At 44.6% G+C, this 115088-nt stretch overlaps 14 protein-coding genes across 22 annotated transcripts in view; 5 read left to right on the top strand and 9 right to left on the bottom strand.

The window, feature by feature from the left end:
• Window positions 1–38: 38 nt before the first annotated feature.
• On the bottom strand, window positions 39–3226 carry LOC106658308 (the record flags this gene model as incomplete). The annotated part of the gene is made up of 2 exons (XM_014380202.2): window positions 1536–3226; window positions 39–1464 (listed from the first exon to the last, which is right to left on the bottom strand). Coding segments are annotated over exons 1-2 (3117 nt in total), but the record flags the coding sequence as incomplete, so codon positions are not given.
• Window positions 3227–12397: 9171 nt separating this feature from the next.
• Window positions 12398–24264, bottom strand: LOC106658327 (putative DNA helicase Ino80). Its single transcript, XM_014380221.2, has 22 exons — window positions 23905–24264; window positions 23457–23697; window positions 23287–23363; window positions 23009–23217; window positions 22764–22934; window positions 22397–22693; window positions 21784–22326; window positions 21624–21711; window positions 21055–21549; window positions 20841–20981; window positions 20641–20759; window positions 20260–20558; window positions 19508–20190; window positions 18906–19033; window positions 18723–18817; window positions 18559–18631; window positions 18280–18438; window positions 18095–18197; window positions 17215–17333; window positions 16849–16974; window positions 16449–16776; window positions 12398–13451 (listed from the first exon to the last, which is right to left on the bottom strand). Exons 2-22 carry the CDS (start codon window positions 23606–23608, stop codon window positions 12958–12960), a joined length of 4899 nt encoding a protein of 1632 aa, XP_014235707.1. The 5' UTR covers window positions 23609–23697; window positions 23905–24264; the 3' UTR covers window positions 12398–12957.
• Window positions 24265–24560: 296 nt separating this feature from the next.
• Window positions 24561–28264, bottom strand: LOC106658307 (odorant receptor 13a-like). Its single transcript, XM_014380201.2, has 6 exons — window positions 27950–28264; window positions 25277–25785; window positions 25110–25209; window positions 24940–25047; window positions 24715–24870; window positions 24561–24642 (listed from the first exon to the last, which is right to left on the bottom strand). The coding sequence occupies exons 1-6, from the start codon at window positions 28262–28264 to the stop codon at window positions 24580–24582; spliced, it is 1251 nt and encodes a 416-aa protein (XP_014235687.1). The 3' UTR covers window positions 24561–24579.
• Window positions 28265–29858: 1594 nt separating this feature from the next.
• On the bottom strand, window positions 29859–30431 carry LOC106658305. The gene has a single exon (XM_014380200.1). It carries the CDS (start codon window positions 30429–30431, stop codon window positions 29859–29861), a length of 573 nt encoding a protein of 190 aa, XP_014235686.1.
• A 1985-nt stretch (window positions 30432–32416) lies between these two features.
• On the top strand, window positions 32417–52299 carry LOC106658407 (C-terminal-binding protein). 7 transcript variants are annotated; one of them, XM_014380346.2, is made up of 8 exons: window positions 32417–33292; window positions 48358–48839; window positions 48918–49205; window positions 49289–49477; window positions 49565–49654; window positions 49726–49882; window positions 49978–50158; window positions 51201–52299. In XM_014380346.2, exons 2-8 carry the CDS (start codon window positions 48639–48641, stop codon window positions 51481–51483), a joined length of 1389 nt encoding a protein of 462 aa, XP_014235832.1. In that variant the 5' UTR covers window positions 32417–33292; window positions 48358–48638; the 3' UTR covers window positions 51484–52299. The 7 variants fall into 7 exon arrangements, with proteins under 7 accessions (XP_014235832.1, XP_014235838.1, XP_014235834.1 ...); XM_014380352.2 differs by lacking the exon at window positions 32417–33292 and adding an exon at window positions 46840–46979; XM_014380348.2 differs by lacking the exon at window positions 32417–33292 and adding an exon at window positions 47066–47229.
• Window positions 52300–54624: 2325 nt separating this feature from the next.
• On the bottom strand, window positions 54625–61125 carry LOC106658405 (protein glass-like). 2 transcript variants are annotated; one of them, XM_023458076.1, is made up of 6 exons: window positions 60547–61125; window positions 58752–59235; window positions 57532–57864; window positions 56299–56754; window positions 56044–56211; window positions 54625–55969 (listed from the first exon to the last, which is right to left on the bottom strand). In XM_023458076.1, exons 1-6 carry the CDS (start codon window positions 60653–60655, stop codon window positions 55804–55806), a joined length of 1716 nt encoding a protein of 571 aa, XP_023313844.1. In that variant the 5' UTR covers window positions 60656–61125; the 3' UTR covers window positions 54625–55803. The 2 variants fall into 2 exon arrangements, with proteins under 2 accessions (XP_023313844.1, XP_014235831.1); XM_014380345.2 differs by having other exon boundaries at window positions 58752–59214.
• A 5027-nt stretch (window positions 61126–66152) lies between these two features.
• On the bottom strand, window positions 66153–69904 carry LOC106658345 (ATP-binding cassette sub-family D member 1). The gene is made up of 8 exons (XM_014380250.2): window positions 68930–69904; window positions 68572–68810; window positions 67908–68285; window positions 67741–67835; window positions 67364–67547; window positions 67196–67293; window positions 66466–67131; window positions 66153–66391 (listed from the first exon to the last, which is right to left on the bottom strand). The coding sequence occupies exons 1-8, from the start codon at window positions 69484–69486 to the stop codon at window positions 66347–66349; spliced, it is 2262 nt and encodes a 753-aa protein (XP_014235736.1). The 5' UTR covers window positions 69487–69904; the 3' UTR covers window positions 66153–66346.
• A 3881-nt stretch (window positions 69905–73785) lies between these two features.
• Window positions 73786–80797, bottom strand: LOC106658350 (osmotic avoidance abnormal protein 3-like). Its single transcript, XM_023458078.1, has 6 exons — window positions 80509–80797; window positions 80117–80188; window positions 76696–77884; window positions 76291–76628; window positions 75771–76227; window positions 73786–74240 (listed from the first exon to the last, which is right to left on the bottom strand). Exons 2-6 carry the CDS (start codon window positions 80186–80188, stop codon window positions 73858–73860), a joined length of 2439 nt encoding a protein of 812 aa, XP_023313846.1. The 5' UTR covers window positions 80509–80797; the 3' UTR covers window positions 73786–73857.
• Window positions 80798–81853: 1056 nt separating this feature from the next.
• On the top strand, window positions 81854–83070 carry LOC106658378 (cytochrome c oxidase assembly factor 7 homolog). Its single transcript, XM_014380290.2, has 3 exons — window positions 81854–82111; window positions 82187–82321; window positions 82403–83070. The coding sequence occupies exons 1-3, from the start codon at window positions 82009–82011 to the stop codon at window positions 82870–82872; spliced, it is 708 nt and encodes a 235-aa protein (XP_014235776.1). The 5' UTR covers window positions 81854–82008; the 3' UTR covers window positions 82873–83070.
• A 1007-nt stretch (window positions 83071–84077) lies between these two features.
• Window positions 84078–86654, top strand: LOC106658330 (GILT-like protein 1). Its single transcript, XM_014380226.2, has 4 exons — window positions 84078–84743; window positions 84888–85232; window positions 85343–85498; window positions 86202–86654. The coding sequence occupies exons 1-4, from the start codon at window positions 84675–84677 to the stop codon at window positions 86289–86291; spliced, it is 660 nt and encodes a 219-aa protein (XP_014235712.1). The 5' UTR covers window positions 84078–84674; the 3' UTR covers window positions 86292–86654.
• A 78-nt stretch (window positions 86655–86732) lies between these two features.
• LOC106658329 (pair-rule protein odd-paired-like) lies at window positions 86733–94162 on the bottom strand. Its single transcript, XM_014380225.1, has 6 exons — window positions 93623–94162; window positions 90653–91158; window positions 89809–90565; window positions 89576–89737; window positions 88991–89492; window positions 86733–87486 (listed from the first exon to the last, which is right to left on the bottom strand). Exons 2-6 carry the CDS (start codon window positions 91123–91125, stop codon window positions 87386–87388), a joined length of 1995 nt encoding a protein of 664 aa, XP_014235711.1. The 5' UTR covers window positions 91126–91158; window positions 93623–94162; the 3' UTR covers window positions 86733–87385.
• Window positions 94163–106661: 12499 nt separating this feature from the next.
• LOC106658304 lies at window positions 106662–107201 on the top strand. The gene has a single exon (XM_014380199.1). It carries the CDS (start codon window positions 106662–106664, stop codon window positions 107199–107201), a length of 540 nt encoding a protein of 179 aa, XP_014235685.1.
• Window positions 107202–107562: 361 nt separating this feature from the next.
• LOC106658366 (aladin) lies at window positions 107563–110076 on the bottom strand. The gene is made up of 6 exons (XM_014380277.2): window positions 109448–110076; window positions 109259–109376; window positions 108897–109199; window positions 108658–108827; window positions 108263–108590; window positions 107563–108188 (listed from the first exon to the last, which is right to left on the bottom strand). The coding sequence occupies exons 1-6, from the start codon at window positions 109804–109806 to the stop codon at window positions 107865–107867; spliced, it is 1602 nt and encodes a 533-aa protein (XP_014235763.1). The 5' UTR covers window positions 109807–110076; the 3' UTR covers window positions 107563–107864.
• Window positions 110077–113185: 3109 nt separating this feature from the next.
• Window positions 113186–115088, top strand: part of LOC106658442 — a 19985-nt gene continuing 18082 nt past the window's right edge. For both annotated transcript variants that reach the window (XM_014380424.2, XM_014380421.2), the window contains exon 1: window positions 113186–113372. In XM_014380424.2, the coding sequence (XP_014235910.2) occupies window positions 113318–113372 (55 nt within the window). In that variant the 5' untranslated portion in view covers window positions 113186–113317. The remainder of the gene's footprint in view (window positions 113373–115088) is intronic.

Here is a 115088-nt window from a genome sequence, read left to right as displayed (position 1 = left end):
CTTATCGTTATGTTGGTGTGATTCAATTGAATAGCTACCAAGTCTTCATCGAAAATTGTACAATTTTTAAAGTCGGGTCTTGAAATGTATGCTTCAGCGCCGAATCTACCATCCCAATGATTGACGAGCTTGACTGAAACCCTTTTACGCTCACTTTCCATAGTTTTGCCGTATGCGCTGTTATTCATAAGCTTCCAGTACATTATCTCGAAGGAATTCGTGGCTGCTTGCCTCTTGGCGCTATTAAAGTCGATGTACGGTTTCATCCAGGGTTTTTGCAAAAATTCCAAGGCTCGATGAATCTTGGTAACCCTCAACCCCTGCTCAGTAACTTGCTTCAAAGTGAGATAGTGTAATACGTACCTTTGTTTATTGTACAGCGTTGTCAACAATTTTGACGTCTTAGAGCCAGGTGGAACCATCTTTTCAGCGCAAAAGGGTAGATCTTTATGATCGTCGTGAAGTGTCCTCGGATACTCCAAGTCTACTTCGAGAAAATAGCCCTTCTCCGACTCTGGGGATACATCCCAAAATTTTGGATTTTTTTCGATAGTGCTGCTCTCGACCCATTGAAAACCACCGTAAGGTAGAGACTGCATCATTGCATATCCGTATAGATTGTTGACGTCGTAGTACATGAGATACTTTTCCTCCTTGCTTGCATCGTAGGAGCTCATGTACTTGTGGTTGGCCTCGGCGTACCTGTTTGAGCACTGAGAAATACCACCCCTAATTGCTCTCTCAATGAAGAGTAGCACGTCGATGTCTGTGATAAGTGCGAGAGTGACATTTGTTAATTTTAAACAAGCATCCCAAGCGTATCCTGGAGTGGTGAAGTAATGAGCCGAATCGAGCTCGTAGGATTCAATGCACATGTTGCGAAAGTTTTCAAACACATCTGCGAGTAAGAGAACATCAGTCTTGAGATACAAATCCGAGTACTCACCGAGCGTTTTTATATGAAATGAATTCCACACATCTTGAGCGTGTTGATAGTCTTCTTCCGAGATCGTTTGCTCGGACATGATGCTATAAAATCTTTCGATCGATGGCAATTGCTGCTCGCGCAAACTTTCAAAAGAGCGAGTATAGTCGTAGGGATAAACACCTTTTCTCTTCAACAGCTTGATCTGCTCGCTCGTATAAGCAGAAAATTCTTTGTCGACGATCGGGTGAGTATCCAAATACGAAGCGAGTTTGTCCAGCGAAGAGGGCATAAATCTAAACGAGTCGATGAAACGAAAGTGTACGTTGTTTTTGGTATCGTCGACGTGTTTGATGAACGATATATATTTCTGCTTGTTCAAGGGTATGAGCTTCACGTGTCCTTTCATAACCTCCGAGGTAGCAAGATCCTTGATAAACAGGTGTGAATCATATCCCGTCAGGTTGTGGAAGACCACTGGTATATACTTTGCATTTTTGTAATTCAAATTGCAGCTTTGATGAGCTGCTCCTCTAAAACTGAAAAAATGAAAAATTCGATGAAAATAAAATCATTGATACAAGTGTGATACAAGCGAATGCATACTTACACTCCGGATAGATGACAATGATCTCGTACTTTAGGATCATCCGCGGAAAATGGACGACCACATATGTGACACGTCTCTTGTAATTCATACTTTAACCAATCTTCTCGCGTAAGTTTCATCGGTTTGGCATTGCTGAATCGAGCATCCATGCTCACGGCAATTTCTTTCAGTTGTTCAATGAACCATTGGGAAGGGGTCTTGAGATCGTCGGCAGAAGTCTGTCTGTAGCATTTATACTCGGACAGTGAATCGTCGAAACTATACTTTACGTAGAACCCAACACTGAATGCCTGATGCGTTTGAATAACTCGATCGTGCTCTTTGATTGGCTCTCGCAGGAGACACTCAAAATCGGCATACACAACTACTGGAACACGTTCTTTACGATAATAATTTTTAAAGCGCAACTTGGAATTTTGCACGGTTGGAAGTTCAATTCTACATTGATTCAATGAACTGCAATCTCGTAAGTGTGCTTTTAATTTTTCCTCTTGCCAAAAATAATGCAAGCATCGTTCACAAACGAAACATTTACATCTATGATTCGACAACTGAGATCTTATTAATCTTGACAAATCCCTTATTAATACATAGTGATATTTTGGCTCACCCGTTACTTCTAAATCATCGCATTCTTCGTCAATATAAACATCTTGAATAATTAGCAAATTGGCGTGTTTCTCTTTTCTCAAAGAAGTCAAGTGAACCGGAGCTACTTTATACTCTTGCGATCTTTTTATCAAATGATACACGTTTATTGAAACTTCGTTTTGTTTTTCAAATTTTGATACATCTTTTATACGAACGGGAAAGGTTATACCATCGAAATTCAGATCATTTTGATAGGGTAGATAGTGAGAGAGCTCACTCGCGTTTTTTTTAATCTCGTGTAAAGCTGCTAGTACAGACCATTTAAAGCATTGGTCATCATTATTCTTCACATTAACACATGCATGTTTGTTGTATATGGGGGTTGGTAGGGGAATAAATGTATTCGCATGCATCGGATTCAACTTGTTAATGTTCACCTGTAAACTCAAGATAGAAATTAGACTCCAACCAGATCCCTGACCTTCGGCTTCTTCTACATCTTGACACAAGGTATTTTTAAAATGTTGATACACCTCGGATATATCGGTAGATCGATAAATACTTTTATTCTCGGTGGTAAAGTGTTTGACGTCCAAGTCCATCTGAATCGTTGAGAACTGTGCGTACAAAACTACGTTGACCTTCACAGATGGATGTGCTCTGAGAGCCTCTTCGATCTTTGATTCGAACAGCGGCTGTACTTCCTTCAAGAATTCATGGATGTCCATGCGCCCCAGATTTGTTATAACTCCAGTCCGAATACGATTTTCGAAAGCAGCCTGCACATCTCTCCAGCTTACTCGAGCAGCTTGACCTGGTGGAGCGGCTTGATCCTGGTCCAGTTGATGAATTTCGCCTCCTCTTCGTTCTAGAAGATTCAAAAGTCGTAGTTGAATTGAAATGAAGTGACCCAACGATGCGGAGTAGCTTTGTTTTTCAGCCCTGGTGATGTTGGAACTGTTGAGCATTCTCTCCAAAGATTCTATCGCCGTAGAAGCCATCTCTAGCCATCTGTGATAGTCCTCGGAGGAGGCCTCTACCGACTGTAGGGACCTGTACAAATATTTGTACCCACGTACAAAGATTCTATACTGCTCCATAACTAGAGGATCGACGTCGTCGAGGATTTCCGAATGAGTTGTAGACTCGTAGATGAATGTGACTTTTTTGACTGCGACTTCTCTTATAAAGCTTCAAAAATTCTTCTAGTTCTTTCTAAGGACGTGGTAGGAGAAAAACTACGAGTGGGAGTTGGACTTTGTCATAGAAGGGGTTAAACCCTGCAAAAGTGGGAACAAGAGCTGAGGAGGGACGAAGAATATTCTAGATTTCTCCGCCAATCTATAAAAGCGAGCTCGAGATCTTGATCAAATCATTCTCAGTCGTAGCTCGGTGCAAATCACATCGTAAGTATGACGGACTATATCGTAGATATTCAGGGCTTTAAGCGATCTATGAATCGTTTTGTCTTTAAAGAAATATCGGTCATTGCTGTAGAGCCAGACTCTGTTCCGTTGGTATTTCATTTTGAGGCTCCTTTCTGCTGGCACGACTTATTGGACGAACATAAAAGTTGCAATAATTGGCTATCTAAGAATTATCACGGACTACCTTGGAGCGGAGGTGATATACCATATAACAAATTGGAAGAAACATTGGTCGTTCTTTTTTTCAACGCTAAAAATATTTACGTTAAAGGAGCTGAAAAGCAAAGCTGGTTGCAAGAAATACTGAGCAATCGGTAAGAATATAACTCTACTTTAAATTGACAATAGTATTAACAACAGCATTACTTATATACATAAATTTTTTCTGTTAAGGTTCATAGAAAATATTGAAAATTTAGGCTGTCCGTCTCTCAAAAAACTTCGAAGGTACAAATCTCATCCGTGCAAGCTTCACACTTGCAAGCGAGAAGCCGTGTGCGCTGCCGACAACGTAAAAGCTATAAAGGCGTGGCTTTTAAAGCATCGGTCCTCAGAGCTCGATCAAGAGAAAAGTAAGTTTATTTATTTATTTTAATAATTAAAAAAAATTATAAATTTTTAGTAAAATATCTTTTTTGTTCGCTAGAATGAATCTATCAAGTTTAAACAACGTCTGCCGATCATCGTTTCTACCCAGAAAAACATGGACGGATTTGGAGAAAAACAACATTTATCAAGTGACAAGGATAAGAAAAGTTAATACGAGATTCGGCATGAAATTTGTTATCGAACTCAACAGCGATTTTGAAATCTTTTTACCTTCTCGAGTCTGTGAAGTTCTCGGAAAAGATGATGAATATTTCAATTATTTGTCGAATAAAGCGCAAAAGTTGGAGCTATGTTTAAAATATTTACACGATACTTTTTTCGAATTTGTTGTATAATCACCGTGTTAGTTTATAATCATCACTAAGGAAATAATTTTTTACATGAGAAAAATATAATTCTTATTTAAATAATTGTATTGTCAAAGTTTAACAAGCAAATACAATTCTTTTTGAATAATTATATTGTTAAAATTTATAAATTTACAATAGTATCAAAATTTATAATAAAAAATTGTTTATAAAATAATATCACATAAGTATTTTTACAATAAAATTAATTTAAACATATAAATTGAGTATTCTTGATTTATTCATCGGCCTAGGTCGAGTTGGCTTCCTAATCCATGGTTGATCTTCCTGAAAAATATTGAAAATTTATAATAATTATTTATGAAAAATGAATATTCAATAAATATTTATCGTACCGGAGGAGGTGGTGGAGGTGGCATCTTTGCTAGTCGTACGAATTCCTCCCACGTCAAAGGTTTTGGACCGATTTTACGTGGCTCTGCTGTTGTTGTTGTTGTTGTTGTTGTTGATAATGTCGGTTTTGTATTTACAGACCATTCGGGCAGTATCGGTAACGAATCGCTTACAGGCTAAAAAAATAATTTTATATTCGATTAAATCGAAATATTTTCAAATTTAAACAAATTATTTATTAAACTTACTTCTGTGATCGTTATTGTTGATGGAGGAGATTCTTCTATACTCCACTGTACTGGAGCAGGCCGCCTCGATCTCCGCCGAGTAAGTGGAATCAGCTGACGAATCGACTCGGCTAATCGCCTTTTCAAGTCGCTCCGTGGTTGTACGTGGATGCGTCGTCGACGCTTCCGTTTTTCGCTAATCAGTCGTCGATGTTCCTCTAGCTGCTTCGCAGCAGCTTGACGGCGTTGTTCCTCTAGCTGCTTCGCAGCAGCTCGACGACGCTCTTTCTCTAGCTGCTTCGCAGCAGCTTGACGACGACGCACTTCCTTCAGATAGCGCACATGACGCTCGCACTCTTCTTCTTTCAAAGACTTCACTGTTTCACTTAACTCCCACTTTTCATTAACAAATTCGCGCCACTCTCGCAAAAGATTGAATAATTGATATTCACTCATTTTGTACTATTCGCGCAGACGGATCGCTCCCTTCGAAGGCTCGAAAATGACTAACTTTTGACTGACCATAGAGGCCTTATATATCGAAAAAATTTTATTACTTACTCGTGCTAGAAATTTCGACTCTCCCATGGTAAGATATTATAAACAAAGACACAACAAAAAGGATCCGAATCGAACGTGCGAGTTCAAGTGCTTGCGAGTATACGCGCGAAAATAAATTTAAATGGCCCGTGACATCGGTATCGAGTTAGCGCTAGCTAATGTGTAATACGATCAAGCTTACAAGTCTGCACTTGCGAATCATAATAATGATTAACGTTTAGTCGTATAGGATAAAAATTTTCTTAGAAGAATTTTATGTGCTTGGAAATTCCATCTCGTATCGGCAACTCTTTGTGTACGCATCGAAAAATCTAGATGCGAACGTAATAAAAACATTTTGCATGTGCAATCGGACAAATTGTTGTTATGAGGGTCCTAATGCCTTAAATTACAATTATCGATCAAAAATGTAAGCTTGCGTTCAAACGCATAGCGAACGCCTGCTTGAAAGTATACCGGCATATATGTATACGCGTACTATAAGTCTGCATGTGCGCACACACACGTATATGCTAGAACGCATATCTACCTAAATGTGTACGCACACAAGTATATACCTCACGAACACGCACGTATACGTCTAAGTATACATGCGTATATGTCTCATGAACACAGACGTACGTGCCTGAATGTACACGCATACGCGTATATGCCTCACGCATATAAGCGTACACGCATACTCGTATACATACTTGCATGTACACGCATACGTATATGCTTGCATGTACACGCATGCACCTATATGCCTCACGCATATAAGCGTACACGCATACTCGTATACATGCTTGCATGTACACGCATACGTATATGCGTGCATGTACACGCATACATGTACACGCATACGTATATGCGTGCATGTACACGCATGTACGTATATGCCTCACGCATATGTGCTTGAATATACATGTATATCTAAGCGTACACGCACACGCGTATATAGGCTCGACTGTACACGCGTATATGCCTCACGCATATACGCTTGAATATACATGTATATCTAAGCGTACACGCACACGCGTACATGCCTAAGTATACACGCGTGCGCATGCGTGCAGCCGCACCGAAACCGCGTGCAGCCGCACCGAAACCTCGCGCCAAAGTATATGGGGACTCTGGCCCGGGCTTGAATCCCCAGGGGGTTCTGGCCCGGGCTTGAATCCCCATATATATACTACTTCTTTTCTCTTACACATACGTGTGTGCGCTCGTCTGTGGCACATTTATAAGACGACTCGGCTGAATTGGCATTGTCCTCGCTCGTCTCTCTCTCTCACTCGATGCCTCCTGTACGTCTTGGTATATATACAGGAGAGAAAGCGAATACTGCAGCTATATAAGCGAGGGAAAATCGCTGAAAGCTACCCGAGAATCGCCGCCGCGAAGAGTATTCGAGGTATATATAATATTTTGCGCGTAAAAAAAAAGCTGGAGCGTGTATGTAAGTATATAGTAGCTTCAGGGAGCGATTCTGGCGCATGGCGAACGCGAATACACACATATACATCCAACAGTACGTACGAGAGAGAGGATGTACTACTCGGCCGAATTCTCCTGGGCTGCATTATAAGCGTACGTAGTAGTAGTAGTAGTAGTAGTACGGGCGTTTTTGCTTCTTCTTCTTCTTCTTGTCGGTCGGTTTTTTTTTCTTGGCCCGCGGCACGTCGCCAAGAGCTGCTGCTGTCGACCCAATTCCGGCATGGTATATACGGCATGTATACCTACGGTCGTCGCGTATCCACAATTAAATCATTAAATATCTGTACGCACACTATATGTGCCTCATGCCATGCCACAGGAGCTCTCGTGTATATATGTAGAGTTGCTCGCGTGAGACGCTGACAATGAGACGACGCTGCGCAAGGTATGTGTCAGTGCTGCAGCTCGCGCATATGCCGCATATTATATACGGTTTCGTTTCATTTCGTTTTCATTTCGCGCACGAGGCCCCCGACACTCTTGTGCAGAAGTGAAATGTGTAGGTATAAAAAAAGGCACTGGGTCAGAGGCAAATAGTCGTTTCACTCGAGTCTCTTGAATGCGGCGTTTGTCCTCGCGCCTCTCGAAAGTCGGATACGTATATGATATTTTTGTCACTATTGTGTGTCCAAGCTGCTGCTAACTGCACAGGGTGCTGCTACTGGCGAGGATGTGCTGCGCGCCTCTAGGTGACAAAAGGGTTTTTTTCTTCTTCATTCCTTTTTATACTTCATTTATATTATAATATACCGCGAATGAATGCGTGTGCGTTATATCCGACAGATGAATTGAAAAAAATATTCTCGTCGTTGTTGTTGCTTCTTCTTATTCGTTTTATTCTGCCTTCCCGTTGTTGCTGTTGTTGTTCTTCTTCTTGTTCAAGTTGAGAAAGTTAGGAAAAGGAAAGGTGTAGTGTAGCATTGTAGTAGCCAGAGAGAGAGAAGATAGGTAGGGTACGACGTACACGCACGCGATAGCCGTTGCTGCGGACGCGCCTGAGCGAGCGTAACGACGACGCAGCTCCTCTATACGTACTGCAGCAGCAGTAGCAGTAGTAGTAGTATAAGGTATATAGTTGTTGGTGGCGTGCCGGGGATCTTGCCGAGCTTCCGGTCAAGGAGTGCGCCTCCACCGTTGTCGAGCTTATATAGTAGTAGTAAGGTATAGGCAGGCGGAAGCACGCTCGCTGGCCCCGACGCGCGCGAGGCTAGGCTCTGCTCGAGCTGCCAGGCTAAGGGCCCGTGTATATAGAGCTGCTCCACGTATATACGCATTATTATACGCGAGGACGACGACGACGACGATGCCGGCGGCCCCCCCAGCGCCCAAGACTTTATATACGCACACGAGCCTCTTGGCGCGCGACGAAAAATCTCCCCGAGCTATCTACCTCCATATATATATATGCTGCGCCGGCTCGACTGCAGCAGCAACATAAGTGAAATATATTATTCCCCCGCAGCAGCAATTGGCTGCAAGCCAAAACTGCGACTGACCTACCGACTGGCAAAAATCGGCCATCGGTAGGACGATTCCGAATTATCCCATTCTCGAGTATCGGCTAGTAGGCGGCTATACTACAGTCGATCGCGGCCCAACTGGCGCATCCGCGTTTTCCGCGTCCTTTGGCCCTCGGCAAGAAAAAAGAAGAAGAAAAAAAAGGAGTATGTATAATATATAATCGGGTGCGCGTCGTTTATCGCGGCCAAGCCGTGGTCGTGTATAGTATGCAGCTATTTTTGGCAACGATCCAGGTTACTGCCACAGTAGAGTCTCTGACACATCGGCTCGCGCTGCTGTTGCTGCTGCTGCTGACCCGTAACGCGAAGGGCGTGGCCGCCGCCACGGCACATACACACACACTCGCACACGATGTAGTATAAAACTACTGCCAGAGAACGAACCGAATCGTAACCACGAGTATTGAATTTTCTCCAGCCCATTGTTGTATGTGTATATTTCAGCGTCTGCGGAGACTCCGTATATTACGACAAAATCGTTGCGAGCCGTTGACTGACGACAACCGCGTGAGCCCACGACCGAATCGGAGCCTCTTCTTCTTCTTCTTCTCGACGATACAATGCTCGCCTTTTTTTTCTAACGAATCCACCAACTTGCGCGATAGCGATTCCCGGCATCGCTCGAGTATATAATATCTCGAATCGCCTGCACCGACTTTGTATATGTGGAAGTATTTACGTCGTTTAAGGCCCGAGCGAGGCTCGAATTATCAATTAAAGTGGCACTTGTGTGTGAACTCGGGAGCGCGGGAGGATCTATTACTGGCTTTCTTCGAAATCGCTCGTGCTCGCGCGGAAACTAATTCAACGAGCGGTTTCGTTAAAAAATATCCAAAATATTCACTTTCGGCCCGAGTTATTGTACCGTACATTTGGCTTCTCCAATTTTCTGCCTCGCAATGCGTCCCAAATAACGAGAGAGTAACTTGAATTACCTCGAGCAAAAAAAGAGGATCGATGTGGTTAACAAAAATTGTATTTTATTGCTTTAACTCGATAAATCATTGTGTGTGTGCGCGAGGCGAAGAATCGAGCGTTTCAACTGCTCCTATATATAATAATAGTAGACTTTATAGAACACTTGGCATCCGAGAAAAGCAGCAAGCGCCACATGGTTGTGCTGGCTCGAATACTTTTTTTTTCAAGTGTATTGGTGAAAGGCATTTTTCACTCGAAGCCGAGCGAAATAATATATCAAACCAAGTTTACTTTCGGAGTTGAAGGGGTTACACACGCATATACGGATGCTTGAAAAATTCTCGTGCCACAGCGATCGAACGCGTGCGTGGCGCTTTACTTAAAAAAAAAAAGCTGCTGCTGCAAATCGAATTAGTAACGGGCGCGGGCAAACGAGCTGCTGCTGCTCTGCTTGCAGCAACGGCAGAGCTCCTTGCAGCGTTTCGCTGCCGTTTTATAGACATTGTTTCTCTCTCTCTCTCTCGAGGCTCTCCTCTTTGAACGCGCATGGAAAGAGATCGAAATTTCCTTGACGACGACTTCCTCCCCCTGCGTGCACTATATGCAGCTACAGCTCGTTCGTTCTCCTCGGTTACGGCTCGCTTGGGCTCACCGAACGGATCGCTCGTTGCAGCAAGCACACGATTCTTCTACCATACCTTCTTATCCTTCGTCCTGGCCAGCGCCGCCTCCGCACCGCGTCGATTCCGCGTAATTACTCGCCGCCTCCCTCGTCGTTGTGCTTTTGCGCTGCAATCAGCATTGGCACCTTCATCCGCGACAGCTTGGCCTCGAGTGCAGGAGTAGTATATATACGCACCTATATACCTACGCAATTGTAAGTCAGAGAAAGAGAGCACAAAGGCGCAAATCGACGATCGAGCTTCGGAGTCGAGTCGAGGGAGAAGGAGCAGCGAATCGCGCACAAAAAATTCCACGTTCTTTAATGTGCGTGCGTGTGCACACACCTCTAGCTATACCCATATACACTTGGTTGTAATACGCAGCTGACTCGCGAGTCACAGGCGCGCAAAGGGAGAGAAAAAGACTTCACCTGTTGATTATAAACTTTTTTTTTGCTCTTTTGGCGCGCACGAGCCGTGCCATGCGTGCCGTATCTCTCTCTCTCTCTCTATACCTCATACACATGCGATACACGTTTATAAAGTAGCAGCGCCCACGCGCCAAAATCTCCCTCCGCGCGCATTCTTTTTTACACGTGTATAACATATATGCAGCGATATACTATACGGCACGGTAGAAAGGGCTGAATTTGCCCATCTGCGATTTTAACCTACTTGCGCCTGATTGAGGGCTTAAATATGCTTTATAAGTGAGCGCGAGAGAGAGAGAGAGAGCTGCACCTGTGTGCAGTGCCCATACGCCACCACCGCCTGCATAGGTGCGCGTTTACACGCATACGAGTTGCAAGTGAGTAGCATTCTTAGGCCTTGTGCTAGTATAAGAGACTTAGGAGCGCGCGCGAGATCGAAATTCGCGTAATTCGAGCGACTCGAAGGCACGCGCAACTTAGCTCTATACGTATACCATATACATGGGCTTTTGTACATCAGCTGGACGACGATCGGTGCGACGCGTTGCCCGGCTGACACCATCTCTCGATTTCTGAACAGCAGCAGCAGCCACCTCTACACCCCGCTGGATACTTATCCTACGCTGCATACCTATCCGATATATGGCTATTTACCATGTCACCGACTCCAATCAACCTATTATTACATCGACATTTTTTACTCGATTCCGAGCAATGAGCTGCATTACGTGTAAATCGAGCTCGGCTCGGCTACCGTAAGTACATCGGCTTCACGCCTCACCTATTACAAGGAAAAACAACTGGCCGAGCTTGACACTTTTCTTCTTTACTTTTTTTTTCTCTTTCTCGCCGCGTCACGGTCATAATTGACGCGATTATCGGCCCTCGCAATGTGCACTAATTAACGCGCTACGGCTGTTCTCGGCTCTCGTTCGAATCCAATTGGATCGATTGGATTTTCACGCCCACCTCGTTACGCGCACAGCTTTGATTCTCGGCATCGATGTTTGGCTTTACACTTGTAATCGCATCTGTTAATTAAGTCGATTGTTATTGATGAGAGTCGCGCACACCTCGAATTCATCGTCACACCTTGAACGATGATGGTGCTCGTGAAAAATCATGCATCATCTTTCCTGCAGCAGCATAGGCAAGATGATGTCCCGAGTACAAGTAACGTATCGCTCTCCCTGCCACAGTGTGTGGTGCTGCAGCTGCAACAATAATACATCGCAAGCGCATTATGAAGGACGTAAATTTGCGCCTATTCGGGACTGTCATAATGAAAAGAGAGAGAGCTGACAACTCCCCGGGCTCCTTTTTCTTCAGAGAGAGTGAGCTCGCGCATAATACGCACACATACAGTATGTATACCTACACGGCGCGCCGTATTACATTCCGAATCACGCTCGCGCTGTTTTCTCCGTCCGTCGTGTGTAGTCCGCTTTGTGCACCGTGAAGCGCACATCTTTTCAACCGACTGTCTGTCTGGTGCGGCTGCTGCTGCTGCTGCTTCGATACTGCTACTGTGTGTCTCGAAGGGAGAGAGCTTCTTGTTCGCAACGCGCGACAGATTTCCATGCCCGTAGAGACGCATCGGACGAACAAAAAAAAAGTAAAATGAATGCCGCAGAGCCCCGAGAGCTTCATTGGAGCGCTATTAAAAAGAGATTGATAGTCACTTACTTCGGGGAGTTGGATTATGAATCGAGTATACTGTACAGAGCTCGAGTGCGTCTATCAAACTTTCTTTATTCAATACACATTTAAACAATGTACACGTTTTTCTTTTTTGTTTTCATTTATTCTGCAATGGTGTTTTGCATTTTTAATCGTTAATAGATCGAACGCGTCGGTTATCTTTTTTTTTCAACCGAGATTTGGATCTATATTGTATTGGCAAGTGTGTGTTGCCTACTTAAAATAACAAGTAATCGCTGCTTATAACGAGAGCTGCTGAACTTTTAAAAGCTAAACGGAAGAAACGTCAATTCTTTCCTGTACAATGTAGTAACTCTCATTTTATTAAATAAAAATTGGAAAAAAGGTAGCTTCAAACGTCCTGCACCTTTTTTAAAAGTATTCAAAATCGTAATATTACATCATTTTTGTAATCGTCGCAATCGTAGTATCGTATAATAAATATATATCAATGTACATACAAAATAATCAATATATACAGACTGTATTTAGGATACTGACGTAAAAATAAAACTTTTGTCTTACTCTAAGGAAATTGCCGAATCAGGGTGGTACTTTGGCGTCTATAGGCGATTGATACTTTTAGCTCCTTTTATTTTTAGCTATTACCAGATCCACCAGCAGCGCTGCTGTTCGTCTGTTGTTTCACCTGCTGTTGCTGCTGCTGCTGCTGTTGTTGTTGCTGCTGCTGCTGCTGTTGAGCATAAAAATCAAACGACCTGTGCTCGGAATTGATCTGTTTGGCGGGCTGCAGACGAATCGGCGCGGACAGACCCGCGGCGGTCGACGATCTCTTTTGGCCCGGCAACGACGATGACGACGACGACGAAGAGTTGTGATGTTGCACGATGATGTTCGGCGACGAAGAAGCAGCTAGCGGGACCGCCCGATAGCCCTGATGGCCCGGCCCGTTCTGCCTAAGCCTCGGTCTGCCTGGGCCGCGACGTATGTTGGACATGGAAACTTTGAAGGTGGCATTGCTATTGTTGGCACCGCCACCACCACCGCCGCTGGTGCTGCTTTGACCGGGGCTTGGGTGCAGCTGCTGGTTCGTCGCCTGAAAACTGCTCGAAGACGCCTCCTCGGCTGATGCTGTGAACAAATGAATTAAATTCATTCAAACTTGCTAAAAAAACTTTTTATTTTTATCGAAATAAAATTGAGGAAAAATACTATCTACTTTTACATAAAAACATATATTTTGCCACACGTTAACACGTGTTTTTTTTTTAATTTGATAAAGCATAATGATTCAAGTCGCTGTAAAATCAGATAGCACACAGTCAATAGTTATGGTACAAAACCTCAATAAGATGGGAAATAAATTCATTAACATCCGTTTCTAGTTGAGGGACTCCGACAGACGCCTGTTCTTGAAAACATAAATTATTGACTCAAGCCTTTTCAGCGGAGATAATGTAAGACGGTACGTGCGGATAAACGAAGGAATCACGTACGCGCGTACAAAAAAAAAGCCAAGGAATAAAAGGTATTTTTAATTTTGCAGATTTACATAGTATAGCTTGACATTAACGTCCGAAAAGATTTTCATCATCTAGGCACGAGAACTTATAAATCAGCCTGAGAAATAGCCTTTTTACAGGCTAAGAACTCCGGCCTCGTTCGTGCCAGCTACCTAAAAATCCATTATTTTCTCTCTCTCACTCCGCTGCTGTGCATTACTCGAGCGATTTCTTTTTACTTCTTTTTTTTCTTTCCTTTTTCTTCTTCGTCTTGGCGATATCGCGAAGGAAACGAAAAGAAGTAAAGTAACGTGTATAGAGCACGATTGCGAGCAGCAACTTGGACGACTGCGACGACGACGACCATCGTCGTGCCGTTAGGAACACGCGTGCCTTATCGGAAGAAGAGCTTTATCTGCTTCGAGCCTCGAGGGCAATGCAATTTTCGTGTCAGTGGCCTTCCCCCGCGCGTGCGTACGTATTTCTCTTTTTCTCTCTCTTTTTTTCGTGTATTATCGGGGGCGCGCGCTGCAAAGAGCCGAATGAAAAAAAAAAAAATGGAGAAGAAAACACGCGCGAAAAAAGAGAGAACGAGAAGGCCGTAACACGGCAGTGAAATTGCTATAAAAAGATTCAAATTTTATATATGTACAACGATGTATTATATATGTATGGAGTTCGGGAGGAACAACAACTGCGCTCCGCACGGCCACCGCCGAAAAACTCGACGGTGCCAGGCCGTGTGTATACCGCGATCGTATTAAAAAGAACGAGAGAGAGAGAGAAAGAGAAACAAATCGATCTGTGGCAGCTGTCTCTCGCGTTTGGCCGCGCACCTGCTATTATTCTGCGTGCTGCCTCATGCGATGCGCTGCTGCTGCTGCTGCTCACGGTCTGCTTCTACATGTTATAGGTAGTAGTAGTACACACTTCGATAAACTGTACCCAAAAATCTACGCGAGCTCCTTTTTTTTCTCTATATACATTTATTTCGTTGGCGAAGGTAAAGGCGCGCGGCGCGATGGCTATCGATGCTCGAGACTCCGACAAGCGATGACGTTCGATAGCGATCGCGGCGTCGGCCATTTTTCTCGACCGAAAAAGAAAAAGAAGAAATAAATGTATAAATAAATGAAGAAATTAATCTGTCAGCGGGGTAATCTCGTTGTGCGCCGCGTATCGATGCGTATTGACCGGGCCACATAGATTATTGATGGTGTTAAACGGACCAAGCAGCTGGACCAATGGACACGATCGATTAACAGATACGGCCAAAATAAATAGATTTCGAAGGAAAAATACAGATAATGGGCTAGTAGAGCGGAGTCGAGGGGGATAACGTCGACGGGGTGTTCGTATGTGCTGCGTCTATCGATCGAGTCATATGCACAATAAACAACGATTAGCGAACGAATGTATACGTATATATATATAGAAAGAGCGCGAGGAGCGTATAAAGAAAAACACATGCGTATACAGGCCCCCCTCGTTTGGGCGCGATCGAGAGCACGTGTTCACCTTCTTCTTCTCTCTCTCTGTATTAAAAACCAATCCACCCCCTCGCGCGTATCTGTACACACATTGACGCATCGTACACACATACACACAGACACACACATTCACGCATAATCTATATTGGCTGAATACACAAGTGTGCAACCTGCACAATGGTTAACCGCAGCAGCGACGCCGCCGCCGCATGTACACATGTATTTATCGTCCAAGTGCGTCGGGGGAGAGAAAGTGCGCCCCTGCCTGTATAAAATATAATATACCGAAAAACTCGATGAAAAAGGCGCGCGTCCGTAAGTAACACTTCGAGCCCCCACGCCGACAACTCGCATCGGTGACGAGGGAATTCAAAAGAGAGAGAGACGAGTCGAGTACTCGAGAATAATAAATATCGAGGACGCCCCCGCGGAATTCGCTGCCCGACAGATATATAATACAACGTATACACATACACAACTGTCGTATTGTGTCGTCGAGGTGCAAGATCGCTGTTGTCTTTTTTACTGTACGACGACAATACGTATAATATCCGCATCTGTTGTACCGAGAGTGCGCGACGATGCACGCAGACAACGTTTCAACTCTTACGGGACATTTTCCATTAGGCGCTGAATATCGTTGGCCATTCGTCGGGAAAGATAATTAAAGTTAACTTCGATGGCTATCCAAGAGAGATTTCGTTCCTCGATACATAATCGTAATGTATGGATTCGGCTCTAATTCAACTCGTCTCTGTTTCATTTGCTCCAGTGCAAGGGAGAAAGGGAGCTAAGAATAGATAGAGAGAGAGAGTAACTAATGAGAAATTTAGTTAATGAAACTTGATTTCGGAATATCGATGCCGATCGTTTAGCGCGCGTAAGAATTCGCGTTTCTGGGAAAAGAAAAACCAGGGTGGTACTTAAATGTACGAGTTCCTTTATCGAAACATTTTTACATTTGACGTGATTTCATTTTTCATTTCGTCTATGGTGTACACGAATCCCCAAAATATCCAACTCAAAGGATTAATTAAGTCAGTCTGAGAGCCACCACAGAACAAAATTAACTCGAGAGTATAATAGACGTTTGGAAAATTAAACGGCCATCAAAAATCTCGATAATAACGACTTACCGTGATGGTGTGCGGTAGTGCTGGTCGACGTCGCCGAGGCGCTACCGTGGACCATCTGCACTTGGAAGTTACTGTTACGAACTTTACCGCCGACGGGGCCGCCTCGTCTCGATCCCCTCGGTCTGCCACGCTTCGTTGAGCCCCGAACAGTTTCGCGGATTCTCAACGGGTTGCTGGTGCCGCTGCTGTTGCTGCTGCTACCAACGCCGCCGCCACCGCCACTGCCTAGATTACCGAAGGGCCTCTGTTGGTTCAGCTGCAGATTGAGCGAGTCCGAGGAGTACGGGCCGTCGACGTCGACGACCAAACCTTCGTTGCTCGTCTCGTCCTGTGAAAATGTATCAAGATCAGGTGAGACCGATCGTTGATTATCGCGCAGCGTAGCAGCGACGCATTGTACCTCGCTTTTGGGACTCTGTACGGAGGTGTTGTATTCATCGGTTTCCTTTTGTTGATGATTGAACGCGTCGAGCGAGTCATTGATTTCTTCGCCGCTTAGAAACAGATGAGGTTTCTTGACGTCGCCCTGCAATTTGCGATTTCAAATATTAAAATTATGAATAAAAGTACATTCGCACGTCGCGATTGATATGCCATAGACGCGAGTGTACGCATGTAGTATTTGCGTGCAGAATAAAAGGGGTCTCTTTTTTTTTGTGCTTGGAGAGTGTGAATGAAGACACGTATAGAAAAGACGACGACGACGACGATGACGAAAGAGAAGAAGACGAAGGAGAAGAAGAGGGAGTGCGTTGTACTGCTTTACCTTGACCGGAAGCGCGGTTAGCTTCCTCTTCCGCTCGGCAGCTCGCTCCTTTGCCTCTGCTTGGGCTGCGCGACGGGCCTCCTCGGCCGCTTGCTTTCTCTCCTCGCTCCGTTGACTGTCTGCAAGTATAGTAGCAAATATTACGTGTAGCTTATGCACGATGTGCCTCCTCTTTCTATACATTTATGTGCGTATATATATGCGTCGTATATTATATATGTAGGTGTGCTGCGCCAAGAATCGTTATTATCATCGAGACCGATGCAATAAGGCGCGTATTACGGTAGCGGCACTTTTTGGCCAACGCCTGTATACGTATATACTGTAATAATGACTGCGTGATTGAAGTTCGCTACTGCGAGTGCAACTGCCACGACAATTCGTACATTTTTTTTCTCTGTATTTCTTTATTTTTTGTTTCCATCTCCAAGTCTCTTTGAATCAAAATATTATTGCGCTGAATGAATTATGATTTATGAATGTATTCGAGACAGTTGCAAGAACATTGACTCGGGTGCACGTGCCCCGTACAGAGAAAATAAGACGCGATTGTTTTCACATTTATGATGGTAATCTAAGGAGACGGTGTCATTGTTACCGCTCCGAGTCGATAATAATAAAAATATCAATATAAAGCCACGATGACAGAAGGTTCCTAAATGAAAGGGAAGGAAAATATTGCATATACGTGTACGTGTGTGGTTTCAATTTCGTTTCCGCGAAATATCCTCGACGACGACGACGACTACAACGATGGCGAAGTAAAAACGACACTGTGTGTATTGCAGGCGGCGGGGGTCAACCATCGTATCGAATTGCCAATCGGTGCTTGACGATAATAACGATATAATAATATTGAAGATCAAGCAGAATAACTTACATTTAGCCTCGATTTCTGCATCGTCGAGCAGCAGCGATACCACCTCTTTCGGTTTCAGCGTGTCCGGCTTGAAATTACCGCCACTGATTACCATTCGTTGAATCTATTCGAAACATGGGAACGACGTGAAAAAAAAAATTATCGGCGATTGAGGCTAGTGGTACTTTAAAAGAAAAATACGTTACCTCGCTCTTTTCTCGAGCCCGTTGTAAAATGCGTTCTTCGATGGTTCCTTTGCAAATCAGACGATAAACTGTGACCTGTTTGGTCTGCCCAAGACGATGTGCTCGATCCATGGCTTGCTGGTCGACCGTTGGATTCCAATCACTGTCGTAGAATATTACCTTTAAAAAACAGCAGAAGATTTTTTTCGATTATTATTATTATTCCTGTTGTTGCTGATGTTATAATTTTTTTTTCTGACATTGCTGAATATGGTCGTAAAGAGGGTCAAAAGCACTTACCGTGTCCGCAGCAGTAAGGTTGATCCCCAAACCTCCGGCTCTTGTGCTTAATAGAAAGACAAATATATCCGCTCTGAAACATACACGAAGAACGTAAGTACGCGTGCGATAATGATCTACGAAGTTTGCTTTTCACTGCGAGTCGAATTCCATTTGCAATTTACCTTTTCTGGAAGTCAGCGACCATATCGCGGCGGTCAGAAATTTTCGACGAGCCATCCAGCCTCATGAAGGTGTGCTTGCGATGGTACATATATTCCTAGAGATAGAGACAGAGGAAAAACACGCGCATAAATAAATTGCTGAACATCTAGACTTGAGATTTAGCGGTGGTGCAGCATACCAACCTCGAGTAAATCGATCATTTTCGTCATTTGCGAGTATATGAGAACGCGATGTCCTTGCTCCTTGAGGCGTTTCAGTAGATTGTCCAGTACCGATAGTTTGCCCGCATCCGTCACCAGCGTTTGCTTATCTGCAACGGAAAATCGGACAAAAATTATTATACCACTTGGAGTCGTAAATTATTTACAACGCCTGCAGTCGCTCTATGTGAACTCGCGTTCAAAATTTATTAATTTAATCACGGAGTGGGTAAAATTATTGTTATTTTTAATTAAGCAAATTCTCTCAATTTTTTTTGTAACTGAATTTCTTTGATATTCACATCGTAAAAATGCTAATGACTTTTCGTAAGATACACGAAATGGTTGGATCATTATCGGGACTCAAAATCAGAAGCATAACCTGTTAATTATAGATATAATCACAATTCACACAACAAATCGACGAGAAAGTATTTGGCCTGAGTTACGAATACTAAATACTATTTTACTGATGAATCGTTAATTAACCACACAAAACTTTCAAATAAAACCCAGAGTACATTTTTGTTCGTACACGAGATTCAATTAGATAAAAATGATATAAACAAGAAAAATTGCCTTACCTGGAACGATGATGTTTGACCAGCCGTTCTGAGGTTTACAAGCGGACAAACCACCGATTCTGTCTGACGTGAAATGCATAGAAGAAGAGATGCGTGTGTAATGTACACGAGGATTGATCGGGGTATTTTCAGCCAAATCTGAACCAAGCCAAAGCACCCTTTTACCAGTGATGCCACCGCAATCCTCGTGTTGTCGCCATGAGTGAGCCGCAGGACTATGATTTACGTACAACTTCCTTGCGCTAGATACGACTTTGGGAATTTTATCGCACAAAAAGGCTGGCATCATCGTGGGTTGACAAGATCTCACCACGGGAGCTCTGTATGTGTACGGATGTTCGGGAAGCAATTGTAATTTTAATTCCTCGTTCTGCAATATTTTCACTGAACTTATCGATTTTTGCATTCTTAATGACTGATTGGCGTCTCTGCTGCTTCTTAAAATTCTGTGAGACATCGTTTCAGGCATCGAATGTATTGTATGAGTAGTGTAAGTATATACAGGTTCCCGGTACTGAATTTTTCCAGTGAACAATAAGTCGCTGGCCACGTCTGATGAAAAATTCAATTTTTCCGATAATAGCCACATAATATTGGAAGGTACGGAGCTCTGATCCAATGACCAATCTTCGGTATAACTTTTCTTATTTAAAATTTTCGTCATTTTTGTGGCGTGATGCATCCTGCAAAGTTAGATTAAGTATTTTACAAAAGTTCCGTTTTCTAAATACTTTCAAAATTCTTACTCTTACCTAAACAGTATTCCAGCTACAAAAATTCTATTCAATTCCATGGGCGATATATTACTAAATCTACTAAATGAAAAAAAAGAATCTTTCGATCCTTCGTACTTATCACTAAATAATGTCTTATGAATATGCTCAGTAGCAAACACAGAAAATTTATTGTACAATAAGTGATCTTTGGACGGTAATGCTGAACTTATGATGCCTTCTTTATACAATAAAACCGGCATTTCATATGCTTCTGTTCGCCAAAAATATGGTGATTTTGCATCTCTACGTTCAAAAAGTTCTGGGTGATTGCAGACCTTAAAGTAATGTGTATTAATTAGTACACTTATTAATAAACTACTTCTTTATAATGAAATAATGGTAGGAAAAATATTCTACCTTTCTGAATTGCATGACTAGATTCATTAAATTAGATGTAAAATTTTTATCATTAGCTATATTGCTATCACCAACTGAGTAATGAAGTAAATCTTCAATTTTAATTTTCTTTTTGAGGGCTGAAAACATAAATTGGTTTTAAATAAATTTGTAAGATTAAGTCAACTCATCACTTATGATAAAAAATATGGTAAAAGTACCTTTGTACAAAAGCTTTTGCCTTGATGTAAGGGGACAATAAACCATTACTTCAATCTTATCGGATAATTCATTTTCTACATCTTTTTTAATTCTCCTTAACATAAATGGTTTTAAAATCATGTGTAATCTTGACAAGTGTTCTAAAATATAAAAAATAATTTTGTAATTGCAATTTCAACAATTTTAACAATCTGTATTAATTCCAACTCTTACTTTCATCAATTCCTGTTTTGTTTTCAGCATGACTTTCAATGTCTTTCGAAAACCATTCATTAAATTCATCGTGAGAATCAAATAACGTTGGCATAATGAAATGAAGCAACGCCCACAATTCAGCCATGCTATTTTGAATTGGAGTACCGCTAAGTAACAAACGATTTCGGCAGCTAAACCCTAACAAGAGTTTCCATCTCATACTATTTGTACTTTTTATAGCTTGAGCTTCATCAAGAATCATATATTGCCACTTTATTCTATTGAAATACTTGTAATCAGTTATCACTAACTGGTAACTTGTAATAACAACATGAAAAGATGCCTCTTTGGTGTGCAAATCCTTTGTGTCCCAAAATTGACGAAGGATTTTCCTTTCTTGTGGATTGCCCCAATAAGGAACTACTTTAAAACTTGGAACGAATCGCGCCATTTCTTGTTGCCAATTATGAAGTGTAGAAGCAGGAGAAATAATAAGAAATGGACCCCATACAGCTAAAAAATAAAAAATATATAGTGCTTGAATGTATTCAAATTAGTATTCATTATTTTTAATATAATTAACTTACAGTATCTCTCAGCAATATGACACAAAAATGCTATAGATTGCACAGTTTTACCTAAACCCATCTCATCAGCTAATATTCCACTTATACCCTTTGCATAGAAAAAAGTATTAATATCATGTGTATGATGAATGAGTACTAAATAAAGACAGTTTGTACTAACCTGATCATACAAATTAGCAAGCCAATTCATACCCTTCAATTGATAACCTTTTAAATTACCTTTAAAAATAGCAGGTTGAGGATGTTCCAAAGTTTCTGGTGTATGACTCAATCGGAGTTCTTGATTTGTATTTGGATCAAACTGCCGAGTTCTTGCTTTTTCGTTATCAAAAGCATCCATTGCATTTTTCTTGGCTTTTTGTTTCATCAATTCACTATCATAATCATCAATACTAGCTAGACGTGGATTTTTCTCCTCATCTAGTTGATTCAAAATCCTTAACTGTTCTTCTGGGGATGCTTTACCCATTTTTCTGGACATGAAATGAGCATAAAGTTCTGTTTGAGTTATTAAAAAATTCAATTTCCTCTGTTGCCGCTTAGCTTCAATGAGTTCAACATCCATTTTTCTCTGTTCTTCAGCTTCTTTTTCTAGCCTCTTTCTTGTTTCTCTCTCAACTCTATCACATTTTTTCCAATAAGCCTGCATTTCTCTTGTCAACCGTTTTGCTCTCCAAACAGTTTCTTTCATATTTTTCTGAGACTAAAAATAATTTCAATACATTAAATAAATTAAATGATTCCACTAAATAAAATATTCATATTTATCTTACCTGCATGGCTTTTTGTCTCCAGTATTTCATACAGTGTTGGGCTACCCTTTTACAGCCAATGAGCATTTCTTTATGATTGTTGGTTTTAGCTCTTTGAACTTTCCCAAGTTCTTTTTTGGCCATCATAGCCCATAATTTTCTCCGTCTCATTGCCATAACTTCTGGACTTTTTACATTATGTTTTTTTCTACCACGTCCACGTCCTTGATGTTTCATAGAAATGTACAATTCTGATTCATCTGCCTGTTCATCTTGAATTGTGTTTCTATCCCAAGAATCATTAGGGACACCTGCTTCCTGCAGATTTTCATTTGTTTTTAATAAAATGTAATTATCAATTTATTTTCATTAAAAAGCAAGTATTTACTTTTGAATCCATTGACATTTTATGTGATGTTTTTTCTTTTTTGATTTTAATTACTTTTTTATCAGGTTTCTTTTCTTTTTTCTTTTTATTACCCACAATGCGCTTCTGATGTTCAGGAAACCTATCATAATTTGATAATAAACCTGATCCGTAATATTGATATTGAATGTTCTAGAAATTACAACATGAATATTTTAGTTTTTTGTAAATATCTTTTCACTCTAAACTTTGTTTGATCATTTTACCTCTGGATTTTGATAAAATTTGGCTAAATATTTTTTCTTCATTATATGAGATCGCAACATATTTTGAAAGTCTTCTTCTGTGATTGAAGCATCAGAATCAGAATTTTCAGAGCTGTCAGAATCATCGCTTAATAGAATATCTTGCAGCCATGCTCTATCTTCACCAACATTTGTAAAGTTGAATAAGCGCAATTTACTCATTTTTTTCTCTGCAAAGAATTTATTAATGTATCAATCAATGTAGTGATAATAATTAATATTTCGGGTCAAATGCATACCTTCTTTCTGTGACAATTGTTCATTGAATTCCAAGTCTGATTCCGCAGACACATCTTCAGATGAATCTTCATCTTCACTGTAAGCATTTGCATTAAATGAATAGAAGACGAAGAAGCGAGTTAAGAGAATAATATTTAAAATTGCTTAAGAATTGATGCACAATATTTACCTCAATTGTTCATTAAACAATCCTTGAACTTGGTTCAAAAATGGTTGAACATTTAAGCTACGCTCCAGACGCTGCAAATGCAATGGAGTAGCCATTTCGACTCCCATTGTGTTAGTACGTTTGATTTCTTCAGTCATGACAAGCAGTCGCATGTAATATTATTTACAGTCTGAAAATAGAACAACACTATTTTTCTTCTGCAAGTGTTAGTCATATGCTTATAGATCATTGATGCTTGGAGCTGGAACAAAAACATTTGACTAGGTTAAGGGGATACTTTAAAATAGTGGTAAAAAATGAGATGATTGATTATAATAGAGTCCATAAAAACAAACAGTAGCAGAACATCCAGTTCGGATGAAATTAGCAAAATACAATAATATTCTTGTAATTACATAAAGTGAGAAAGGATCATTATAATCGATAATCTATAGCAAAAAAACATTACCTCAGAGTCGTGTGGGGGAGAAAAAAAATTTGCGAGCTGTTGAATCGTTTAGTGTTTATCATGAGACATGACGAGTAAGGTTATCACAACAAAAACACGCTTGGAAGAGTCGCAAACACAGTCGGGGCGCATTCGACACCGGATAACACTGCAAGCATGGTGCGCGCCTTGGTTACACGATTGTTTTATTTTGCGCTGCGTCGGCCACGAGATACAACGCGCAACGGCCAAAGGGAAACTTTACGCGAATTGATACATAACCAGACGTCGGCACGGGCACTTGGCTAAAAATGCAGAAAGCATTTGTATAATAGTTCGCGCGAGACGAGCATATATCGCGCGCGGCGTATATACGCCATACAGTCGCTTGCATCGAGCCATGTTTGTTTTTAGTAGGTGACGCTGGCGTCGCATGTAGCAAGACTGCCGTTTTTTAGCGTAGCCGGGCGAAAAAGCCGGTAAGCGGTTTGCGTTGCGGTGCATTCGTGGATTTTCAAGCTCCCTGCCTGCTCCGAATTTTGCGAATTGAGATTTTAGAACGTGACGCGTTATTGCTCCAAAATGACGATCGAAAGAAACAATTGAGGGACACCAACGATTATTAAAAAGATATCAAGAAAATAAAGTATTTTTGATATTTGATTCTATTTATTATGCTGCGGTCAATCTCGTGCTTTAATCGCTCTTTATATAAATGGCTCGTAAAAGTGACAGAAAGGACATCGAAGTCTTGATGATCTGCAATTGAACAATATAAATATCATCATTGTGCGATAGTAAATGGATGCATGAAAGAAATGTCATTAAAACCATCGTGAAATTCGGCAATGACAGAACGTAGACGTTCCCAGCCGCGATGCGCATGGGACGCTGGGACCGTTGGATTATGGTGGCGAGTTTGCTGATGGACTCGGTGCCAAGATTCGTCCACTGGGACTGCCATGCCGCGTAGCCCACTGCCAGACTCTGCGGCCACGAGCGAATCATGATGAAACTCGAAGGCTGCGTACAAAAATGTGGGCCGCATCGACTCACCTGAGTAATGAGCTCGTCGCCGGGTCGACAGTAGAGGAAAATCTGCATGAGAGCGATTACCATGAAGGCTACGTAGACGAGAACTTCGAAGCCACCGTCGTTGAGCGCCTGCGTGTATAGGATATTAAAAATTAATGAAGGTGCGGTTGAGTAAAAAATGTAAAATTTACTATTATGAGCTTGAAGCCGATGACGCAGATGATGATGCAGCTGACGAGCAACTGCTGCATGCTCGCCGCGTTGAACATCGTCTCGAGGCGTTCGGCGCTCCTGCGAAACGGAATTCGAACTCGAACGGCCAATTCGAAAATGGATTTATCCTATAATAGATACCAACCGAATTTCCTTCTGATGCTTGACGATGAGCCGTAGCAGCTTCCGCTTCGTGGTGGCACGATCATGATCCAGTTCCATCTCATCGGCCCCGATGCGCTCGACGTCGTACTGGATAATGCGAAACTGGGCGCAGGAGTGATAGATCGCCACGAAGAATATGCTGTCCATGGAGTAGTTGCAGGTGCCGACGACGATGCCGATCACGACCTGCGACAGGTAGAACAGGCCGTAGTAGAGGTCCGAGTCGCGGTCGAAGTAGTACCAGCCGAAGAAGGGATACATGCGGGCGCGCAGGCCGTCCTTCTGCATGCCCAGGAAGGGCGAGACGAAGTACATGCAGGCCGTCGAGTACATGAGCAGTCCGTAGCGGCGCGTGTAGTCGAAGCCCTTGCCGGCCGTGGCGAGGAGGATGCGCGCGTGGCCCTCGAGACGGCGGCTCGTCTTCTTCGTCGACTCGTCGTGGTGCCTCATCACCTGGCGCCAGTTCGATTCCATGTCGAGCAGTACCTTCTGGGTAAGTGTCGATATTTGTGTGAGTGATGAACGTTCGAATTGATCATCGATAACGAAATCATCATGTTATAGAAACCCAATGGAGTGATGAATTGAACGGTTATTTTTCATCCTTTTATTCGTCAACTATATTCATATATGAATTATACAAATGAGCAGAATGTGAGTATGATTCAATTCCTTTTAAATTTAAAATACATTTTTCATATTCAATCAATTTTGAATGTGATGGTTCAATCTAAGTATGTTGCTTTTCAATAGGAAAAAAAAACGGAAAGATTCATAACAAGTTTTTAAACTATGGGTGCCTGATGTGTGAATGCCTAAAATGTGTTCAATAACTTTTTCTTAAATACTTTGTAATTTTCTCATAATCTAACTACTCTTAAAATAGTTGATCGTTGAAGTATGGTACATTGTAGCCGGAATGAAAATTCATGGATAATCGCGATTATAAAGTTTTCTAAATATAATTGAGTATGATTAGAACCTGTTAAAAGATTATAAAGATTAGTTGGGTTCACATTACTCAATAATACACACTGTAACATTTTGCTTTTCGTACCTATTTTGTGAATGGTCCTCTTTTCGGCCTCTTCTAAATATTTTTTGCATAAGCCACGATAAGGAACCAAAAATGACATTTCCATTGTATCACCATCATCAGTAATATGTTCCTCCAACAGTTCATCGTCATACCATACGAAATCTTGTAGGACCTCCTGACTACTTCCGATCAAATAACTTTTTGGGGATTCATTTATTGAAATCCGTTAAATTTATATCTTCATCGTGTTTTATAAACAGCTTCGGGGCATATTGCAGTATTCGGAATAGCATACAACAACAGCAATAGGATAGTGTCCGGAAGATTCTGATGAATTTCGAAAATCACAAGTTCCGGATGTCGGGCAAATTGGAACATTGTGCTGCTTTTTTAATAACTTCGACTTATATCTTAGAGTTAGGTACTTTTCCTAGCCGACCTTGCCAGATAAATAGATGATGCGAAAATTGGTTCAAGCCCTTTTAACGGCATGATTCTGGTTGTCGCAGAGGATGAGGAGCTGTTCGATGGCATCCTAAAACTCAAACTTCGTTGACAATTGAATAACCATTTTTTTGCGGCTGCGTTTTCTATATCTTTTCGCATTATCACAACTTTCCTTGAGTTTGCCTTAGTACTGATCCCACATGCTAATTCCTACTTTCGTTAATGCCATTTGAATTGGTACCAATTTACGCACAGCACAAACTGTAAAATTGAATCGAAACACGAACATGTGGGTGCGAAGCGCAAAAGAAGTACCGAGTTAATATCCTGAAACCATAATTTTGAAATTACGTCACAAAATGTGACTATGTGACAAACTTTACTATTTAGCCGGTGAGTTGTAACGAACAATCAGACATTGTGGGTTAAATAAATTAGAATAAATCAGCCAAGGAACGATCTTTTCGTATCGATTTAAAAACGGGCCGCCGATCTGTCTTATCAATATTGCAGGGCTACCAATCGAAGACCAACAACCATTTTCCATATTAAATGATATGAATTGTGGGCAATCAAAAATGAAGTAAATATTTTGAAAGCTTAAAATGAATATTAAGTTTGACACTTTCAAATTAATTTTATATTTATGCTCTCTCGTATAAAATGAAATACTGATGTCGTCGAACGACAAAAGTATTGTAAGGTTGGTACACCCGCATTATCATTGAGCGTTGGGCACAAATAATTCCCCGTTATTCGCTAATCGTGCCGACAACGGACATTTTATCGCGGCACCAAAATCTCAGACTCCAGAGAAAGAGAGAACGTCTCGGTGCATCGTGAAACTCACTTCGAGTCACAAAAAAATAATCACTTGGATAAGTCCAAGCAATATTGAAAAATTAAATATTATAATCTATTTTATAAGAATGGAGGCTTGATAAACTAAATGGAGAAACGAAAATGAACGTTTGTGAATGTGATTGGGGTAAGTTTATTGTCTATTTTATTTATCACGATTATCGAAACAATCTGCTGTTAATGAATTATAATAAAATTTAAACAAAATGAATTAAATATAAAACTTCCATTTTATATTTAAAGCCATTATTATTATTTTTTTTTATTACTATAGCTCAGGGAGGTCGAATTGCGTCGCTCGTATACCTCAAAAGTGTCGCCGGCCCTGTGGAAGCAGTAGAGCTTGAGCACTGCCGTCAAGGTGAAGACGTTGAGCACGAAGGTCTCGGCGTTGGCGTCGATGTTGCCGCGCAGCACGTAGAGATCGAGCCACTGGGGTATCAGGAGCAGCGTCATCGCCGCGAACAGGGCGGCCACGTGCAGCTGACGCAGCGCAGTCCGCGGGCGCCGCCCGTCGTTCAAGCGCCAGATGCCGAGGAAGGTGAGGCCCCATCGATTGAGGAAGGTGTAATCGTCGAAAGTCGCGCCGCTCCGCCGCCCCTTCTTCGCGTTCGACGACATTACCCTCGACTCTCCTTCCCGCAGCCGGGTATTTAGCATCAAAAATCGACGATGTGACGCGACGACTGTCAAGCGACTGTGTATGTAATTATGCACTTTGTAGCCGCGCGCGCGCACAACTGATCATTCCGTCCTCGTCGATTATTCATTAATACGTTTGCCGATTCTTCGCTTGGCTCTCCGTGTGCCTATCGGCGATAGCCTACTTCTGAGACGCATCAACGATGCAGGCCGAAGCAATAATTGCCCTGCCAATGCGCGGCTGTTTATGTGTAATTATAATTTGACGTACCTATACGTTACCATAACATTTATACGCTTTTCTCGCGAAATAATATCTGATTGTCCGAAACTACTGCGATTTTTTAAAAATCTTTATTGTAAGCCTCCTAAGCAGCTGATATGAAATGGTAATTACTTCTTTCAATAATGAACAATTTAAAATGATGATCAAAAATTTAACTCAATTCAATTCAATATGTTTAACCTTGAATCTAAAAAAGAAAAATTGTTATTCGATTTTTTGATAGGATTTTTCTTACCCTTGGACAAGTTTTTGTGGTCGATTTCTCTTATCTACTTCAGCTTACAGAGACTGCACCCCATTACTTGCTCTATTTATAATAACCAATCACAATTTTGATACATAAAGTCAAACTATACATAGATTTGTGGTATATTCATATTTGACCCCATAGAATATTGATCAATTGATAATTTAATAATTTAATACCCATAATCTATATATCCAATAAATTTAACTGGGCCTTTAGAACATTACAAAATAGCTTTGTCAATTTTCTCAACATACTAAACAAGATCATTCAATGGTAGATGTTGAGTTTCATTTTGTACTAATGAGCAGTATTCTGACCTTAGAAAGAGAACTTTTCTTAAAATTTACACAATTTCTTAAAAATCTATGGATGTCTCTGCAGGTTTATTAATATTTAGCTACAAATCAAGTGTCCAGATTTATTTTCAGAGCTTTGGAAATTCTAGGTTCATAAAATTGATGAAAATCAGTTATTTTTATAATATTATTTTTATTGAAAGTTTTGTTTATTAATCAATCAGTTCTTTTCATGAGAAATTTACTGTATTAAAGATATTTATAAGTATTACATAAAATTTCATATTTATGAATAATATCATGCTATAAGTTATTGGAACTCATCTTTTGGAGTTGCTTATTATTGAAATCCATTAAATTGTCATCGACATTATGTTTTAAAAGCAGATTTGTGGGATATTTCAATATTTTGATTAGCACCATGCAACAACAGCAATAGAACAATGACAGGAAGATCTGGTGCATCAAGAGCACTTTTTAAATTTAATGGGCAATTTCAACTTTGTTCTATAACAATGAGCTATCCTTTAAATGTGGGGCTATAATTCAGAACTATTAATTGACAAGACTCAACAGACAATTGCGTTTATTTACATGTTGTATGCACATGTCTTCAAACCAATAATTAAAACTGACATTCATTCATACAATCTATTTACACCCATCTAATTCTAAAAACTATGGGGATTTAAATATAGTTCTGTTTATTAAGTATTAACCAGTCTTCTTCTGAGGATGTACCTAGTCAAAAACATCTTTAAATTCTTTGGGAGTGTACTGCGGATACTTATCATGCATTATCCACTCTACCCAAAATTGACCTGCCCCACTTTCACATTTTCCAGGTTTAAACGTTCCGTCATGATCGGCAAGGACTTGATGATCTTCGCAGCCAGTGCATCGAATAATGATGAGGGTGTTCTCATAGGCATATTTGCCTACGGTATGCTGATTGATTGTATCACATTTTGGGCACGTGTAGGTCACATCTAATTGATCGCGGCCGTGGAACTGCTCAGTACTCAATTTTGTTTCAATCTCCGTCCTGTCTAGTATGGTCAGATTAGCTGTCAGATGCAGATCAACATCGTTGGGTACCGCGTTGATCTCTTTTGTGTCTCTTTTATTTTTTTGGCCTTGCGGTCGTTTCACGGTGAGCGTGAGGAATTTCGACGCCTTCCGTGACGTGTTCAACACTGTTGGTTCGATGGACAGCAAAGGAGTTACCAGACTTTGTAAACTTTTCACATTTTTTTGCAACTGTGGCAGGGCCGTTCGAAGACCTACACTCAATAATCGACTCACTGCAAACATTTTGATTACCGTTGAAGTAATTTAATTCTTTCGATCAAAGTAACTAAAGAGTAAGAGTAGCGGACTGGCTTCTGTTCTGGCTGAGAATATAGCCTCTTTCTAACGTGAACACTGAATACTACTGAACTCAGTTGACGAAAGTGGCGAACGCAGTGCCGTCATCCTTATTTCTTAACTACGCTTACAGCGCAATGCGCATACGCTGTACACTACAAAGTGTAGTCCGAACTCCGAAGTCCGAACTGCCGAGCAGGCCTCAGTGTAGTTTGAAAGTACGTTTGGTAGAGGTTGTTCTCTCAGCAAAGCAGAGCAAGTCCGTAATTCCTACTTTTTAGTTACTTCGATCGAAAGAATAAAATTACTTCAACGAGAATCAAAATGTTTATAGTGAGACGATTATTGAGTGCAGGTCTTCGAACGGCCCTGCCATAGTTGCAAGAAAACGTGAGGAGTTTACGAACATTCGCAACTCCTTTGGTGCTCTCCATGGAGAGAAACTCGTTGAATACGACTAGAAAGGCGTCATCATCAGTCAAGCCACTTAACTCGCGGTATCCGATAACACGGAAGAAGGGAACGAATTGAAAACCAAGTCAACCGGTGGTTTCAATGAAAAAATGGAAGTGACGTTCACGTGCAACAAGTGTGATACGCTCAATCACAAAATCGTCAAAAAGATGGCCTACGAGGAGGGCGTATGTATCTATCAATGCGATAACTGCGATGCTGATCATCTCCTTGCCGATAATCTGGGATATTTTAACGGCAAGAGGCCACATCCTTTCCTAAGCATGTTCTGTACGCCGGAACAATATAGAGTACTTCGCAATGACGAGCGCAGAAGGATTAAAAAAGGTCTCCGAAAATCAAAATGGAGTCGTTCAATAGATGCATACCGAAAAACTATGATTTCTATTATGAATAATGAATAACATGTAATGATATATCTTATTATGTATTATTAATGGCTCATGAAAAAGACTGATAGATTTACAAATAGAACCTTCTATAAATGTGGACAATGTTATATAATAAAAATTGCTGAATAATACAAATTACTTTTCCTGGTGTCACTAATTCCTTTCATACTAAATATTTCTAAAAGCTTATATGGTTTATTGCACTGTATAGATCAGACAAATTAAAAACTTATTGATACATTTGCAATAATGACAAAAATTCTAAATATACATCAACTCATTTGGCAATAGCATACTTTGCCTCTAGTGAGTGAAAACTGGAAAGTCTCAGAGCACGTGGAATTCATCAGCCGAGTAAAATATACATGGGCCAAAATGATACTTTTTTTACAAAATTATGCGCACGTGCATAATACATTTTAAAGCAAGAACCTCCTTTTTTTAACGAAAACGATTCAGAGCCTTGAAAAATATGGAAGAAAATAGTTTCTTTTCATAGAGGGCGCTGAAGTCTAGAACCAAAAGTTATTTTCATTTCCGCTCTGAGCAGTCGAAAGAAATCATTTGTAAGCACCTTCTCGTTGCATGAAAATCTTAATGAAAATTGCTATCTCAAGTCGATTTTCGAAAATCGTCCCAAAAACGGCTCATACCTTATTACTTATGGCAATAATTTGTAAGTTGGCTGCACTGCGCGGGTCGGTAACGCAGACCAGCAGCGGCAGCACGTGCAGTTGCGTCGCGTTTTCGACTAATCACCGCGCGGCAGCAACTTCGAAAGATTAAATATTCAAGCTTCCCCGAAACTCGCGAACGGACCATCTAACTAAACTCGCTTCGAAATCGAAGCTCGGTCGCGTATATCGGCTCTACAACAGACTCTCCAGCCGACGCGCATGCAACAGGTCTGTTCGCAAGTGCCATCGGAACTCGGACTCCATCGTGCGAAGTTGCCCCCGCTGCAGTTGGTCAAATCTCGATCGCGCTCTATACTACTTTTGTAGTCGAGGCCTTATCGGGCGGCCGCGAAATTGGCGCTGAGGCGGCGCGGCAGTCGTAGCGCGTTTGGCTCCACGCGAGCATCACCACCTCAGCCAGGCACAATCGAGACGACGAATATTTTCATACATACAAATTAAAATAATCCGCGCGGCGGTTGTAAAAAAACACGCGTCGATTTATACGCTAGCTCCGGATTGCCACGGAGCGAGGATACGCGCGTTAAATCGTTCCATAATAATACATTCGTATCGGTCGGGTGGAATCGATCGCGAGGATAATATCGAGAGCTGTGCGAAGCGAGTTTGTATATATACCAGCGGCCAAGTGCTCGACGACAACTCGAGGCAGCTGCAGCTGCTGCTTTTCAGAGCGAGACAACACGTACGGGTGTGTCTCTCTCGGCAGCGGATTTCGCGACTCGTGTATAGTAACGCCGAGGCACAGTAGTATCTCTGCTGCTCCGTACCGTACACCGTATATACATAATAAAAAATACACTCGACGCTCGCTATAACATTAACATATATCTATATCGGAGAAAGTGAGAGTGTTTGTCGTGCGCCTATATATATATATACGCACATTACGTACACACATCTGCAGGCCACCATCGCCGCCGCCGCCGCCGCCGCCAGTTCCACTGCAGAGTCTACGGCATAATATATACACAGAGAGAAATTTATAGAATTCAGAAGTTGGCCTGCTGCTGCTGGCTACTCTGTGCTTTGTGCGTGTGAGTGTGTATAGTCGCTTCGCATTGTATATATATATGAAATATATATGAAAGTGCGCGAGTGCTCGAGATACGGCCAACTATACTGCGACTTCTTCTCATATAATACATAACAGTTTGTGCATGGATTCTACTACGGCAGATTTATAAAATCCGTGGCCACGGATCGTCGTCGTCGTCGTCGTCGTCGAAAATCACAAGTCGAGGTGAGAAATTCTGCTTACCGCGCATATAATCGAATGCATTTCATCGTACACACAACACCGATACCAAACAGACCTCATTATATGTATATAGTACCTCAGTGGCGCGCGAGTAAGATGCACGCGCGCATCTCGTCGACGAGCCGGCGCGTGGGTGTACGAGAGAGAGCGAGAGACGCGCGCGCGCGCTCGTTCGAGTCTGTGCAGCGCAGCAGTGCTGCACACAGTGCAAACTGCAAATTGTGAGCGGGCCAGAAAGAGAGAGAGAGAGCATAGTATAGTACACAGCCAACCCCAGTACATCGAACTCGCAACGCGCGCCTCTCGTGCATGTGTGTGAGTATGTGTGCGTGTGCCTATATACATGCGAATAAATGCACAACTCGGTACTCGCTCCTCAAGTTCACGGCTGACCTTTGCTGCTTCTTCTTCTTCTTCTTCTTCTTCTTCTTCTTCCTCTTCTTCTCTGCCTCTCTCTCTACTTCTGACTCCTCTCGTGCATTTTCCCTCTTCTCTCCTTTTTACTTGTATCTTATTCCGCGGCGATCGTCCTTACTCTATGTACAATAAACCTATCCGATGGCGGAACTCTCTTTCGACCTTGTTGTTGTCGTCGTCGTCGTCGTAGTCGTCGCCGCAAGAGCTTCGGCAGCAATTGAGAGAGAGAGAGAGAGAGAGAGAGAGAAAGAAGGGGCAGTGTGCAAGAAAAAGAAGGAAGGCATGGAAAGAGAGAGAAAAATTTTTTTTGCCGAGCAGCAGCGATAAGTGAAAGGGCGACGCGGCGCGCGCGGGCGAAGTTGACTCGGATGCGCTCGAATGGGCCGTCTGCACGGGCTGCTATATACTTTACAGCGAGCCCAAGTCCGAGAAGGTGGGGTTCCGATGAAACGCACGCACACACAGACACAGACACTTTGGCCTGCTGCACTGCGAAGCGAGCCGACCGACAGCGAGAGAGAAGATATTCGCGCGCGACCAGGAGCAGCCAGAGCACACGGAGCAGCGGCGCGTCGGGGGCCAATCGATCGCGCAGAGCGGCCAGCGGCACATCCTTTCCATTACATGCTATGTTATACTCCCCGCGCTGCAGCTCGCAATCCATATATACGTTATTGTTCTGTATATAAGTATATCTGCGCGCTCTTTATTTCCGCGCGTATTTATAATAGCTGGGCCCACGTAATCTCGGCTATAATGTTCATGTGTGTATACGAATCGATCGGCGCGATTGATTTACGACCTGCATTATATATATTCTATATAGGATCTATAATGTGCACGTGAATATGTATACGTAATGGTGCGCAGTATAACGAGCGGCTTCCGCGTGTGCATGTATGTATATGTGTGCGTTACTGTACGCGAACGACCGGCCGGCCGGTTCTCTCGTTTCTTTTTTGCTCTCTTTCTCCTGATATTCGGCTACGCTGCTGCTGCATGGCCGATACTAACGCGTCGAAAGTTGCGCGTGTCCATAAGCTGTATAGTATTATGGAGTCCACGTATAATGCGCGGAACATTAAAATCTGCGCTCCGAGTTTCGCCGCGGTATATGACCGTAGTATACAGAGTTGAGTTTGGCATTTCAGCAATGTTTATCCAGATAGAGACGTTCGAGCCAGGCTCATGCACGCACGCAGCGATATTACTATATATTATCATATTATAAACATACGCCTCGATCCGAAATCCCGCGAACGTAAGCAGCGCAGCGCGCGAGAAAGTTTTCGCGCTTTACTCAGCGGTATACATATTCGGCCAACAACTCGGAGAGCTTCGGACAACTTACATACACACACACACACACACATGCACTCGTGCACAATTGCATAATTCACTTGTTGAGTAAGTGTATATAATGCACACGTATGTGCCCGCGTACGTGTATATCAATTTACTGTATATACGCGACTCGAGCACTACCGCACCGCTGTCTGTGCATCGCACGCTCATTTGTGTATTCGTTACTCGTGTGCCCCGTCCGTCCGTCTGTGCTCGAGTCAGCAATAAACTTTTCCTTTATTATCGCTTTGTGTTTTCTTGCCCGATTATAATGAACTTGCTGCTGCGGCGGCTGAAAATATTTCGCCATATTCGAGTATTAAGCGCGTGCCCCGTGTGACACGTCTCTTTGCGCGCCCGTCGCGTTATTGGATGTGTGTATGTATGTATGTGTATACGCTGTTATTATGGCCCTCGTCTCTCTCTTCGCTATATATACTAGACATGCACTTTGCCGTGTTGTCGCTGCTGCTGCTGCTGCTCGCTCTCGCAATTAAAACGAGTGAGCGTGTGTCTTTACCTCGGTCATATACACAGCAGCGGCAGCAGCAGCAGCAGCAGTTTGGGGGTGCAAAAAAAGGTTTTTCCTACACTGCCTCGTTGTATTAAACCAACATTCAATGGCGTCTGCGCTCTTCAAGTCCCTTGCTCCGCTCCGTGTGTTTGTGTGCGTGTGTGTTATGCTCCCCCCCCCTTCCATTCCCTTCTTCTCTTCCCTTCTCTTCCCTTTCCACACTCTGCGTTGCCGACTCGCATCGCCGTATTTATACTGCCTCGCTCGCGGAAGTGTCTGTGTGTGTGTGTGTGCTTCGAGCCTCTATCCATGTGTACGTGCATGTCTCTCTCTCTCTTTGCCTCTTGTTTGTACATCGGTGTGCACACACGCGCATTCTGAGCGCGCGCGTGTGTGTTGGCACAGACACGAAATCCAAAATAAAAAAAACGAGAATTAAAAGAGGCAAAAAAAAACGTCTCTGCGCGCTGCATACTCTTATATACACGCAGGCATGCGAGCGAGCTCTTTAGTAGCGGCAATGCACACGCACACACGAGCTTTCTCTTTCTTTCGTGCATTTATATATGCGCGCAGAGACGCGGAGAGTAAGAAAAGAGATAGAGAGAGAGAGAGAGAGAGAAGCAAGTACACGTCTTGCCAGTTGCTGCACGCAGAAATATATTACGCAGAAAAAAAAACTTAACTGTACCCATACGTGTGGGAGAGAGAGAGAGAGAGAGAGAAACAAAACGGCAGTGGTAGCAGCAGCTTGTGTATATGCACATCCTGAGTGCATGTGCAGCTCGAGAGAAAATCGTTTAAGCTGCACTGCGCGATGGCATTTCGTGTAATAGCTTCGCTTTACTTTTCTCGCTCTTTCGAACAATATGTCATGTACTCTCGCTCGTGTACATATGCGCGCGACGCGTACACACATATAGCCGCGATATAGATATAGATATTGAATAGATAAATGACAGCTGCGACATGCCCAGTCCTATATATTATGAGTGTTTATGACGCCGCATATAGCGTGAGTCTGCACGCTTTAATACTTTACACCTTTTAATTGATTTTTTTTCTTTTCTGCTCCTTTTTTCCTCCCTTCCATTTCGATAATAATTCCGTACACCTCGTAGCAATTGTTTCGCTTTACGTGTGTCTATGTCTATCCACTTTTGGATTGAATCGAAACGAAGAGAGCTAGGAATAATAACCGTCACATCGATCGTTGTACTTTTCTCGGTTGCAATTTTTACGCCGCGATTCATAAAATGTAGCTCAAGACGGGGAAATTATTCTATCTAATTCTCAGATGCTCGTAATAAGCGAATTAATATGTTCCAAGCTCGTAAAGCTTATTTTGAAATGAGCCAGTTAGGAAAAAGCGAAATAAAAAGAAAGAGAGAGAGAGAGAGAGAGAGAGAGAGCGAGAGCAAGTTCGCCTACTCATGTGTGTACGTTATATAGCCGCAGAGTAAGCAGCGAGTCATCGGTATGTACACTACCGACGACGATTATTCAATCGAAAACCGGGTATACCGCGTTGAGAGTTAGTTGCCTTCTATTCCAAGTCCGGAAAGGATTGTTTTTTTCCTTTTCATAAATCTCGGCACCGAGTCGATGTGTATTTTCTCATCGTCGTCGTCGCGACTTTTGCCGCAGCGTATCAATTTTCGAGAGAGAGAGAGAGGCAGACAGTTATAGATTCAGATAGATAGAGAGGCAAAAGGCCGCTACACTTGCCCGCGGTATATTATACGCGTGTGTGTGTGTGTGTGTGTGTGCGTGAATATGCAGTACGCGCGTTATGCAATTTGTCGAGTGTAGCGAGTGCACGAGCGCGCTGACCTGCTTTTTCGCGCAATATTGCACTGCAGCGTATACCGAGCAGATGTCTGCTGCTGCTGCTCGCCGCGTGCACCTCGATATAGTATATAAAATGAGCGCCAAAGTCCTACTACTACTAAAACACACACTCACGCTAAATATATTCGCGCACGTTTTCGGCGATGTATTTCGTCATCGGAATTAAACATTACTTACGCGCAGCGGCGTCGATTTTTCGTCGATCGCTCGACCCACTAACATCGTATATACCACGACGAGTGCAATGTATTACTTTATTATTCCGAACCGCGCACTCGACGAACCACCAACGAGTTTAATTCCGTATTATACAATGTGTATATATAAAAGCAGAAATGAGAAAGAAGCCTCGACGACGGAAAAAAAGAAAAGAAATAACTCGGCGCGACGACTGCAGCAGTTCGATCTATTCGCTAATGTAGATATGATTCGATTGTATGTCTATATGTGTGTGTGCGAGTACGGTAATATATCATCGCTCGCGATGATGATAATAATAATAACAATAACAACGTCGACAACGACACTGGGGCATCGATATATAATGCTAATAACAATACGAGCAGATAATAATAGTAATGAAGATGAAGAGGCGCGATGATGATAATGAGTCAACGCAGAGAGAGAGAGAGAGAAGCTCGCGAGGCAGAAGCGAGTCACGTTAATATAATGACATAATGAGTGACGAAAGATCAGAACTCGCTCCTCATATATAATACTCTTTTTCTCTCTTTCCTCGCCTCTTTACGTATATCTTTTCTCTTTGTCGGTTATGGTAGTAGCTCGCTTTAACGATCGTCGACGCTTAATCACGTATTATGTACGTTGAAAACCGCGGCGCCGATACACACACATTGCCCATACGTATACGTGTACGAGTCGATGCCACTTGGCCGATCCATCGACGGATTAGACGTACATCACGAATATACGTGTTCGTGAAAAATTAGCTCGATATCGATAAGGAAAAAAAAAATTGCACACGCTTGCGTATATATATCGTAATAAACGATCGTACAAAGTCGATCCGAAGAGACGCGTCGTGGTCTTCGCGTGAGACCCTGCTCGAGCGTGTCTCTGCACCTCTTCTGTTGTTGTAATAAACGAACACGAGTGCAAAAGAGGTGACGGAGAAGAGATTGGCTCGATTGTGCAGCTGATAAGTGCTCGTGTGTATATAGGTAGCCCAGCAGCGTCGTCTTCTTCTCTTTTTCTTCTCGTATATATACACACCGGTGTGATCTTGGCCCTTACTCCGGCATGTGCATCTTCTTCGACCCACGGTCTGTTTTTTTTTTTTTTTGCACTCGGGAAACGAGTCACGAAAAGCTTCTTCCATGCTCTCTCTCCTTATAGGAGAAATCGTTGAACGAGCGCTAGCTATATAGCCGCGCGTGCAGCAGTCAGTTAAAATGATATTTACGCTGGCACACGAGTCGCGATGATTACTTGATCGTGTCGCGTGATCAAGGCATTTGTCATCGTTATTGGTCGAGTCTCTTTCTGTAGTCGGGGGAGAGCTTTGAGCTCATGCGCGCATGAAGCAATCTTACTACTACTACATATAGGCAGCGACGAGGCACGTAAGAATCTTTGTTTGATCGGAGCACAGCGAGTTACTACCCCCCTCCTGCTGCTGCTTCTTCTTTACTTCTTCTTCTTCTTCTTCTTATGGTCGATGTTGTTACGGAGCCTACGTAGCAACTTTTTTTTCGCGCAGTTCAGGACAATGATCAGGGAGGGGAGAGAGAGAGAGAGGTCAGCTCGTGTGTAGATAAAGCGTGATATGCATCACGCATGGGAAAGTTTAGGGGCTAGCTTATATATATACAGCACACTACTACTACTACTACTACGACTGCTATATAGCGTGGTGGCGCGGCGCGCGGAGTCATCGATCGAAGCCAAGTGTAACCGACCAACGACGCATGCCGCATGTGCATACTACCACTGCTTTACACGCCATCCGTGTATATACGAGCTGCTTTCCGAGTTCGAGTATATATATACGCAGCCCTATGTTATGTGCGAAACGAAGAGAGGAGAGAGAGAGAGAGAGACGGAGAAGGCAACTCGTGAGTCAACGTGTCTATACATCCACCTGCAACGCATACTCGGACTCGTGCATGCGTTTATTCGAGCGAGCGAGAGAGAGAGAGAGCCCCCTTTTGCTTCTCGATTCGAGTCTCTGTTTATTCGCTTCTTCGCCTGCTGCTGCTGCTTCTATATACTCGCGCGCATATAATGCGTTAGTGTCGTTTTCTCTCGTTCTCTCCTCAAGAAGCAGAGGTATGTATATAGTACCGAAGAAGAGCCCGAACTGCGAGCGAGTCGCGCGCCAGCTCTGTGTGTACCCCTCTCTTTTTACTGCAGCAATTACGCACTCTCAACCGGTTCTCCCTTCTCTCTCCACTTGCTGCTGCTGCTGCTGCTTCTACTGCTGCTTTTATGCGTAGATATATACATTTCGTTTGCTTCCTTCCTTTATTCTCTTCTGTATATATGTGTACGTATGTGCTATTGCTGCCTTCTATCGCGTATATCCTATCCACTGCGCTTGCTTTGCTGCGCACGAAATATGATTCGCACGCTATTAGAGACGAGCTATGTCTCTCTCTCGCTTGCACAGGCCTAGGTGAAGGCCAGCCTCTCTCTCTTTCTCAAGCCATATTTGTATTTATCATCGTCGTCCATCCTAGAGACGGACGCTAGCATGTGCATCTCTCTCTCTCTCTATGTGCGTGTACGCGTAAAATCTTCCACAATGCGCCGCCACCGCCGCGCAAGCATCATCGAACTTGATTTTCTTCTTCGTTCTCCGTTTGATTTTCTCAAACTCTCTCGTGCGCGCGAGCTCCTCACTCCCGATGTTATAAAAACTTTGCTCCCTCATCCTATCCCATATACACTCCTTGTGCCAAGAGTGAGAGAGAGAGAACTCGAACTGTGCGCGCTTCGCAAGCAAAGTTTCATATAACTTTGCCCATACTCGCTTTCTCTCTCTCGCGCACTTGCCTTGGCTTGCTCACTCGCTCTTTCGCGCGCACGCAGCACACTGCACAGCATCGAGGAGGCAAGCAAATATACGTACATCTAAACTACCGTGTTCCCAACGTTATTGCTCCGATATGTGTTCTTCGATTTCGTCCTGTTTTACTCTCCTTGTCCATTGCTTCTTTTTTTACGTATGTATGCGTGTATGATACACAGTATGCTCGTGTATCATGCAGAACCCATGAAAAGCTCGATCGAGTGAATCACTGTCCCCGCGTGCACAACGACAACAAAGAGCGCAGAGAGAAAGCACAAGTGTCATAGTATGTTTTACCGCTCGCCAAATGTTTTCACAAACCTTTTTCGATTGAATACATTATAGGAACTGAATTATAAATAGAGTACGTGTACGTACTACATATGCTCGTTCCGTATTTAGGGTAATTGGATCGGTGCGCTTTGCCAAGCACCCAAGAAATGACTTTTTTTTTCAATTTAGAGCTCTCGACTCGCGTACACTGTGCATGCAGTCGGTGTGGGCATGTTGGTTTCGATTTTCACGACGTCGACTCGTTTCCACGACGCACGCATATCCACGTTCGTTCGCTCGCTCGCTCGCTCGTGTGTATGTGTGTGCATTATGTCTCGTCATCAATAATACCGAATGTAGGTCAATGTAATGATTATTATATATACGGAGAGAGACGCGATATAGGCTGCTTTGTATTATACATAGATGCGCGACTCCGTAATGCAACGTAATGAGCTTTGAATTCTCATCTCGACGAAGCGAGTTGGCGACAAGTTCTCTATTATATATTTACTCGTTGCAGATTAGAACGAGCTTTGGGTCCGCGCGTGGCTCACCCAACGAGAGCTGATACATTTTACGCGCGCGCGCTCGCGCTCTCGAGTAAAAGTACGAGACGCGGCGCCGTACATAATGTACGGCACAGGCCGTTGCAACGTTTGCGTTTATCTTGCGCGAGCGAAGCTGAACAAAAAAAAGAAAGAAAGACTCGCGAATAATAACGAAGGAAAAAAAAAGAGCCGAGTCGACGCACGCGTTGTATTAGCTGACTGCTGAACTCGTTACGAGCGCGTGTAAAGCGATTCAACGGACCAACTGCGTGTAGCTGGCATGTGTCGCTGCGCGGCGACAATTATCATAAGCACACGAGCGCGACAAGGAAATTTCTCTTTGCTTCGTCTTTTGCTTCTTTTACGTCGATGTGGACGAGCCATCGACGTATACAAAATTATGTGCGAAAAAAAGAATCGACTTTTGCACGCGCCTCAATTATGTATATATCGCCATAAAAAGAGAGACGATAAATAGAGCTTTACGCAAGAGGCAATGCGTGCATGTATATTATATACGAGCAAAATATCTCGGCCATATACGGCGAAGATCGTCCCTCCACGCGGGCCGTTGCGGTCGTCGTGCATCGTTTGATTTTATATACACGGAAAAGGAGAGAGAGATAGAAAAAAACTGTCACAAGTACAGTAAAAATTACAAAGAAGGATAAAAGAAACTGCAAATAAATGACAAAATAACTGTACGAAGAGGAAGAATAAGAAGTATAGGGAGAAGAGAAAGGAAAAAGAGGGCGGAGGAAGAGGAAAGAAAAGAAGTATCGAAGAAGAGGAAAGGGGGGGGAGGGGGGCGCAGAAGTGAGCGAGGTGGTGGTGGTGGTGATGGTAGTAAAAGGGGCCACAAGCGCGAGAGAGACTACTTAAACTTGGGCGGAAAGTTTGTTTCGGCAGCAAAGTTAACTAAGTTAACTTGCCTCGCTTTGAAACTTTGCGAAGCATGGGAGCGTTCGTCGACTTTGCGTCGCGTCCTCCGCTCTTCATGCCGAAGCTCTCTTCTCTTCGCTCGACGCGCTCTTCCTTTCTCTCTCTCTCTCTCTCTCTCGTTCACTAGTCCTACAAAAGCATTTACATTTAAATTTACATTTGCAGCAGTAGCAGCGGCGTAGTAGTAGTAGTAGGCTCTCTCTCTCTCTCTCTCTGGCTAGAAGCTCGTTTTACGGATGCCTATTTATTTAACTTATTAGCACTGCACGACCGAGCGAGCTTCTTCTCGTCGGCAATAATTCCTTTCGCTCGTGGGCACACACGCACAATGGACGACGACGATGGTTACCTCTTCGTCGTCACGAGCCTGCGCGCGCAAAATTCGCAATATATGCATGTATGCGCGCTCGGTGTATGACCCGTTACGCATCGCAAACGAGAGAATCCGATACTCCTCTCCTCGCGCTGCTGCTGTTCTCTCTCTCTGCGGGGGCATTACAAGTTGTATGTGCAACAGCGGAGAGTATTGGCAAGCGTATGCGTGTCCGCGTATATATATATGTACGTACGTATGTATAAAAGAATCTCCGGGCTAAGTTTTTTTCGCCGGGCTTATGCTGTGTAGAGCTGCACACTGGACGCGGAAAGAAAGGATGAGAAGGAGAGAGAGAGAGAGCAGCTATAAGAGAAAGAAAGTTTACTTTATCGCGCCCGCCGATTGAAGAGACGCGCTGCTGCTTTTCGTTCTTCTTTTCTTTCCTATATAGCTGCTCCGATGTATACGTATTATATACATATATAGACGTATGCGCGTAAAGCTTTATATATATACAGGTATATATAGATCGCGAGGAGGAGGCGTGTGTAGCTCTATAGCTATATATAAATGAATAGGTGAGTTTGGCAAACTTCTCGTACGCGCGAGTGAGCGAGCGAGAGCCGGTCCCTGCCACCACCGCCGCCGCCGCCGTCGTCGCTTGCAAAGTTGCCTCCCTATACCCCAGGTTAGACAATAATTGGATAACTTTGTGCCCTCCGCTTTCGCGCGTTCTCTCTCTCTCTCTCGCGAACGCCACCGACTCATACCTCGGCTATATCTTCGTTCTTAGAGTTGTGCTTCTCTCTCTCTCTCTCTCTCTTTGACTTTTTTTCTTCTCGTTTTCCTCGCTGCGCGCGCGTACTGCACGACTTATCTATCTAGTAATTCGTTAGATATATAGGGATTGCGCGAACGCGTGCTTACCTATATATACTATATATACATTGTATCCTCGATAATATGAATCGGCGCGCAGGCAGCAGCAGCAGCAGCAGATTTTAATCTAGCGAATTGCAACGGGGGTAGAGGCGTGTCGATGCATGTATACGACGTTCACTTTCTTCTGGTCCTTGTGCCTGAATACTTCCGGCTTCCTATTACGGGGATACGTTTTTATAGCTGTCAATCTGCTAAACGGAGCCGCCGCCGCGATGATTACGGAGTTTTAAAGTGCTCCGCGTAATCTCTCTCTCTCTCTCTCTCTCATTTTCTTTGTGTCCCGGCGATAATCGCGTAGGCGCGCGCGCCCGCGACGTCTATATATCTCTATCTACGTGTGCCTGTCTACCTATATAAAAGAAGCGAGAAAGAGAGAGAGAGAAAGTGTGTACAGCACATGAAGCATGTAACAAAATATTTGTCTATGTATACGACGGGTGCCTGTATGTGCAGCAGCAGCAGCAGCAGCGGTGGTGGCGGTGGCGGTGTGTTGTCGAGCTCGAGCCCGTGAGAGAGAGAGAGGGGAGACATTTTGTTGCGTTTCGAGACTCGCTGAGTTGGCAAAACATGTGCTGCTGCTGTTTTCAAACGCAATGGCTCTCTCTCTCTCTCTCTCTCTCTCTCTCTTTCGCAGCATATACACACATGTGTATGTATACACACGAATCGGAGCTCTCTCTCTCTCTGGGCAATGCGAGCAACAGACGCGCACTATAACACACACGTATATAGAGATAAACGCGTGTGCGCGCGCGCGCGCTAACTCGAGGAAAAATCGACGACGCCCGCGTGAAAGTGCTTAGCTCTGCACTTGCTTGGGCCGTTCGTAATACACCGCATTATATATATATACGGTGCGATGCCTCATGTGCGGCTCCGCTATACTGTTTTGCTTCCCCCTTCCCCCCCTTCTCTCGCACTGCTTCTCTACAATACGTGTATTATATATAAACTGTTGTTGTTATTGTTATGCTGCCGCTGCTGTATTACCGCTGCTCTCCGCGCGGTGACTCGTATAATATAGCTCGTGCTCCGCGCGTATCCGTGTGCGGCCAAATGTGTGTGTGACCGTATATACGACAGAAGCACAAAAAGCAAATATCGAGATAGAGCGACGACTGCTCCGATCTTTGCGCTCGACGATGCACTACTCTCGATTATATCTGCGCCGCCGCTGCCAAGCCAGTGCCAAGAGATAGATAGCGCTGATTGCGAGGAGGAGGCTCTCGATAAGGAACTTTTCGGCGAGGCATTCGTGCCCATTGTCTAACTACCGATCATTGTCTTCCTCTGGGCTCGTTAACATAATTATCTCGCGTCGAGTAGGAGATATCACCCGCGCAACGGAGGAACTACCGAAATTCCACGAAGCCAAACATTAGAAGTAATTGACAGTTATGTATATGGAGCTGTGTGAAGCGTGCGCAAGTTGGCGAGCTATATGTGATTTTGAAAAAAAAGGGAAAAATCATAACGGAGTCCATCATTGTTATATAGGAGTCGGTACACGACTACGACTCGTGCTGCGCGTGTTGTGTTGTGCTGCCCCGCGCGCCACCACCGCTGCCGCCACATAGTCACAATTAGCGCCTTTCGAAAACGTTCGGCTCTGTATATGTATACGGCGCGGTCCCGTCTCCGATGCTGCTGCTGCGCTGGCCGCTTATACAGCATATATATGGTTGATTCTCCTGAAATCTGCTTTTTGCATGTCTTTATGCCATATTCTTAAACTAGTGAAGATGAGCCAAAACTGGTTCGGTCATTCATTCAATATTGTTGTATTCTTCATGATAGGACATAAATATTTCAATTTTTTAGGGTCAGTTAAATTTGCCGTGAAGATATACATGCCAAATGTCACCTCCGTGGCATGTCTACATCTCAAAATCAACTCTATTTGCATGTACCATGCATTCTCATTAGCACCTGACCCTATAATAACTATGAGACCAGCTTCTATACATCCAGAGTAAAGTTTAAGTCTATTATAGGGCTTTGAAAAATGTTTTAAAAAAATTTCCCACGCAATTGAAAAATGTCTCGGATTTTAATCATGCTTCTGAATAATTTCAAACATACCGCCTGCTTTGGGTCGCTAACTCATTTTTGATGTCGCTAGATACGTAAATGTCAAGTATTATAGCCCAGCTTTCGATTGGTGTAGGTTGCGGGTTCAAATTTTACATTTTATCGATGCTGCGATAATTATTCTATTGAAAAATTCACGTGTGTCAAAAAAACGGTCACCTCCGTGGACATGAATATCTCGAGCTATGATCATTCTTTTTAACCGCTCGCCCCGTCAAAAGACTCGTTTTTCATGACCAAATTTCGGGTTGTGCGGAAAATTTTGTGCGTTTCTTATTTTTCTTACATAGTTGATCAAAGCAGCGATTTGTCACCTCCGTGTGTGTCACCTCCGTAACCGAAAATAGTCGATTTTAAGCATAAAATCGGACATAGTTTTCGTAAAACGAAATCTCAAAGCCCCAGATTCAATAATTATTCATATTTTATGGTTTAAAAAAGGGTAAACTAGTTCGCGCCGTTCAATATGACAAAAAAATTTTCACCATTTTTTCGTTTTCCATACCCGAAAAAGCAGATTTCGGGAGAATCAACCATATATACATATTTGTGCAGTTTCTTGCTCTCTCTCTCTGTCCGTCTCTCTTCCTCCCTCGTGCGCGAGCGCGCCAGACTCGAGTCTCTCTCGTGTGTAGCCCGTATGTTGTATAGCGCGGCGCGACTGTTAGTATATCAGTTCTCTTTCTTTTTCGCGGGATTATGTGCGTGCGCAACGCCTCGCATGAAAGTATACGTTGTATACTTGTATTATATTCTACGCACCGCACGCAGAGACACGAACGTGTATATGCGCACGAGCATCGCACCGAGAGAGTACCGATAGACGCGTGCATATATATATATGTACAAAATATACACGTATCAGTGTATAAAATACATAAGCAGCAGCGGCGAAAGAGAGCCGAAGCGGCTCTCCGCTGCTGCGGCTTATAGCCATTGAGAAAACCGTTCCGAAAACATCGGCCCCCAAGCCGTGTCAGAGAGGCGCGCGCCGACCGCCGCTGCTGCTGCTGCCGCCACTGTCCTATCCCCGTACAAATATATAAAGTATATATACTGTAATACGTACACACACATACACACAGATTGGCGATTGGCAGTGTGTTGGTTTCGCGTGCGCACTTACAGATATGTGTACGAGTTTTCTCGGCGGACCATAGGCCATCCATACACACGTACATAGAGAGACATACACACATAGACAATTACGCAGGCTCTCGCAGTGTGCTGCGCTGCTGTGCGTTTAATGCTTATGTATATATCGAGAGACTACACTACTGCGCTGCTTTGCTGATCGTGTTGTCGTCATCGCACCGTTACGGACTCATAATTCGCGGACCAGTCGTGTAACTACTATACGAACATTGTCGATCGTGTCTCTCTTTCTCTGTTTCGCAGTGAGTGTAGTAGTAACAGTATATAAGTGTGTCCGTGCGCGAGTGTGTGTGTGTGTGTGTGTGGGTGTGCGTGGCCCGACTTACTCGACGACTGTAGACTTGTATACGCTGCTCTCTCTCTGCGCGTATGTGTCAGTCGCGCGCGCGGCGAATATTACACAGTTGATTAATCGAGTCTGATTGCTGCGGCTCTCGGCTCGGCGGCTCTCGTATACATATAACATACACTTCGGAAACTCATCGATCGCAGGTGCGTTGGAAAAAGAGAGCTTATAGCCAGTCTGTGCTGCTGCTTACCGCTGCTTTTTGGTTCGTTCGTTCTCCTCGTCGACACCGCAGTTTTGCATCAGTGTAATACGTGGACGACGCGAGTGTGCGTGGTGCGTGTGCGTATGTGCTCGTTCTCTAGCTCTCTCGATATAGTTATACATATACAGAGGCGTGAGTATATATCCCGAATGCGTGTAATATCTCTGTGTGAGTGCGAAGTAAGTGCAGCAAGTGTGCGAGGAGTCACGGTGCAGCCGAGTCTGCTGGCCCTCGACGCGATATAGTTCCAAACTCGCCCCCGCGTTACAACGAGAGAGAGCCCCCCGTGCCTTTGCTTATGTCCATCTTCTCGTGTTACTGTGCGCATCCGAGCGCGTATATGTGTGTCTCTCTCACTGCTGCTGCTGTTGCTGCTGCTGCTGCTCTTGTCGTGCGTATGTGTGCGCACCATTGATTACGAGGACTCCCGAACGATAACAGCCAATCGCTCGGTAACACCGTGCGCTGCGACGACTCTCAAGTGCGTAATCGCGAACTCGGTGCCCCTAAAAAACTGCCCCCGAGAATGAATTAGCACTCGATGCCACCGGCTATAACCTCAAAAACCTTGTACGCTGCTCGGTCCGAGTTCAGCGCGCACTCGCTCTGTCTCGCTCTACAGCACTCGCTGGCTGGCGCGCGTCCTTTTGCTCTCCTCTCCCTGCGTATATCTCTCGCGGCTGTGTGCCCGTGCCTCGTTCTCACTTTTGCGTTCACGCGTTGCTCCTGTTCCTATAGACATTCGGGGGCCCCCCGAGTCTTCGCCAAGCTTGGGTTTACGTACTGTACGTCGACCGCGGAAACACGGCGTTGCAATTTTTTTCTCGCCTTCGATACCGCAAAGAGTCGACCATCTCCCGTGTGCACCGCCAAAGTAAGCGCAATACATAACCTCCCACGTTACGATACGACTACTGGTAGCTGCTGCGCTGCTGCTGTGTATTCTATATAACACAATCGCTGTCCTTTGTCTCTGCCGTCGTCTCGCATCACCTACACTACATAAACTTGCATTCGAATTTGTCCGTCTGACCGATTGTTGCTTACGTTTCTGCATCTGTCTTTTCAGGTAGGAGTGACCAAAACAATCGAGACGCATCGCTGCCGTGATGTATTTGAGATACGCCGGTACAATCATCCTTTCTGTTGCACCTTTGGACGTACCTGCCACTACTCAAGAATCACTGTGACTGTGTAGTCGCTGTCATCGACGCTGTTTCATGTAACCCTATTTTTACTACCAAAAAAAAACAGTTTTTGGTACACTTTTTGACAAAGCGACCGCGAATAGACAATTACCCAAGCCTGTGAGTAGGCTGCAATTTTCTCACACGACGGGCTATCTAATCCATGAACAAACGGAAGATGATGCCCAAACGACCACGTATGGAAAGCATTAGGGGGGGTCCAATCAATAATGGACCCATTCAATCGAGACCTTTGGTGGCTTTACTCGATGGAAGAGACTGCTCCATCGAAATGCCCATCTTAAAAGATGTTGCAACTGTGGCTTTCTGTGACGCACAATCAACTTCTGAAATACATGAAAAAGTATGAATTCTTTTATTTGTCTGTGTAATTCATTCTATATCAATCTCTGCTCATTTCTATAATTTTCTCTGTGTCCAGGTACTGAATGAAGCTGTGGGTGCACTTATGTGGCATACGATTATTTTGACTAAAGAAGACCTTGAAAAATTCAAAGCTCTGAAAATCATTGTAAGAATTGGTTCCGGAGTTGACAACATAGATGTCAAAGCAGCTGGTGATCTCGGTATTGCAGTATGTAATGTCCCTGGATATGGTGTAGAAGAAGTTGCAGATACTACTCTTTGCCTCATCTTAAATTTGTACAGACGTACATATTGGTTAGCCAATATGGTAAGAGAGGGCAAAAAGTTCACAGGTCCAGAGCAGGTACTTCATTTATGAATAATTCAACTTTATCTTTTTGAAAAAAAATCTATAAACTATACTCAAACCTATTCTGATTTTTAAAGGTGAGAGAAGCAGCTCAAGGTTGTGCAAGGATAAGAGGTGATACACTAGGAATTGTTGGGCTAGGTCGAATTGGTTCTGCCGTAGCTCTCCGTGCAAAAGCATTTGGATTCAATGTCATATTTTATGATCCATATCTTCCTGATGGAATTGAGAAATCACTTGGTTTAACAAGAGTATATACTTTGCAGGTAAAATTGATTAATTTTTTAATATTAATGCATCAATAGAAATTGCTCCGAGTTTGTATCAATAACCCATATTTAATGATTTTACAGGACTTGTTATTTCAATCAGATTGTGTTTCTCTACATTGTACTCTGAATGAGCACAATCATCATTTGATAAATGAATTCACTATTAAACAAGTAAGAGCAAAATAATATTTTACAATATTTTAAGTATTTCTGCATGAATCTTATAATCTAACTTATCGTAGATGAGACCAGGTGCTTTCCTCGTCAATACTGCACGAGGAGGTTTAGTGGATGATGATGCATTATCATCAGCATTAAAACAAGGAAGAATTAGAGCTGCTGCTCTTGACGTCCACGAAAATGAACCATACAATGCTTTCCAAGGCGCGTCGGGTAACTGTAAGGAGTTTTTAATATTATCATTTTTGATACACATATTATTTATACGCATATTCGAATGACTTAAGATGATATAAAAATACTCTGCTTTTCAGGTCCATTAAAAGACGCACCAAACTTATTATGCACACCTCATGCTGCATTCTACAGTGACGCCAGCTGCACAGAACTAAGAGAAATGGCAGCTAGCGAAATAAGACGTGCAATTGTTGGGCGCGTACCAGAATGTTTGAGGAACTGCGTTAATAAGGAATACTTCAACCATAGTGCTACTTCGTAAGTTATTTTTAATCGATTTTGAAAATTCGCTACGACTAATTACAGTCGTCAAGCGTCGAGTTTAGAAAGTAATAAAACCTTGAAAAGGTTTATATAACTGTAAAAAGTAAAGTTAATTAGATACATTTTCTCTCTTCGCTTCTTTCATTTTTATTCTATCTGATTGAATTACTTTAGTCTTTGTTGTATGTAGGTAAGAAACTTTAAAGTTCAAATGATCATTTTTCAATAAAACTTTTGTATCTTAAACTCTGGCGAAGGTAATTGTTATTATTGATTCCTAAAAAAAAAATTCTTACCTATGCAAAGCCAAAGTAGATTTCAAAATAGTTTGTAGGTGAATTAATTTTCATAAGTAGGTATTTCTTGCTCTTTCTACCTGAAAAAAGGTATTCTCAAAACTTGACTCATGACAACTGTAGCATGCACGCCTTTTAATTTAGGATAAAACCAAACTCAAACATAGCCACTTAGCTCTTTCTCTTGGGCCCGGTTATGCCACACGAAAAAGCAATACGTAATAATTTTTGCAGAAACAGTCTTTCAAGCAGAAATGAATCATGTGAAACTCGTTGAAAAGTAGCGAGCTGAAGCCACTGATGTGCTCTACTACAATGACACTGCTTACTCAATGTGTAAGAGCTGCTAGCCAGCAAATCTAGAGTGAGAGCGAGCGAAAGAGACAATTTTGAACTCTTATATATTAAATAATTATAATATTAATACAAAGTGCCGAACAAAGCAAAAAGAAATTGTAGAATCAATGGTATAAAGAAAAAGAGAGTCGAATAGTGCAAAGTCGTGCCGAGGAGAAAGAGTGTGTGCGAGCGTGAGAAATAAAAAAAGTTACGCGTGCCGCTTCGAGGATCCGCGTCTGTGATAAAGCTACTACGACACGCAGGTGTCTCTCTCTCTGCTGTAAAACAAATAAAAAATTGAAAAAACAAATGTTAATAAACAAGAGAGAGAGAGTCTCCGAGTGCGAGAAGCAGGACAGTCTCAAGCAAGCCAAAAAATGCATTTATCGCTTTCTCCGCAGCGGCTATCCTGATGGAGTCAACGGCGGCTACTATCCACCGTCCGCGCTGCAGCAGGCTCATTCGACGACACCGCATGAGGCTCCTCTCTCATCAGGCCATCCTACCGCTGGTGGGCCTGGTAACCTCGGAGTAGGACCAGGCTCAGGTGGTCCTAATTCGTCAAGTGCTCCTCTGCCAGGACAGATGGGGGTACCATCTGCCGGTCCACTAAGTGGTCTACCACACAACATCTGCAACGATCCAGATCCTCGGCCCAGTCCTCCAGCTCCAAGCCCTCGTTGACCCTGAATGACCTTGTCCTCCAGTCATTATCATCAAACACCATCATCGCTTCTCCCCCCTACTTTAATTAGACCACCGACACCATAGAATCTTCATCAAAAAAATCATCGACAAGCAAAAGTGAACGTTGTTGCGACTTTTTCGCCATCAAGAGAATGGAATGTGCAACTGGTCGGATTAAAAAAACTCGAATACAAACTCAAGTATTTTAAACGGAAACCAGCTACGCCATTGCAGACACTTACCATCTTATTAAATGCTGTGAAACAAGAGTGACCAGAAAAAATACTGCTTGTGATAAGCTTCATCGAATAATTGCTACCACATAACTGCAGCTACAACTACACATGTCATAATACATTTTTACAAAAAAAAAAAAAAAATTAAAATTAACTAAACAAATAAAATCATCATCAATGATAAAGAGATAAAAGCAAACAAGAACGTTCTTACGATCCTACGACTGGAGAATTCTTAATGTAACTTTTTTGTGAGATGTGAACAAACGATAGAATGAGAGAACGCGCGAAAAAAAGAGAGAGTGTTTCGTTTCACCGAGACTACGTGTGCTCCGTGCCGACGACCTCTTTTTCATTTAATTTTGAAGTGGAATATAAGTAACAACTACGTATTGATGCTGCACGTGTACACATGTTCTTTATACGTGATACATAAATTAAATTTATAAAATTTATGGATAGAAATATATTCGTAATCACACGTACGCGCTTCTTTATACAGTACGCAAATGTGTATTTATCTCATTATTAAAATCTGTAATATTTATGTACATTATAATACTTTCATGAAATTATTTATGAGTTTTTAAATGTTTCTTTTTGTTTTGGTCGGACTGTGTCAAGTTGACTGGCACGGAGCTGCTTTATATTATGATTTGCAAATCAGCACACTGTTTAATTATTTTATTGGATATTATTAATCTAATTTGAAATCCCTTCATGATCTTTTTATTCTCAACGTTCAAGCACCAACTTGGCGTTTCTTTTTTTTCCTGTAAAGGGTTTCACGGTACTCAGTCTTAACTATACAAACCTTTTTTCTAAGTTCAACTATTCTTTTATGTTTATAAGAGACTTCGAGTCGACCACTTGGAGTACATAAGTAAATTATGCTGTGTTGTATTTATTCAAATTGAAAATTTATATGCGTATATTAACTTAACATTTACTTTTATTGAGACTCGTCCGGCATTGGAATTGAAATTAAAACTAAAATATCGGATAGTTGAATTTGTGAATGCATATTCAAGATTAATAATTTTCCTCATTCAAGCGACAAATATTTATACATATACCTTTATGTGTGTATGTGTATACATATGAGCTTATACATGAATAAATGCATTACAAAAGAAGATTAAAAAAATAACTATGAAAAGTTATTAAAACTGACTTTGAATTTTAAAACCATCTTAGTTTTTTACATAATTTTATATCATTTCTAATGGCCACAGTTACTATCTACAAAGTATACTTGATTGTATTCTTCAAATCCACTCTATTTAAAGATATTTTTGAATGTTTCCAATGAGATCGATGCCATGCCACAGCTTGGATCTTATATTTATAATATTCAGTTTTACAATTTGATTATCACTGATTTCGTTAGTAATACTTTTTATATACATGAATTGAGTAAATAAAGAAAAATATTCTCACTATTGTAGATAAATTAATTGAATTTAGAATCACTAGTACTAAATAATTCAAAAATGAAAATTAATTTTTGTTCTCTACTAAAACTGCTGTTGTCATTAAATATTTAATTTGAACATTAATAATTTGGCAGAGATCTACTATGACAAAAATAATGATTCAATTGTTTGTTATATTTTTTTCGACTTTTATATCATGAAATTGAATCAATGAATAGTTAAATCTTAGTTAATCAACATTTTTAATTTTTCAACCCATTGCATATTTTAACCAAGTTGGTGATTATTATAAGATGACGAAAGTGGACGTATTATCGGAAATTAATGGGGAATTTTTTCTATCATATCCAAGGCCTTTTAAATCTCTTTCTCAAAAATAATTTATGAAGCCTGTAATTAAAAATGCAATCAATTATTTTCTTCCATTTAAAGTAAGGTCGAGAGTGAAAGTATTGAATGAGTGATTGTATGACCGAATGAAATGCATCACACGTGAAAATAATGATATTAGCATGAAATTTACATTGTCTGAAAATAGATTGTATGCTTAAATAAATGAAAGAATGAGGCAAACAAGTATCATTAAATTGCATACGGTTGCCGAAGGACAAGGTGGTCCCTAATACCAAAATGCTTCTAATTTCAGTTTCAATCTTTGATGAAATATCAGTAAACAAATAATCCAAGTACTCTCTCTATAATAGAATAAATAAATAAACGAGGCCAACTCGTCTTTGTGCGCCCGTATCATAACGCGAGATCCCATAAAAAATCAGATGTTTAATAAAAAAAAAGTTTTATTTATGACACTACGATGATGTTAAATGCATCGCAAATTATATTACATTTATATAAATATATATTATATATATACGTAAAATTGAGTTATGAAATTTCTGAAAGGACAAAAAACTACGAAGACGTTGAACGAAAATTTTAGGACTAAGCGAAAGTAAATATTGTTTCTTTTTTAATCTTTGGTCGTGATATTGCCATTAAAACACGCTATCGACAAATTTGAGTCTCGAATTGATGTGACAATGATGATAATGAGACAATTATTAGGAGTAAAGAAATCATGATTCAGTGACAAGGATTTTTCAAGTTGAATAAATGATTAGTATTGTATGTAAAAATATTTATGCTGGACGAATGAAAATTTTGTTTTCTTGTCTTGCCTCTTTTATTATAATATGTTATTGATAAAATATTATACTTGTACGCGTGGATTTTCTAAATTTATTCGCGAAACTACTCGTTAGACTCCGGGTGATTTTCGATTCTTGATTACACATGAGACAGCAAGGCATACGTGTGTCGTTTCTTTTATACATAATGTAATAATGGCAATGCCGAGATTATGTCACATTGTTTCACTCGATGCGAATATAGAACACATTATATAAATATATAAATAAATATAAATAGAAGTCATGGTGTGCGCGAAAAAAACGGAAAACTTCATAAACGACAGAAAAGTTTTTTTTTAATAATTATAAAGTATTAAACGCGAATCGTCGAATATAAGTGAGAAGAAAAGGTATCGTTTAAATGAAAATAAGTTGGCGAGTAATAATAATGATAACGAGAAAAAAATAAAAAGCCACGCAAGATGATAATTGAAAGTGGTGAAAACAGCAACATTACAATTAATTATAATTAATAATAATTATTATATAATAAATACAATATTTGTACAATAATTCAACGGTGCCGTGGTGTATGATTTCATTGATATCTGAATCGTTTTTTGTACACCTATTCCTTTTTTAATATCTCTTTTATCGTCTAGTTTATCATTGTTTTTTTTTTCAATTTCCACAATAATTTCATTATTTCATACAAAAAATTTCTTTCATCTAACTTAAAAATCACACACAAAAATGTTTTGCTTTTTTTTTCGATTCTTTGATACTCAGACTAGTTGTTTTTATTTCGCAATAGACAATAATTTTGCTGCTTTTTAATTTACTTGTTATTCACGAAACAGACGTGTTGTTTTAAAAATAACATGAATGAATATTAAACACACAGCTCCTAATATTACACCTAGACGGTCTGTAAAAATTTCCTTGAACGCGTACAATTGTTTTTTTGTTTGTTTTATAGTCGAAAAGTCCGTTCAGTCTGCTTAACTCATTTTCTTAATTTTTATTATAATACACAAGAGACTATGATTGTTTCGATTTTGATTTTCTTGGAAATATTATCGACTTGGCCTCGAGAACGAGCGAGCTTCGGAAAGTCGAAAAACGACGCAATAGTCCACAATAATTAGATTATATAACAATAAGATTCTTAGGTAAAACTCGATATTCAATACGGTATAGAGATTGGGGGGAGCTAAAGAGTTTTGATTATTTTCGTTGTAAAGTCGCTGCTCCGAGCCGTATGACGGGTATGCGGCAACAAGGCGGCACCGGTGGCTGTTGCTGCTGCTGTTGCTGGACGTCCTGCTGCTGGAGCTGATTATACGCGCTCGGGAGGTGATGATGATGATGATGATGAGATACAAAGGCAAAAGCGTCGCGGGGGTGGTGATGTCGATAGTCGGGATGATGATGATGATTATGAGTCGCTACTGCTACCGCTGCTGCTGCTGCTGCTGCCGCCGCCGCCGCGCCGATGGTGGGGCCACTCGATCGTCACGTCAGCGAGCCGCCGTGCACGCGCATATGCCTGTTGAGATTGCCGCTCTGGCTGAACCTCAGCAGGCAGAGCTTGCACTGGTAGGGCTTTTCGCCCGAGTGTATGCGCAGGTGCTTGGTCAGCGTCGAGCTGTCGGAGAAGGCCTTTTTGCAGAACCGACACCTGTGGAATAGAGAGGAAAGCATTATTATATACGCTCTTATCTCGCGATGTACGTTGGAATATTATTTATAGACCTGTAGGGCCGCTCGCCCGAGTGCGTCCTCATGTGGGTGGTGACCGAGCTGCTCTGTGAGAACCTCCTGTCGCAGATCGGACACCTGAAGGGCTTTTCGCCCGAGTGGGTGCGCGCGTGGGCCGTCAGATTGGCCGCCTGGCTGAACGCCTTCGAGCACGCGTGACACCTGCGCAAAAACATTATTCGCGTTATCGAGCTTGCGAGTAAAAGCTCTCCTCTCGACATTCGTCATTCGTGTATCGTCCTTATATACCTGAACGGCTTCTCGCCCGAGTGCGTCCTGAGATGCGTTTTGAGCGTGCTCGGCCTGGCGTAGGTTTTGCCGCAGATCCGACAGAGATTCGGCCTGGCGGCGTCGTCCTGTCCGCCGCTCGACGCCAGGGGCACGTGATGCCCCAGTGTCCCGCTACAAAGTCCATGATCCTGTGCCTGGGCTTGTTGCTGCTGCTGCTGCTGCTGTTGTTGTTGCTGGTGGTGCTGTTGTGCTTGTTGTTGTTGTTGTTGCTGTTGCTGCTGCTGCTGCTGAGCAATAACCAAGCCATTGGTTGGCTGACCGATGACCCTTTGTGGCTGAGCTTGCGGAGTTGGCGCGGGTTGCGGTGGTGGTTGCTGCTGCTGCTGCTGTGGTGGCTGGGGGTCGTACTGAGGGGCGGGACTGAGAAGCGGCTCCACGCCCCACGCGCCGCCGTAGCTCTGCTCGTAGCCATGCCTATATACACGTAGAAAGCTTCGCTTTAGCATACATATCGCGTAGTACTATACCTATGGAGTTGCCCCCTCCCGAGTCGCGCACACGCCTCGCGCGCGCGTCTATTTCAACTATGGCGGGCCGCGACCAATCGCTGGCAATCGGCCGACGATCGCGAGCTTATTTGCGCCTTTAAACTGTACCGAGTTTTTTTTTCTCTCTCTCTCTCTCTATTTTAGAGCTACAGCGAGAGTTCATCGGGTAATTTATACGTATGCGTTTCAGGGGCGCGCGCGCGCGCAAAGCGAGAGGCAGACAGAGAGAGAGAGAGAGAGAGAGGAGCTGATTACGTGCAAGCTCTACTCGCGTATATTGAATTATGCGGCCTGATTGATTTAGTCGACGCGACTCTCTCTCTCTGCTATAACTATACACAATAGGTTATTGTTTTCGATAAAACTAAATCGATAGATATTAACATATGTTTGCTGCAAAGCTCTATTCTCGTATTCTAGACGTTAAAGTCGAGCTTTATTTGCCCCGAGATAGTACAGAATATCGCTGTTATATATTACGTGGGCGGACAGTTTTAATTAAAATCATTTTTAGTCTGAAATTGACTTCGGAAAAGTTGAGAAACAAAAATAATAATACCACCGCTTGGGCAGAGGAATTTTTCATCGAAAAGTTTCGAAGCCTCGTGCGTGCTTGCGGAGCTATGCAATTTCTCTCTCTCTCTCTCGCCGGTCGAATCCCCAGGAGTTCGGACGCGGTACATATATTTTCTAAATTACTCACCCCGGATGCATGTTCATGTTCATGGTCATGTTCATGGAGACGTTGACGGACATGGCCGGGGGCGGCTGGGCGTAGTGCGAGCTCGGCGGTCCACCGCCACCAGCACCATTACCACCTGCTCCGGTCTGTCCGGGCCCGGGACCCAGGCTCTGGCCGCAGTAGTCCTGGGGCGAGTAGCCGTGGCCCGCGGGTATGCCCATGCTCGAGTAGTAGCCGCCCGTCGGGCTGGCCGGATGGACCACGGCGTGCTTGAGCGACAGCAGCACGTCGGCCATGCCCTCGCCGTTCGGTCCGCCGCTGCGCGGCATGCAGTCGCCTCGGCCGCAGCCCCAACTGTGCGTTACAAGAAAAATTGTTGAAAATACGTTCGAGCTATACGGATCGTTGCGCGCGTTATTATCGCCTCTCTAATTTTTTGTCCTTTGAATCGCGCCGCGCGCGTTACGATGCCCACGAGGCCCCGCATCGTTTTCGCAATTATCGTATGTATATAGGCAAGGATTATTTTTCGCCTGGAAGAAAATTTCGTCGTATCGGATGACGTCCGGCCTGCGATGGGCCCATGGCTGCTTGCATGCTCACTTACGCTCACACACACACACACACACGACACTCAACACATACTTTCTTTTTTTTACTCTTTTTCATATACTGCTTATGGACTTTTTACGCAGATCAGTGCACCGGCCTTCGTCCGGTTGCATAGTGTTGTTGTCTATCTCTCTGTAGCTTTTTTCCTTTTGAAACTTAAACTTGCCGCTGCTGTCGCTGCTTCTGCTGTTGGCTGTTGTTGTTGCTTGTCGATCTCTCTCTCTTTCTCTCTCTCTCTTTGGGACTTTTGACGGAAAATTGCATTGGCCTTATTTGAAAGAGAAATGAGAAATATGTTTTGTTTTTGTGTCGTTTTTGTTTTACAGAGGAGTGTTGCCGATCATGCAAGAGCCGCCGTCCCATCGAGGCGTGTCCTCGAGCACCGAGTAAAATGATCGTATCGCAGGCCTTTCCCCGACGACGAGCTAATTAACACACGTCGCTAGCGCGCGCGGCCCCATGTGCGCGAGGCTTATTAAAAATAAATAAATAAATAAATAAATAAATAAATACACACACGTGGGCCAATGTCTCTCGCACTGTATCGCACACACTCACACGAGACACAAAAGATATTTCGATGTTTATCCCGACGACAAGAAGACAAGAAGAAGAAGAGGAGAACTCACTTGTAAGTACCGGAGCAGGGGCTGAACAGTCCGGGCGGCAGCGGGTCGAGATCGAGCGACGGCAGCGGGAAGCCGGCCATGTCGTCGACCCAGAAGCTCGTGCCGAATTCGCCGACTAACTGGCCGGCTGCTGCGGCGGCTGCTGCTGCTGTGATCTGCGTCGTGGTGCCGTTATTATGCTGCTGCTGCTGCTGCTGATGCTGTTGCTGTTGCGGATCGTCCTCGGAGCCGCCGGTGGCAGATTGTAGATCCTGCAGCCTCAGACCAATGAGGCCCTGGTGATGATGCTGCTGATGCTGATGCTGATGATGATCGGGATCGGCGCAGTTGTTGAGATCGTCATCGTCGCCGCCACCAGCGCCGGCCCCGCCGTTGACTATGACTCCTCCTCCGGGACCTCCGCCGCCGAGCGAGCCCGAGCACAGACCCGACGGTATGCTCGCCTCGATGCTTCCCACCGAGCCTTCAATTATGCAAACAATATCTGTTTTTTTTTTTTCGTTTTAATTAAACCTTTATACCATACACCAGTAACGCATTAATTTTGTATTTATAGCTCTGTTTTTTTTTTTTTGGTCTACAAGCAAAAATCTGTACAAAATCCGTCTGATATTCGTTCGAACACGCGCGCGTGTGTGTGTAATGCTTCGGCACTTTTTTATACATAATATTTTCTCTCTTTATTTATATCGATAAATTATATATTAATGTCTCTGCGCATAGGCCGCGCGCAAAAGTTACTGCGAGAAATCATGTACGCGCTATATATATAAAGTAATATATAATACAAAAATTATATATATAATTATTATGAGAAGGAAAAAAATGCAAATAATTAATTGATATTTTTACTTATCAAAGACGAAGAAGAATTAAAAAAAAATGATGCGCTAAACGCACTGAGACTCATACTTAGTTGTATAAGGTTGAAAATTAATTGATATGTAATAACTACTACTACTACTACTTTGTGATGTTGAACACGACTATCGGCTCACGTCCAGTTATACATTTTAATTATTTTTTTTTTTTTTTTTTTGTATTTTTTATTTTGTACTTGTCATTTTTTTTTGGCTAAACGAAGGCAATGAAATAAAAAGATTTTTGAAAAACAAAGCACACGAGGCGTTTTTAATTTTTGCAGTCCAGTCATCCGTCACTCGGTCATGTGCCGATCATCATTGCGAAAAGAGAGGATATCTCGGATCGCGTACAAAGATACGCGGGAATAGGTGTGTGCGCGCGAGCCATATGGGCGAGCGGAGGAGGATCGCTTTCAAGAGAGCACAACATTTTTGCGGCTCTCTCTCTCTCAGTATATAACGTATATATAATATGGCCTTTTGCACATTTTTGCCGTCCGAGACGACGAAGACTGTATATATAGCCGAGCGGTGGCGCGGATCGTGTTACCCTTAAAACTCTCGGGGATTAGGTATATTTCGCGTCGCGCGCCGCGCGTATTACATTGTATTATATATACGCATTTCGTTCGTCGCGCATCGGCTATTACGAGTCGTAAGTCCAATACCAATGCGGATCGTCTAAAGCTCGAATTATGTATATTATATGCGAATAAAAATTATACGCGCGAAATTAGGCGCCGAAGACGAGCGGGGGATTATTAATATAAACGTCGAAGCGGCGCGTGGCGCATATTATAACGTTACACGAAAAAAAAAGGCACAAGGATCAGCTCGAAAAGGTAATTCAACGTGCAAATGGTTGAAAAAAAGAAAAAGAGGTAAGTATACGAAATTAGTATATATGATTGTGGTGTGTGTCTTTGACTTACCGGCACCGGCGAGCGTATAGGGCAACTCGGAGCTGTTGGCCGAATGATGGCTCTGGAGAAACTCCATTTCGGCGTTGAAGCTGTGCTCGTCGGATTCCCTTAGGAACATCCTCCCTAGCGCGCTACACTCCTCCTCCACCTCCTCCCGTTTCTCCTGATGCTGCTGATGCTGCTTCGTCTGGTATACGATATTTCGCTATTATATAGAGGCTCGCGGCGGTGGCGGCTGCGCGATCTGCACCCACCCGAGCCTGCGATCCTCTCATGCACACACGCTTGCGAGCTTTTCTCTCTCTCTCTGTTCTCAGTTGGCGGCGGGGAGCTTTTTAGCGTTGGTCCAGCCCCTCCTGCTCCTGTTCCTGCGGTTGTCGAGGCAACCATCCGTGTCGTCGGGGATGATCGGTGCCATTATTATTCACTGGCACTCTTGTGGCTCTCTCTGCGTGTTGGGTGTGTGTGTGTGCTCGGCGCCGCCACCGCTGCTGCGCCACCGCGGTCGTATCACATATTGTCGACGGGGGTGTGCAGTCGCTCTCTCTCTCTCGCGGTTTATATATATAAAACGCGCGCGGGACGATAAAACTCTCCTCGATCCTCGGGGGAGGAGAGAGCAAAAATTTTCCGCGCGCAGTCACTCGTCGGCACTCGTCGTCCACGAAACTACGCGCGCACTCCGCGAAGAAGATGGAAAACCAACGGCGGCACTACGGTACTTTACAAGAGCTGCTGCTTAAGCAGAGAGCCCGCCGAGACCGATCGTGGCTGCTGACGACGAGGGCGAACGACGAGCCACTACTGTCCGAGCTCGAAAGCTGCTCATCCCTTTTCAGCGCCACAGTTCAGAGACAGTTGGTCTTTGGTAGACTATAGCTCGTCGCACGTCGACGTTATCGTCCGCGAGTCGTGGCGCGGCGCGTTGCCTCGTACACCCCACCACCACCACCACCGCTACTTTGGCACTATACTACGCTACTCTCCCTGCCAACTTCTTCTTCTTCTTCTCTCTCTCTCTCTCTCTTTTTTTTGCTCGCTCGTGTAGTCGCTGGTTCGCGATCTCTGCTCTTGTATACAGCACGGAGCACACGTGGTCGCACGCGTCCACTCGCGCGCGCGATCATCGGCCCAGCCAGCCAGCCAGTCAGTCAGCGCGCAACAAGGGATGACGATATGCGTGAAAGTATATTGGCTTGGGCGATCGGCCGAGTGTATAGGATATAGCGTTACCACCCGAGCCCGGTGGTCCCCGGCGGGCCAGAGTCCGAACTGCTGTTGTGTTGCTAGCTCCCAAGTCACTGGCTCGAACTGCCGATTTTTCAGGCCAATGCGAGAGAGAAGCGATCCGATTTTCCCGGGTTAATGTTCGCCGAATGCCCCGTGACCAATGGACTCGAACTAACTCGAGCCAGACTCAGCAGCGCTCTTTCTCTCGCTCGTCCGTGTGTAAGCCAATATCGCTCGAGGCAACCCGATGCCCTCTGCGTTAGCCTAGAGTGAGAGAGCATACATGTATTGCGTACACATGTATACACCTCTCTATCCACCTATGCATGTGTATCTTCCCCGCCGTCCAGCACGCATACATATACCCCCATCCCCCTCGACACAGCTCGAGTCCGATCCGCAGCCGACTTTTTGGCCTAACCGAACCGAGCTCGCTTCCTCTTCCGTCGTTCTTTCGCGCTTTCTCTCTCTCTCTCTCTCTCTCTCTCGTTTGCTCTCACACCGGAACAGGAGCGAGCGGCGAAAAAAAGAGTCACCTGCGTTACCCGATCCTCGGAACCGATCCTGCGTATACACCTACCGTACTATCCCGCCGTTACAAGTCGACTAATATATTCGTATATTGCAACTGCATTCGCCCTCGTTATGTATTATAAAGCTCGCGATTATTCAAAAACTGTATCTCGCGGGATTAAGAGCAGCAGCAGCAGCCGCGAGGATGTATTTTAAGTTATTAAGCTCGAGTGATGATGTTTACGCGCTACCACCCGATACGTAACGTGTGCGAGTCTTTTTCCGTGCGTACTACTCGTCGTCTTCTTCTTCTTTTTCTTGTTATACTCTTTTAGAGCTGTTTTATAAGCCAAACGCCCGGCTTATACGACGATTATATAAATAAGCGACTTTTCCACAAGACTAGTCGACTCGTGCGTATATAAGCTCTACGTGTATCTCGAAATTCGTAACGATCGATCGCCCGAGCCAAGATATTTAACGGACGAGGTAATTGATATTAACTATCGCTCGTATATTATTCATACTCGTCATTCAAAAATATTTAAATTTTTGTTCTGAATCATATAGAATTTCAAGTATTAACAAAATAAGCAAAGATGGATGAGTCAAAATGGTACCATGGATATAGTTAAAATATGATAAAGGAAAAGCGCAAAAAAGATCGAGAAAAGTCGATTTCATCGAGTTTTCACTGGTGCATGAGCTCGCAAGTGTATACGTATAACCACCACGAATGTAATTCAATTTGAAGTTAAGTATATTAATGTATAGCAACGTCGAGCGAGTGCAGTCGGGTCGATTACATTTGCTCCGGTGCATTCTCGTCTAGCAGCGCATCTTCTTTAACGTTGCATTCCCAAAAGAGCGAGAGAGAGAATGGATATTTTGTCAATCTGACGGAAGAATGTCGTCGTCGGACGGAGAATGCAGCGTTGATCGTTTATACAGCTTCCTTTCACACGGGTTATAAAGTGTCGATGTGACGATGCACCACCGCGCGCACAAACGAGAGAGAGAGACGCAAAGTAGGAGAAAGATGTTTTGGGGCGAGAAAAATTGGCCGACAACGTCGAGGCAATGATTCGCTCGAGCGAGCCGCTAAAGCGGAATCCGTTGCGGGTCTCGCGCTTATCTCAAAGGCAAACACACACAGCTAGCTAGGGTAGTTTAACGGGTAGTAGTGGCGCTCTGTTGCAGCGCACACCTGTGTTTGCTCACACCTGAATATCATCATCATCGTCATCTCGGCAGCAGCAGCCGCAACAATTATCATATTATCGCAAATCGAGCGCAACGCAAGAGAGACTCGTGTGTACGCGCTTGGCAATTACGCGTACGGGGGTTGGGCGCACTCGAGCCGCTGATTGATTGGCCCTGGGGAGATGTTGACAGGGCTGTATAACGTAAGGCGCGCGCAATTTCATTAAGAGCCCGGGTGGAGTAGCAGCATCGGTAGTGGCGAGGATCATCCTGGCACGCGACTCTCTCGCTCTTTTTTTTTTTGCTCTCTGCGGCGCAACGCAACGCAATCGGGCTAGTAATTCAATCGGCTATTTTTCGAATATACAAAAGATGAAGAAGTGCATTAAATACCCTTCTACGTGTATATAAAGGGATTATTATTATCCATCCATCCTCTCTCTCTTTGCTGTTGCTATCTGGTGCGCCGCGGCTGCTATCGCATGTATCGTCGGTCGAAGGCGAGTCATATAGGCATACACTATTCTGTTCATAGAGAGAGAGTTGCTGTATATACTTGTCTCTCGCTCTCTGGCGTTGTTCGGGAGCTCTAACTTCTCGACGTCGAGAGCCGCTCGAGCAGCTCGAGCTAGCTTGCGCGAGTATCGACGTTTTTGGCGCTTGCAGGGTTTCCGCAGCACTGGCCCGAGTGAAAAGAGAGAGAGAGAGAGAGAGAGAGGTAAGCTCATCGGAAGTTGCGGGTCTTCCCTCCCCGCTGCAGCGCACAACACACTGTTCTCTCTCTCTGCTCTCTGCCGACGCGACTATGTAGTATGTATACGCGTTATACAGAGCTACGATACATCTAGTACGTATGTATGTATGTAGCGTGTAACACGCGCAGCAACGCGACGTTTTCGTTTCAATCGTCGTCGTCGTAGCCGTCCCTCTTGCTGCTGTTCGTACAGAGAGACGACGAGCTATTGCTTATTTTGCCAAGAGTTAACTATATATATACCTTATAAACCTACACAGGCGGCGGCTAGAGAGAGAAGTGACCAGAAACAAAGAAACGTCGATAATTAAATTTTTACCCTCGACTTGCGAAAGAGATGCTGTTGGTTAGCTGGCAGAAATACGATTGCAAGCTCTCGGCCCCGCGCCCCGTCATAGACACCTATTTTTTATATTACGTAGTAGTCCACTTTCGACTCGCAATTCGCGCGCGTTACAGCCGCAATTGACGACGACGACGATGATTTTTCGCTCGTCAGCTGCTCGAGCATGGGATGTACACTTTGACGAGCACACGGCGCGCGCGATCATCGCGGCGCAGCTTGAATTACATTATACGACATGTACACGTTACGACGAGCTTCGTGTGTGCCGTAGTATCGGTCTCGACCATAAGACGTTTCGACAAGTCTTTCAAACTAATGAACTCCGAGGAGCAGAGTTCATTTGTCGGCGCGGCTGTAAAAACATTTATTTGTTTTTCGACTAAATCAACGACTTGTCCGAGCGAGAGAGAGACGCGTGCCCCGCGTATATAGCGTGGAGAGCTTTACCGCTGCTATTTTCGCCCTGTATAGGCAAATTAACGTCAATATTATTGTCTTGCGCGCTAAACGCCGCGACGACATCTGTTTGATGTGCTGCGCTGAGACGCGTTACGAATAGTATAGAAAAAACGATTATATCGCACTTTTCAGTAAATAATATACCTAACTTGCTCTCTTTCTTTCATTTACTCTCGGCGAGACGTTAATATACAGTAGCCGGCCCGTATCGAGTTTCACAGCGAGCGATCTCGTAAATATATATTATAAAGTATATAACACATCGGACATGTAATAACATATGCTCGCGCGCGCACGGGAACCGACACAGAGCGACGATGAGACAGAGAGAAGATGAAGATGTATACATTATCAGATAGTAGTGCCACGTGCGGTGGCGGTGGTCGCAGCAGCGGTGAGATTGCGGCACGCGTATATATATACCTACTCTGCACCCTTCTTCCCTGCTGCTGCTGCTGCTTTTAAGCGCGTTGATGGTCCTCGCCCACAATTGCGGTACCGCCCATATCTCTCTCTCTCTTTCTACGTGGCGGCGGCCGCAGCTTTTGTACATACATACATAGGTATACGGAGCTTGCGACGCGGCGGCTCTCCATTGTTTCATCCTAATTCGCCGTGGCCCGATATGGATATTCGATATATCGTTGCAACGCGACGACGTGATCGTGTGATTCGGGAGAAATGAAAATCCTGCAGTTTCGTTTGTTTGCCTTTAACAAATTTTTTTTTATTTTATTATTTTTTTTTTATCTCTCATTTAAAATGTGCATTGATAATAAATTAATAATTATTTCTCGTAATAAAATTTCCATCGTAAAATTTAATTAATTCGCAGAGGATAATAATGATGATAATAGCTGATGCATTTATTTGTCGATTGCATGATTAAAAAAACGTATATTGTTCGTCCCAGCCAATATCGTTTGGTGCCTATCTACACGGAGTATTTGTCGTAATACCTACACGCTCGTTAACAGTCCCTATTAAAACAATTTTTATTTATTTATTTATTTGAATCTCTCAAGATTTTATATTCATTATTCAATAATTCATGATTAAAGAGTAAATCGTTACGGCGTCGCCGGAAAACGTCGCCTTTGCTTTTTTTTAAAACTCGTGTCGTAATTGACCTCTCTCGCGTTTTTATAAGTAAAAAAATACATCGATATAATTTTATATATTTTGTACAATGTGAATCTATAATATTAATTCTACGTTGAAAAAGTACTTATATACATTTCCATAAAACGAACGAGTAAACGTGCTAATTTGTGTAAGACTTGTTCTGTTGCCTCGTAGGACCCTCAGCTTACGCTAATGTGAGCGTCTTCGACCTTACGATTTTCCTGCTGCAATTCAACGAGACAATAATTAGCACGGATAACGAATAAATGTTTTGACCGATGATTCATCAAGTACGAACCTGTATTCGTTGATAATTCTTCACTTCGTTTGTCTTCTTTTCTTCGTTATTGTTTTGCGTCACCGGTATGTTGCTCGCGTCCAGAGGCCCGAAATTCCAACCACCCTCGCCGTCGAATCTTAAAATTAACTTGTGATGCTTGGCCAGAGAGGCCACGCGATGAGTGATCGTCAGCAATGTAATCCCCTTCTTCTTCGCCGTCTCGTACATAGCGCCTTCGGCTTCCAAGCTCACCGCGCTCGAGCACTCGTCCAGAAGCGCGTACTGAGGCGCGTGATAAAATAATCTCGTCATCGCCAGCCGCTGCTTCTCGCCGCCGGACAGAGTCGAGTCCCAGTCGCCGTAAGCGTCGAGACCCTCGGACTCTCTCTCGACGAGTCCGCGCAGATCCACGAGGCTCAGCAGCTCGATCAACTCCTCGTCCGACACCTCCTCTTTAGTGCACTCCGCGGGATACGTTATTTGATCGCGCAAACATCCCACGGTCATGTAAGGCTTTTGAGGTATGTAGAATAAGGCTGGTCTGCCAGTTTTGGCTGTATACGATTTTCCAGGTCGGTGCATTACGCCTCCATACAGTGGCCACAAACCGGAAATAATTCTAAACATCGAACTTTTACCGCAACCATTTGGACCTGTGATTATCAAATGATCACCGGGGTGTATCTGCAAAAAATTACGTCCAGTTTTAATATCATTCCTTACTAATAATTATAATTCGCAAACTTACTTCAATAGATAATTTTGATACAATAACTTCGCAGTTTGGTGTAACTATAGGTACGTTAATCAAGGTAATACTGCCATCGTCGCTTTCTCTAATAGTACCTGAAAGTAATAAACATCGATTAGCTGCAATTATAAAAAATTACTATTAACAAATGGGGGGATGCTGTACCTTTAATAATAGGATTTCCATCTTTAAATTCAACAACACTTTGCTCTTCGATACTGACACCGTTAGGCGTTCGAGTTTGACAAGTTGTAACAACATTTCTTCTATACTTGCAATCAGCAGCATCTTTGAATACAGCAAACATTTCACTTACTCTGGCAGAATAACCGGCTAGGGCTACTAATTCCTATAATAAAAAAATATATCATCAGCATAACTTTATAACAAATGTGTATTTCAAAAATCAAAAAATTCGTTCTCTGCAGAGTATTGATGCGCTCGCGTTTCCTTCTTTACCGACTTGAGATATTGAGAATAATTTCATGCAAGCATCATTATAATTCTGGAAATAAAACTTTGAAATTGAATGCATAAATTACCTTGTACGATGACATGAGTCTTTCGACCGCATCAGCACCCGAACTCAATAGATTCTTCGAAGTAGTTAAATATCGCGTGCGCTCGCTAACTCCTCCTACAAAAATAAATGATAACAATTTCTAGTTTCTAGTGCAGTAATATAGTTACTTTGATTGTAAAAATGTACCATCTCTATCTTGATCTTGAGCAGATTTAAGTGCATTATTTGAATTGTACAGCAGTGGCAAAGCAATAACCAAGAGTCCAGTTCCGGACCAGACATATTTCATTAAAAATTGTTCTAACATAACATATCCTAATTTCAAAGCAAGGATTCTTCTCAAGTGCACAGTAAGTGATTTATAGGCTGTTGTAAGGTATCTATGTTCTGCTTTATGTCCTCCATAGAAAGCTATTTCCTCAGCATGTGCACTTATTCGAGCATGGGCTTCCCTTAATCTACCTTTCCTAGACGCTTCTTCAGCAACAAGTTGACCAAACTTAGGTGAAGCAAGTCTCAGTATTTGTCCAGTAAGACCAATAACAACTACTGATAGCAATGGACCTAGAGAATTTTTAATAGAGATTAATTTAAATGACTTGAAGAATTTGATAAATGTAAAATTGAGTAACATAAGAAGATTTTAAAATATTAAAGTCACAAATCTTAAATCTTTAATAAATTGATTATCATGATATGCAGAAAGCAGAAAATTTCAATTTATCAATAATGCAAACGATAACAAAATCAGTCGATTAAAATTTCAAAATAGCTCATGATTTAAGATTATGACCGAATGTGATAAAAAAGTATGCATTTTTCCTTGTTATCATAAAAAATTTATTATTACCAGGTACGGTTCTGGCTCCCATTCGAGAAGAAAATGAAATCAGAGCAATGCCAACCAGTGCACAATCTAGCAGAGGTTTCGTCAAATGAGAATACAAATGTGCTACTGAACTGGCTAGTTCAGATAGATCATCCGTCAGTCTTTGTTCAGCTCCTCCAAGTCTGGTGTCCAATGCAGAAACTCTGTAGTAGGTTTGCTTGCTAAGATACATTTTGTACGCATGCTCCACCAATCTTTCCCTGAACAAAGAAAGATAAAAAATAAAAGTGAGTAAGAGACAAAAGTGAAGCAAGCCTGGAGACTAGCTGAGTCAGACAGATAAACGACACTGACAACATGATACATAAACAAAATATACCTGAAGCTCAAGGCCAATCTTCCCTCCAAATATCTAATGGCAGAATTAACAAAAGTGGCTGGAAAAGCTACGGCGAACCACCTGGCCATCATCCAGAGAAAGCCTCTGATATCCTTGAGCACAATCCTTTTGACAATCTGTCCCTCGAGAGTGGCAACGTAGACAGAGAGGAAGGTCCTGGTGAGCAAGGCAAAAGTGGTGCAAGAGAGCAGAGCAGCCTCTCTGGTTCTCCATCCGGGTATCATGATTTTGAGTAGCATGAGGAGCTGCTTGGCGAAGGCCTTGTCAAGGCCGACGGGCTTCTTGGAGGCCTGGGCGCTCTCGGCTTGGGCTCCATTCTGGCGCGAGGTCTTTGGCACGGGCTGCTGGGCCAGATCGCGTCGATGGGCCTTGATCTGATTGAGGCAGACCTTGGCACTGGCGGCTATGTAGGGATAGCCAACCTTGAGAAGGTAGAGGGCCGTGACGGTGCCGACGACGCCGCGGGTCAGCTGTTCTTGACGTATGCCATACCTGTTGGAGGTCTTGTCGATGAGCTTGGAGAAGACCGACGACATGATTGCGACGGTGTGGGGGAGGGAGGAAGGGAGCTGCGATGCGTCAAATCTAGGCGACGACGACTGTCATGTTGCACTGTTTATAGTAAACGCACTTGGTAAATCACGGAGCGAATGTGGAGCAGCTCGTCGCGCACAAGTGAACAACTCGAGGATGTATGTAATGTAGGGTGCCTGTGTAGCTATAAACTCGCTGCAAGCGTGTGCGTGCGATGCATGTGCATGTACATACGTGTGTGCAGCACCGACTGCGTTTTCATGCACGCGCGCGGATAAAGACACACTGCAGCAAATCCAGCGAGGAGAGAGAATCACACACTGCAGCAGCTGATATCGAAAGTCCGAGGGAGTTTGCGCGGACGCAGCGTACGCAACGGTACGGCGGTCGCTCGCCGACTGCTCCGCAACTGCAGAATTTTTCGCTCTCCGTGCGCGTTGCAGACTGCTGCTGCTGCTGCAGAACTGACTGCTGAGCGAGAGAAAGAGAGAGATGGATAGATAGAAAGAGCGAGAAAGAGAGTCTCGAGCAAATTGCGCTGTTGCTGCTGTTGCTGGTGTATATAAGTGTTGCTCCGCGCTCATGCCAAAGCTGCGCTGCTTTGCTTTGCTCTCCTGCGGCTGCAAAACTGGCATTATATATACGCACACATAGCAAGTGTACCGCTCGCTTTTTAACCGTTTTATTATTATTTCAGTATACATTATATTCGTGCGCGCTCGACTATGCGAGCTGTTTCGATTAGATTCGCCCAATTGCGTTCCCCCAGGCATTTCTTATCCGGCGCGAAATTATATCGCTATACGACGTTGCTCGGCGTAAACATGCCATTGAAAACGATTCGCTCGCGGTAATTGCTTTATATGTACATTACCTGTGTCGGAGCAGGATATACTACCGCTCGGTGGCATCCACTGCATTTCCTTCATCTTCGTCTTCGCCGCGACGCGCGACGCGAGTAGTTTATATTATTGTTTTCGTAGTTGTCGAGCGACGACCAGTTGTAAAAGAGATGCAGAGAGAGAATCAAGGTCTCAAAACAAGGATTATGAATATATATTTTGTTCGAGGCGCCTTGAAACCGGTAGTAAGTAGTAATGCACTCGGGCTACATCGCTGCCGATGTCCGAATTTGGACGGAGTGCGTCATGGCCTTTTTAACAGAGAAGATCGTCAACATAAACACGGCGCGATGCTAATCAAATACATCTCTATCCGTCAAAAAAATGACGACCATTTCGTCGTAACTTCCTCGTATATACATGTATGTATAGAGCCTCGCGTGCAGCTCGTATTCTCGCATTCGCGATCGGACGCCTTATATATACTTACTCGTTCAGGCTATATACACACATACACAAGAAATCGGCTCAGCCTTTCGAATTTCTCAAATCAAAACAATCCCGCGCGCCGTGTGTATATATGTATGCGCTTGGCCTTGATATATCTCGTGATTTATACAAACATTCCGCAACTAGTCGGTCGAGCCTGAAACACACCGAAAAAAAAGAGAGAAATAAAACAAAAAAAAAGAAAAAAAACAAAGAATGGAGCTGTTGACTCGAAAAGGACTAATACACGCATCGGTGATGACGGTGACGAGTGACGGTGGTGGTGGTGGTGGCGCAGCTGCTGCTCGTTTCGGTATATAGGATCGGGGTCATCGGTCTCTTTCCTCGGCCCGAGGAAAATCGGCAGCGAATCGGTTGTGCGCGCAGTGACCAGCGAAGGCGATCGCGAAGCTGCACAAGTACGAGGTCGCGTCCAAAATTTCCATTAATTTCTTCTCAGCAAATGCAGAGTTTCGAAAACTCGTCTCGTCGAGTTTGTAAAAAGGTAAGGTAGGATACATAACGGTGCGCGAGCGTGGATCTGCAGCACGAGATGTGCAGCAGCAGCAGAGCTCGAGGTTTACAAGTGTGTGTATAATATATAAGAGGGACGGCGGCGGCGATCGTGTGTACGTTTCCTCGAGAAAGGATATTATAGCGAGCGAATGTCGCGCGAAAGCCCCGCGTGTACCGCGCGCATGCATCGGCGCTGCGCGAGGTAAAAGTTCCTAAACGCGCACACATGCACACAACGCGCAGTTGTACATTATATAGCAAAGAGAAATCGAGAGTAGCTATAGTGCATGTGTATATAAAGGCAGCAGCGCAACGACGCTATATAGCCATCACCATCATCATCATCGCGCCGTCAATTGCGCTCTCGCGCGAGTGTGTAAGGAGAGACTTTCTCTGTGCTGCTGTTACTGCTATAGCTTATACTCCGCTGCTGCGAAAAGGCTACTATACTGGACTTTTATATGTGTACGTGCAGTGCGCCGTTAAAATTTCGACGACCAGCAGCGAGCGTAATCGCGGAAAATCGGCCACTTTTCGCTTTTTTTTTTTGCTTGCAAAACAATATTTTATTTCATATACTTTCTTTCCAACATGTCGGGGGGCTCCTCCGTGTACGTATATCGTACACTCGTACACGTGCGATACGTAACATAATATAATAATATAATACACAGGCTCGCGTCGCAGAGGCAATAAAATATTTTCCATAAAAGTAACGGGCAATTTTTAAAACTGGATTTTAAAGGTATATAACAGATCGATACATACTACCTCTCGTGCATGACATGTACGCTGACACGCAGCACACACAGAGGTTCGTTTGGTCACATATGCATTATGTACAATTGTGTGTGTGTACTATCGACTGGAGTAGCGGTCGCCTACTCGAATATAATCGATAATATACGTACATCATTATGGTAATGGTACACACACCGCACCGCACCGCACGCAGGTGATATATACCGCAGGAAAATCTCTCGCTCGGCACGCGTACTCCACACACATACGTACTCACGATCGTAACTTGTGCATTATTTCCTCGATCTTTTTGCCGCGCGCGCCGCCTCGAGTAGCAGTCGTGTTCTACATATTATCGCCGCTCGCCTTAGTCGTCGTCGTCGTCGTCGAACTGGCAGATATTTCTGGAAAAGCTATATAATGCCGAGCTCTCGCGCGTGAATCATGACAAGTATTTGCGCGCTTTTATAACGCGATTATGTGCTGTATGCATACACGAAGCGTCTATATACTCCGAGCGAGACAAGAAGTCAGCGCTACGTAACGAATCCTGCAATTTTCGTCTTCTCTGCCCTTTTTTTTGTCGTTGTCGAAAACGTTATTACGTTTCTGCGAAGCCGAAGCTGGCGCTTTTCGTGCACTTCCTGCGTGTGCCACCGACGATTCGAGCGTGGCCGATTGTTTTTTGCTCGCGCGGAGAGCGACGATGAACGATCATTATCGTTTCGCAATACTTGCGTATACATACATTTCTTTTTGTCTCTCATACTCGTCCGTTTTTGTCGCTGTTGTTGTTGTTCGCGATGTCAATCACGCGCGGTCAAGTACATTAGATGACTTTTTCAGCGATATATCACGATCGATCCCTATCTCTCTCGCTCATTCTTTTCATTGTCACGATCGATCTCGCGCGCGCGCATTACAATACACAAACGATCAAAATCTTATCGTAAATAATATGCATTGTTATATGTACAATAAACTGCAAAAAGAAGAAGCGCGCACACACACACACACATGCATTGCACACACAGCAGTCGATAATATAGCATCGTTCAACGAGCATCGGCAAACAGCCGCCGCGTGTGCTTTCGGCGTTTGCTCGCTAATTTATTAAACAAACATTCTACCTCTCTCTCTCGCATATATATGCATTATGTTTATGTATTTGCGCAAGCGCTATTAACTTGCTCTATACGATTGTCATTTTTCAAGCCGACCATTTCTCTATATAGGCAAACAATTCGATAATAGCCACCCGCGTTCATTCAGTTCCAGGCACGCATACACTCGTATGGAGCACTGCGCGTGATCGATTATTAACGATTATAAAATAACACGACAACGGCAGACCCCCGTCGAATCGATTATAAAATCTCGGTGTGTTATAAACGCACGGATTGGCCGCGTGCGAGTGCAGATTTAGAAAATTAACGTTCGCACGGACAGAGCAAGAGAGAGAGAGAGAGGAGTCTCTTTTTTTTACATGTGCTTTTTACATTAGAGACTTTTTCATTCATTCGAGGCATGCGCATCAATCACGCTACATGACAAAGATTTTTATTTTTAGCCACGCTCGGCTAATGACGAGAGACGATCTCGCTCATTTATTCGGTCTATGTACATTGTCTCTTTCGAGAGCTCCGATCTTTCGTTGTGTTCAACAGCTAAGTACATCAGTCTTGAGCAATTTATACTGTACAGGTACATATACAAAAAAAAAAAAAATACAGCCATCCTCTGTGGGACTCGTCCTCGCGAAATCAGCGAGGACGAGAGTTACTATCAGCCCTGCAGCTTGGGAATGGATATCTGCGGATACGACGGCAGAGCCTCGAGGACTCGTGGATGCGGCTGCTGCAGCGGCGGTGGCGGCCCGTTGGTCCTCTTGTAGGGCGGACTATCGGGCGAGAAGGTCAGCTGTTGCTGCTGCTGCTGCTGCTGCTGCTGCTGTGGCTGCGAATCCTCGCTTATCCAGCCGCCGACTTTTTTCGGTAGCCGCTCGATGCTTCCTCCTCCAGCTCCGAGATGAAAGAGAGAGTCGAGTTTCTGAAGTCCATTGGTGCCGTTGCCACCGCCGTTCATGGCGTTCGGCGCGTTGATGGGCACGAGCTGAGCCTGAGTCTCCTCCGACGACGAGCCGGACTTGCTCGCTCGACCGCCACCGTCTGCAAAGTCCAAATGTATACAATGAAATGATCGAGCTCGAAACTTTGTCGCGCGCGATATCAATCGGACGAAGAATGGAGAAAAACACAAACGCGCTGCCGCTGCTCGTCGCGCTCGCACATGTGCATGCACGCGCACACGCGAGCCAGTGGAATTTTTCGCGGAAAATATATCGCGCGCCGCTCTGCTGGATTCAACGATCGAAATAAAAAAAGAAGAAGAGGAGAAGAGTCGGTGTCGAGAAAAAAGCGCATCATCCGTCGCTTCTTCTCGCTCGGATTTTTATTTCCTCCGACTCTCCCGCATCTCGAGCTATCGAACCTTCGAGCTACGATCTTAGATTTCTCATTTACGCGCGCGAGTTTGTTTGTGTGCATAGCACGCCGAGTGTTAATTTCTTACTGGTCGTAAAACGAGCGATCAATCTTCGACAATAACGCGTGTGCTGCTCGTTCAAGTACATCACTTATACTTTTAACGAATTGTGTACAACAAAAAAAAAGTAAGAGAGAGAGAGAAAAAAAACGTGTGTCGCGTTAATGACGATGAATCTTCGCTTTGGATTTTTTATCGCGTCTCGCGCAAGTTCCAAGCAGCAGCAGCTTACACAGAAATAAACGGCACGTACAGCGCAGACAAGCACAAATTGCGATAGACGAAAAATCGACGTATATGCAACCGCGCGCGAGGAAAATATATTCATATCTAATACTCGTTCGGCAGAAAAGAAATGCAACAAGTTGGCTTAATTGCAGAAGGCTATACAAGAGCGAGAGAGAGAGATATAATACAGAGTTCGCAATCGCTCGAGTTTCTGCGCGCGCAAAGCCGCTCCGAAACCGCCTTGAACTATCGCGTGACTCAAATATTGCTCAAAATCCGATCGACGATATATTATATACATAACGTATAGTGAGCGCGTGTGTGTGCGTCGTTAAGATTTCGTTTGTGCGAATAAACTGCGGATTTCATTATCGCGACTATACGTTACAAAAAATAAAACAGAGGAGCGCAGAATCACGCGACACAAGTTTGATCTTTAATCGGTTGCACTAGAGAGTTCAAAGATTATATCCATATAGCTATATGGACGATCATCTCTGTCTCTCGGCATGAACGTATGCATAATTCGATACGCTTAACGCGTAATGAGCTTAATTAAGTGACTCACGCGCGGTTTTCATTAACAAGACGAGTTTTCTGCTCATCGAAAAATGTTCAAAATAATACAATGCTCTTTTAGTGCTATGGACGAAGAAGAAAAAGAAGAAGAAAATCGAAACAAAAAAGAGCGAAAAACCAAAGCTAAGCACATTACTCGCGCGGTTCCATTGTGCAAAAAAAAAAGAGACGACAAATTCTTCGACACGTGCGCAAGCCGCGTAATTGATAGTCGCACGCCTATCACAGCGCGACGCGATATCGCAATTAGCATACGTGTCCGTACTGCTGCTGCTGCTGCTCGAGAGAGAGATTGCATAAGGTCGTCACACGCATACAACAACGACGACGAGGAACGAGTTACGAACCGAAACTCTTGGCCTCTCGGACTCGGGCGAGGATCTCGTCGAGCCGACTGCGCCTCTTGAAGTAGCGATCGGCTATGTTCTCGGCCGCGGTGTGCCACAGGCTGCGCGCCGGCGACTCGCTGCTCTCCTCGAGCTCGTCGTTGTCCTCCTCGAGACCCAGACCCGGATCATCGTCGTTGTTGCTGTTGACGTGGCCGTTGCCGTTGAGGTCCGATCTGAGCTCGCCGGGCGGTGGGCTCTGCAGCGAGGCCGGCGGCAGCGGTATGCGCGACGAGCTCGAGGAGACGTCGGGCAGTCGCCAGCGGCCGAGTTCGGTGCACCAGGAGGCCGCGGCCCTGATCGCCGCCACGTCGCGCAGCGGACAGCCCGGTCGCAGATGCGGAATCATCGCGTCGCAGATCTGCTGGGCCAGTAGCTCGCGTCGCAGCAGCTCCCGACGCTCCTCGTCCCAGGAGGCCTGCGCGAGTAATCCAAGTGATTATTAATCATAGTCGACCATTGTATCGGAGTTATGTTTTACCTGCAGATCGGCGGCCTCGGCCTCGAGCTGCTTGGCCCGCTTGGCCATGCGTTTCAGCGCGTCCTCGGTGGACTTGAGCTGTCCGTAGACCTCGAAGGCGGCCGCGCCGCTGCCCTCCTTGCTGCTCGTCTCGAGAGCCTCGGCCAGGGCCTGGAGCCGTCTGCGCCTGCGCTCCCTGCGCCGACGGATCTCCACGTCACCCAAAGCCTCGCCGCCGATCGTCAGGCGCTCCAGTCGGCGCAGCACCTCCTGCTTGGCGGCCTCGCGCTTCCTGCGCCTACGCTCCTCGCGCTCGTCCGGGTCCGCCGCGTTGTTCGGCGGCGAGTCCAGCACCAGCACTGCGTTATCGTTTGAATCAATTAAATATGGTCGATTTTGGATACTAATGTTTATACTCGCGCTCACCTTCGCTCACTGGATCGCCGGCCTCGTTCTTGAGGGTCTGCAGCGAGGCTCTCCTGTCGTTGCTTCTGGAATCGGACGAGGCGACGGCGTTCGGCGTCGCTATCGTCGTCCGCTGCTGCTGCTGTTCATCGGCGTTGACGGCACCGATGCCGGTCTCACTGTTGCTCGACTCCAGGAGCTTCCTCAGCCTCTGCAGCTCGAGCTGGTACTGCCTGAGGAGGGCGTCCTTGGGGTCCTCGTTGACGATGGGCTTGTTCTTGATGCAGCGCGCCCGAGCGGCGTACCTCAGGGTGCTCAGGGTCTCCTCGGCGTCGGCGTCGCTCGGCGAGACGCAGGCGATCATGAGGGTGCGCGCGTTGCCACCCAAACTGTCGCGCAGCAGCCTCGTCAGCTTCGAGTCCCGGTAGGGCACGTGTCGTCCGTTGCCAGCCGCCAGGGCGCTTATGACGTTGCCCAGGGCCGACAGGCTCAAATTGATGCTGGCCGCTTCCTTGAGTCGATCGCCCGTGGCACCGGTGCGGCCCTGTCTCTCGCTGCCGGCCAGATCGACCAGGTGCAGTCGTCCCCGCCTCACGGCCGAGGAGGCGTCGGCCATCTCGGGCCCGATGGCGATGGCCTCGAGCGAGATGGTGAGCACCGCGTGACTCCTCGAGCTGGCGGCGTTCATCTTGGTGGCGGCGGCGGCTCGCCTACGATCGCCCTGCTCCACGAGTCGGGCGCACTCGCGGGCGTCCTTGACGGTGACCTCCCTCAGTCCGCCGGCGACGTAGGTGCCCCTCACCGGGTCCTCCTTGAGGTGGAGCAGATTCTCGGTCTGCTCGGCGGCGCCGGGCTGCAGCAGATCACGCAGCTTCTCGTTGTAGATCTCGAGGTAGGTGAGCAGGGCCAGGTAGCGCGTGTCCGAGCTCGCCGTCGAGGTGGCCTCGAACAGGTGCTCGAGTGCTCGCTCGATGAAGCCGCGCATCGTGTGGGACTTGCCGCAGCCCGTCTGGCCGTAGGCGAACACGGTGCCGTTGTAGCCCTCGAGCACGGCCTCGACCACGTACGAGCCCAGCTCCTCGTAGACGGTCTCGGTCGCGATCTCGGGCCCGAAGGCCGCGTCGAACTGGTAGACTTTGCCATTGCCACCCCCGGTGCCAACTTCGGCGAGGCTGCAGCTGCGGCTCGTCCCGTCGACCGTCACGACGCTCTATTACGTATATATAAGGTATGAAATAACACCACGAGGTACAACGTAATAGGTTGGTGTGTGTGTGCGTGTGACCCAGTTTCAGGAGCCGCTAAATTATCTCTATGGCGGATCGCGCGCGGCAATAGCTACAGGTGAGTCGGCGGCGGCGGAACCGAGTCAGTGTGCAAATTGCACTACTGCATGGGACGCGCTGCTACATGCAAATGATGGTGCTCGTGCATAAAAGGGCTCGCTCGGTGGAGGCAGCGGGTGATTGGCCGGCGGACGGTATAGCGACTCGAGTTCGGCACGAAAGCTCTGAATAATAGCTGCTGCTGCTGCTGCTGTACGCGCGTGTACCGGTGCCACGTATATAATACGGGGGAATCGATATTTAGAAGCGGCGGCTCGCATGCCGATGGATGGGCTCGACCTACTCCCGCGCGGCTGGCCCGAGTAATTGCACACCTTAGCTACTCTGCGCCACGCTTCGTAAAAGTAATTCGTGCAATCGACGTGTATATTTGCACACGGTGGGCTCGAGGAATACGGAGGTGAATTTGTGGGCGACCGTGCGGCTCCACGTGCAGTCGACGCACGACGTTACCGAGAAATCTTGGCGTTTACCGATCGATCGGCGCAAACGTACATAAACATAAGACGTGCATCGAGCAAAATTGATATTCGATCGTTTTATACTTTTTGAGATGTCGCTAGATGCTATATCAGCGCCGCGCGGCAACATCGCGTCGATACGATAGATATTCTCGACTCGACTCTTGCCGATCGCCGTGTACGCACGCATACACGACGACGCGAAGCTCTGTCTTATCCCGCGACTGTGTGTACTCGTGCATCACACATGTGCGAGTCGCGGCAGCAGCTGCGTAAATATAGCCAGCGAAGTAACGCAATAAACGCATAGAGAGAGAGCCTATAAGTACCCGATACATACACACATACGCGCGTATTAATCGTCGAGCGTACACCGATGTGTGTTTTGCAAAGTCGAGCCCGTCGCTAGGCTACTTTGGGTACACATATACACACATGCCTACCTGCCAATAGGCCATAGTGTATACTATAGGTAAGAGAGAGAGCGGCAAAGCTTGCGGGCGTCCATTTAGCCCCGAGTAATATGCCGGAACTCGGAGTTTTTCTTCTCTCTGTTGTTTTTTTTCTATGTTTATAACGCGCGACACGTGTTTTCAGCGCGACACACAGCACTCGTGGGTGTGTATGCGTGTGCGGGTAGTGGGATATAGAAAACAGACTCGGAGCATTATAGATAATCACTTTGCGGGCGTGTGTGTGTGTGCATGTCACGTACCGTTGGGAATCGATATCTCGCGCAATATATACATGCAGTAGTACGGAGCACGCGCGCAACGAGAGACATCGGAGAGATAAGAGATCTCCGGATTCGTGTGTACCGTAGAAAATTGCCCCGTATTTATAAACGCGCAAGGCACAACGGGGGGGTGGGCAGGATATGTCGTGCGAACCTCTCCACTACTCATACTATATGTACCTACCCCGAACGGCGCGAGAATTAATAGACATTTCATTCGCGCGTGTAAAACATCGTCACGACCGTCGCAAGGCGTCGTCGTCGTGCTTTACACGTATAATTATTATAGCATGCATATATTTATGTCGTGATATATGCGGTGGTATACCTGTATATCGTCTTGCGTCATAAGCGCGCGAAATGTTTTTTTTAGGGTCTACGTTTTCGCGGGCGCCAACGAGGATCGCCGATAAAAGCTCGCCACGCGGTTCAACGTTCGTATCGATTCAATTCCCGCGGAGCTTGCGAGATTTCGAAATTTTCCACGCGGCAAACAAAGTGTCTCGACCTTACCTTTCTCCCCCTATATGCGGTGACAGTTAAAAAAAGCAAACGAATCAATCGATCTTTTTTTTTAATAACGAGCGTTAAAGTCATCGCGCTCGTGGAAAAACGGATTCGTAGTAAGAGCTTTTCGTGGACGACACACATACACATACGTACGTACACACGGACTTGCGGTGGGGTCTTTACATTATGATTATTCGCCGATTGATCGGAATGACAAAGAAATCGCGCCAGCTGAAATTCAAGGACAATATCGATCTTTTCTATTATGTGTTTAATAGCTTTTCGTTTAGCGAGAGTTTTGAAAAATGACGACGACTTTTGCATTTCTGTAAGTGGGATGCTGCATAGGGGGTTCGATCAGAAGTGTTTATTATGTTTACTATACGTACCCGACACTTGTGCTGGAGCTCTCTGTGATTCATAGGCCGGCATCTTACGGCCACTTTGACGGATTCACTCATCTGCAACAGACGATGAAACATGGATATCAAATTATACTCGATCGATCGATGTATATATCAATTCTCCCAACGATATAAGAGAACGCGTACAAAAGAATAAAAAGCGACTAGGTTTAATTCGTAAGATTTTTTTCCGGAAAGTCTAAAAATATAGCTAGCGATCTTACGTGCAATTCTCGAAAAAAATAAAGAATCGACAATTCGAGACCGTCGACACGTGTCCTCCCCGCCTCGAGAGACAGAGCTGTCAGAATTCACGCGTTCGTACAAATCAATTACTTACAAGTGCGCGAGCTCGTATTTATTTTATTGCCGTTTACCTTATTATGATTATTATACGCGTTCGAGGGAGTACGTGAGTTCTTGAGGATTATCGATGATAGAGCTGCTGCTGGCCTTGAATTTTCGTGGATCAAATCGGGATAAGTTTAAAAGGGTCGCCGCGAGCGAGCGAACACATTTATACACATAGACACAGACACGCGATCCTGGGAAAGTTGCGCGAGCGATCGAACTATAAATAAACAGGCACCACTCGGCCTGTATTGAGCACGAACTGATTCTTGGCATCGAGGGAATCCGACACCAGCGGCACTTGCACCGACGGCGCGAGGCCGGCACTCAACTATTTTTTTTTTTGTTACTTTTTGTGATAGATATATCAGAGGCAAGCCGCGAAACGTCAACCGAGCCGAGCGCGCGCTCGGCCCACTATGTACTCACTACTCGACTTTCGAACTCTTTGCCGATTCGCCGACTTATAGTCCTCCTCCACCGCGGACAACACACGTTCGAGTCGTCGCTGCAAAAACCAGCCCCAGTGCTGCGCCGGTCGTAGTACTTTAACGCGCGCCTTTCCTGCGGCATTCGTAAATACACACGTATTTATTATTATACATCGAGTTGGGGTGGTGGACATTGGACGAACGCACACATCGCGCGCGACACATGTGACGTATATGACAGCAGCTATCTATCTCACTCTGCACGGTACACGCGGAGCTGGCCCTGAACGCGAGCGCGAGCTCCTATTATCGATATCGCGTTATATAGGTAGCAGCTATAGGTATACGACAGCAGAAGCTAGCGCCGACCTTGCGCTTCGTCAAAGCTGTTTTTCCGTCGTTTCGTGTAGTGCGTCGTCGTCGTCGTCGTCGCTTTTAATAAACACATAAACGCGTTGAAGGTATATCGTCAGCCACGTGTGCACGAATCGCGAGACTCGACTCACCTTCGACGGCGATTGGGTTTCGCTGCCCGATGAAGAAGATTCCGATCGCAGCCGTCAAACGGCGGCGAAGCTCGATGATCCGACTGCTTTGTATTGGTTCTCACCGATGAGTCTTTTGTTGCGTTGCCGGTTGGACGCGGGAACGTCGTCACCGGTTCCAAACTCCGCGAGAACGATAATAACGACGATAGCGAACGCCATGGGGGGGGGGGGGGGGGGGNGGGGGGGGGGGGGGGGGCGCGAACTCGTGCACACCGGCGCTGCAGCTTGCTCGCGTCCAGCCACTTTGCGGCACGATACTGCGAACACCGCGAGCGCGGAGCGCGAAATGTTTGTTGTGTTTTGAGGAGTCTGACGGACAACCAGCGGCGCGACTCGAACCACCTGCTAACGCCATCTCGCGCCATGCCGTCCAAGCTCCAGCTATACCATTATGACTTACAAGCTTTCTGGCTTCTGCTCGCCGCAGCGTCGAGTCGTCTGCTAGGCCGCGCGCAACGTTCCGCAATAGCAGCCGCAGCGTGCAACAAACAATCGCGTTTACCAGTGTCGTTTCGAGTGCAATTGTTCCAATTATAAGTGACTCGTCATGGCCGGTTACGACCTCAAGAGCGAGGAGGACGTCAAGCTCTACCTCAAGAACCTCCTCACCGAGTACACCTACGGATGCTACGGCGAGAAGAATCCCGAAGGTAAACTCGTCTCGCCAACCGCATAACCTTCCAACGTTGCGTTATTATTATTTTCTTGATCGTTAATTTACGCAGTGTGTCATCTGCTGGGCGACTATCACGAGGCAGTCAAGGCCGACCCCGCCACGGCGGCCGACATCTACCAGAAGAACTGCGACAACATGCAGTACGGCCGTAGCTGCGCCAAAATCGGAGGCTGGAAACTCGTGGGTCGGTAAAGTCGCCATCTACCTTTATCTCTCTATACTCGCGACTCTTAATGATCAACTTCTCGCGTGTGTTTATGTATAGGTAGGGGCTGCGAGAAGAACGTGCAGCGCGGCTACGACTACCTCAAGCAGGGCTGCGAGCTCGGCGACTCGATAGGCTGCACCAACGCCGGCATCGTGGCCCTCGTCTCCAAGGAGATCCACAAGGCCGACAAGGCCGCCGCGGTGCGCGCCGGCGTCGCCATGCTCCAGAAGGCCTGCAACGAGCACAAGGACCAGAAGGGCTGCTTCTTCCTCTCGGGCGTCTATCTCAAGGGCATCGAGGGCTGCGTCAAACGCGACCTCGTGGAGGGTTACAAGGTGTCGCTCAAAGCCTGCGAGTTGGGCTCGCCTTACGCCTGCTTCAACATCGCCAAGATGCACGAGCGAGGCGAGGGCGCGCAGAAGAGCGACAAGCTCGCCGAGACGTTCAAAGCCCGGGGACGGGAGCTCGAGAAGCAGATCAAGGAGAATCAGCCGACCATATCGTTCGGTCAGGGCATCGACCCGTAATATATAGTAAACGAGATGCTTCACTCTGCTCCCGTTTTTGTACATTTGTATCATACATGTATAATGTCATTATGTTGTCTCTTTATTATTATATATTGTAAAATACACGCATCTTTACTTACGTACGAAATGTATCTTTTTTTTGTTCACCATCGTTTCCCGAGACAATAACAAGAAAATAACTCATTGGAAATGAGCGACTCATCGTTTTCTGCCTCCGCTCTGGCTAAGCCGCTAGATTCACCTACTTTCTCCGCTATCTCCTTGATACGCGCGCACATATATCGTTTCTCTATTATTCCAACGAATTTTGCATACATCTCTCCTCACGGGGTCGAAAAATTTCTGCGCTCGGCAAAACGATAAGATATTTAATACATTATTCGAGACCATCTCTATTGTAGTAACGCAAGTCTACCGCGAGAAATGTGGCCTGATTTCCTATAATACGTCGAAAAAAAAACAACAACGACTATACTGACGCTTTTCTATTTCGTTATGTGTGTGTAGAGTTGCGAAATTCGCTCGGGTCTTTGTTGTTTTCCGTGTTCCGTATAACACACGCGGCTGCTGCTGCTCCTATTTTATGCGTTATTGTGATGATTATGATGATACAGGCGCGGTGACGCGATGTCATAATAAAAACGGGTTTTTACCTTTTCTCCCCCTCGCGACAATGTAACTTATATACAGACCGGGAGCAACCTTGAGGTCCATATTCACATATATTATTTGAAATAAAAACAATGAATTGACGAGCGAAAAAAAGTCGACCGACCGATTTTTTAAGATTCACGTGCGAATCGTACTTTATGAAACGTCAAGTTCGTGCGCGTGCTTTGTATACATTTTTACATCATCGAACACGATGTCATACCTCGCGCGAACCCGAACATCAACGTAATATTTCATGTATAAAGGTACAAAAAAAAAGTTACGCCGATCTCGGCATCGAGTCGATCGGCGCGCGACTCGAGGCGCATCGATTATCAATTTCGCCAGCGAGGATTACAATCGATCTTGTTAATTTAATCTTTTTCTTTTTTTTTTAACGCCTGACAGTCGCGACTGATAAGCGCGACGTGTCGTGTGTTTACCTTTTCATTATTATGTACAGCAACACACATGTATATATATATATGAACGAGGCACAGCTGAAGACAATTCTGAAACTCGTAATATATTCAAAATCAGTGAAAGGTAGTATATAGGTAGCAGCCGGTCCGAGACTTATAGGCAACGAAATCCCGAATTTGTCATAATAAACACAAAGAAAAATCCTGTATTATCGTTATTTCGAGTGCTCGGGGAGTATTACGACACTCGCGAGCGTACGGGCCGCATCCTCGCTCTGGGACCGATTTATAAGCGAAACTCGTTTCGTTTTTTTTTTTTGCTGTTATTACGACCTGAATCGGCGGGCGAGCACACAAAGAAGTCGTCGTCGTCGTACGCATCTGGCCCCTCAAAGTCGCAGCTTGAGCACGACGGAGACAAAAAAGAAAAAGAGAAATTAAAAATTATATTCGACCCTTGACAAAAGACTCGTGTGTGCGTGTGTGTGTGTGTGTTGTAAAAATCACTGTGCTCCGCAGGCGAGTCGAGTCGCGCAGTCGTCGATCCCCACTCGCGTAACAGCGTAACACACATAATACAATACATCAACAGGAGAGTAGGCGACGCCGACTCGTGCAGCCAGCAGAAGTAGGTATATATAATAAGTGTACGCGAGGCCGAGGCGCGCATTCGATCGACGATCATTTCTGTAGAATCGACGTAGCATCGCACACGACAGACTCAACATGAGCCGCTTCTCCGTTTTCGCCGGTCTCCTGACCATCGCCTCATTGGCACTGTTCGCTTCGGCCCACGTAAGTCTATAATACAATAATCTTTTCTTTCCTTATTTTATTTTCCTCGCGATCGTCGACACGATTTAACTACTTACAATTAAATGTGTGTGCGTCGCTAGACTATAAACCTGAAATTAATGCCGATCGTTTAAAATGTTTCAGCACGACGTCACTCTGGACGTGTACTACGAGTCCCAGTGCCCGGACAGCGTGGCCTTCATCACCCAGCAGCTGGGCCCGAACTACAACGAGTTCAAGGACCACATAATCGTCAACCTCACGCCATTCGGCAAGGCGTCCTGGATCACCGCCGACAGCGGCAAGACCGAGTTCACCTGCCAGCACGGCCCGACCGAGTGTCGCGGCAACAAGGCCCAGTCCTGCCTCATGGCCGAGATCGACGAGCACGTGTCCGTGGCGGCCGAGCGCCAGGCCAAGAAGATCGAGATCGTCGCTTGCGCAATGTCCGACAAGTCCGCCTCGAGCCCGGCCGACGCCGTGTTCAAGGTATACTCGTGTCGTTCTCACCTGACTATAATACCATTATCATCGCCAGTCATTACGCCTCGATTATAATCTAATAATGTAATTGGCTTCTCTCTCTCTCTCTCTTGTAGTGCGCCGCGTCCAAAGGACTCAACGACGAGGCGGTCAAGCACATCGAGGCCTGCACCGACAGCGAGCGAGGCGACAAACTGCTCATCGCCAACGGCGAGAAGACGATCGCCTTCGAGAAGCCACTCAGCTTCGTACCGTCCATCGTCGTCAACGGAGTGAGTACACGCGATATTTAATTATAATATATTAATTTAATTTATTATATATGCGGGTAATGAATTGAGCAACTAAACAAGTAACTTCTTTGTAAAAATTTATTTATTGGTCGTCGCAATTACTTTTATTGCGATTCGCAGTTCTAGTTTTTTTTTTATTTTCATTTTCACATTTATAACAATTTTAATTCATGCATTATACAAAAGTAGTCTAGAAAAATCGGTAATCGTGCTCGGCGCACCCACACGATCGAGGCGGGCGGGCGGGCCGTTATGAACTAGTGCGGCATTAATAATTAAACAATTCTATCGCTCAAAGTCTTTGGGAGCGCGTAACGCGGCAATAAATAAAACATGAAGTATACGCGGAGTATTATAAAAGTGGTAACGGAAAAAAATATATACGATGTATAATCTATCTATATAAAAAAAAAAAGATGTACATTATTTACAATTTTTTGTACATTTTTCAACGCAACTTAGCCGGCCAATAACCATTCGAGTCTTAACCGGATACAGAGCGTCGAACAATTGAAAATGTCACGATATAACATAATACCTACTTTACAAAATATCTATACCTATAATATATAACTGGTCGATCGCTGGCTCGCTCGCATTTTTTGCGCGTACATAACATAATCGACCGATCGTCGTAATGCATCGCATTGACTGATTGTTGTTCTTCCTGCGTGTGTTTCAGTCGAAGAACCAAGACGCCTTCAGGCAGTTGAGATCGGTTCTGTGCGGTCTGATTCCCGACGGCGAGAAGCACGGAGACGCTTGCAAGTGAACGAAATAAACGAAGGCAAGAATACTCTCGAACGCCCCAACATCCCCGTACGAGGCCACACCATTGTTGTTGATTATATTAATATTATTACATAATTTTGGAGACTCGCTAAAGTGTCTCTGAGTGAGAATTAAATCTGTCGAATACTTGAAATGCGCCGGCGATACTCGTTATTATGATCAATTAATTATTTACAATTCGTCGATGACGAAGAACAAAAAAAGGAAGACACCGCCGAGCGCACCGCTTTGGTCTAATTTTATAAATTTTTGAATTTGAAAATAGCAACAAAAACAAATTTTATTATACACTTTCTTTTGTATGTCGATGTCGAACAATAAAAAAAAAAGAAAAAAGAAAAAACAAAGAGTCAAGTATCTACAAAATACAGCGTAAGAAATGCTTTTTTTTTTCTCTAGGTAAATCTCTCTCTGTCTCTCTATCTCGGATGCCACACAATATCACTCGCTTCTTCGGCGTTGGCGCGCATCTCCGCGTGCAGTTCGAGTCACGGCTGGCCCGGTTTTTCGGTCGCCAAGGCCAACCGGTGTGTTGTGTGTCTCTCGTGCTATCATCATCATCATCATGATCGTACTACTACTACTACTCTACGCGAATTTCGCGTTGCTGCTGCTCGTCGCGTGCCTCTATACCGCGACGACGTTCTCCTCGCTTGACATACATATGATCTCTCTCTCTCTCTCTCGATCGGTTGCTGCTGCTGTTGCGGTTGTAATCGATGGTTGTTGTTGTCGTTGTTGTTGTTGTTACCGCACACACGCAACCCATTAATAAGCTGCGCTCTCGTACACGTACATAGGAGACGGGTTGCGTTGTCTCGCCGTCCGCGCGCAGATATAATAAAAGCTCTCTCTCTCTCTCTCTCTCTCTCCATCTTCTCTCGGAAGTTTTCTCGCCTACACTGGGCCGACACAAGCACACACGTCGCAATACTTGCTGTTCTTTTATTTCGTTAATTAGTTCTGGTTCGTCGTTATGTTGGTTCTTAATAAGGGACTTGCACCGCTCTTGTGGTCTGAGGAGTTTAAAAAGTTAGTGCCCGCGCGCGTCGGTGCAGGCGAGCTCGCCTGCTGCTATCCACCGATGAAGACCGAGTCGTCCAGATTGTTGAGCTCGAGGAATTGCTGCTCTATGTCCGTGCCCAGATCTTGCAGGTCATCGTCTATGCTGTAGCCTGAAACAAACAGAGAAGAAAAAATTTAGTCATCGGTCATCGAGAGGAAGCATAAAATTAAAAGCTCTCTCGAGTGCGGTCGCGCGCGCGCGTGCCATCGCCTGCTGCACCGCCACGTGTGTGCCGGCGGCGGCGTTTATTTTTCAATCGCGTACTTAAATTTTATACACGCATCGCGTCAAGGAGCCTCGTTAGAGAAGAAAAACCAAAACAAAGAGCCCCGAGAATTAGAGAGAGAGTAAAAAAAATGTTTATTTTTGTCACGCGCCATGGGGTCAGTGCTTTTCAACCTGCTCCGTAGTGTTGTGTACCTCCTCTGAGATTATATGTCATTACTGTATACACCCTCGCCTCGTGCCCGCCGTGGGTCTATTATTGTGGTCCGTCCGCAAGCTCGATCCGCCGCACGTAAACACGTATACGCGCCAACTATTCTATTTTCTATATATATACGCACATCTCGAGTACTCTGATACATCGCGCATGGATGCTAATTCACAAAGTGACAAGTGTATAACTCGAGTATTATATTCCGACGCGAAGGAGAGAGAATTAAAAAATGCCAAGAGAGACGACTAAGACGACGACGACGACGCGAGTTCGAGGGATTTTTTCGCTCGACCTTTTTTTTCACTCGCGCGTGTCTGCACGATATGCGCACACGATGCCTAGTCGTATTTTATAACATATATAATACGGGAGCGGGACAAAATCTCCGGAGACAAAATCTCCGGCGACACAATCTCCGCGACTAAATCTCCGGGACAAAATCTCCGGGCGACTAAATCTCCGCCGAATTTAATTTTATATTATTATTTATTATTAGTGATAGTGTGCTTAGGTGCGTGATAGTGTGGTTGGGTGCGTAATAGTGTGTTTGGATGCGAGATAGTGTGTTTGGGATGCGTGATAGTGTGTTTAGGATGCGTGATAGTGTGTTTGGGATGCGTGGTAGTGTGTTTGGATGCGTGATAGTGTGTTTGGGTGCGTGATAGTGTGTTTAGGATGCGTGATAGTGTGTTTAGGATGCGTGATAGTGCGCATTTTTCTCCCGCGGGATTTTGTCTCCGGAGATTTTGTCTCCGGAGATTTTGTCTTGCGGAGATTTTGTCTCCGGAGATTTGGTCTCCGGAGATTTTGTCGCGGAGATTGTGTCGCGGAGATTTTGGCAGCGGAGATTATGTCGGTAACCCATATAATACATACACACGAACGCATATGCGAGGCTGACACGTTGTCTCGCATGTCGACTTGGCACTTTTATTCCTTTTTTTGCTCTCTGCCGCACATCGCACAAGCACACATGTGTGTATTATACAAGTTATATACGTACGAAGAGATGCAAACCGTTGCATCTACGTATACGTACAGACACGCTTGGCCGTTGTGTATTTTTATTTCGTACAATATAGGCATGCGCTCAGCACGTTCGATTCGAGAGCGCGAGAGAGAGAGCCGATTCGGAAAAATGCATGTGGGCAAAATTACAAATGATATAACTTACCGATACTGTCGAGACTGTGGGCGAAGCGGCCCGTCCCGTTGTCGGCCAGGAATTTCGCCACCGATTCCAGTGGTATGTACTCTTGTCTGTCGTCCATGTGTTGCTGCTGCTGACTTGGCACGTGCTGTATTTGTTGTTGTTGTTGTTGCTGAATGTACTGTTGCTGCTGCTGCTGCATCTGTTGCTGCTGCAGAGGATTGTACTGTCCAACGAATGGCTTGAGATCTTGTTCTTCGAAGTAAGTCATTTCTAGGGGATCCTTGAGCGATCCGTAATCCGACGTGACGGAATGATTGCGGCCCGTGACCGAGGGCTGCTGCTGCTGCTGCTGCGTCACTCCCGACGAGGAGGACTTGGTGGTCGAGGAGTGTCGACGATTGGCCGATCTGGCGCTCTTGCCGGTGCCCTCGAGGTCGGCCGTGTGATTTTTCGCGTGCTTGCGCAGCGACGACGGGTCGGTGTAGCGCTTGCCGCAGCCTACTACTTGACAGGCGTATGGTTTCTGTAAAGAGCCACGATAAATAAGAATTTCGAAAAATTGACATTATACAAGACCAAAGTCGATCGGGATGAAAAGTAACTTACAGTGTTGTAGTGGGTACGCTGATGCTTGGCACGGTCGCTGCTGTTGCTGAAGGCCTTGGAGCAGCCGGCGTGCTGGCAGGTGTAGGGCCGCTCGCCGGTGTGCGATCGCTGGTGGATCTTCAGATTCTCCAGGCGCGAGAAGGCCTTTGTGCATCCGTCGTACTGTAGAAAAACAATCATTAGTCCAGTTCTCTCGCTCGGAGGATAATATCCAGTTCTCGAACCGCACTTACCGTGCACTTGTTGGGCTTCTCGCCGCTGTGCACCCTCATGTGTATGAGCAGCTTGTAGCGGGCGTTGAAGGGCCGATCCCTCGAGCAGCCCTGCCAGAGACAGGCGAACTGCATGTCGTCGCTGCCCGAGGACGGCGGAGACGCGCCACCAGCAGCAGCAGAAGCACCAGCCACGGCCAAAGCCGCAGCCGCGGCAGCCTTGGCGGCCTCGCGCTCCTTGTGCGAACGCCTCGTCGAGCCGTGATGATGATGGTGCGCCGGTCCGCCTCCGTGGGCCGCCGACGAGGCCGAGGACTCGACGTGTCTGCGCTCGATGTGCTGCACCAGCTCCAGCTGCTCGTGGAAGCTCTGTCCGCAGCCGAGCCAGAGGCAGGGATAGCCGGGCCCGCCGCCCGACGAGTCGTCCGACTGGGCGCCGCCGCTGCTGACGCTGCTGGCGCTGCTGCTTTGGATCGAGGCGGGCACGCTCTGGTCCACGTAGACCTGGCGGCGCTGCAGGATCACGTGATTGCCGAGGCCGTCGAGGAAGTCGGCCGGGCTCTGTTCGGGGCACTCGTTGAAGTTCACGTCCGGCTGGACTTGGTCGGCGATCAAGTGGCCTACCTGGTAGATCGGTTCCACCAGCTCCTGTGGCTGTTGCTGTGACTGTGGTTGTGATGCTTGTACTTCCATGTTGGCGCTGTAGCAGTTTGGCACCGTTTGGACCTGTTGCTGCTGCTGTTGGTCGTACTGATCGGGAAGCATCGACGGGTCTCCACTGTGAGAAAAAAATCGAGCGAATCCATGAGCTGAGCTGAATCTGGCTGAAGCATCGAGGAATATCGCAGGAGGTAGGCAAACTCACCGAATGAGACTGAGATCGAAGTCGTTGACGGCCTGAAGCGAGTCCATGTCGGCCATCTGCTGCTGCTGCTGCTGCTGTTGCTGTTGCTGCTGAGAATAGCAGAGCAGAGCTACGTCGGCCTCGTACTGTCCAGCGACGTAATCGTTGCTGCACTGATAGCCTGAATTGGCGATCGGTTGTTGCTGCTGCTGAGCCGTGAAGCTCTTGGAAAAGGAGAAGGCGTCGCTGACCGAGGGCAGTTTGGGACTGAGCTCGCCGCAGCTGCTGCTCCCTTGGCTGTAGTAGCCGTCACCCGTATAACCACCACCGCCACCGCCTCCGCAGCCTCCGGTCATCCTCTCCCAGCAGGCGGCCGCCTGGTACTGCTCGCCGTACTGCTGCGGCACTTGGCAGCCCACCTGGTAGTGGTACTGCTCCTGGTGGTGCTCGGGGTAGCAGCCGAAGGCGCGCTGTATATCCTCGTCGAAATGCATGTCGATGATCGGCTTATATGCGCGTTGGGGAACCTGTGTACAAAATATTCCCTTCGTTACGGTATATGTGTAATACTCGTCCGCGACCGAGTGGTGAGTTCGTTATAATCCGGGCGCGAGTTACGTCAGGGTTGCGCGGCAGAAGCGATCGCCGCCGCCGGGGGAAAAAAACGAACGAGTGCGCGAGGAAAGAAAAAAAAAAGTTGCAATCGGTTGCAACGGCAATTTTCGCAGTTATTTTCCTCTCTCGGACTCTCTCTCTCTCTCTCTCTCGTTCACTCACTCGCTTGCTCTTTCTCTCGGTCGGTCAAGTCACTGCTGCTGCTGCTGCTGCTGCTGCTGCTGCTGCTGCTGCTGCTGTTGTTGTTGCTGGGCTCCGCGCTGGATCGCGACTCGCGGGAGCTTTGGCGTATAGGCAAAGTAAGAACGATAAAAAGCGCTCGGATAAAGCGAGAGACGTGCGCCTGTGTCGGTGCACACACATATAGCGAGCTTACGCATTATTAAAGCAGTGCCGAGAGTATATTGTAAGTCGGGCGATAGCGAATTATAACGGCGGCGCGCGCGCAAGCCAGTGTCATCATCATCATCATCATCATCATCATCATCGTCGGCATCGTCGACATCGGCATCATCGTCAGGTGTTACGTAAGCTCTGGCTTTTATTATATGCACGTCTGAGTCTGTGTGTACATATATTATACCACGGTTATATTACACGAGCTCGCGCGCGCGCGGATTAATATATGAGGCATTTCATGCGAAGTGTCCTAGCGCTTCGCCGCGCGGCCCAATTAAGCGAAATCACTCAGTTTCTAACTCACGTAAAAAGTATCAAAATATACTCAGAAAAAATAACTAACTAATGATTTCGATAGGAAATTTCCTCAGCTTTCCGATGGTGTGGTCAGATTTTCCGAAATTTTCCATTTTCCCCGGAAAAATTTGACATAAAGTTTAAAACGCAAATATCTCAAAAAGCCCATTTTTAAGATTTTTTTAAATAGTCCCAATCGAAAGCTGAGGAAATTTCCTAACTGTATGCAAGTTTTCAGAGTGTGCAATTGATTATTACTTAGTGAAATACAGTGACGAACGTGTAAAAACGTGAGATTTTGCGCCGCGCGGGGTACTGCGCGCGGGAACAGCTGCCGCACGGGCCGAAATGTCACGTTTTTACACGTTCTTCGCTGTATTTCACTAAGTAATAATCAATTGCACACTCTGAAAACTTGCATACAGTTAGGAAATTTCCTCAGCTTTCGATTGGGACTATTTAAAAAAATCTTAAAAATGGGCTTTTTGAGATATTTGCGTTTTAAACTTTATGTCAAATTTTTCCGGGGAAAATGGAAAATTTCGGAAAATCTGACCACACCATCGGAAAGCTGAGGAAATTTCCTATCGAAATCATTAGTTAGTTATTTTTTCTGAGTATATTTTGATACTTTTTACGTGAGTTAGAAACTGAGTGATTTCGCTTAATTGGGCCGCGCGGCGAAGCGCTAGGACACTTCGCATGAAATGCCTCATATGTATCAAGTCAAATATTGAACGCGCAACCAGAGAGCCGAGAAGTTGAGTACAAGTAAGAAGTGTAAAAAGAAGGAATCGGGCGCGCGCGCGCAGCAATCCGGCAAAAAATAAATACGCGCACGAAAAGATAATGCTTGTAATATGTTTGATATTATGGCAGAAATGGCAGCAGCAGAAGCAAAAGCCGGTGCGTATGGTCCGATCGGCTGCGCAGCGCCTGTATTATTTTCGATGCGCGACATGTCAAAAATCGTCGCTCGGCTTTATTATGAATTCCATGAAGCACGAGAGACGACGACTGCCAGGAATGTTTGTATATCTACGATACGTGCACACTCGATCTATCGCTCGATGTATCTGCGTTGCGCCTTCGATAGCATCGAAAAAGCGCGATATTCGCGGCGCTCCGTTCAGAGAGAAAGAAAGAGACGACGATCGCGACTCGCGACAAATAGCTATGTTATACGGTTAAGTCGATCGTGCATCTCGTGCTGCAGTTCGCGCAACAACGGCTATATAGCTAACGGAGAGAAAAATATTTCCATCGAAGCTCCGATTTGCACAAAAAAAAAATGCGTCGCTCGAGCTTACTCGTAAATATATATTACGTACGATACGACGGCTCGCACGCACACTCTGCGCTTGTTTTTCTCGATTCCTCGAGTGTGCCTCGAGACTTGATTTTGTGCCTCTTATCTCGCTCGTCCGATACCAACACAAAAGCACAGCCGGAGTCACGCGTTAAAGACACGGTTTTGTGAAGAAAAAAAGTGACGAGCACACTGCTGGTATATTCGTATATACACGGCCGCGTTGTGAAACGAATCGACGATCGGAAAGACGAGCCCCTCGATCGGCCACGCGCAAGCTCGATCTCGCTCGCTCGAGACTCGCGAGCACGCGACGACGACGAAGACGACCGCAACGACTCGGGAGAATTAAAAGCAGGAGAGCCGCTTACCTGACTCGATTGACTTGACTCCGACTCGACTCGAGACTTTGACTCGTGATGTGTCACACCGATGTGTATGCGGGGACTGTCGTTCGCTGCTGCTGCTGCTGCTGCTGCTGCCGATGCGGTGCTGCGACGCCGATATACTCGCGTATACAATAGTCTATTGGGGGTCTAAAGGCACTATACTGCTCTTTGCAGCACGATTATCACGACACTGGCGGCGGGGCACTTGCTTCTCTCTCCTGTTATCGGCGCGCACTTGTGTTCTTTTGCTGCTGCTGCTACTGTTGCTCTTTTAGATTCCGATTTCTTATCGTGGCTGCCTCGCAGCTTATAGCACACACTCACACATGTATCTTTGTAATATTAATGTAATAATATACGCGGTGCTCCCTCTGTTTTTATGCAGCTCTCCGATTTAATACGCGGCGCTTCGACTTTTGTGGTGTATTATAGAGGCTAATTTAATTTTGCGCGACCGACGCCTGCGACTGACTGACTGACTGACTGACTGACTGAAGCTTCGGCTCCGACGATTCGCTCGCGGCACCGTTCGTGGCCGAGAGCAAAGTTCAACTAATGATGTTGTCTCGATCGTCGAGATAAGCTTCTTCTCTCTTCGCCGATGGCATATAAGCGGCTCTCTCTCTCTCTACTCCCACTATATGAGATATTGTACATATCGTTGGCGGCGCGCCGCTGCTCTCGATGATTTTCCTGCGGCGTGCATATATACTCTTGAAAGAGAGCTCGATCCTTTGCGCCGCCCACTCGCACGTGGCTGCCGATGCTGCTACTGTGCACACTTAAAAAAGAGAGAGAGAGAGAGAGAGAAGCAGGCCTAGCACGTACCAGGGATCGTTTTACATACACACACACACACACACACATACACACGCATCGCAAGCACGCGCCCTTATGGCGAACCCCTCCACGCAGAAATAAAATGCGACTACTTATAACTTGTATTATCCCTCTCTCCGCGGCAATTGACTTCGCTCGACGAGAGTCACACGTGCGACACCGTGACTACTGCAGCAGCGAGCCTATAGATATACATAATGCGATAAAAATAATTATTATCGAGTTCGTGTGTGTACTTTGGCTCGTGCCTGCCGCTGTATCATTACCTATATATGTATGTTCGAGTATGAATGTACCGGCTTTTCTTCGGCACGCCGGACACGGGCCGATTTTTCGCCGATACCGGACCGACATCGGTTTCTGCTTCTTTTTTGCGCTCGCGAAGCGACCCGATGCTACATTGCGAATAACAGACGAGCACACATTCATATACTGTCTTGTCTCATGTATACATTGTACACACACACACACACACGCACGCACACAGACTTACACACTTGCTCCAAGTCGTTGTCGAGCCTTATCGACGACGTTATTAAATTATATACTTTTTCATCGTTTCGTCAGTTCTTCAATACACGTATCTAAATTAAAATTTTTCCGCGTACACGCGCGACTCTCGATAGCAGCAGCAGCAGAAGCAGCGGCAGCAGTGCCGATTTCGTAAAATAAAAAGAAACAAGACCAACAAAATTTCGATTCATCCGTATACGATACACACATTTAATATACGTAAAACGTGTATTGGTGCGCTCGGAATCAAAATATCGCGCTATTATGTATTGCACATGTATTCGATATAATATATCGTACTCGTGTAGAGAGAGAGAGAGAGAGAGAGAGCGGCTACTAATTATTAAAAACACGTACACGTTCGCTATCGTGCAAATGTCTCTATATATCCAAGATAATAACGCGCGCGCGCGCGCTTCTTCGCGTAAAATGACAAACAAGGTGAATATTATGTATTACAGTTATATTAAATATATATATAACCAAATGGAAATGTTCCTCTTCATTCTCTTTCTTCTTCTCGCTCGATTTTTTTCCTTCTTTTTTTTCGTCAACAGAGACAGAGAGAGAAATACTCGGACGATAGCTGTCTTCTTTTTCTTTTTTTTTTTTCTGTGTGTACAGCGAAGGCACTCGAGAGCCGATCGCGATTATCGCGAGAACTCGCGTGTCGGACAGGATGGATAATTGATGACAAATTCTTTATGTATTTATAAAATCTGTCCGCGCGCATCTGTGCGCGGTTTAAGAAAATCACCGCGTTTCACGGCAATTCGTGGCTCGTAGTAAAACCATCAATTTTCCGTAGCTACATAGTTTATAATCGACTTGTCTCCTCTTGTTATTACAATCGCTTCCTTTCTTCTTATTCGTTTCTTTTTTTCCTCGCTATAACGATACTCGACTATATACGAGCTTATAATCATCGGATTTAAATTTAGAGGCTCGCATCGCAAATTGAACGATTATGAAGCGAGAATATTCCGTCGTCGCTTCTTTTTCAATAATCAGCTCGACATTTTTTCTTTCTTTCTTTTATAATTGTCATAAAGGCGCGCTCTTGAAGCGTGATTTGTGACAATGCATGCAAAAGAGGTCGATACGATACTTCGAGTGTATGCAGTTATTTATAGTATCCAATTTCGAGACGACAAAATGTTTTTTTTCTCCAATTTTTTTCCTATTACCGCTGTACATACCGCATAATAATAATAGCAATAATCATAATAATGCTATCGAGTGATCCAATTTCCAATGTGGAAAAAAAAATCACGAACGATGCGTTCGAAAGAAGATTAATAGGATTTTCAAGTTCTCCAAGATATCTTATTACTTCTATACTATGCTCATTAACGTCTATTCACGCCAAATTTGGTTTTACGACTTGGAAACGCCTCGAAACACGCGAGCTCGTGGGTTGGACAAACGATAAGAGCATAATAAAACCAAAAAAAAAAATTAACGCTAATTCTGCAATTATATACCATGTGTGGCACAGAGTCGATAAATGGTCGATGAATGCTTGGGGCTTCAATCGGCCAAGGTGTTATCGGTATCGTGTGTATAAATGGTGGACACGATCGTTATTGTTTCGGAGAGCCTCAGAAAATTACTAAAAACACCAGAAAAGAGAAACTCGATCAACTTTTGCTTCCTCATAGAGGAGGCTCTATGATAAACTCAAAAATGAGATTTTGAACCAGACATCGTAGGACAACTCCTTTTACATTTTTGTAAACTTGATTGAATTCCCAATCACTGCTATAGAATGCAACGTACTCCGAGCACACTCTCTTTTTATCAGTTTCAATCGAAGATTAATCAATAATAAAAATTTAGTTAGTTTATATCAGTGGCGTCATGACGATCCCCGCGTGAACCGATCTTGCTTAGGCAACGGTTAATTTTTAGAAGAAAAAAAAAAAAAAAGAAGAGTCCCACGATCCATCCATCGGCAGATTTTCATTGTCAACGGGTCGTCGAAGGCGATAACGATGCAGGTGGCTCGTTAGCACGTACGCATCTTAGGGAGCGATTTAAACCCCATCACATTGTGGGAACGTTTAAAAGTCGACTTTTCCGAAGGCGCGAGACGTGCTCCAAGACCGATGTACATGGATCTTCTGGGGCGCGAGCGAGAAAACGTGCCGCCGAAGTCGCGTAAGCTCGAGAATATGTATGGGAAAAGAACTGCAGCGTAAAAAAGTAGTAGCAGCGAAACAGCTGCACAGGGTCTCGTAATGTGTATAGGGAGCGGAGGGCATCGCTCGCGACATGGCTCTGCGTCTTTAACGAGTCGTCCGCACCAGCTCTCAAAACCGACAACGCCGCAACCCCATCGATAATTGATTGATCGACGACGAATCGTGGATACGGTTCGGAGCTGCTAACGAAGCGGCTCGAAGGACCGAGTCATCGAGCGCGCCTCGGATTTCCTTCGCTCGTCGTTATCCGACGCGTATGACACAACGCGTACGTAACACGCACTGTCCGGTGCAGGCGGACGCGCGAGGCCTTTAAAATCGTCTTCGGCCGTTGGCGCGCAACATGTGCCGCAGCTCTCCGTACGCGCGCATCGTACGTAAATAAATGTATATAATAGAATACCCGCATTTGCCTGCACATTGCGATTTTTCGAGCTTGGCGTTTCGCATGCAAAAGAACAAAAAATAAAAAATGAAAGAAAAAAAAACAAAACGAAAGGAGCTGCGCAAAAAAGAGTCAAACGCGCTGGGTTCAACGTACGATCTTTTTCCTCGGGGCGCATCGTCGTCGTCGTGCAGCGCACACGTGTTACAGCAGCGATCCGATGCGCGTCGCGCTGCTGCTGCGAACTCGCCCGTTTTCATGCCAATTGCGTGCGTGCAGTGTCAGTAGCGTCTTTTGCCCTTTTTTTTCCTATCTTTTTCTCCCAATGGATCGCTTATGTGTAGATGCACTCGTTCGACCGATAAATGGTCTTTTCTCAAATTCGGGAGAAATTTATGTATACGCGACTACGCGATTGTTTACAACTATTTTGCTCTCGTTGGGTACCGATCCACGCGTGTGTTTCGCATTAAGCCGTGCACGCAACTCGAAATCGTGCAAAAAAAGGCCCATAATCGAGACGCGAGCCCGTATATTCGTCCGTCCTCGCGTAATAATCGTATAACTGTTGCTGCATATCGTGCGAACCATGCCCAACTCGAGCTCGAAAATCCTAATTTATTGTTTATATATTCGCTGCGAGGGTGGGTGTTTCGGCAATAAACTTTTTTTCGCGTCGAGCGATCGTTAAACACCCGATGCTTGGGTGAACTGCTCGGTATCAGAATCGTCGAATCATTCCTGCGCATGTAGTTTCGCGTTGCATTCGCTTTAAAAATGATGCGGCTAATTTTTTTTCCATCGCGATGGAACATTTGGTCAGGAAGACCGCGAGGATGTGCACACCGCTGCAGTGTCACATCAGTGGTTCCGCGTGATAGAAATATAATCAATCAAGCGTCTTTCGATCAAAGTCCGGTAAAAAAAAAACGAGTTGACGAGTGTTTTTTGGTGACAAATCAGAACGCGGTCGAATTGCGGTACATAAGGTCATGCACTTCCAAGTAAAAAACTTGAGCTTGTATCGAGTTTGGGGCATGAGTCGTGTAAGTTTATATACCACTCGTAACATGGTAACAAGTGCTTTCACATGTGGGTGACACTGGTATCTGCCTCTCTCTCTGTCTTTAATTCTTCTCTCGTTCGAGTAAACTCCACCTGTCCACGAAGCAGTTTGTCTCTCTTTCTCTGTTGCCATCATCGTCGCGTAGTTCTTTTTTTAATTTAAATAGTTTGCTTATACGTATACATAGGGACAAGGCAGCGCCAGGTCACCCTAATAGCTGTCGATATAAATCAAGCCTGTGCGCGAAGATCGCTATAAATAGATGGAAATATATTTCGTAGCGTTATATGCACTCGAACTCCATGTTGAACTCGAGGTTATAAGCCGCCGCAGCCAATCGAGTAGCGTGGGTGTGTGGATCTCGGCTGGACTCTTTTTTTTTCGTAAAACGCCGAGTTCAAGTCCCCCGGAGGCCCTTGGGCTAGATCCCCGCTTAGGAATAAAGTAGCTATGGTAGTACGAGGGTCCCGAGTAGGCAAAATAACGAATTATTCGACTTGTTTACAAAGTGGCTAAAGTCGAGAATCGTTAATCTTTCTCGGCGGCTTTTTTGGAGCGCGTACAAATCGCCGAGCCAGCGAAAGAGACATATATGTATTAGGTACAACCACGTGTAAGCTTCGTCTATCACTTTGCCGAGCTCGATTCGCTAATACGGTTACACGATTAATTGGGAATAATTAAGAAAATGCCGAACATAATATCTGCGCCGTGTACCGTGATACAATAATAGGCAGAGATGCGCCGCGCGAGCGAATGTTATCGGCGTGTGCACGAGCTTGCGTCACCGAGAGCGAGCGAGCGAGCTGGCGAGGAATCATCACCTGTGCCAATGTGTGCGGAGCGGTGGCGTTTGCCGTATAGAGTACTCAAATATACGATATGTCAGCTCGCTAATACACGCACGTAATAATATGTTTTGCCGATTCCGGCGCGGCAGCTGTCAATTACTCTCTCTCGCGTGCGTGCGTGTGCTTATCATCGTATATATCGGTGTGAGTGCGTGTGTATGATGAGCTGACCGTTTTGTTTGCGACGATGAATCGGTAAAATTTTGTTGCCGCTCTTCTATATACTTCGGCAGCGCCGGTGGCAACACAGCATCGAGCGGCGGCAGCAGAGCAAGATCGCGTGATTGAAAAACGAAAATATACTCGCTCGCTCGCGCGCGCACGTATCGGCGCAGTGATAATACGTGCGCACCCGTATATATGAAATAATAATTGAAAACATGCTTATACATGAGAGAGAGAGAGNAGAGAGAGAGAGAGAGAGAGAGAGAGAGAGAGAGAGAGAGAGAGAGAGAGAGAGAGAGCGGGTGTGCGCGCACTAGCTATATAATATACCGAAGAAGAAACGGTCACGCCTCCAAAGGCGCGCGCGCGCCCGAGCGAACGCGATTAGATCGCGGGGCCGGCAGAAGCAAACAATCCCATATTCCCGGTTAAGTAGCTGCTGCTCGTTATTATTGCGCCGGCAAAAGTTTTGGCATTGCGACAGAGAGATCGATTGCGGACTCGTTGTATGACAAACAACGTGACGACGATGATCGAGAGCGAGGTTCTCTCCCTTTTAATAATATAATTATATGCATATAACATGTATACGAGTAAAGACTCCGATTTGACGTATATATACGCGATACAGTTAGCAATACGAGTGCTATGCAACTCGAGAGCAAGAGAGAGAGAGAAAACTCGTGCCTTATAACTCCTTATAATATTCGTCGTGGTCGTTCGATTCCCCGCGAAGATGATAAGAGTAAAAGACGACTTTACTTTATCGCGCGCGGCTCTCTCGAGAAATTTTATTTGTTTATCGTTCGCGCGAGTGCCTCCTTTCCCTTCGCCCCGCCGCCGCAGTCGTCGCAGCCGCCGCCGTCGCCAGCGATCGCTACCATATAGCATATAATTGCAGCCGCTTTTTCATATATACACGAGCGCTCGAAGCTTATATACTGCACTTATTTTTGCTCGTTGAACTACTTCGAGCGATACACATTGGCATCTTTCCTCTTTCTCGTTCTTATATATACATATTTACGAAAATTTCATCAACTATATAATGTACAACATCGATAAGAGCGCGCGTTGCATTGACAATAGCTGCGCGTCGATGATCGACGGCCTACTTATTAATACGATCGCGGATAATCGAGTGCGCGCGCGCGAGAAAATCTCGCAGACTCGAGCAATACGCGCATGGAATCTCGCGCGCGCGTTTTCCATACAACGCGGCTAGCTGCACGTATGAAACGATGATGTTTTCATGTGAAATTTCCTCCTCCGTATACGACGCAATTATTATATTGTTTTCCTCTCGCGTATGAAGAACGACGCATATATGTGTCGCCCCGCGACAACACTTACGGAAAATCGCGTCGAGAGAGAACTGTAGGTTGTGCATCGCCGTGCAGTAAATAAGATAATGCATCATTCGACGATATGTACGTACGATATTTTATATTATTATACATCGTGCAGTGTCGTCGATTGCGCCGCAGCTGCCTATAGGCATTTACGGAATCAAATATCCTCGACGACTTCGGTTTGCCTTATTGATGCGTTCGGTGGATTTTGGTCGCACCCCCCTCGAATCGAGTCCCTTTAAATCTATGCACTCGAGTGCACGACAGGACGAGTCGTCGCATACATCATCCTCAGCTCCGATTCAAAATCGATCGAGAGATCGTTTGAGATCGTCGCGTTTTATTCCCCCGCGAATTCGCTGGCGCGCGCGCGTGTAGCAATTTCATGCGTCTTGTTGCTTATGCAAACGCATTTAGCACTTACACGAGCGCGAGCCGCTTCCGTTCGCCGATAAAAAAATAAACAGATAACCTCCGGCCGATAAAAATGTGGCGAATCGACGCGCTCTGCCAATTCATACATGTTATTGTACATACGTTACTACACGCACACGCACACACATATAAACACGTTTATGCGTAGAGCACGGCGTGTACAGAGAGAATGTATATTTATAAGAGGCGAACGACACGTTCAGTTTATACAATTGACTAATTTTTGCGCTCTTTCCAGTAATTTCCTGCATTTGTTTATTCGTCGTCGCGGCTCGAGTTATCGTCGATACATATTATACACATATATACACCGACGACGAGTGACCGCTGCACTCGGCCGGCTGCACACAACACATAGGCGGCGGCGGCGATTAATTTTTTCCTTTCAAACAACCACGCGCTGATTGGGAAAATAAAAATATTAAAAAAAAAAGAATGAGTTAAATTCGATTTCGCTTACTGCACTTGACTCGTCGGGCTTTTCGAACTTTCCGTTCGTGATCACATGTATATATAAAAGCGCTTCGGGGATCGTCGCGGCGCGACAAGTGAACGACACTCATCGCGTGTTATTGCACTCGGCCGCGACGGGAGCACGTCTCGAAAGCTCCTCGTTTCTCGAAAATTATGGGAACGTCGTAAGGTCGTATACGGCGTGAAAATAGGTCCGCGTGGATATTATACGTATTAAAGGGGGGAGAGGAGCCTAAGCGCGATCGAGTTGAACTCGAGCGTTGTCAACATGTCAACTAATAAATGTTCGGTCAAACAACTACGCGTAGCCACGTATAGAGCACGAAAATAGTTTACACCAACTCTGCGTGTGACTTGATGCGTATAATTAGCTTGTAAAATATATATATCTATACACACACACCGACTGATATACATACACTTCAAATGCAACATGTTCCCTACTCCCTTAACATCTAATAAAGCTAATAGCGATGATATATGATTTTGTATGCTTACACATATACGTGTGTATATGAGCTTTACTGTCTATTGCCTCGATTATGGCTTGGGAAAAAAGCTTTGCACAGCGAGACTTGTAGATCAATGATTGCCCATACGAAGATTTTTCGGTATTAGGAAAAAAAATCAAACTCGTACGAAATCCAGTTAGTATTTATTTTTATTTCTTTTTTTTTGTATACATCGCGACGAATTATCGATAAAACGATAAAAAAATGCTCGCAAAAATAATAATTCTATTAATGAAAAAGTTTCTCCACTTGTACGCAATGATGAAGTATTTGCATCGACAGTCGTCACTGCATATTGAAAACTTTATGTTTTATCAAGCAACACGATTGGGAAAATGACATAAACAGTAATGAACGAGTCATGATACTGCTAAGAATAATACACATACTTGTTTGCTAAAATTATTTTTCAAATCTTTTGAAAAAACTCCCATCTAACCGATAAAACTCGTGTAAACTGACATTTAAAAGATCCTCGTGAAAGTTATATTCTCTGGAAAGAAAATTGATAAAGTTCGAAATAAAATCGCGAAATATATGGATTGGCGATTGTTTTGAAGAAATATATCGTATTGAAAGTTTCATTTTTCAACGTATGCGACGGCGCGAAATTCTAATTTCAATGAAAATTATGGAAGTACTAATGTTCCTATTCTTCTTATGACTGAATTAATAAATATTTTCAACAAATATTTCGATTTCTATAATATAGGACTAGCCACTTTTACGTATAAAAACTTGTAGTACTGAAAGAGTCTCCGCGTAATAATTAATCCTTAAACGCGTGCTTACATCGATCGCAACGCCGTCTGCCTCGTATAGGAGATAGAATTACGGCTCATGATTTAGTAAAATTCTTCAGATCGGACTTTCTCTTTGATCTATATATTCCCTAATACTGTTAGATTTGTCAGGCTTTACGTTAGAGAAAAGGTTACGTTTGTATGAATTCTCATTGAGAATCGGGGCAAGTCCGTTATCCATAATTCTTAGGTATACTTCAACCGAAAAATTTAGATTACTTCAAACGAAACCAAAATGTTTGCAGTACGATGATTATTATATATATAGGTTTTCGAACGACCCTGACACAGTTGCAAGAAAACGTCAAAAGTGTACAAAGGCTGGCCTTACGAACAGCGTCTTCGACGGTCAAGTCACGACGTACCCGACGTCAAGTTACAAAAGACGACGAGGAAAAAAGGGCTGCTGCGGCTTGAGGGATGCAACCGCATTGAGGAAAAGACTCGGTCTCACGGAATGTAATCGTGTGGCAACTGTGATACGCTCTATAAAGACGTTGTCGTCACCAAAGAAATCTTTGAAAATGGCATAATTGTCATTCCATGCAAACGATGCAAATATGATGTTGTTGTCGTCGATCATTGGGGATGGTTTTATAAAGATGGGAGAAAAAGTTGAAGGTGGTCATTAGTTTGGAGAAGGATGGTGATTGGTGAAGAGTATCCTCTTCTCACCGCAGGTACGACACTGCCAGTCATGTTGGGGCCGGGCGGGCCAAATTAACTGATCGGACTCGCGGGTCGTCAGGAGGTTTTTGTACGGAGTCCTCGCCTCCACTTGAGCGGCCACGTCCATGAAAATTTCGTCATGAGCCGCTGGATCAGGAGATTGTATGGACCACAAGTACATGTGAATACATTCGTGTGCAATTGTGGAATCCATTACCTCCGAATCCAACTTTTCATGCAGATAGGACGAAATTTTCACCGTCCGTTGGATGAAGTCGGTCATCCCATAGTTCCCCCTCATATTCTTCTCCAAGGATACAATGAAGTGCGGCCACTCCTTGTCGGGGAAGCAAATTTCCCAGATACGTCTCGCCCTTTTGACGATGTTATCTGTATCATCTTCCTGGCCGACTAATACACCGGGATTCGACCGGGTGGATCTTCGACTCATTGTCGCTGCTACTGAATGAATCAACTGCAACAAAAAACAAAAATAAATATCGAAATATATATAATATGTACTCTCCAGAAGAGAGGTACTTACCACTGAGTCCTCGTTGATCCTTGGTCTTTGGTCCTCGATGAGCCGCTGCCGCTGAAGTCCTAGTCCGTCGATGATGGCCGCCGTTGAAGAAGTTGACGATGATTCCCTGTAGTCCTCGCCGCATGCACCTGAAAAAGAAGAAAAGAAATTATAAAATATATGTATGTTAATATTATATAAGTATAAAAACTTACCACTTGTTGCACTGCCGTCGAAGTTGCCCGCTCGATGATCCCGATCTCTCGCCGAAGATGTCTGGGAGTTGACGACGATCCGAATGAAGGAAGTTGTTGCAGAACTATAACAGAATTTTCGATTTCGGATCGGCGCCACTTCTCTGACAGAATTTTCGATTTCGAATCGGCGCCACTTCTCTAACAAAATTTTCGATTTCGGAAAATCGACTTTTTGACTGCATATTCGGATTCAGCGGCCAATTTTACTAATCTATACGCTGTTTTCAGCCAACTCCGATACATTTTTGGACATTTTTCAGACCTTTGAAAATCGAATTTTTGAAAATTGCAATTCCGACTCTATATTCGGATTCTGCGGGCATTTTTACCAATCTATACTCTGTTTTCGGCCAGTTCTCAGACAAAATTTTCGATTTCGGATCGCGCCACTTCTCTAACAAAATTTTCGATTTCGGATTGGCGCCTGTTTTCCAACGAAATTTTTGAATTTTAATTGCGCGCTTTTTTAGTAGTATCTTGTTTTTTTTTTAGCCTGTAATCCTGTTTTGGAGCATATTTTCGATTTCTGCTTCTCAACAACTGTACATGGGCAAGTGCAAAAAAAACCAAAAGATGAAGTATAAAAACTTTTTGACATGTGTTGTTACGAACCATAGTATGTAATGCAATATCTTTTATGTTGTAAATTGTTCACGAAAAAGACTAATTGGTTTATAAATAGAGCTTGTAATAAAAATTAACAATATTTAAAAAAAAACTGATTTTCAAGAATTTTGTGAACATTCATTATATCTTTCCCAATGCTTGAAAATAAGCCTAAGCATTTAACTTGTAGCTAGATTTTACCCCATTAGGTCCCAAGAAAACGTTTTTACTCCTTCTTAAAATACCAAGCATAAAAAAAGTTTCAAAAAATTTTTTTATTCCATGCTCCGATTCCTACGATCATATTTCTGTTAAAAATATGATCTTTTGACTCTATACTTCTGTGATCTGTCTAATAAAAATCTGAAAATTTTCGAGCCTATTTATTTTAGTGGAAAAAAATAGAAAAAAGTTTTTTCCATATTTTCTAAGGCCCCGAATCATCGTAAAAAATTATTTTCCTTAAAAAAAAAAGGTTTTGGCTTTAAAAGGGGCATTAGATAACTTCTGAAGATATTCGAGATGTTTTTTATTATATCCGTTGCTTGCTGTATATTTTCGTGCTTTTTTTTCGAAGTACTTTAAGTGGATTCTTCATATAGAACATAGATAATAACTTTTTGGGTCTTTATTTGCCTTGAAACCATCCAAAATGATCGGTGAGGACATTGTTACGCTTACAGCCCTTGCATAAAGAAATAATTACCCCTTTCTCGTAGGCTATCTTGGTGACGATTGTTTTATTGACCGAATTACGCACTTGGCACTCGAAGGACAATTTTAATCTTTCAAAGTACAGGCTTGGTCTTTAACTTTCTCGCATTTTCCAAACCGTCCGATGACGATCCAATCGATGACGACGTCTTTCGTGACTTGTTCAACGCGCTTCTATCGACAGAGGAGAAAAGGAGTTACCAGACTTTGTAGATTTTTCACATTTTCTTGCAACTGTGGCAAGGTCGTTCAAAGACCTACACTTAATAATCATCTCACTATAAACATTTTGATTCCCCTTTGAAGTAAATTAATTCTTTCGATCGAAGTAACTAAACGGTAAGGATATTGGACTTGCTTTGGTTGTATTGGCTAGTAGTCTGTCGCCTGAGAGTTGGGACTTGGGTCAGTTGTACGATCTGTAGCGTATAGCGTATGCGCATTGCGCTGTAAGCATAGTTGGAAAATTAGGATGACGGCACTGCGTTCGCCAGTTTCGTCAGTGCATTCAGCTACAACGCCTACAACTGATTTAGATAGTACTCAGTGCTCACGTTTGAAAGAGGCTGTATTCTCAGCGAGAACCGGAACCAAGTTCTTACTCTTTAGTTACTTTGATCAAAAGAATTAGATTACTTCAACGGTAATCAAAATGTTTGCAGTGAGACGATTATTGAGTGTAGGTCGTCGAACGGCCCTGCCACAGTTGCAAGAAAATGTGAAAAGTGTAAAAAGTCTGGTAACTCCTTTGCTCTCTATCGAACCAAGAGTGTTGATCACGTCTCGGAAGGCGTCGAAATTTGTCGAGCTCAAAGAAGTAAACAGCAAAGGAGAGTCTATCGTGTTAGCTGAGCTGAGCGTGCTAGACAGTACGGAGATTGAAACAAAATTGAGCACTGAGCAGGACGACCATGGCCGCGATCAATTAGAAGTGACCTACACGTGCCCGAGATGTAACTCGCTCAATCAAAGAACCATAAAAAAATGGGTCTATGAAAACGGCACAATCACTGCTCGATGCCAGGGCTGCGATGATAATCATGTTGTTTGCGATCATCACGGAAGTTATGATACCAATGGAGAATATGAACTCGATGCAATCTCCGAAATGGTACTAACTCATAAAAAGTATCCACGAAAGCTTCCCAAAGAAATTCTGGATGTTATTGACCGTTATTATTCAAAATCATAACGTGTAATTTAAAACTTATGTATATATTTGTATGTTATAAATTTAATATGAAGAGGACTGCTTGATTTATAATAAGAACTTTAAATAAAAGTTGATTCTGTTTTAAAAAAAACTGCAGAGTAATTCGAATTACTTTTCCTGAAGTCACCAAATTGTTTAATAGTACTTCTATGTAAAAGCTCTTTATGGTTTTGTACTTTATATGTCAGACCAGCTTTCATGATCAAAAATTACTTTTTTGGAAGCATTTAAATCCTTATAAGTTTGAGTATTATATGTTGTAAGAATGATTGATAGCTTAAGTCAATGGCCATTAACGCATACAAACATTTTTTGAGTTAAAAAAAGTCAAACTTGCATGTACAAAATCCAACCAATATTTATTCATTTTTTAGTACCAGACGACGAATTATCGATACAACGATAAAATAAGGCTTACAAAAATATTAATTCTATTATTTAAAAAAAATTGTATACTGATATGCAATGATTGAAGAATTTGCATCGACAGTCGTCATTGGATATTCGAAACTCAACGCTTTATCAATTACCATGGTTGAGGAAACAATATAAACAGTAATAAACGCGTCATGATACTGCTAAGAATAATACACATACTTGTTTGCTAAAAATATTTTTTAAATCTTTTGGAAAAACTTACATTTAACCAATAAAACTCGTGTAAACTGACTTTTGTAGGTCATCAACAACAGTAAAAGTATTTGACAAGGTATTCGCGGCTAAACTTTTTGAAAGTTCCGTTTGTGGTTCTTGGTGACTTTCTAAGATTGGAAAATGTTGTATGAAACCACTGCTCCATGCAATAGTTAAAACTGTGTAATTTGACTTCTGTTGATAATCGTGATAAAATTCAATGCAGTTTGGAACCTCGCCAAGAAAACCTTTTACAAGGCACAAAGGGCTTACTGAAGTTATCCGTGAAACTGAACCAATCTTTGTTTTAAATATAGCGATCATCGGACTATTCTGTAAGTCGTAAAAAATATATGGTTAAAAATGATTAAAAATGTATTAATCACCTAATATTAGTTACAATTTACCTGAAACATTATTGCTAAATATTTTCCTTTGGGATCCCAATCCATTGCTACAACTCTGCCTCCTACTGAAATTTCTTCTCCCTCATTTTCAGAAGCAAAGGAAACCTTACTTAAATCTATTAATGGTACAGCAGCTTTAGTATCACTGCTCACTACTTTGCTATCAAATACTTGTTCTTGTAGAGGTAACGAAAATACTGTTGCAGGATCTTCTGTTGATGTGAAAAGTAATGTTAGATTTGGTCCAAAACATGCAGCTGCAACTCTTCCTCCCGGAACTGTCCATCTTTCTGCTGTCCATGCATCACCAGTTCCAGTATTCCAGACCCTGTTTGATTAATTATTAATAGTTACTTTTAGTGCTGAAACTTAAAATTTAATTTATTTCAGTATACCTGAATATTTTTCTACAAGTTGTTGCCAACAATCTGGAGCCACAAGACGACCAACGAGTGAAGCACAAACCACCTCCGCCGACTCGTCTTAATGGGACACCGCTTTCCATAGATACATCCCAAATAATCATATTCATATCAGTCAAGGAACAAGATACAAGTAAATCTCCCTAAAAATTTAAGAATTTCAATGCATATTTTCATGTCAAGTTTAATGAAAAATAAAGACTCAATCATACTTGTGGACTCCAAGAAACACTTGTGACAGGTGCATGATTTCTGTATTTCAGCATGAAAGCCTGACTTAATGTGTTACTTGCAGCACCTAATTCTATATTCCAAATTAATACTCCATTCTGACAAGCTGCTGCTAATTCTCGACCCGCGTGAGGTCTCCAGCTCATGCAGCATACAGACTTTTGGGAACTGTGTCTCAAAACGGCAGACGTTCCAATATTGCTTGTAGATAATATTCTTATTCTATCATCTCTTGTGGCAATAGCTAATCGAATGCAATGAGGATGCCAGGCTATGCAACGTATCTAAGATATAAATAACAATTAGAAAAATGATTATTGCATTATAATAATTATAAGCTTACCAAAGCATTTGTCCAATCACTGTTGGCAGCCACATCTGCAACAGAACCAGATCCAGAAGTAGGCAAAACGCTACTCCAAAAACTTCCAGCTTCTATCATATCAATTGTATGAACAATCCTGAAAATAAACAAGAATAAGAAATCAAACTTTCAAAACTTATTTTTTTTTCTCAAGCATGCTGGAATTACTTTGTAGCTAGCCAATGAATGGGCCAAGAAACATCTTGGGGGTTTTCATCTGCAGCAGTGCGAATGGCTTCGACTATCCCTTTTTCTCTCCAAATGCTAATAATTTTTTTAAATGGACTATCTTGAACAGGTAAAAATAAGTCTCTTGCACCAATGGAACAGGCAGACTCTCTAGTCGCCAACATATCAAGAGTAATATTGACAGATGGAAAATCTTGCAAGATTCTGAAGAAAGCATGTCTCTGAGCTTGCAAATCTTCTCTTGAGCAATAAATTGGGCCCTTTTCTGAGTAACTGGCAGTAATGCAATCATCGAGTTCCGGAGAATCGAAGTCGGCTAACGATGGTACTTTCAGCATTGTTAGACTATTTTGTTATACGGTATAGCTTATTTGGTCACACACAGAAACAATTTTTATTCTCACGTGAGCAGGCTGAAATGATATTTTGAATCAAAGAACACTTTGTTGATCGTTGACCGGGTGCAGTGTCGACATAACCCGCACGCAAGAACAAAAGCCGGTAATTGGAACGTATAATAATTATATTATAAGCGTACAAAATCATGCGGTATAATTTGCTTCGCACGTCATGGTCTTGCCGGCTGCCAAAAAAATTCGAATTCACACAATCGCAACGGAAAACGCGACCTCTGTAAACATCAAAGTGCGATCGCAGCTTGTATGATAAGTACAGTTCGTCACACATCCAGCAGAGGTCGCTAGGCGAAAAGAACGAGGCAAATTTTTGAACGACGTCGGTTGCAGTTTCGAGCCGGGCTAAAGTCTCGGGATCGTTTCTCGCCTTCTATAGAACTATCGTTCGTCACTCACGATCAAATCATAATTGAGTCGTAAAAGTCGTTGACGCGTGCGAATTAACGTTCATATTTTTCGTTCGTCAACGCAATTAACGATCGTAATGTGACGCAATTGCGATCAGGTGCCCGCGCGGAGTACGCGATAATTTTGTTTCGTTAGAATTTATACTGAGCCAAATTCTGCCCGAGCAAAGATTAGCTGAAATAACTCTTAGCGTCTTGAATATTTTGTTTCTCGAAGTGCATACACCGTATATTCCAAATTGTGTTTCAAGTGCTTTTATCAGAGTATGGCATGCATCGTGGTATAATAATGCCAAGCAAGATCCATCCCTGAAACTTGACGTGAAAATGCAGACGTCGTTCATTCAACTCCACAAGACAATTGTTTGAAGCCCAAGTGAGTAAATCATTTCGAGTTTGAAACAAAAAGCAGTCGGACGCATAAAACGCAAAGGCGCGAAACAACGCAATGAACAATCGGCGATCGTAATCGAACCTACGCCATATGAGAATTCGATATTAATATAGCCAACGACAACCCCACAGCCGCGAGGATAGTATAGCATATAAAACGCAGTCGAGCTGCATCGCAGTGATCGTTGCGGCGATGGGTTTCGAAGGTTGCGTCAGGGCGCACGCGCCCGCACCGAATGTCAACAGCTATAATCTCTGCGATGAGCCGCACGAGCCGAGCCATTATAATGGATATAGCTTATAGACGAGTGGCGGCAATGGGTAGGTATCCTATACGCGTCATTGCCTCGTATACAGCTGCAATTGAATATATAAGCAAGCTGCAGCGATATTCGATCAAACTTTTGCGCAGCTAGGGTCTGCAAACGCGGCCCTTGTTACGTCGTTATGTATAGCGACCCGCATACAGGGCGCGACACGGCTCTCGCTGTCTGAGACGCAGCTTACACGATACGCGAAAGCTCCAAGTTTTGTAACTGATCGAGTCGAGCCGCTGAATCGCTCGCATCTTTTACCCGACGTTACTTCCCTCCGAGGCCGTGCGTCGATCATCGTCGAGAGCGTCGTTTACCCGAGCAAGAGGGCGCGAGCGCGCCCCTCGCGATCCTTAACATCACCCATATATATATGTTGCAATTGCCAGGGGTTCGAGCATGACTCGTGGCTTTTCGCAGGAAAAATATTCGAGTCACGTTTTGCCGAGAGAATCGCAATAAAATGTAAGCGTTGTACAATAGTTGCTCGGATCATCATCATCATCATCATCATCGTCATCGTCGTCGTCTTTTAGCAAGAGAGAATACCAGCCGTCCAGCCAATCTATATGAGTATTACAGTACGTTCGAGGCATTGATCTCGTCTGTGCGGTGCAGCGCGAATGAAAGCGCAGCGCAGCACTTGCTGCAAGCTGACTGCTACGCATATATACAGCAGTAGTATAGGACACAGACACAGGCATACAGTTGTACACAGAGGCTTACTCGCGCATTTTAGCGACACCGTGCTAATACATAGGCGGCAGGCAGCGCTCGGTCGGTCGGAGGCGCAGAGCTGCTCTCGGCCGAGCTCAGTTGGTGCGCGGTCGCGTAAACGAGCGGCGCGGTCAGCAGCCTGCACTCCACTCACACTGCAGCTCCACTTTATATATATATATATATATATATATACCGAACGTTGTAAAACTCTAGCGGACTATAAGCCAGTGTAGCAGCAGCAGCAGCAGTAGTAGTATAGCACAGCAGTCGGAAACCTCGCGAAAAGCGAGTTCGGAGTCGCGCGCCGGATCATCATCAGCAGCTACAATTGCATATAGTTAAAGTTTGGCCACTCGTTCCCGACTTGCGGCTAGTTGCAGTCGCAGGTGAAACCGACTCCGAGTACGTAACGCTAAGTGCTCTGCAGCTGCCTCGGAGCAGTCTCGACGGATCGTCGTCCGAGTGCCGCAGTTGCGGCGTGTTCGTGTGTGACTGTGCAGTTACGTGCAGCAGCACGGGCCAACGCGCAAAAAAACGTGCGAAATACAACGAGCAGCAGCAGCGGGCCATGTAGAGCATAGTATACACCCGGCCCTTCCCTGCAGCTCGGACCGACGTTCATATACAGTAGTACATTCAAGCACGAGGCCGACGAGGCAGAGACAGCTAGTAGTCGGTGCTGCGGGCGGCTGCTCTCTCTCTCTCTCTCTCTCTCTCATGGTGGCGGCGTAGTTATAATACGTCCCAGAGCACAATGAGAGTAGTTAGACCTAGGCAGATGCGCCGCCTCGCCAACAACAACAATCAGCACTTTTTGCCCTGCTGTCGAGCGAGACTCGACAAATAAAATACAACCGACTGCGAGTTCAGTAGCAGCAGCAGTAGCAGCAGTAGCGCAGAAACTCGAAACTCGAGCGACGAACGACACGATAATAGCGTGTGCGCGCTCGTGTCTGTATTGGTGCGGCAAACCTTATCGCAGCTCTCTCCGTTATATACATATACGCGCTGTCTCTGTGTCTGTACTCCGCTGCTTCGCTCTGCCCTCTCGCAGGGCTCGAGGCTCGATTTTGCAGACGAAAAAAACGAGGTTAGGTGTGGTACTACTCGCGAGACTTATACTCATATACATTGGCAAACGATTGCAGAATGAGCAGCAGCAGCAGCATAGAGACATAACACCTGCATAATTTTGCGCTGCTGCTGCATTCATAAGCTCCCGCACGCATGCATACACACATGCATACTACGTGCGTTATATATAGATAGATAGATGTACGCGAGCGACGACGAGTTGCGAATCGAACAACGAAGACGGAACGAAGGACAGCGATCGCTACTAGTTATATTAGCGAGATATAAGCAGGCAGCGGAATAGAGAAGCTCTAGCCGTCGTCGTCGTCGGTAGTGGTAGTAATAGAGCTAGTAGGTAGGCAACAGCAGCAGCGGCAGTGCGTGCGCGGTTGTTGTTTTTTTTTTTTTTTCGTTTTTTTTCATCACGACGACGAGTGGCATCGCTAGGACGGCCAAAGTGGCTGCTACTACGACAAAGTCCGGAGTGCTGCGAGACGAGGCGCCGCCACTGAAGCGCGGAGGACGATGGGCAAGAAGGGCGCCAAGCGCAAGACACGCTGGAGGACCCTCAGCATCGGCAGTGAGTATTACAGTAGTAACACCAGCAGCAGCAACCCCCCGCCTCGTATCGGTGTTTATTTCTATGTATGTGGGTGTAAGGGTATATAATAATAATACTCGACTAACTACTCTCTCTCTCTATGCTGCTTAGGCGATATGCACCGCACACGCACGACTCGAGCGGGTGAATATCAAGGGAAAATAACAAAATTGCACCGAGCTTATACTACTATCTATCCGTTCGTGATCGACTTTTTGCTCGTTGCATCGCGCACACACGCGTATATTAGCAGAATGTGCGCGCGCGCGCTCGCTCGCCCGTCCGTGTGTGCCCGTGCACTTTTTTTCTCCATCTATCTGTATATATGCACAACTGGTTCGTCTCTCTTTCTTTCACATGTACACGGTACGAACACACGCGCACAACCGAGTACGCCTACACTGAAGTACCCAGCTAAACGCGCAGCTATATACAGAGACAGCACATACATACAGACACACACACACACAGATAGGAGCAAGTGACAGATGTACGTATGCGTCGCGCTCTCAATGGCTCCATCAGACGTATCGGACGGACGGACGAGCATTAAAGGGCCGCACGCACGGAATGATTCGCGCAAAAGCCTAGGCTGATTTTCTCTCTATCGTGCATTATCTTTCTCTCCGCTTGCGGTTCGAGCTATGTGCATTGCGCTTCTCGTCGTCGTCGTTTCACGTAACTCGCTTCTCTCTCTCTCTCTCTTGTCGTCGTCGAGCGAGTGACGTAACAACAGCAGCCGCAGCAGTAGCAGTATAAGCAGTAGCATAGCGCTCGGTCTACGTGCAAGCTGCAAGTTCAACGCTGCCCCGAGGCCGGTGCAGCAGCAGCAGTTCGCTTCGCTGCTGCTGTGCAGTCAACTTCGTTTGGCATTTGGCAGCTCGTGTGCAGCAGCACGCGGCGAATCCATGGCAGCGGCGGCCATCGTCACGTGTCGTCGCATCCTTTCTTTTTGCTCCTCTTTTATTTCACTCTCTCTCCCTATCGCGTTGCTTGTATAGGACCGGCTGCTGCTTCTGACCGCTTTTATAATTAGTCTTCTTCGTCGACGTATACGCCGGTGTTACGCAAGAGGCCAGTTCAGAGAGAAGAAGAAGAAGAAAAAGAAGATGCAGCAGCAGCAGCAGCAGCAGTTGTAAAAAAAGGCAACGCGTGTTTCATAACCCTCCTTCTTTCTGCTTTCTGCTGTGCAGTGCAGTGCGGTGGCCTGCCCGAGTGCATACAAGCGTGGCAATGCCCACGATAGCCGCAGCAGTATAGCATATAAGCGGCCGTCGTCGCGCTCTTTTGTTTAGTATGCAAGTAGTAAGAAATGAGCGTACATATTCAAGCGCTGCTCGGCTGCCGTTGCTGCTTACTACTACTGCTGCTGCTGCAAGCCACGCCGGAAATCGCAGCGCTGGATGGAAAGAGAGAGAGAGCGACGTCGCCCCTTTTCGCAATTCCCTCTGCCACTGCACACTGAATATATCTGTACATTACGAGCGAGCGTGTGCGACTGCAGCGGCACGAATTTTTGGCTTCTCTTTCGGGGCCTTTTAACGCTGCTCTCATTGTGAATGCTTCGGCGTGAGAGATGTGTCAAAGTCGAGTTTACGAAACTCCGAAAACTAAACGATGCGTCCTGTATCCTCGCGGTATCGTAGGTAATACCACAGGCGTTCGCGTTATATATTTGACAGCGACGAATTGTCG

This window comes from Trichogramma pretiosum, unplaced genomic scaffold (genome assembly GCF_000599845.2).
Source record: "Trichogramma pretiosum strain Unisexual culture from Peru unplaced genomic scaffold, Tpre_2.0 scaffold70, whole genome shotgun sequence".
NCBI classification, from domain to species: domain Eukaryota; kingdom Metazoa; phylum Arthropoda; class Insecta; order Hymenoptera; family Trichogrammatidae; genus Trichogramma; species Trichogramma pretiosum.
Note: the sequence above shows the minus strand (reverse complement) of the source record. Positions and strands in the feature narration are given on the sequence as shown.

Excerpts from the sequence above, each read along its gene's own strand:
- LOC106658327 (XM_014380221.2), bottom strand. The coding sequence starts at position 23,608 with ATGCGACTGCTTGTCATGACTGAAGAAATCAAACGTACTAACACAATG. Across the intron at positions 16,777-16,848 it reads TACAGAGTCCCAAAAGCGAG|GACGAGACGAGCAACGAAGG; the intron begins GTACAATGCGTC and ends ACATTTTCACAG. Across the intron at positions 13,452-16,448 it reads CACTACCGCACACCATCACG|CATCAGCCGAGGAGGCGTCT; the intron begins GTAAGTCGTTAT and ends ATTTGTTCACAG.
- LOC106658307 (XM_014380201.2), bottom strand. The coding sequence starts at position 28,264 with ATGTCGTCGAACGCGAAGAAGGGGCGGCGGAGCGGCGCGACTTTCGAC. Across the intron at positions 25,048-25,109 it reads TCGGCTTCAAGCTCATAATA|GCGCTCAACGACGGTGGCTT; the intron begins GTAAATTTTACA and ends CTATACACGCAG. Across the intron at positions 24,871-24,939 it reads GCGACGAGCTCATTACTCAG|AGTCTGGCAGTGGGCTACGC; the intron begins GTGAGTCGATGC and ends TCGTGGCCGCAG.
- LOC106658305 (XM_014380200.1), bottom strand. The coding sequence starts at position 30,431 with ATGTTTGCAGTGAGTCGATTATTGAGTGTAGGTCTTCGAACGGCCCTG.
- LOC106658407 (XM_014380346.2), top strand. The coding sequence starts at position 48,639 with ATGAACAAACGGAAGATGATGCCCAAACGACCACGTATGGAAAGCATT. Across the intron at positions 48,840-48,917 it reads CTTCTGAAATACATGAAAAA|GTACTGAATGAAGCTGTGGG; the intron begins GTATGAATTCTT and ends CTCTGTGTCCAG. Across the intron at positions 49,206-49,288 it reads AGTTCACAGGTCCAGAGCAG|GTGAGAGAAGCAGCTCAAGG; the intron begins GTACTTCATTTA and ends TGATTTTTAAAG.
- LOC106658405 (XM_023458076.1), bottom strand. The coding sequence starts at position 60,655 with ATGTTCCTAAGGGAATCCGACGAGCACAGCTTCAACGCCGAAATGGAG. Across the intron at positions 59,236-60,546 it reads CTATACGCTCGCCGGTGCCG|ATATTGTTTGCATAATTGAA; the intron begins GTAAGTCAAAGA and ends AAAAAAAAACAG. Across the intron at positions 55,970-56,043 it reads TCGGGCGAGCGGCCCTACAG|GTGTCGGTTCTGCAAAAAGG; the intron begins GTCTATAAATAA and ends TCTATTCCACAG.
- LOC106658345 (XM_014380250.2), bottom strand. The coding sequence starts at position 69,486 with ATGTCGTCGGTCTTCTCCAAGCTCATCGACAAGACCTCCAACAGGTAT. Across the intron at positions 68,811-68,929 it reads AGATTGGCCTTGAGCTTCAG|GGAAAGATTGGTGGAGCATG; the intron begins GTATATTTTGTT and ends TTCTTTGTTCAG. Across the intron at positions 68,286-68,571 it reads GGGAGCCAGAACCGTACCTG|GTCCATTGCTATCAGTAGTT; the intron begins GTAATAATAAAT and ends AAAATTCTCTAG.
- LOC106658350 (XM_023458078.1), bottom strand. The coding sequence starts at position 80,188 with ATGAGTGAATCCGTCAAAGTGGCCGTAAGATGCCGGCCTATGAATCAC. Across the intron at positions 76,228-76,290 it reads CCGAGGCCGCCGATCTGCAG|GCCTCCTGGGACGAGGAGCG; the intron begins GTAAAACATAAC and ends TTACTCGCGCAG. Across the intron at positions 74,241-75,770 it reads CCGAGAGGCCAAGAGTTTCG|ACGGTGGCGGTCGAGCGAGC; the intron begins GTTCGTAACTCG and ends TGGACTTTGCAG.
- LOC106658378 (XM_014380290.2), top strand. The coding sequence starts at position 82,009 with ATGGCCGGTTACGACCTCAAGAGCGAGGAGGACGTCAAGCTCTACCTC. Across the intron at positions 82,112-82,186 it reads CGGCGAGAAGAATCCCGAAG|TGTGTCATCTGCTGGGCGAC; the intron begins GTAAACTCGTCT and ends TAATTTACGCAG. Across the intron at positions 82,322-82,402 it reads CGGAGGCTGGAAACTCGTGG|GTAGGGGCTGCGAGAAGAAC; the intron begins GTCGGTAAAGTC and ends GTTTATGTATAG.
- LOC106658330 (XM_014380226.2), top strand. The coding sequence starts at position 84,675 with ATGAGCCGCTTCTCCGTTTTCGCCGGTCTCCTGACCATCGCCTCATTG. Across the intron at positions 85,233-85,342 it reads CGGCCGACGCCGTGTTCAAG|TGCGCCGCGTCCAAAGGACT; the intron begins GTATACTCGTGT and ends TCTCTCTTGTAG. Across the intron at positions 85,499-86,201 it reads CGTCCATCGTCGTCAACGGA|TCGAAGAACCAAGACGCCTT; the intron begins GTGAGTACACGC and ends CGTGTGTTTCAG.
- LOC106658329 (XM_014380225.1), bottom strand. The coding sequence starts at position 91,125 with ATGCATTTCGACGAGGATATACAGCGCGCCTTCGGCTGCTACCCCGAG. Across the intron at positions 89,493-89,575 it reads AGCGTACCCACTACAACACT|AAACCATACGCCTGTCAAGT; the intron begins GTAAGTTACTTT and ends GGCTCTTTACAG. Across the intron at positions 87,487-88,990 it reads CCACAGTCTCGACAGTATCG|GCTACAGCATAGACGATGAC; the intron begins GTAAGTTATATC and ends TGTTTGTTTCAG.
- LOC106658304 (XM_014380199.1), top strand. The coding sequence starts at position 106,662 with ATGTTTGCAGTGAGACGATTATTGAGTGTAGGTCGTCGAACGGCCCTG.
- LOC106658366 (XM_014380277.2), bottom strand. The coding sequence starts at position 109,806 with ATGCTGAAAGTACCATCGTTAGCCGACTTCGATTCTCCGGAACTCGAT. Across the intron at positions 109,200-109,258 it reads GTGATTGGACAAATGCTTTG|ATACGTTGCATAGCCTGGCA; the intron begins GTAAGCTTATAA and ends TTTATATCTTAG. Across the intron at positions 108,189-108,262 it reads ATTTAGCAATAATGTTTCAG|AATAGTCCGATGATCGCTAT; the intron begins GTAAATTGTAAC and ends TACGACTTACAG.